The sequence below is a fragment of the Cupressus sempervirens genome, chromosome 5 (assembly GCF_028749045.1).
Source record: "Cupressus sempervirens isolate cs-2001-9-10 chromosome 5, ASM2874904v1, whole genome shotgun sequence".
Classification (NCBI taxonomy): domain Eukaryota; kingdom Viridiplantae; phylum Streptophyta; class Pinopsida; order Cupressales; family Cupressaceae; genus Cupressus; species Cupressus sempervirens.
In genome coordinates, this window is record NC_143122.1 from 552836070 (window position 1) to 552980248 (window position 144179).

Consider the following 144179-nt stretch of genomic DNA (forward strand, 5'->3'; position numbering starts at 1 on the left):
GTATCTCACCAGGCCTTGTTTTTGGGACCCAAGTTTACTTTCAGCATTACATTGTAGTTTCCTTGCTCTTTCTACATTGTTTTTAGTTCCATTGTTGCTCATCTTAAGGGGGGTGTTAGAGTAAAGTGTTAATTTAATTTAATTTATTAAATTACCTTTACTCCCTTCTTAAGATTTTATTTAATAGGATTTGAACAATACAAATCCATAAAGCCTGAAGAATACATGCATGCAAAAACTTGTCATAGAGAAGAAAAATACAAGAAGAGGCAAGGGTTTTGCTCTAAAAATATGCAAATTGTATTCTCAGAAATGAAAAATATTTTTGCAAGAATGTATTCAAATGATGTCTAAATAGACCAAAAGAGACATAAGACTAATATAAAAAATTTTGCGAGTCATGAAAAATCATCTGAACAAATGAAATCAATCCTAGGACTTGAAACAACCAAGATATCCATCATAATGAAAAAATGTAAAAGACTAAATAGAATGTACCTAGAGAAGAATCTTGAAAAATAGCTAGCATCACTAGAAAGAGATTTTCAATGATATAAAGAATTCCTAAATCGAAGATCAGATGCTTAAGATACATCTCCAAGAGTGTACAACTATACCCCTAAATTTGATAGTAGAAAAAGCCATAAAAAATGCATCAAAACTAAAAACTAACTATACCACTATGACAGGCTCTAAATCAGCTTTTCGATGATATCTTGTTTGCAAAAAATAGAGCTCGTATGTATGAGATATGAGCAAAAATATGAAAGTAGGTCCAAATAGATCTTGAAGAGGTGAGAAGATATGTTGATGCAGTATTGACATGAAATTGATGTCATCAAGTGATAAGCCCAAATTTGAAGGTCAAATAATCGTCGAGGCAAACAAATTCCATAAAATGACCCCTTCCAAAAAAAAAAATCAAGCCACAAGAAACAAGCTAGAAAACCAAGGGCCGGGTCGGAATAAAAAATAGGTGGCTGAAAAATAGCACCATGTAAGACAAAAGGTTTGGAGATCAAAGGCAAAATTACCCTAACTTGCATGCATTTTCTAAAAAAATTATACAGAAAGTCAACAAACCCCAAATCATTGCTAATAGACATAAGGGCCATAAACTTCCTATGGTATTAGGATTTATCTTTTGTAATTATCTCTTATCTTTTTCATTTATGAGAATACAATTTGCATATTTTTAGAGCAAAACCCTTGCCTCTTCTTGTCTTTTTCTTCTTTGTGAAAAGTTTTTACATGCATGTATTCTTCGGGCTTTGTGGATTCGTATTGCTCAAATCCTTCATATATGACTTTAAGTTGAGTTACTCTATGTTAATATTAGAAAATTAGAAAACCCTAGGAGAGAGATTTTCTTTACTAGATCTTTTTTTGGTCATTTAGTAGAGACAAGTTTTTTGAGAGCTAAAAAAATACATGTTTTGGTAAAATTAAAGTTAAAGAATATTTTTTTAAGGCTTAAGAGAATTTTGGATTTTATGATTTAGCTTAGTTGATCAAAATTTTAGCTAGTGGATTGAGGTAGGAATTGAGAAACCTCTATAGAATTTCTTCTTCTAAAATATTGTTTGCTCTATGTCTATTAGGTTGAGTGTATTTGACTATTGAAAATCAAGGATTGTTTTGTTTATGAATTCTTGAAAGAGAAATTTAGTTTTTCTTTTTTTATTGTATTTGAGGATTTGAAAAAATACAAATTTTTGAATGATTGATTAGAAAAAATTGTGAATTCATCGAAGCTAGTAAACCCTCGCTTGAATATTAGAGAAACTATACCTTGTTAAATGTACTTAAAATCCCAAGTTGTTGGTAAAATTCATACAATATAAAATATGAACAACTAGGGTCTGACTAGAAAATCTTGCCATTACACACTAGTACATTTGAGGTCAATTTATGATGGATGCTCATCAAAATTGTGACAAACCTTATTCAAAATCCTAACAAATAGTGACAATGTTGCTTGTCTCAATTTTTTGTCAGAAATTCTGACAAAGAGCTACACATTTTAATTCTAATGAAAGCCACACCATAATTGCTTGATGCTAAAAGTATTTCCAGTCCTCAACAAAGTGACAAAAAATTCAAATGTTCATTGGAATTCCAACAAAGGTATTCATTAAACCATCTAATAATGATTGTAAACCTATGACAAAAGAGACTATTGTAGCTTTAACATCCTTGTTAGATACTTGGATGAGTGTTTTTCAGAACTACGATGAACAATATGTTGCAATTCCAATGATGTGTGTGTGTGTGTGTGTGTGTGTGTGTGTGTGTCTAACCAATTAGGTCACAAACTGCTCATTCCCATCCCTAAGAAATAGTGAAGGTTTCACTATTTCACAACTCACCTATTTGTCTCCTTGTGAAATAGTGCAACTTTTGCTATTTTGTAGGAAGGTAAATAGGTGAGTTTTGAAATAGAAAAACCTTTTCTATTTCATAGGAATGAGAACTGGTAGTTTTCAAAATGATGAAATTTGAAAATACCTTGATTGTTTGCATTATTATTTTCATCTTTGATAGGGGAAGGTTTCTTTGATGATACCTTTGTATTTAAACAATCATTAGAATATATTTTGAAACCATAAACATCTAGTTTTAGTTCTTGTATTTTGACTGTCCGTATGTAATGTTGCTCCCTATGTGAGGCCTAATATTGTAGTATATTGACCTTTAGATTCCCTTGAACTAGGAGATTTAAACTTGTTTATTTTGGTGATCATTGGACCTATCTAGTAGATGATAAATCATCTATACTTAAGCTCTAGTCATGATTTACTCACCTTATAAAGTAATGTTCAATCACAATTATTGGGTTCTTCAGTTCAATCTTAGAAGACTTATTCTCATAAAGTTACTAAACTTTTAAATAGTTTAAATCATATATAAACACCATAAGATTAAGATTCTATTACTTGATCTTTAAACACATTAAATGTTGTGAGTAAATTTAATTAAAGTAATTTTGATTTCACTTAGAAGTCACCATTCATGATAATGGAAGGTTATTGCCATTTAGTTGTCACTAATTATAGATATATTCCTAATTTTCGTAATCACTATCGAGATTACTACTAGTAATGTTTAATCATAGATAAATCTACATAATCAATCATTATTGATATTATAAATAATAATTTAATTGTATTTAATTCCATGGTTATTAAATTAATATAATTAAAGATTAATCAAATAATTATATTAAGATAATAACATTGGTGTGTTAATATTAACTAATAGCTATTACTAATACCATGAACTTTTTTGAAGGGCTTAGTTCAATGATCCAATAATCACATCAATATTATTATGACATCATTCTACCTATTACAAATAATAACTATTCAATTAATAAATAATTAACTTGTTATAAAAGAAAAACATAATATTATGAATATGATCTCAAGTGTAAACATTATATTTTCATTTAAATCTCATAATAATGATAATATTATTGTTAATATAATTTAGCAATGCTTTCAATTAGGGTCAATTTGTTTTGCCGGAATTCAATTGAAATAGGAATTTGGAATTTGAATTTGTTTTTAATTCTTAGTTTGGTGTGCCAAAATGGAATTGGGAATTGGAATTCATATACCCATTTTGACGCTAAAATGAGAATTTTTTAATTCCACCAAAATAATTATCATTGAAATTGCAACTCCAACTCCCATTTTCACTTCTTATAATGTTTCTAAGTCCACTAGAACTCCTGTGGCTTATGGTTTTGAGGACATTCTTCCATTCCTCCCAATTTGTACTAAGTAAAGAAATGACATATTACATCAATAGATCATCTAAAGAAGAAACTCTTCTTTTTAGTTTACAATGACATTGACCCTAATCAGAAATTTTCTTCTCCCTGGCTGATATGTTTGCACAAATTGAGGCACAAAATTCCTATTTTTTGTTCTCTATGAATTCAACAATGTTAATTACGAATTGGATCAGAGAGATTTTGAATATGTTTAGTTTGTTCTTTTAGCTCTTATGAATGATAGGAACTCATGAATGATTTAGGGGTACACATTTTCTACACCCACAAAATAAGAGGCGAGGCCAATAACACAATTTAGCTGCATATTTATTTGGCGCTGGCTAATCACTAGACAAAATGCACTAAAGACAAAAAAAAGTCAAACATTTTTTTTTGCTTTAGATTCAAGAAAACATAGTGAATTTTTCTCAATTTTGTTGTTGTTTTTTATCACAAAATATGAAGATCAAATGCTGAATTTTTTAAAAAAAGTCGTCATATTTTTTTATTTTTTGAAATTTGGTGGTGCATTTTGTAGGGAGGATAGTTGTATCCTATTTATTATGACCATAATTGAAATGAAATCTATCTTTTTCTTTTACCAAGTTATCCCCTGTAATTTCAATCATTGCAAATTTTGGAGTTATAATCTCCAGACTTTGTGAAGAAGATAATTCTAGGTGGAAGAAATGGTTGAGTCTTGTCCATTACTCTTGTGCATAAGCAACTGATTCAGACACTCTTGTAATAAAATAACACTATGCCCTAAATTTGTAGATTAATATATAATGTACAAAAGATTTAGTTTTCATGATTTTTCTCCAGACAATAAATAGTTTAATAATTACATGATATTTCTATTGTAGTACAAAAAATCACCTACAAACATTTGTGCAAAATTAAGCTAATTCAATCAAATTACTTTTTCTTTTGATGAAAACCTCCAAATTCAAATTGATTATATTACTACACATCATCTCTTCTTTTGCAAACACTTTGGCCACAAAGCACTTCACCCTTTTGAAAATAATCTATAAAAACAAATTCTAATTTGAATTCAAATTCTAATGTGTTGGGTTGTAAGCCTTCTCATTGAACTCAAGTGACAATGAGAGGATGGAATTTGGTGATAGTCCTTTAGATTAGCCTAGTAATAATCTAAAAAGAAATTTCCTGATATCAAATTCGTAGAAATTAAAGTCTTCCAAAATTCTTTAGAGTATCTGATGCAAACGAAGGTAGGAGAATCCCCGAAGGAGATGTCCTAGCCCCAAACAAATAACCACACGATGGAAACACAACAACAATGCAAGATTTTATACCAAATCACAACTTATTCATAAAATAACTAATTGCATGCAATGTGTTGGGCTATAAACCTTCCTAGTTATGACCAAATACAAAGCAAGTAATAGTTATACAAGATCCCTCAATATCTAATCCAAACCCTAACTAGTCCAAATCCACACTCTGGTAGAAACCTCCAAGGAAGATCTAAACTTGTGCTCGCAAGCCCACTAAGCAGTCTCCTTGTTTCCCAAGACTCAACTACCATCTTTTCTCAAAGTTCACTCCTCTACAACATCCTCTTCTCCAAGATGGATGAATAATGACTAAAGACTCCACAAGATCCCCTACTTATACCCAACTAAGTGACAAGTCATCTTAGTAAGCTACAAATTAAATAAACCCTTACATTAAATACATGTCAAGCCACACATTAGCCTCCAACATAAATTAAATACCAAATGCCTTAAAAGGCTTGCAACACTTATTAAATACATCAATAGCAATTAACCAAGACCAAAATAGGTTCACATGAATTGCAACATTTGATCCACATCACAATCTCAATTCTCATGCAATAAATGCACAAAATCAAGTCTTGTATGCTAATTCCATTTTGCAAATTTTGAAACAAATGCATAAATTTTCAAATTTGGGTTTTGAAAAAGCCAATTCCTATCATTTTGCAAGAACCAAACAGACCCATAATGTTTCTAAGTCCACTAGAACTCATGTGGCTTATGGTTTTGAGGACATTCTTCCATTCCTCCTAATTTGTACTAAGGAAAGAAATGACATATTGCACCAATAGATCATCTAAAGAAGAAACTCTTCTTTTCAATTTACAATGACATCGACCCTAATGAAAATTTTTCTTCTCCAAGTCTCCAGCTGATATGTTTGTGCAAATTGAGGCGCAAAATTCCTATTTTTGTTCTCTTTGAATTCAACAATGTTAATTATGGATTGGATCAGAGAGATCTTGGATCTATTTACTTTGTTCTTTTAGCTCTTATGAATAATAGGAACTCATGAATGATTGTTGGATTTAGGGGTACACATTTTCTACTCCCACAAAATAAGAGGTGAGGCCAGTAACACAATTTGGCTGTATATTTATTTTGCACTGGCTAATCACTAGACAAAATGCACTGAATACAAAAATAGTCAAACATATTTTTTGTTTTAGATTCAAGAAAACATAGTGATTTTTTCTCAATTTTGTTGTTGTTTTCAATCACAAAATATGAAGATCAAATGTGATTTAAAAAAAAAAAAGTTTCCATATTTTTTCATTTTTTGAAATTTGATGGTGCATTTTGTAGGGAAGATAGCCGTGTCCTATTTATTATGGCCATAATTGAAATGAGCAACCTATCTTTTTCTTTTACCAAGTCATCCCCTGTAATTTTAGTCATTGCAAATTTTGGAGTTATAATCTTTAGATTTTGCGAAGAAAATAAATTCTAGGTAAACGAAATGGTTGAGTCTTGTCCATCACTCTTGTGCATAAGCAACTGATTCAAACACTCTTGTAATAAAATAATACTATGCCCTATATTTGTAGATCAATATATAATATACAAAAGATTTAGTTTTCATGATTTTTCTCCAAATAGTAAATAGTTTAATAATCACATGATATTTCTATTTTGATACAACAATCATCTGCAAACATTTGTGCAAAATTAAGCTAATTCAATCAAATTATTTTTTCTTTTGATGAAAACCTGCAAATTCAAATTGATTATGTTACTAAAAATCATCTCTTCTTTTGCAAACACTTTGGTCACAAAGCATTTCACCCTTTTGAAAATAATCTATAAAAAAAAATTATAATTTGAACTCAAATTTCAATACTAATTTTTTATAATCAAACACAATCTAGAATTACAAATTCTAGAATAGCAAAAATGAAATATCAAATTTCAGAATAGAAAATCTGAAATATCAAATTCCAACAACCAAAGGAACCTTAGATATGTGTAATGGTGAAATTGGAAGCAACATAGTTTAAATGCCAAACAACGTACTCAACTAGGAAGGAATGCTTGGGATAATAGGCTACAAAGAGGTCATATTGACAAGAAGAGGAAATGAATGGGAGAGGGAACAACTTAAGATGCCACCCCTCTCTTGCATTAAAATTCCAACGCCCAATAGTCAAAGAGTAGGGCACATGCTGAAAACACATGAGAGAAGAAAATCAAAAGAGCAAGGCAATTGGTGCAAGGTGTGTGTGTAGGTTAAGTGGAAAAAATAATGTTAGAGAGATGGTGGGAAAATACATATCAATTGATGAAAACTATAAGAGGAAAGTGCTCCAAGATGGAAATATCAAGAGAATCACATTCTTAGATGTTCAATAAAATGCCTAGTTATTGTGATCTAGTTTTTCTTGGTAAATACATATTTGTCGATATTTTTTTTCTATATTATTTGGGCTTCTCTAGTATTTCCTTGTATCTAGCTAGTTACTTCACACTTTTCTTTGGTACTAAAATAAATATTAAGATGTGTATTTAGTCACCAAGGAAGGTTAGGTTTTCAAGCCATATATCCTTATCTTTAGTCTTTCTTCTTTTTGAAAAGCAAGAGGCCAAGGCCATATATTGAATCACAAAGTGAATACCATTAAATTCAAGTGAGAGGATGGAATTGGGTGATAGTCCTTTAGTTTAGCCTAGTAATAATCTTAAAAAGAGATTTCCTAATATCAAATCTGTAGAAATTAAATTCTTCCAAAATTCTTTAAGAGTATCTGACGTAGACCAAGGTAGGAGAATCTCCAAAGGAGATGTCCTAGCCCCCAAAAAATAACCATACAATGGAAACACAAAAAAAATGCAAGATTTTATACCAAATCACAACTCATTCATAAAATAATTGATTGCATGCAATGTGTTGGGCTGTAAGAACTTCCCAGTTATGACCAAATACAAAGCAAGTAATAGTTATGCAAGATCCTTCAAGATCTAATCCAAACCCTAGCTAGTCCAGATCCACATTCTAGTAGAAACCTCCAAGAAAGATCTAAACTTGTTCTTGTAAGCCCACTAAGTAATCTCCTTGTTTCCCAAGCCTCGACTACTAGCTCTTCTCAAAGTCTGCTCCTCTACCACATCCTCTTCTCCAAGATGGATGAATAATGACTAAAGACTCCACAAGACCCCCTACTTATACCAAACTAAGCCACAAGTCATCCTAGTAAGCTAAAAATTAAATAAACCCTTATATTAAATACATGTTGAGCCACAAGTTAGCCTCCAACATCAATTAAATACCAAATGCCTTAAAAGGATTACAACACTTATTAAATACATCAAGAACAATTAACCAAGACCAAAATAGGTCCAAATGAACTCCAAAAATTAATCCACATCATGATCTCAATCCTCATGTAATAAATGCACCAAATCATCCAAACAAATCCTTGAGAAATCCATCCTACAAGAAAAAATCCCTCCAACATGCAGGATTGCCAAATACCCTAGGATGCTCCTGTATGAAACACCCCAGGTGCAAAAATATGTTCTCAATAGATGGAAGAACATCTTTTGGGATTCAACACATAAATCCAAAACTGGTTCTACACATACATGTCCTCAAAGTCCTCAACTTGTACACTCTTTCCCTTGTTCTACTTATGCTTCTAGACATCCATCCTTGGTGTTCCACATGTTTTTTTGTCCATACTAATCTCTAACCCTTTCAAAATCCTTTAGCTCAACTTGACTACCAATACTCAGGTTCCTCCTACCAAGTTCTTTATTATGTGAAGGAATTCAAGAATGTTTTCCTACCACCTTTCACAATTGTAAACACATTCTTGACACAATCATGCACAACCCTGCAATCATACTTCCAAGCTCTACCAAGTAATAAATGACAACTGTTCATGTACACAATATCACACAACACTTGATCCTTATACTACCCAATTTGGAAATCAATAAGGCACTACTCCCTCACTTCCAAAGCATGCTCACCTTGTAGTCAGTAAATCCTATAAAGATAAGGATGTCTCCCTCTCTTCAAACCAAGTTATTGAACCATCTCCTTAGCAAGAAGGTTGTCAGTACTACCACCATCCACAATCACTTTGCAAAATTTACCACAAAAATTACAACAAGTCCTAAACAAATTACTTGTTTGACAAGAGTCCAATGTCTTCTGACCAACTAGTACTTGTCAAGCTAGAAAACTCTCATTGCTCAGGTTTACTAATATGGTCTTTAGCCTCATTCATAACAACACATTTCTTATCACTAGCTTTATGTGACACTCATAATCTCTATGTCCTTCTTCATGAAATTTGAAACAAATACCCTTAAACTCAACTCTACATGTCCTTCTCTTTTGATCAATAGGTTATGGTTCATCTTTTGCACCCAGTTTAACCTTTTCCAAGTTGTCTTGCTTCTCCTTCCCTCAAGAACTACCTTGATTTTTCCTCTTCAACTTCCTTTCTTCTCTCAAAGCATACTAATAAGCATCCTCAATGGAAGAAATATTCAACATACCAAAATCAACTTGAATATTGAATCTCAAACTATTAATGTACCAAGTTAGCTTCTCCTTAGACAATTCTCTATGTCCAAACTAGATAGTCAGCTTGTAGAACTCCTCAATATAATCTTTCATAGTCATATCTTTCTGCTTCAAATTCTACAACCTCTTAAAAAACTCAAGTTCATAATCAGTAGGTATGTACTTAGCCTTCATTTTTTTCGCCATCAATTTACATCTATTGATCTTCATTTTACCTTCCTCTTCTCTATCCTGCTATAATTCATTCTACCAAAGAGAAACATATCCCTTTAGTGCCAATCTCACTCTGAGTAAATCTCCAATATCCTCTAACTCAAAGTAGTCTTCCAATTCACCAATCTGATCAATCAGGTCTTCAAGATTCAAAGCACCTAAGAAACTAGAAACCTCTATCTTATGCTTCATCTTCAATTGAGATCAAGGTCTATCAAACTGACCAACCCTTTTTCCTATAGGTCTATCCACATGATTAGTTCTTTCCTCACCACTTGATCTTAACAACCTCAAAAGTCTTCAACAAATTCCTCATAACTATCTTTAATATCCATATGCCAAGGTAAACCACCTATAACACTTATGATCTCACTGATCATATCACTCCTCATTAGTGCCATCTAAGATATTAATTCTACTTTAATTTTCTTTGAGATCCTTGCTTCTACAACATCATAGAGATCTTCAATCACCCTAGGATCCAATTATCCTAGAGGAATCTTCCAAGATTGATTTTGCAAACCCACCACAACAAATCAACCTTTAATCAGATAATCCTCACCCCAGGTCCTGGTGCAAACTGCCTTAGCTTCAACAATTTGTCTACATGCTCAAGAAAAACTAGGCTCTGGTACCATCTAATGTAGAGAAAGTAGGAGAATCCCCAAAGGAGATGTCCTAGCCCCAAATAAATAACCACAGAATGGAAACACAACAACAATGCAAGGTCTAATACCAAATAACAACTCTTTATTCATAAAATAACTGATTACATGTAACATGCCAGGCTGTAAGACCTTCCCAATTATGAAAAAATACAAAGAAAGTAATAGCTCTACAAGATCCCTCAAGATTCAATCCAAACCATAGCTAGTCTAGATCCACACTCTAGTAGAAATTTGGAAGGAAGATCTAAACTTGTGCTTGCAAGCCCACCAAACAACCTCCTTGTTTCCCAAGCCTCAATTACTAGCTCTTCTCAAAGTCCACTCCTCTACCACATACTCTTTTCCAAGATGGATGAATCATGAATACAGACTCCACAAGACCCCCTACTTATACCCAACTAAGCCACAAGTCAGCCTTGTAAGCTACAAATTAAATAAACCCTTACATTAAATACACGTTGAGCCACAAGCTGACCTCCAACAAAAATTAAATACCAAATGTCTTAAAAGGCTCACAACACTTATTAAATACATCAAGAACAATTAACCAAGACCAAAATAGGTCTACAAAAAATCCAACAATCGATCCACATCATGATCTCAATCCTCATGCAATAAATGCACCAAATCATCTGAACAAATCCTTGAGAACTACATTCCACAAGCCAAAATCCCTCCAACATGTAGGATTGCCAAATACCCTAGGATGATCTTGCATTAGTATCCATATCTCAAAATGATTTGAAACACCATATAAACCACTATCCAAACAAACATTTCTATATTTCTTGTTAGGGGTTAGAAAATCTATAAAATTGAAACTGTACATAAGAAAGAGTTTCTCTTAATATAAAATAAAACAACCATCAATCAAAAATTGAAATGTTTTATCCATTAATCTTTGGTCTTCCTCATTATTTAAAAATTAAACTTCTAATTATTATTTATTTTCTATCCAATCTCCTATAAACAATAACACAAATGAGAAATATGATTAAAAGAAAATGGGTCCTCCAAGGTCAGGTTGACATTGCTTTAATGTCTAAAGGTTTTTTCTCCTTTTTATTTACTCATAAGGAGTATATAAATATGGTTTTATGTGGTGGACCATGGTTATTTTGCAATAGTTCCTTAATGATCAAAAAATGGGAATGAAATATGGACCTCTTAGATGTGTTCTTTATCACTACTCCTATGTGGGTAAGACTCCCGGGTCGTCCAATTGGGTTTTGGCATGAAGATATTTTTAATGGGATAGCTGGATCCTTTGGAGAGCTCATTTCCATTGATAATATGACTACTTCTAGATCTAAACTCTTGTTTTCTATGATCTATGTCAAAGCAGTGCACCTGAAGGACCTTCCACAAAAGGTGAAAATCAACTTAAAATTGGGAAAATGGATTCAAGGGGTTATCTTTGAAGATCTCCCTAATGCATGTTTTGTCTACAACAAAAATGGGTCATTGGGCTAAAAATGGTCCTTTGAAACTTAAGAATAAGAAAAAGGTGGTGATTGTGGAAAAGAAGGTTCAAAAAAGGTTTTGGAAACATAAAGTTTTAAATGGAGAATCTATTCCAATAGGTCAACGGATTGACTTTATCCCTAGGTCTCAGCCTAATGATAAGAAGGGGATGCTGGAGGATGAAGTTAAGAAAATTTTGAATGATGAGGACATACCTTTATCATCTACACAAGATATTGAGGAGTCAGGAAGAATACAAAACTAGATGGTCATCTATCAGAATTATGTTGAGGATTAGGATGATGTGGATTGGATAGGGGAGTTTGAGGAAGGATAAATCTTAGTGGAAGGGATTGGACAGTTGGAAGATTTATTGAATAACTTTGTGGATGATTATCTAGATGGAGGAAATCTTCCTCTGTCAAAACCTCTTTTTGAAGAGATGTCCTTGAATGTGCTTGAACTTGCTTCTAACCAAATAGAACAAATAATAGGTAAGAAAGAATTTAAACATAAGCTAGGTCAAAGAAAAAAGGCTGAAAAGAAAATGACACCTCTTATTATGCCAATAGGAGTAGCTACTTAAATAAATAAATTGGAAATAAGATCTCTAAAATTGAAACTAGATGTTGAAACCCTAATGAAATCTGGTAGAAAGACATCCAAAAATAAGAGAGAAACTAAAAACTTGTAGAATATTGTTGATGGGAAGCAAGCGACTATTCTAGATTTTATCCCTAAAAAGTAATGAAAATAATTACCTAGAATGTAAGGGGGATGAATAGCATCCATAAATTAGATGTAGTTATAAATTTTGTTAGGGATCATAAACCTAACATTATGGTGATCCATGAAACAAAGATGGAGAAAGGTAAAGCTAAAAGTTTGAAATGTTTTAATAACTGTGGTCTTATGATGAGTAGTTTTGAAGGAGCATCATGAGGAACATTGATCATGTGGAAGAATTCAATATTTTTTCGGACCCTAATGGATGCCAATAAGCAATTTATTGTGGTTAAGATACACAATTTATCTTAGGGTAACTCCTAGTATGCAGTTAATGTATATGCTCCTAATAACAAAAATGCTAGAAAAAAGTTTTTGGATTCTTTATCTAAGCTTAAGAGTTTAGATTATAATGGTAAATGTCTAATGTTGGGGGATTTTAATTTTCCTCTCTATGAACATGAAAAAAAAAGGAGGAAATACTAGTCAATTGGAAGGTAGTTTGGATCTAATGGATTTCATTAATAAAGAAGGATTAATGGATATGGAATTCCAAGTTATTGAAATTACATGGAGCAATAAAAGAGTTGGAAATGACTATATTCAATCCCACATGGATAGAGCCCTTATCTCTTTGGATTGGATTAATGATTGTGTTTTTTCTCTAATTGCTATTCACACGATTGCCTCTGACCACTTTCTGCTCCAATTTAAGGTAGAGCCATTTCAAGATAGGAAGAATATCCCATTTAGCTTTGAGAGAATGTGGATGTAACACCAAAACTTTAATTCTTTATTGGAAAAGTGGTGGAAGATTAATATTTAAGGTACTACTTTTTTTCGTGTTGCTTCCAAACTTAAGAATGTTAAAAAAAGGGTGAGAGAATGAAATACGAAGTCTTTTGGAAATACCTTTGAAAGTAAATCAAATTTGAATGATGAGCTGCAAATTATCCAAGACAGAATTCAAGTGGAAGGTTATTTGAAGGACCTGGTTAAAGAAGAAAATGAAAAGATGGTAAAATACCATCAAATTATTTCTAAAGAGGAAACCTTTTCGAGGCAAAGGTCTAGGTCTATCTGGCTTGAAGAAGGTGACAAAAATACTATTTTTTTTCATCTAACTATGATGAAACATAGAGCTAAGAATCATATTTCTAACCTCTCTAGGGGAAGGGATAAAATAACTAATGAAAATGAAAATTCTAGAGAAATGGTTTCCTATTTCTCTTCTCTTCTATCTTCAGACCCTAATGTTGATGGAACTAGATAGATAGAGCTTCTTGAAGCCATTCCTCAAGTGGTTACTAATGAACAAAACAAAATGATGATAGCTATTCCTTCTAGGGATGAAATTTATAAATCTATATGCTCCTTTGAAGGAGATAAATCTCGTGGCCTAGATGGTTTTCCAATGTTTTCTTTCAAGAAACTTTGGGAAGTGGTTGGTAAATATGTTTATGATGTAGTGAAATAATTTTTTGGAGCAAAAAAAATGGTTAACGAGATTAATTCTACTTTCCTCTATCTTATTCCAAAGAAGCATGGAGCTAACTCCGCTGAAAATTTTAGACCCATCAACCTTTGTAATTCTATTTACAAAATTATCTCTAAAGTTCTTACTCTGTGGTTATTGGTTACTTCCTAACCTTCCTAACCTTATTTCTAATCAACATAATGGATTCATCCCTTGAAGGCAAATTCTGAATTCTATTATTTCTGTACATGAAAATATTCATGGAATTCTTTATCTCTTTCTAATTCTAGGGTTTTGTTATGAAGGTGGATTTAGCTAAAGCTTATGACAAAGTAGATTGGAGTTTTCTCCAAAAGGTTTTACTTTCTTTTGGTTTTAGTGATCAAATTCTGAAGCTTATATACAATTTGCTTCTATGTAATGCCCCGCCAAGGGATCCAAAAGAATTAACCTAAAGTTTTACTAAGTTTGACAAACAATTTTTTTTTAATCATGAAAGATAACTCATTCAAATCCAACACATAGTAGCGAAAGTAATAACATACAATCAACTATAAGCATACATAAGCATTCATAATGGGTTACATTCCTTAAGGATCCTGAGATGTTGAGTCACATTTAATTTAATGAAAACTAAGTCTAACAACTACCACATCCACATGAAAGAATAGTCAAAAGTCCAAGGTCGATATTATGCATTTGTTCTGAATGCCTATTTAGAATGCTCAATCATCCACTATACATGTGATAGGGTATGAAAAGCTTAAAAGATTAAAAATATGTAAGAATAAAGAAACATCATCCTCATTGAATCCATGATACAAGTGCAATAAAGTAAATGAAACTAGTAACATACATGATACATCCATCCATCAATAATGATATAACAACCATTGTAAAAGACAACCATCCATCATAAAACATAACTAACTAAGTGTGCGGTTCCTCCCAACCATCAATAGCATCATTAGACCATCATGGGCCCTATCCATCCATTTCTTCATAACATACCAAGCCATCGAAGAGATCATCAGTATTATCATAGTAGGGATGTCACTCCTAAAACATACTACATCATATGCAGAAAGCAATCTAACATGCTACAACATATACATAATAAATCTAATCATGCAAAACAAAGCATAAGATGATTCTATAAGTAAATAACATCATTTATCATATGCTAATCATCAATATAAAGAAACACGTCAGTAAATAACATCCATCATAAGATATAACATCCAAGAACAGAATGAAGGTAAATGCTAGCAAAGAAAGCATTGGAGGAGATAGACTCAAGTCTCAAAAATGATATCTAATCACATAATACAAATACTCTTTAAGTCCAAGAATCCTAAAAGTACACTAACTCAAAGGTTCCAACATAGGATGACATCTAATTTCTAGAAGCACACAATGACATGTAGGAAATCTATTATGTAAGTAGGAAAGTGTCATCGCACGAATCATGCTAGAGTTACCCTAGTAGTCTCTCAATAGACCCCGACCCCCTAGTGATCCCTATGTGAACACTAGTATCCTCTCATACTGACAAGGCATACTACAGAATGCAAGGTCACAACCAAGCATTCTCTCTACTCCCATCCTAGTCTGTACTAGCACTCGAGGCATGGGCGAGAACATACAATTATCTTATTAGGTTCATTTTAATCCCCATTTAGTGTAAATGTTTTCACTTATTAAATAACTTACATTGAGTTACCCTGGTAGCCACTTAGGGGCCTAGCCCCCATTGCAAGTCACTTCCCAACACTACAAGTAGATAACCTACCCTAGGCTCAAGAAATCACAAATCACAAAATCACCTCAGTCCTGAAGAAGCGACTGGAAAAATACCAAAAGATAATCCATAATAAGAACATCAAATCTCTATGAGCAACTGAAAAGTATCCATTGATAATCATGATCAAAACAATTCTCTATTGGCAACTGAAGGTATCAATGATAATCACAATATCCATCGGTCCTCATCGAGCAACCGTATAGTATTCCAAAATAAATCTCAATATCCATATCAATGATAAATCACAACATCCATTGGTTCTCAACAAGCAACCAAAAAGGCATCTCAAAGAAAATAATACTGATCGAAGACTTCAAAATGGTCAAGTCAAACATGCCACAACATGACATCATCACGGTAAAAAAAAACACTTCAATCTCATCAAGGCGATTGGAAAGTAACCCAAGTATAACTGATCGATGACTCAAAAATTGTTAAGTCAAGTATCTCAAATACATACACCTTAGCCTCACATAGGAAGACTGGAAAGCAATAACAATTAGTAAATACAAACATCTCATAGAGCATACCATCACATTGTCGTGGTTGGGTTTAGAAAGATCGAGATCAAATAACATCAACATGCCATCACATCTCATAACCCTCGAGCCTCTGGTAGACATCCTATAACTGGTCAACACTCAAGGACCACCCAAAATCAAAAAACAAATATCTCATTAAAGACAGAATAATAGTTTAGGTCTATTTTGAATCACATGGTTTGGTCAAATAAGAGGTTTCTGTTTTAGTTTCAAGTGTGTTCCAAGTGTATAAATCTCTTTTGTTGAATCTAAGGTCAACCCATTATCTCCTCAAATAAAATGTAGCAATGTTCTAGGAGACAATTATTTACTTATCTACATCATTGAACTAGTTCCAATTTAATGAAAATATTCACATGATTTCACTAGAATCAATTAAATAAAGCTTCCTTAATTCTAAGAAGTGTCTTCCATTATTCATGTCATTAGAACAACACTTAACAATTTTGATGTAAATAACTTACAATTTCCTTATAATTGATATACTGATATCAACTTAAACTCCATTGTATCACTTAATTATTAGTTAAATTTAATTAATTTTTCAATTAATTAAATAAATCAATAATTACATCACTATATTATTAATTGAATGATTATTAGTCAATCAATAATTAACAATAATTTTATAAATTAAAAATCAACTACTTTAATCATCTGATTTGAATAGAAACCCAAATACCCATCTTAATTTAAATCAATTCTCAAAAATAATCAAGAGGAAAGTATTATCTATTCGACTCATTAGATAATTCCAATCCCAAACAATATTAGAACAATTATACAATTTTCATTTAACTATATGCATCATTGATTTAATTGAACTAATTTTAATTAAATTAATTAATGTTTATCAAAATCCAAATACTTATCTTACTACCTCAAAAATGATTAGTCACAAATAATTAATAAAATTACCTTTTAATTTTATCAATTAAAAATTGACTATATTAGATGTATTACTACCTACACCAATAACAAAACTTCATTAACAATTATTATTGAAATAATAATAAAGAATTATAGAAGTCTTATTAAGGCAACTTATTAAATAATTATGAATTCAAAAGTTCATTTACAATAATAGGTAAACTAATTCTAAAATCTATTCTAACAATTGCCAACAATTTAATTTGTGAAAATATCTTCTTTGCATAATTAAAATGTAACCCTTTGATTACAACCAACTTTTAGAAATTTAAATTCTACATATAAACTTCAAGTAAACTTAAAACTTGAATAATCTATCACTTGGAACATCACTATTTCTATTGGATATAGAAGTACAAATCTTTGACTAAGAATCAATGATTGAAAAGCATATGTCCCAATTTTAACCAGCCTAAAAGTTATTATATAAAGATGAGCATTACCCTTATCAAGTATCAAACTACAATGTTTATAGTAGTCTACTATTTGAATACAAGTAATAAAAGAATATAAGGCTCTCATTAACTTGTTTGACCATAAATCTAAATAATCTTTACGTTCTTCATCTACCTTCATATCAATAGGGCGAGCTATCAAAAGAATCAAGAATGGAGGAAAATCTATACATGGCAGTTACATCAACATAATAGTAATGCTAGGAAGGTGAGTTTGACAATCTTATCTAGAACATATGCAATGGAAAAATGTCACCACTTCTAGTTAAAATAGATTCATAAGGTTAATTATAAGTATTATGATTTGACACATAAATTGTGCTGCTCTCCATTAATTATTCCCATATATCAATAGAACATGCTTTCAAATAATAAGTTTGAATAAGATAGAAAGTAGGATAATTAACTTGTATTGTTATTTTGTAGCCACTGTGAATAATTGTTCTTGATTAGGACTAACTAAAGCTAATTAGTGTGGTTGCAGGTGTTCTGCAAAAAGGAATGCGGAAGTAAGTTTGAAGAATAATGTTCATAGACATATAATGCCCAACAATCAATTTTGGCTTCCATCATACTACTCTGAACTCTCAAGATCAATTACAGTCTATATATCTATAATCAACTAAAACCTAAAACTTTATAACAATATTAAAACTTACCAAATGACCATACTAAAATATTTTAAAAGAATTACAACTGAGCAATTTAAAAATCATGCACAAGCTGTATTAAGTCATGCTCATGAGTAAAGGGGTCATGCGACAGTCACTGTGCATCACAGGTACGACACAGTAGCAGCCTGCAGACGTTAAGAGGAGGGTGGGGAATAGGGGGTGGTAAACCCATGACACTACTAGCCATGACAGGTGCTCTGGATCCAAATGACCTGGCACTTGCATATGGTAGAGGTTCAACTCTCGGGGAAGCCTATAGTTTATTGCCTCTTAATCTAGTTGCAACCCTAGGGTCAAGTGATGCCTTTAATGCTATTTTGGCTAGTCAAAACCAGAGCTTTGCCAACATGAGCATGGATGCATTGCATTTGATCTTTATGAATCCTTCTCCAACATCTTCCTTAAACTCTTTGTTGCCTCACAAGCCTTTTCGCCTTTGGAGCTTGTGGATGTTGTGTGCAATTCACATTAAATTTATTAATTGGGGTATCTTTTAAACTCCCATAATCGCTGTCACTTTGTCTTGCAGCTTTGATGTACATCAAATTTGTTTAGATGAATAATTTTTGGCATATGATTCTTGTATTTTATTCATACTCGAGTTGGGCCTAGTTGGGTCCTATGGAATGCATTCGAGTTTGGGGCCCTATGGCTCTCAGTACGGAGGAATTGAGAGTGTTATCCCACAGATGCTTGGAGTTTATGATTTGCAAGGGGTAGCTCTATAAGGACTAAGTCCATATCAGAGTTAGCAGTTGAGCCAGTCTGGATTGTCAAGAACATCGCAGTAGACAGGAGGTAGTTCTTTGGGAGGGATGTCTTTATAACTTCCCTAATAGGTTAGTGCTATCTTGTTTTCACACAATTGAGGTACATTGAAAAATGGCATGCGGTAGTTAAATCGAGGCCATGCATTTCAAAATGCAGGCCACCAGAACTGTTAACTTAATAATCTACATAAAACTTAAATTGCAAAGAAATCAATAGTTAAATTTTATAACATTAAAGTTCTATTTTATTTAAACCAAAATCTAAGCGATTATAAATCATTGAAGTCTTCACAATAAGTTCAAAGCCGTGCGGCAGGGCTGCCCACAGCTAACACGGAGTACTGTACCCCTCACACTACAAATGAATAGGAAGTGGTAAGTGGGTTAGGGTGAGTTGTATAGTTTCATTTATTTATTTATTTGATTTGCATACGGTATAAACTTGTCTATATCAAATTTAATATAACAAATTTCTTCCTTCTTTATAAACATAAATTACACCACTGCGACAAACTATAATTTTGATCATTGTTTTGTTTAATTAATAAAACAAACCCACTTCATATATTTTTTAGCTATCATTTGTAACTATGAACTGGTAGAAAATTACAACCAACCATTCAAATCTACAACTTAAAATTTTCATAATAAAAAAATCATTCCATTCCAAATTCGAACCCTCATCCAATTAGGTTCTCAATTCTATTTCAATTCGAACCCAACCCGATTCAAAACCTAAATTTCTTGCATTAATGAAATTGGGGTCTTCTAATTGGGTTTTCTCTTTGATTTCTTCTCACAAAGAAAGAATCAACATGTATACCCAAATTTCCACAATATAAACATTTGCCGCAAGAGTTATCCAATAGTCATTTAGCAGACACAATGAAGACATGAAGATAGAGAGAGTGTAATAGAGTATGCAAAATAATCACGAGTGCCTACCTGGACACTGATGCTAATTTGTTGTGCCTCAAAAAATCATAGGGAAGCTCCTCCTCGCAGATCCTACTCTTATCAAAAAATTCCTTCCTTCTCTAACATTTGCAATTCCTCCAAGAATCGAACCCCCTCGAGTGACTAGGAGTGCTTGTAGAAGCATATGAGGATCCCATACACACTAGGAGAGCCTGTATATAAAGGCCTCTAAGATGTATCTAGAATGTGTCTAGAAAGAACTAGGAGATACACATGACAACTAAGCACATAACTTCCATGATAAGAAGATAAACATGATGAGGTGTCTAGGATGTTGTAGACACCATGTGCTCAAATAATATGCTAACTCCTAAGTGTAGACAACACGTGCATAATTAAATTGCAAACTCCTATGTGTCAACATGACAACTCCTGAGAGTTCGCATACTCCTATGTGAATAAATATTAAAATAATGCACCTTAATTTATTTAATAATCACTTTTCTCTTTTCAATTTAATTTATTAATTTTAAATCTCACACACTTATCATGAAATTATTAATAAATTAATTTCTTTTCCAATTTTAAATTTATTTTCAAAATTTTATTGATAAAATATTTATTAACTTAAATAATATTATTATTTAGCATTTATTTAAAAATGTACTCTAAATATATTAGTATTAAATTAAATAAATATTATCACATTCCAAATCTAAACATATAACTTTAATCTCAAAATTAATTCTTTTTATTTAATTAATTAAATAAAATTAAATATTAAAATATCATAATGATTTTCCATATAATTAAATCATTAATTAAATCTTTTAATTAGACTTAATTCATAGAAAATTCCCTAAGAAAAAGTGCGGCAACAATTGCAAAATGCAAACTAGGGCAGACACTACATCCACCCCCCCTAGAATTAGGCTTACTCTTAGAAGCCTACAAGAATGACAAAACTAAGGTACTCACTGTGCGGGTCGCATTGGACCCTTTCCCCCTATAGGAGGATATGATTCCACTGAGGACACTACAACTCACTTGGAGCAATATGATTTTGGTTTAATAGTAAACCAAAAACCACACTGATCCAACATTCATTCTTTTAACAAATATTGAAATAGATTCCCTAAACACTCCAAATAAAGGTTCAACATAATGCTCGCAAAGAAGATCAAAGGCATACTACCTTAAAGCATAGATGAAAGATACATGTTTTGAAAATAGAATAAGTTTCAATTTTCATTCTTGCCCATGTTTATGTTTTAGTATAATTTTAGGTTTGAAACCTAAGTGTTGAAGTATGAAAAATATGCAAGTAATAGTTTAAGTTCTATTTCAGTTCAACTAGTTTCAAGTTTCAGTTTGAAAGAGATACACATGATAGTTCAAAGTTTTCATTTTGTTCAACTAGTTAACAACTAGTGGTGTTCCAATATACCCAGAGCTCCCAATGTTCAAACTCGAGCTCTGATATTCTACCTCTTCTCTAAGAATCTTAGTAAATGAATGTTCCCTTGATTTTTTTATAACTTCTAGGGGTCTAAGACAAGGTGATCCTATATCTCCTATTCATTTCACAATTGTGGCTGATAGTCTTGGTAGGTATATTGGTAGGTTGGTTGTGATAGGGGAAATTCAAGGTGTGAGACCTTCTTCACATCCTCTTATCAATTCTCATGAACAATTTGTGGATGATACCATTTTTTTGGGGAAAATTGATGTTAGGGAGGCAAGAAGTCTTAAAGAGGCCTTGAATCTTTATTCCACTACCATTAGGAAATTTATTATTTGGGATAAGATCTCTATATTGTTTTATTAAATACTCTTATTCTTAGCCAAAGGAAAATTGCTAACATTCTAGGGTGTTCTATAGGTTCCTTTCTGAGTACTTATCTTGGTCTCCCTTTGGGGCTTAGTCCTTCTAAATCCTTTTAGGAGGATCCAATAAAGAAATTCAACAATAAATTAGCTAGTTGGAAAGGTAATATGTCAAGTCAAGCTAGTAAAGTCACTTTACTTAAGGATAGTCTCCAAAGTCTCCCTACTTATGCACTTAACCTATTCAAAATTCCAAAAAAATTTGTAGATGCAATTGATAAAATTCAAAGGCATTTTTTGTGGTTTGGAACTAAAGAAAAAAAGAGAATGAATCTGATAACATGGGAAAAGGTTTTCAAACATAAGATGGAAGGAAGTTTGGGTATCATATCTATTAGAAGTATGAATTCAACTCTGCTAGCTAAACAAGGATGGAGAGTGTACCATGATGATAAAGAATGGAGCTATATCTAGAGACATAAGTATCTTTATAATTCTCCTTCTATTTCTAACTTTTTGCCTACCCTATTATCTCTAGTTCCTTTTCTATTTGGGGAGTTTTTTAAGGGTCTAAACATATTCTAAATAAAGGTTGTAAGTGGAAAGTTGGGGATGGTAGAAAGGTTAGATTTTGGGAAGATGAGTGGCTTTTGGATCATCCTTTGTTGGATGATTTTTATGACATCACTCCTATAGAAAGATGCAACCAAGTTTTTGGAGAGTTTGTGGGGAACTACTGGACTATCAATGGATGGGTTAACATTGCTGAGATTTGCCAAAGTTTTACTAGTATTCAAATTTCCCTTAATTCATGTAGCCTCTATCCTAACAAGGAGGACAATATGGTGTGGGGGATTGAACCTTGTGGTTCTTTCAAGGTTTCATCTATGTTTAGATTTGAGGAGAAGGTCAGCCCCCCTCTATTGGCTAGAGCTTGGATAAAGGGTCTAATCCCAAAAATTAACATCTTCTTCTATAATATGCTTCAAAACAAAAATTTAATGTTGGATAATCTTCAAAAAAGAGGTATTTATTTAGTGAATAGATGTTCCCTATGTAAGATGGAAATTGAAGACATGAATCACCTTTTCATGAATTGTAGATACAACTAGAAGGTTTGGGGTTCCGTCCTTCAATATTGGAATATTTGGTGGGTTCAACCTACTAATATTGCTGAGTTTTTTTAGAATTGGAAATGTCTTGTTTGAAGATCTAAAATTGGTTTTCTTTGGAATATATCTCTCCCCCATCTTTGTGGGGGTCTTTGGAAAGAAAGGAACAACATAATATTTAGAAATAAAGAAACTCTTGAATGGGTGTTGGATCAAAATATTATCAGGGCCATCAAAGAGAATTCTATATCTCAGAATAAAAATAGTGATGATGTGCATATAAGTGTAATCACCTAAAAATGGTCATCTAGACTATTAGCCCCCTTTTCAACATTTTGGCTAAATTAATTTAATCATTTACCTAGACCAAATTGCTAATAATCAATTTATTTGATTATAACCTATAGTTTGACTATGCTATCCTAAATTCATTATTTGATTAAAAGAACATGTCCCCTTTTAATTAAATAAAAGACCCCATTCTTCTAACCCACTTAAAGTGCACACATAAAGTCCTTTTTCTATTTTGCAATTAAAAGAAAAGGCTTTGTGACTTTTGTCTTATATGACAAGTCAACTTATATTCTATTGGTTGACTTGTGTGTGCACATGGATCACTCCTATTTTCGATTCAACTGTTGATCATCCACCATCTTCATCTTGATCTCCACCATCCATACATCTTTAAAAGGGAGAGACCTTTCCCCCTCAATCCATCCATCTTTTGAATATTGTCATGCTATAGGTTTTCTAACAGGTTTCTTTGGAGCTTTGTGGAGAACTTCTCATTTCTTGTCTCATTATCTCATTCCATCATATTAGTCTTAAGATCATATTGCATGTTAGTGTAGTTTTTTCTTTGCAAATAATTAGATCACATAGCTTAATAGTTGGATTTGTAACATTCTCATCTCATTTTAGTATAGCTTGCATTGTGCATCTCATCCTAATATAGTTTCATTTTTGCATTGCATGATCCAAGAGTTCTTTGACACTAGCACTCTTGTTCTTGTCTAAAGAGTCTCCCATTTTGTGGTTTACTAGCAAGGGCTGCATTTCTAAAGCTCAGCTGAGAGCTCTTATGTGTTCATTTGTATGCCCCTTGCACTCCATGACTAGGGAGCTCTAAGTCGGCATTCGAGCTTTCCAATCTATGGAGAACCTCAGATAGAATGATTTAGAGAAGTGCACCTTTTCAAGTGTACAATAATAAATCCAATGAAAATGATAGGAACTAGTACAGATCATAATGAATGTAGACAAGGTGTGATATGGAGATTCCCTCCTCTGGGTTGGTTGAAAGCTAATTTTGATGGTTTTGATAAAGGGAACCCTAGAAGAGTGGGTGTGGTGGAGTCCTAAGAGACCATAATAGAAGAGTAGTGGATGTTATGGCTATCCCTATTGGTCACTCGAGTAGTCATAAAGATGAGGTAATTTTCTCTTTATACTTTCAAAATGGCAGTGGAATCTAGTTATAGGAACTTATGGCTACAAGGGAATTATTTTAACATAGTTAATATGCTGAATAATAATAATACAATTACGTGGAATATTGATGGAAGTTTTATGGAAATTAATTTTTTTATAAAAAGTTTGATAAAGTCATCATAACTCATAATTTCTGAGAAGGCAATAAAGTGGTTGACTGGATAGCTAATAAATCTATCTACAAGGATGAAAAGCTGACATGGAGTGATAACCTCAACAAGGAAAGCAATCTAATGGTGATCATTAATTCTGACATGACTAATGCAGTTGAAGGAAAGATTATGTGAGATCTTGTAGTTTATTATGACAAGTGGTGGTTTTATTATGGTCTATTATTGTATTTTATGGAGGTACTTTTGTGTAATCATCAAAAGGACTGGCACATTTTCTAGGCGAAAAGATTATTTGAGGTTAAACATACTGCATCTCTTGTGAAAGTTACAATTTTTCATAGAATTTATAGATCTAGTTGCACTATGGGTGAGGAGCTGAGGAAACATGATCCATCTAGCTGCAAAGAATGGAAAGCAAAAAGTGTATTGTGGGAGATTCTCCATAAGGGAAAAGTGACATTGTACATTAAGAAGTTGCATGGCTACAAACCCCATATTACTGATTACTTCTTCAAGAAATGATCTGAGAAAAGGGTTACTCTTCATGGGGTAACAATAGATTTGATGGAGGAGTTTATAACAAAGATAACTGGTCTTCTTATGGAGGGCTTAAAATTCAAAAAGGAAACCAGTATATCAAATGCTGCTTTCAAGAAATTTCCCAAAAATGAAGAGGAAGGAAAAGGACTTGTGAAGAATGGGGACTTCTATGACCTAGACCAAATTAAGGTAATCAAGCAAGATATTTGATCTTGTGTCTATGAGTATTTTATTTTGGACAGTATATCAAAAAGGGTATATAAATTCCATTTTGTGTTTTTGAACCATTTCTAGTATAAGGATAGGTTTTCCTCCCCTTTCTACTTGAGCTTTTCTCTGCCAAATAGTCTCCAGGCCCATAGAAAGAAGGAAACTAGGCCCATGCTTCATGAAGGTCTTATGTTGTTAATTAAAAATTATTGTAGAAAAAATATAGTTAAGCTTTCACCTATTGTGGAGAAGAAGAGAAAATCAGTTCATAAAGAGACTCATCAAAAGATGAGAGTTAAGAAAATGAAAAATGAGGTGGGTTATAGTGATAGTAAGGGAAAAAATAAGGAGATTAAGGTAGAGAAAAATAAGAAAGCTAATGAGGAAGCTATGGCGTCTGAGATAAGCATAGATGAATAGGATGATATGGATATTAGGGATCTTAGTTCTAACCTGGATAGGTATCTGGTAGTCAAGGTATCTCTGTGGTTAAAAATGATGGGAAACATAGCAAAGAAGGGAATTTTCAATCAAAATCAATTTCAGAACCTTCGGGGTAGGATGAGAATATTTTTAACCAAAGTGAAAGGTCTAGACCCACTAAAAAGGAAATAAATGATCTCAAGATCCTGATGGACTCTAACAAAGAGAAGAATGAAGAGGTAAAATCCCTTGTCATTGAAGATTAGAGTTTGAATAAGGAGAACTAAAAGAAGGTGATGGAACGAGAGGGTTTAAATAATGAAAATTAATTACATCTTAAGGAAACCCAGGATGAAGAAAAAATAAAGAAAGTGCAGCTGGAGAATCAAGTTGGGAACATTCTTGAGAAGCTGAAGGCCTATGAAATGGAACTTCAACAACTGGTTAAAGAAAATGGGAAAAGAATGAGACAAAGCACAAAGAAAGCTATTGTTGAGGCTCCTAGATCTACTATTGAAGATATATTGCAAGGTACTATGGAGGCTAGAAATGATTTAGCTAAGTTTATTAAAGAACTAATTTAGTTGTTGGTTCTAGTCTCTGGCAAGGAAATTGGTCCTAGTTTTGTTGTTTTTTGTTTCATTTCCAACTTTGTTTTTCTATTTACTTTTGGTTCAAGGTCCTTGTAAAACTTGGTTTTTCACTTTGTTTAGTTTATTTTACTAGTTCCAGGTCCCTGTAAAACTTGGTTTATAGTTGTTTTTGTGAACTTAGGTTTCAGGTCCTTATAAAACCTTGGGTTCTTTATTGTATATCTTTCTGCTTGCTGTAAGGGGTTTCTTGGTCCCCTCAAAACCTATTTTTGCCTTAATCTAAAAAAATCACAAATAAGAATTACTATGCATTCTCATAATATCTATTTAGATAGAGTGTTAAGTTAGGGGGTTTATGATGTAAAATTATAGTTAATCATAGAAAACTCCTATCCAAACCTTGGAAACCCAATTGAGAGTCATATTTTTTCTGAAAAGAGGAGAGAAATGAAGTAGTAGTTGCACAACTAGAGCAACACTAAACTCATGGTTACCCTAGCTATCAAATTTACTCATGGTCACCTTGGCTATCAAATTTTACCTTGTATATATGTAAATTTTTATTTTTGGGAGGCAAATTTTAATACTTTGTGTTTAGAATGGCATAAGAAAATCTTTGAAGAAGTAGTTGGCTTTGATGAAGTAATGGGTATTTTCTAAACCAAAGCCTTGGATGCCATCATTGAGGAGGGTTTGACACTATTAATTGCTATTTGGAAAGTTGTTTCCAACCACTTATTTTCCATTCTTGGAGCTACATTATTATACTTCGAGGATCATTTACTACACATTTCAAATCAAATTGCAGCCCTTCAACAACTGCACAATTACATTTTAAGGTTTGTCTGGTCGTACCAAAAAAATTGTGATCATTTTTGAGACACAGAATGATCTCACAAATTCAAACCTGCAAATTCTTATATTGTGGGTAAATATTTATTTCTATAATTTTGAGATTTGTAACTCCAATTCATCATATCAACACTCTAACTTATTTCTAAAGCTCAAACTGAAAATTGGTTGCATAAATTTGTATCCTATTGTGGGTTCATTTTGGCAAGCTACAATTTACTAACAAATTTTGTTTATAATGTAATCTGATAGGCACAATTTAAATCTGAAAATAATAAATAAGGTTTACATATATAACAACCACTAAGAGTTCAATGAGATATTTTTGGCTACTTGATTCTATTTTTGTCTTATTTTTTTGGTTTTCAAAAATTAGAAAACAAAAATCATATATTTCCTAAAAATCTAATTTGAAGACATTACACAGGTAATTACATTGTTAATTCCTAGTTCTTTCAATTCAATGTGTTATTTTGAGTTCAATTCATTTTTGTTGGTGACTGTATTTTTTGAATTCATTTATTTATTTACAAGGGTAAAATAGTGTTTACTTTAAGGCTTAGTCACCTAAACTATGAAGTGATAGGATGATCCGAATTGATATTGATTCGTAACTTGTTGATTTTTTGCAAGAAAAAATAAAACTCAAGTAAGTACTGTAAAAATTCCTATTGTTGTCACTAATTATTAATCTCCTATCTTAAACTATTATTTAATTGTCAGAAATTAATTCACAACTAATATCAAAAAATAACACAATTGTAACTTCACCAATAAAATATGGAAATAAATAAGCAACACAATGAACACAATATTTTTGGAAAAATAGTCCTTGGAAAAACCCCCAAGGGGAAACCATTTCTGTAGATGAGGAATTTTATTTACTGCAACAAATCAAGAGATACAAAATTCCTTTTCTCCTACTGGCAGAACTTCAAAAACCTCCCAATTTCTCCCGCTAATATTCCCCACTGCTATCCCCAATGCTATCACTACACCCTTTCCAATATTTCAAGACTATTTTCTATTACTCAAAATTCATTTCCTAACAATACAAATGCTTCTTCAACTTATATTATCCAAATCCCCCCTGACCCCCTTTTATACTACTCCTATTGGAAAACCAATAGTCGAGATTGATTCTCAATCGATAGTCGAGACTAAAATAACTTAACAACCCTAACCAAGTTGGTTCCTAGTTGGTTCTAAATTGAGTCAATTATTTAATAAATAATTGTCCCTACTTTGACTAATTAGTTAGGAAAACTATTATTTACTAAATAATAGCATGTGGAAAAACACTCCCTCTCTACGAGGAAGTTGTTTTGCGTGATACCCAACTTATTATTGAAGAAGATAAATTTTTCTTTCCCCAATGCCTTAGCCAAAATGTCTACTACCTACTCATCTATAGTTATGTATTGTAATTTAACAAACCCCCATTGTAACAATCTCTGATGAAGTGATATATGATGTCTATATATTTAGACCTATCATGAAACACTAGATTCTAAGACAACTTAATACAACTATGATTGTCACAATCTATCACATTAGTCTCAACTTTTTGACCAAATAAGGCTACTAACAACTTCCAAATCCATATAGCTTCACATGTTTCCATGCTATTTTCTATGAATTTTTCTTTTGTTGAACTCAGAACCACAAAATTCTACTTCCTGTTGAATCAAGATATAATTCCTAGTCCCAAACTGAAACAACACCCTAAAGTGCTCCTTTTTTCCATTGTACTACCTACCCAATCTATGCTAGTATAGCCTATCAATCTGATACCATCACCTCAAACATGTATGATCCCACACTTAATTGTACCACACAAGTGATGCACCACATGCTTAGCTATTGTCCAATGCATTCTCTTTGGTTCAACCATGAACTGACTAAGAGAGTTAACTACAAATTCTATATCTTTCCTGGTGTTGACTAAATACATAAGTGAACCAATCAATTGCCTGTATAAGGTGGGATCTACATCCTTTTCACTGCATGTATCTATCTTCCTCCAATCCATGATCATGGGTGTAGACATGGCTTTGCAATCCTCCATCTTGAATCTCTTCAAGATTTCAATGCAACATTTCTTTTGACCAAGGAAAATCTCTCCATCTATTTTCCACACCTCCATGCCTAGAAAGTAGTTCATAAGTCACAAATCCTTCATATTTGACTCTTCTACAAGGTCCCTCTTAGAATCCTCTATGAGCCCTAGTGAAATTGTAAGAAAAAAGTCATCCACATAAAGAACAAGAATGAGAAACTCACCCCCAACTACCAAGTATTATAGGTTAGCATTTGCTTCACTCTTTGAAAAGCCCATTTCCTACAAGTATGTATCAATGCACTCATACCATACTTTGGGAGTCTTCTTGAGTCCATACAAGTCTCTTTTCAATCTGCATACGTGGATCTCTCTGTTGTGTACTATAAATCATTTTGGTTTCTCTATGTATACCTCCTCCTTGAACTCACCATTAAGGAATGTCGTCTTGACATCCATTGGATGGATTTTCTATCCCATCTATGCTACAAATATAATACAAATGAGATCATAGATTGTATATAAGTATACATGAACACTAGAGAAAATGTCTCCTCATAGTTTATTCCCTCCTTTTGAGAACCCCTTTGCCACAAACCTTGCCTTTTATTTCTCAATGCTACCATCTACACCATGCTTCATTTTATAGATCTAGTGTGAACCAACTACTACTCTATCTATTGGTCTAAGCACTACCTCCCACACATCATTCTACATTATTGAGGAATATTCCTCAACCATAGCATCTTGCCATACTTGATGCTCTACAGCCTCATGATAGTTAGAAGGCTCACTATCTACCAATTGACTAGCTAGTGCCACATAGTCGTTAAACTTAGCTAGTTGTCTCTGTTGTCTAGTATTCTTCCTAGGAGCTCCCACAACCTCCTAATCACCTCTTTGTGTCTCTTGAACCTCACAATTTCCACTATAAACTATATAGGATGAAATTTCAACCTCTATGTCTTCTCGATGCATTTTTTTGAACCAATTGCTCCATATTCTTTGAATCTTCACCACCCAAGCCTACACTCATATTGGAAACTGTACTTGAGATTTGTTGCCCTTGACTAGGTCTTGGAGTTTCTATTAGCTACTCACTCTAATTATTTGCTATAAAATCTCTAGACCTTCATAATACCTTGTCATCCATGAACTTGACATCATGTCTGAGAATAATCCTTTTGTCCGTGGGATAAAAATCCTATATGCCTTCAAGGTTTCACTCTACCTAACAAAGTACCCCCTCTCTATAGTCTGACCTAACTTTGTACATGTCTCATTTGGAATATGACAATATGCCAAACTCCCAAATATCCTAAAGTGACCATCATCTAGCTTCTTCCATGTGAAAGCTTCCTCTAGTGTCATCTGACTTAGCACCTTGTGTGGAACCTTGTTTTGAATGTAAACTATTGTACTACATGCCTCTGCCCATAAGTAACAAGGCATATCCTGGTCATGTAGCATATTCCTTTTTTCCTCTGATATAAAATGGTTTTTCCTCTCAGCTACTCCATTCTGCTATGGATTGTGAGAAACAATCCACTCTCTCTTGATCCCTTCTTCGGTATGAAACTCCTGAAAGTCATTTCCTTTGCAATCGCCTTCATTTTCTAACCAAAGAACCTTTATCTTCCATAATGTTGAGTTCTCCACAAGAGCCTTGAAATCTTAAAAGTGATTGAAAACCTCATCCTTGGTCTTCAAGAAGTATATCTAGGTCTTCCTAGAGAAATCATCAATAAAAGTAACATAGTACTCATATCCTTTGAGAGATTTTGTCAGCATTGGTCCACATACATTGAAATGTAATAGATCAAGAACACCTTCAAATCTTGCATCACTCCTTGGAAAAGATGCTTTCGTAGACTTCCCCAACACATCCTTTGTATACATCATCATGCTCTGTGCTCACCTTTGGAACACCTATCACTATCTCACGAAGTAATTTATGTGCTCCATGATGAATATGGCCCATCGTCCTATGTCATAGCTCTCCAAGATATCTAGGATTACTATTACTCACAAGTGTCATAGGAGTATCAAACTATAGCCTATAAAGGAAACCACTCCTAACTCCAATAGTTATGGGTCATTTCCAATCCTTATGCTTGATCAATATATGTGTCCCTCTAAAGAGTACATTATACCCCTTATCCTAAAGAAGAGATACTCGGTAAGGTGTCTTATTTACTGAAAACTTGAACAAAGGCACTCCACTGCTTAGTAAACCCATTTAGGGCTATTCTCATTGGCTCATAACCACTAGGGCTATCTTTAAAAACTGCTAACTTTCCTTGACACATCTAAGCCTTGTGAGGTAACTTGTGATGTCTTCTCCCTAGTTCATCTAAGTTTTCTTCAACTTCTCTTTGAGAATCATCTTCTTGTTGAAGGTAGCATTCTAGTATAGATTCGAAATGGCATCCCACATGTTCTTCACTATATCTAGCTCTGAGATATGTGGAACAATATGATCCTTGACACCATTAAGGATTATCTAAATTATTTACTAAATTATTTATCAAGCAGTTTGTCTATTTAGACCTTTCATTTCTATAATTTGTAACATTAACACCAATCTACTCTTGGTCATTTACTACTAGGACTATATGTTGGACAAGGAATGGATGAGAGTTGAACCCCTATCTTTTCTAGTAATTTGAGTTAGTGAACAAGTCACCCTACATTCACAGATTTATATTTGAACAATGTAATAGATGAATTTAGATTTAAGTAATTGTATCATATTTATATTTATTATTTTTATCTTCCAAATATTATTTGGCTAATTTACTCGTAAGCAAGTCGATTTCTAGCTACCATTTTTGAGGTAATGAGCACACCTCTAGTTTGAGAATTTTTCATTTCAAAAAAATCTATTTTACTACAATTCAACAATAATTACTTAGAAAATATATAGAATTTATAAATGCATTAGTGAATATATTTAATATCATCATCATGAATTATTGGACAATGGGATTTAAAAAATTGTTACATTTGTATATTCCTCTTAGTCTTCTTAACACAAGCATAATTAAATTCTATTATAGAAAATTCAGTCTCGTATATAGAAATTGTGTTCAACAAGATACTTTTTCAATATATACTCCAAATATAATAGTGGTAATTGATTGTATTCCCAATTAGCAATGACAACAATGCTATCTTATTCTCATGTTTTTGGTTTTCTTGAATTGATTTCTATTATAGGTTCAATTCTATGTATTAATTATATAATTTCTAGTTAAAAAAACACTTTCTCCGACTTTCTTACCTAAGGCAGGGACTCAAGCTACCTATAGCTCTTGTTGTCTTAAGTATTTAGTTGTTTATAAGACTTCAAGTTTTTTTGGCCGATCTTTAATAAGAGGATTATGTGGTGCCTATTCCAATCTTCTAACCGTGTAAATTGGTTTTCATCAAATCCCAAAGCTATAGACTTAGTCTTTAAGGAATTTGAGTTATTGTCAAGGGAATCTACTCCTCACTTGTTTAAGATTTTAGACTCGACACCATCTTTAAGGAATATGAGTTATTGTTTAATATTGTAGATTGTTTAGCTTAATAGTATGTTTTATTTATAACTATGAGAAAATTAGTGATGATAGTTATTTTATGATAAAGTTCCTTATAAGAGTAATATTTTATGGATTACATTTATAAAGTGTTTTATACATGAAACAACAACCTTAATAATAAAAGGTAGACTAAAATGAAGCCAACTTAGTGATGTGGCTATTCTCTCGATAAATTTCACCTTTGACTATTTCTAAAAATTATGAAAGCACAACATTTTTTCACAAAAAAATGAGTATGTATTCCTATTGATTTCAATGGTTAGAAGCATAAAATAGCACCAAATCTTAAAAAAAATCAGTGCATTTTCACAAATTTGAAGAAATTTCTTTTTGAAATATTTTGACTTTCAAGTGCACTTTGTTGGGAGAATAGCCCGCATTGTGAATTTATGGATGTTGTTTTAGTGTGCCATAAATGGTATAATTATTAAGTTAATGTTTAAAGTAATAATTAATTGATTGAGATCCCAATTAAATGGTTAGGACTCTCTAGGTATTCATACTGGGGGTATTCTTTGTCACAACTCAAAACTACTCAACTTTTATATAGTCTTTGTACTGTCAAACAAATAATGCTCTTATATAATCTATCCCTTTAATTTATTGAGTTAGATTTTAGTCCAACTATAGATCAGAAGTTGTTGAGTGTTCATGCAACATGATGCCATCACTATGCAATGTAATTTAAATATATAGCCAAATAGTTTAGGAGATATTTTTGAGTTGTAATTCAAGTTATAGATTGTTAGCACTCATTAGATGAAGTTGTAGTTCATATGGGTTGTTTATGAGTTGATAATATGTGCTTCAGTGTAATAAGTTAATTTTAAAGAAGATCTTAACTCATTATCAATTTTAGCAATACATTTTATCCCTCTGTAGCTAGAGTTTTGGTACTTCAAACATTATTTTCTTGGCAATATGTGCTTAGATGAATGTTTTGTTGGTGTTGACATTTCTCTTTAAGCACTTCTTATTTTGAACCTTATGTAAATGGAATAATTCCTAGATTGAGGAGCTTTTAATTTCCATTTGGTGGTCTTCATTTATGAAGATAGTATGATTATTTTGGAAATATTTTATTGGAGGCGAAAGTGGTAAGCCACTAATATTTTATTAATAAATATATAAACTGGTTAAAAGGCTCATGGAGGAAAGAGCCAAAAATAAAACCTCTAATTGTTACCATATACAAAATGTACAACAATTTAGTAGATAAGTTTGAAAGATACACTATACAATGAGCTACAAATGTGTAGGACTTCATCAAACAAAACCCAATATAATTCATTGAGATCCATACATATCCCTTATAAAATGAACTACATATAAATGTGACTCAAGATCTCATTTTACACCAAGTATAGATACCCTAATCTATAGGGTGCACTATATAACCATCATATTGATATTCTCTCATTATGGGACATCATATCTATACAAATTTGAAACCCCCATATTATAAACCGCATAATAGAACCTTAATTATAAATATATTTATATATTATAACATGTTTGAACTTAATAAAAAACCAAGTCGAGCCGCATATGGTTCAAAACCACTACACCAAACCACACTTATTGAAGCCAACCTGTAATGTGGAGTGGTATGCCAACAAACCACTATCTGAACTGTCTAGCAAGCACAACCCATACCATTAACTGATTAGGTGGGAAACATTTTTTTGAAGATCCCACAACATATATTATCATGTGAGCATGGTGCTAGTTAATCTTCATACAAAATGCACTAAAGACAAAAAAGAAGAAGTCAAACATGATTTTTTTTTCAGATCACAAAAACATACTGAATTTTTTTATTTGAATCACAAAATATATAGATCATGAAGATCAAATGTTGAAAATTTCAAAAATATTCATTGTGTTTTCGCCATTTTGAATTTTAGTGAATGGTGCAATTTGTAGAAAAGATAGCTACATCCCATGAACACACGCAAAGAGTAGAAACAACCATTATCAAGACCACCAAATAGATGCTGCAAAAATTTGAAGCCGAATGCAGGGATTTCAAAATTGTCACCAATTGGTGTATAAAGAGGGGATGAGCCAAAATAATTTTGTAGAGTGTATCCAATCACCACAATATACTTTTAGACTGTGTGTTATCATCCTTGGAAAGAGAATACAGATGGCACAAGAAGTATATATGAACAATAAGAAGAGACAAAGACAAAGGGCACAAATTATGATAATATAGTGTGTCAAACCATTTCTTTGTACTTGATTAGAGCCCTCCTATTTATCACACCTAAAATCATCATTAAAATACATTGTTAAATAACATCTCAAGCAATGAGATATATTTAGATGGAATATTTGCAAATTTATATTGCTGTCCGTTCACCTCAATTATATGTCAAATCAACCAAAAAGAATGCAGTATATCTCCTCTACAAAAATGATCTTATATGGTTGTAATAATAATAATCACATTGATAGAAAGAAGCATATAGGATATCAAATATTGAGAGTGAACTCATTCTTCCACTATAAATGAAAGAATTTGATATACTCCTGAATTAATATCCTCTAAATGCCAACTCATATGTTAAGCTTCCTTTTGTTGAGGTCTATAGCTCATAGTAGGTGTGTGGGAACCTTTTCAAGTTAGCACTCACCATTGAGGATTCTAATATGATTTTATTATAGCCAAGGTTATCAAGAATATCTATAATGACATTCCCTTCCCGAGGAGTATGAGTGAGTATTCTAAAAATGTAAGCATTTTTTCAATGGATGTGGCTATCCTTCCTACAAAATCTACAGTTGACCAATCTTCATGATCTTCATAGTTTTTAGCCAAAAACAACAAAAAGATTTGGAAAAAAATCACTACATTTTCATGAATCTAAAAAAAAAAAAAGTTTGACTTTATTTTGTCTTTAGTGCATTTTTTCTGGAGATCAACTTGTCGCTACAAAATGTAAGCATTTTTTCAATAGATGTGGCTATCCTTCCTACAAAATGTACAGTTGACCAATCTTCATGATTTTCATAGTTTTTAGTCAAAAAAAACAAAAAGATTTGGAAAAAAATCACTACATTTTCATGAATCTGGGAAAAAAAGATTTAACTTTATTTTGTCTTTAGTGCATTTTGTCTGGAGATCAGCCTGTCTATTTTTTCAACTTCCCAAAGCCTTTTCAATACATGAATTAATGACCAACATTGAATCACCTTCAATATGCAATTTATCTATCTTCATCTTTGTTGCTAATGTTAACCCCTGCAATAAAGTTTGAGCTTCCATGATATTATTTGTGCTAGGAGGAATCAATCATGTCATGTATGCAATCATGTTATCTAACTGATCCTGAAAGAAAGCCCTAATTCCTGAGGCACTTGGATTTTCACGAGAGTAGCGATCACATTTTAGCTTAACAAAATTTGAAATAGGGGGAATCCACTTAACATTTGTTCTGTTGTTTACTATTTTTCTTAGATTATTGGCCACAAAATTTATTGGAGAAGGAAGGGAAAATCAACTCTTAGCAATTGAAATGTCCCACAAAGTGATTACAATGTGCTCTATTCTATTTTGAACATGTGTTAAGACAACCTCAACAATGGATGATTCAATAGATGCCAATAGTAAGCTCGGAGGAGAAGAGACATTCCTAAAAATATGCTTATTCATTTCCCATCACTACTACATTTGATCTTATTTTTTGACCAAAAATTGCGACCATCAATTAAAAATATTTATGTTGGTCAGATTGGAGAAGGGAAAAACCACTTTTAAAAAATCTAAGCTCGTGTTGGTCAAAATTTTGACCAACACGGGCTTAACTTCAACATGGAAAAACATTTTTCATTTCATTGATGCAGTTTGAGAGCACACGAAGGAGCATTTCATTGTATGTTTTTGAGAGCACGCAAAGGAGCTGTAAGGGTTTTCTTTTGCATTGTGGCAGGAAAAGATGGAGCACGCAAAGGACCTATAAGGGTTTCCCCTACCTCTCATTCCTCCTTTCCTACTCGACAAACCATTTCAATCCCTGGCTGGTGCTTGCTATTGATGAGAAGATCGATCAGGGAAGGAGGGAGACAATGATATGATTGGAAGGTAATGAGATTTCTTGTCCCTGGCTTGATGTTGAAGTTGATTGAAATTTTCTTTCCCTCCATTATAATACATTTTTCTACCTGAATTTTAGGATTGGGAATTCTAGATTCATTAACTAAAATCATCTTCTAGTATTGTAAGTGGTTCTTATCTACACCATTGCTCACAAGTTTTGATAAGTGAGGAATTTGCACACCTTTGAACTATCTCTGAGGTCTTAGGATTCATAAATAGCCCATATGTGTAAGCATTTGACTATACCAAATCTACTTTACTATTTTGAGGCTGAGTATCATCTTTTGGCATTAACCTATCTATACCTACAACAAAACTAGCTTTATACAGATTCATATCAGGCCCACCTTTAATCCTTTTTTCAAGGTTAAATTTTTACAACCCCTCACACATTTTCCAAGAACTAGTTGCATTATCACTTGTAGATAGAAGCATTTGTAGTAAAGTAGAGGAGCCTTTGGGCCCAACTCCTTCCTTTTTTCTTTTGTTTTTCCTAGGTGTTTAAACTAGAGGATGCCTAGACACTTCCAATATACTTTAGGAACTCTAGAGAATTCTAAGAGATGTCAAGAATCCTTCTATTTTGGGGATGGTTGCACATTCCTAGCTCTGTTTACATATGGCTTGAATCACCCTAACAAAAACCAAGCCCTCTTTAAAAATGATTAGATGCCATAATAAATTCACCATCACTATTTGGGGATAGATAGAAGTTCCTAAAATATAATGAGGGATGCTATACCATGAGATATCTAAAGAAATATTTAATAAACTAGGGTCAACTCGGGTGCCTAAGAATCTTAGAATGGGAATGAAAAATGGGGGTGTGCCACAACAATACCAAGATGATATAGAGCTTGGATTTTTTTCTTAGATTTCAGAGACAAAAGTGGGGCATTTTATATCCATTTCATTTGGAAAGTTAAATGATGCATGTACATCATAATATCTTGTGCTATCATTCATTTACTCCATTACACAATGTCAATTGCCCCACCATTCATGAGGCTTGATATTATCTCGGTGCTCTCTATATGACCCTTTTATGATCTCCTTTATTACTTTCTTGGTTGTATTTACTAAAAGATGACTAATTGAAGAATTATGTCCTTCAAAATATTATTTGCACTTTTCGCTTTCAATATTCTCATTATATAATGAAATATATGTATACTTCTTCCAACCTTTCTTTTCACTAGCATGTTAACAACAAGTTATGAAATTATGTATATTTAACTATGCATTAAAATTTTGGACATAGGTTTAGAAAACTTGGTTACCCTTTAAGATATATTATTTCCTATTGTTTCTTCTCTTGAACACACAATTTAAACTTTATAAATGCCTACACTAATACCATCAATGATATAGGAAAAGATCAAAGTACCTAGTTATAGGTTTCTTAAACCAATTCACTTCACTACACCAACTAGCCCGATGCATAATGGCAATACAAACAAAGCATACAAATTAATACATTATACCAAAACATAACTATGTTTGAGATGATATCCATTATTGCCTAAAAATAATTATAATACATTGAGTCCTTGAGCCCTAAGATTCAATACACAATGAATCTTTGAAGATTTATAAAAACCATTGATTATATAAACCTAGTATGGACTCCATGATATGGTGTTCTTTGATATTATATCTCCTTGGCCTCTTATTGTTCAAATGAACATTTTAACTTATGATGGCATTGCATGAATTCAGAATATGCTTCAACTTATGTACTTTATGCGGCAACAAAAGTCCATCCTATGAAGTCATGCTACCATAGTATCATAATTATAAATTTAAAATGAAATATAATGCTATAGCAATATTATTAAACTTGGAGAACATTAAATACTATAAATTTCATAGAAAATATAGAAAACTAGTCAAGTAATTAGATGAATTAAATTTTGTAATCAACTCCAAAAGTCAAGAAGGAATTATTATGATAGACATATACTATTTTTTCATGGTATGAGAAAATGGTTTGTTTAGATGAGCGTGTCATGATCTTTGTGATTACAAAATAAAACCCTTGTGAAAATTATACTTAGAGTTGAGATGTGAGCATCTATTGATGACTCCTACCTATTCACTAATGTGTTTGTGACTTATAAAAACTACCTAACAATGTTTGAAGAGGTTTCTAGATAGGGGATATATTTATGTTCAAAGTTTAAAGTGATTTAATTCAATGGTAGTGATCAAAGATCAAAACAACATGCATCCATTTAGTGTTCCTATGACGATGTAATGCTAATGTTCTAGTTATGCTCTCTACATGCATGCATGACCAATACTAAAAACCTTTGTATGACTATCCAATTCTCCTCTATGCTCATGTTAAAACGATCTATGTTATTACAAAATAAAACCAATATGCAAAATTGCACATAGAGTTGAGGATGTGAACTTCTCTTCTTGATGCTTCTATGATCTATTCACCAATGTGTTTTTGGAATGTAACAATTGGCCAATAATGTTTAAAAATATTATTGAAGAGTTTTCTAGTTAGGGAGTATGTTTTTTTCCAAACCTTAAAGTGGGCTGATTCAATGGAAATGAAAAAATATCAAATACTATCAAAATCCATGTAGTGTGCCTATGATGATGCAATGCTAAAACTCTAGCTATGCCCTCTATACTATATCAATATTACTCTTGAATTTAGACTTAGCTAATAATAATGAATTTGGGCATATCATTTAAAGCATCATCTTAGGATACAATTTAAAATAATTTGTATTTTAGCAACCCATAGTAGTTAGTAGGAAAGATGGAATATGGGTCAAACTTAAATTTTGAGATGTGAATGCAAGAGATTCAAATGAGTAATGAAAATAACATGGGTCAATTTTTCATCTATGAACCAAAACTTTGGTGATGTTTGATAGAGATTTCAAGATTAGAGCTAGACCTTTTGGATGTATACATGTAAATGAAGTTGGGTTGATATTATTTACCAACTTCCATGTAAAAATCACCTACTTTAAATCTCATCAATTTACAAAACAACCTAATTAAAATGATGTCAAAAAGGTTAAATTTTGGGACTCTAATTTGTGTATCAAAGTTGGATGAGTTACCTTTGCATCTATGAATCAAAACTAAGGTGATGAATAATAGAAATTCCAAAACTAGATCTAGACCTATAGGATTCACACATATAAATGAAACTAAAATAAGATTATTCACCAAATTTCATACAAAAATATATCAACATATATGGTCATATAAAAAAAAAAAAAAAACTTGATCAAAATGTTACCAAACCAAGAAATGGAAAAGCCATGGGTATGCAGTTAAGGGCAGTTTAGATCAGTGTATCATTTTTCCCTTTCTGTTGATTAGAACAAATCCATTGGAGAAGTAAGTAAATTGATAAGAAAAGCATGTAGGTATAGGTGTTTAAGTTGATCAACTCATTCACACGTGAAAGTTGAGATGTCAGCATCCCCATGAAAGAGAGATGGTCATCTTTAAGATAATAATGGAGGTGAATCCTCTAGGTGAATGACTGAATGACTCTGAAACTTCCAGGGAATGAACTTCTATTATTTTCATTGGGACACCTTGTATCCATTCATGCATCCACACCCAAATGGACAAGAACTATTCCTCATTATTAGGATAGCTTGTCTTAATACCTAAATCTAGACCCAAGTCGACCAAAATTGACTGTATTAATTATACTATCTCCTCCATCATTTATGATATAATTTGAAAATCACAAGGCATTTAGCCTATCCCATATCATCTTCACATGCTTATCATATTTTCTTTCAAATAGACAGACCACTTCACAGCACATGGAAGTGATGGAAGTCTAAAAAAAAACTCTTACAAACCTCTTTATTCAGTCCAGATTAAGCCCACATGCATTAAATGTAAAAGTATGGAAGCCCATCAGCATTGATGGAATAGAAAACAAAACTTGCGTATCATGTTTGAGAGACAAATGTTGTTAACTTATTATAGTGAGGAATAGAGAGACATAGAATGTTCCATGCTTAAGGAAAAAAAGGTTATATTTGGAAATCTCAACACATAGAAGATGAATAAATAAAAAATACTGATTGTATTTCTTTTGAATAGAAGTATCACAAATTGACATTGGGACAATAGCTCACAATGGCATTGTAACTATGCTTGAAATCTGACCCTTGTTTGAAGTAACTTACAAGACCATAAAATATGGGTCCTTATCTATAGATAACACATATGACTCTCTTATACACATTGTCTCAATTTTTTTTACACTAGGGCAATTATATAAGGTGAAAAGATGGTGCAAGCTGTGATTAAGAGTATTATTATTTGCATTGATTTGATTACTTTTAAGGTAATGCCTCATTGTGAATAGGGGGTTTTCTCTGAGCAGGAGTGTAGTCCATTCTTGTAATCTCTCCATTATCATCATAATCAATTGATTTTGCTGAATGTGAGTTGAAGAATGTTTGAGACTTTTCTTGAGAAAGTGGACTTGCTGGGCTAAGTCTCTCACTATTTGAATATGGAATGACATTTTTAGAAGCAAGAGTTCTACCAAACATCTTCTTGGAGGAGACCTTTAGCACTGTTGGCCTCTTGTTCACATCCAATCTCCATTCGAATTATCTTGATAGTAAGGACCATTTCCAAATCTGTATCAATAACACATATATGAATAGTTGGAACACCTAGTTTATTATTGAATTTTAAGGCAATAATGTAATCCCCATGGCTCCATTTCTCATGATAGGCAACTCCTGTGAGTATTCACTTAATTAGAGAGGCAAGGGAGGATGTGAAAGGGGCTATCTACTAAAGTAGGAACAACATTGGTTGAGTTGTCTTGGAATTTGAAGTAGGACACAAGTGTTTCTTGAATACATTTCTTGGTTGGTTCAACTAAAATCCTTATTTGAATACATAGAAAGAGAAATATTTTATTTTTTGCAATCAATCAATTGAAAATTGGAGGATCCTATGTGCAACTTAACATAGGAAATAACCATCATTGATACTATATTTCTTCAAGATTAGCTAACCCCCCCAATGGAACCACTAGTTAACACTGCACACCAAAAGACACTGAAGCATTTCCAACTTGGAGGATCCTGTGTGCAACTTAATACAGGAATCACCATCATTGATCCTATATTTCTTCTAGATTAGCTAACCCCCCCAATGGAGCCAATAGTTAACACTGCACACCAAAAGACACTGAAGCATTTCCAACTTGGCCAAAAATAACTTTGTTACTATCCCATTACACTTATTACATCAACTATTCTATAATTAAATAAGATTTTCTCTTGAAGTTGTGGAAGAAGTTGTTGATGAAATCAATGTAGAGCATGTGGGAATTTGGCTTTCTCCTTTCTCAGCTTATGACTCAAATCATGATCTTGATACTTACAAAACCAGTGATCTTTCTCTCATATCGTGCAGATCTTTCTGGCTTGTGAGGAATTTGGTTATGGACCACACACTTTAGGAGCAGATGGAAAATATTCAATGCCTAAGAGCATGCATGTTCTTCCCAAGTCAATTGATCATGGAAACCCCCATTTCAGGTATGTGCATTTTCGTTCACCACCTTTCAATACTAGCTACGTTGCGCACAAAGAACATTACAATGAAATAGTTGGATTATTATCAGTCTATGTTTATAGCATTGTGCAAAGAATATTGCAATGAAACACTAAATTCAAATAGAAATGGTCAATCAAAGGCCTCTCTAATTATTCTCAACTATATTCCCTCTTCTTTTTAGTACACATAAATTGCAGCTACAGGAGCTCACAATTTAAGAAAATATGAAATTCAATTTTAGCCCAAATTAAAAATCCTATTTCTAAATACAATAGTAGAACCAAAGATCTTTTAAAAACATTTCCAGAAATTATCTCAGTAGCATTTCAGTTTTGATAAATTTTGACCAATAATCTCATTAGCCCAAAACCTTATCAAAAGTCTCATCACTTTTCATAGATCACTTTTCCTCTGTACTTGGTATATCTCTTTTATTCACTTGTTTTTGATGTCGATCAATTTGGACTTTTTAAATTTTTGTTCAAATCTTGTAGGTAAAGGGCTATTTTTGAGTTTAGATTTATTTGTCATTAATATATTTTAGAATTTGTTTCTATAAAATTTTGTCATAAATGTTCTGCATAAAATAATGATTTATAATCAGTATATGGAAACAAGAAAAAGAAGTCTGAATTTAAAATTAAAAAAGTCTTGGCTAGGAATCAATATATGAAATATTGCACATAATATATGTGTTAAAGAAAGACTTGGAAATATATATAGTTTGATTTCAATCTGATAATGGTCTGTAGCCAATAAATCTTTAAATGCATTGGTTGTCTGAATGCATTTCAATCACTTTGCATCAATTACTTTAACGAATGGTTGGAATGTTCAATTTTTGCTTTACTCTATTTTATTTTTATTTTCTTGTAATATTTGTATTTTTTTTTCATTTTATAACTTGTTCAAAAATAACTTTGTATTTTTAAGTCCATTTTACACTTTGTTGATGTAGAATAAAAATATTGTAGAGTAATGGCACTTCAACAGATGTGTGACCATGCACAAAATATTTAGCTGCTATTGCCAAGAACATAATTTGATGCTGTAGGTTCTCACTGATTCAAAACTGTGATATGGATGATTGTGGGTTTTGTGCCAACTCCCATGGCTTTAGAACTTAAACTGGTAGATGTTTCTATTATCCACATGATCATTACATCCTGATCTGCTCTATTCATTGGCATTTTCTTTTCCAATCTTCTTCATCACATTAAATCTTTAGTTATATTTATTTTCAAGAGAAATTCTATACTCATTTATTATTCTCTTTCTATTCCTAACCTTATCCCATTTTTATTCACTTTCAATTCTAAATAGGTTCAATAAGCCTCCTAAAGTAGTTATGGGTTGTTAAAACTTCTAAATAGACCATCCTTTGTTTTGGCATTGTTTTATCTCTTTTTTGATGCCTATTCATTTAGTTTCAGTTAAAATGGTTTGAGCCAATGGTGATAATGATTTGAGCCAAGAGTAGATTCTCTGTGTTTTTCTTTTGTAAAAATAAAGACAGTGCAACAGAATCTAAAGTCATTATGCCCTAAATATTACAGAGTGCTGAAGCATTTGCATGAGCACTGTGATCCATCTATCATTCACTGTGATTTGAAATCATCAAATGTTCTCCTTGATGCAAACTACAATGCCAAAGTAAGTAAATTTTATTGTAAGGGAATGCTCATTAGTGTAGAGTCCAAACTAAAAAACCTTGTACTTGATTGTTGAATATGTTAAAGAAGAAACAAATGCTAGTTAATTTACAGACTGGAACTAACTTGAATTGCTTGATGTATTTTTTAAATGTTGAGATGCATATACTAATGAATTTTTTATTACTACAGGCCAAGCCATAGCTGACAGATAAGTCAAAGCTTCCAACTATTGTGGATCCTGTGATTAAAGAGTTGCTAAACTTGAAATATCTTCAGCAAGTAAGTTGCATGCAAAATATTTCTTTTGAATGGAATTGACATTATTTTTAAAAATACATTTAGTTTATACAATTTTACTCATGTTTTGGTGGATAAAAACTTAATGTTCTTCCACATTTCTTGCCCATTTTATTGCATATCTGAAATAAGACATAATATTGCCATTTTCCAATAGCTAAATGTCTTTAGCTATGATTGGAATTTGGCATAAAATGTACTTTTAAGGTTAGATTGTCAGCTAGTTCTGGTTGATCACCATTTGAAAATTAGAGGTGCTAATCCTTTCATTGAAGAGAAAATTTATAGTGCACTACATATCATCAATCTTACCCAAAAAAGTTGAGCCAAACATTTGATTATCTAGATTGAAAGTCATTGTCCACTTCATAATCTTAGCAAGAAGAACACCATAAGCACTTGTGAACCAAGTATTTATGATGAAGTAAGAAGGAAAGAAAAATGAAAAAATGTTTTGAGTCGAGAGATAGACATTAGAAAGAAAGCCATTGATTATAAAAAGTATTAAGATCAAGTTTATAAATAATGTTTTAATTGACAAGCACAAAGCAAGATTAGTAGCTAAAGAGAAACAAATTTTCTTTGTACATCCTTGCACTATCTCCATGATTCCATGTTTGGTCCTTAGCCTCTTTGCAGTAACCACATGATCGATGATTGCCAAATTGTGCCAACATACTATGTGGAAAGGCCCTTTCTAGATCATATTTCAATGCAACAATTTATCAAATGATGGCACTTTGAGGGGAAAATGATCATCTTCAACCATGTGACTTTGGCTCATTGCTTCAAATTTCTTAGAGGATATAGAAACTTACTAATTGTAAACAGTAGGCATGTTCTTAGAAAAAAAACCCATACTCATTGTAAAAAGCAAGTATGGACTTAATGCATATTTCATGAGTTGTGGTTCATAAAAACCCATACTCATCAGCTTGAATTGTTTGTTTAATACCTAATGCATTGAGGTGATGCCTACAATTTGAATTCATAACAACCATTTCTCATCAACTTAAATTGTTTTTTGAGTACCCATTGCATTGACATGACACTTACAAGGTTGAAGTATTGCAACTTCCTAGAAGGTCTGCCTACTCAATTCCATGATGATCCAACTTTCCTTGATCCTTGGGAGAATGATGCAGGAGGATCAAGGTCAAGGTTGAAGGCATGAGAAGACATTAAGGTCTCAAGATAAACAACATGACCATGTCAGAATAGTTGATGTAATAAGACCCTGTGAAGGTCCTTTTTAATATGTTTGTAATCATTTTAGTTACATTTGAAAACATTAATTAACAAAAACCATATGTGCAGATATAAAAATTAATCACAACATGTCAATTTTATTTGTAGGTATATTTTCCTATGAAGAAAGACCATGCCTAACAATATGAACCGAGAAAAAAATAATGAGACAATGGCTACATTGTGGACTCAGTTTTGAAGAAAACCTGATAAATGTTATTGTCCTTGCAAAAAGTGTAAGGGTTTAAAGAATCAAAGAATTCTAATCACAACAGCCTAGATTCATTGTAAGCAATATGATCATGTTGAAGGGGGCCACAATTTTTGTCCATTGCTGAATGTGGATTTCCTACTAGAGGAATATGGAGGTGTGAACATCCAAGCTAAGGATAACACTCCCATGGAAGAAGATGATAATGTGCTAGAGGACATGATTGAAGAAGATGGTATTGGGGAAAGTGATAAAGATGCTCACAATGATGGTACTAGTGAATTTGGTAATAATGATGAAGATGGTCTTGATATACCTTTACTTGAGAAGGCACACGAGCCCTTATACGAAGGCTTCCAAATAACTCTACTATCAGCTATAGTGTTGTTGGTGAACTTAAAGGTTATGAATAGTATATCCAATGTAGCAATGTCACATATGCTAAGGTATGTAATTTTTGTCATCTTCAATGTTAGCATACAATTACTATTCATTATATTAACAATGAATATTTGTTTTTGTAGGTTGATTAGTGAGTTTTTGTTACCACCATCAAATATTTTACCTCGTTTGTACTAAGAATTATCTAACATTATGGATAAGATTGGAATGAAGTATCAGACAATACATGCATGTCCCAATGATAACATTCTATATCATAAACAACATGAATTTGCAATAGAATGTCTTGATTGTCATGTTAGTAGATATTGGTCAGATCAAATAACAAAAAAAGTGCCTCACAAGGTTCTTCGGTACATTCTCATAATTCCACATCTTGAATAGTTATTCAAGTGCACTAGCTTGGCACAATTTATGGATTATCATGCACGCAATAGAAGTTAGGATGACATTATGCGAATGCCTGCCAATGGTTCTGCATTTAAAGAGATAGAAGAAACATGGTCACACTTTAAAGAAGAACCTCATAATCTAAAACTTTCATTGGTGTTAGATGGTGTCAATCCATATAGAGATATGAGATTTGTTTACTCAGTATGGCCTATTTTTTTTATTAACAATAACATTCCTCCTTGGATATCCATAAAGAGGGAGCACATAATGTTGTCAATGATTGTGCTAGGTATTTTTTTATTTTATAGTTATCTAAATTAATTTATAAATAGTGCATGAAAATGGTTATAATAATTATGTAATGTTTATGTTCATTCAATTGTTAGGTAAATACCAAGTTAAAAATATGAACATGTATATTGAGCCCCTAATTGATGAGTTGTTGAAGTTATGGAATCGCATCACTATGTATGACATCTCTAGACTGCTACGAGATTGACAATTTCAATTCCATGCAATGTTTGTATGGACAATAGATGATGCCTAACTCATTTTTGCGGTATGTTATATTGTTAAGATCACATATTTTTGGTCTATTATAGTGCTTACACATTACTATCGAATGCTTAAGTTGCGCATGATAATTGTACATGATCCAATTATACATAATCTTTTAGGTCTTCAGACAAAGGGAAAATTTGCATGTCCAGTTTGTCATTCGAAGATAAAATGTCATCATTCGAGAAGTTTAGGAAAGCAAGTGTTTGATGAGTTTAGACACTTTCTCCACAATAATCATAGGTATCAAATTGCCAAAAAAACATCTTTTCAATGGGAAAGAAGAGACATCATCAAGGCCATGAAGAATGCCACCTCATTTATGGAAGTTGGAATACAATCAACTAAATCGTTGAGGTAATGTCCAATTTGTCGTCCGAAGTTTACAATTTGTATTTCGATATTGTCTTATATTTACTAATGCTATAATTGATGCTCATGAAGGTCATCAAGGCATCAATGGCCAACTTCCTAGAGGAATGAAAAGTTATTCTACTCAATTTAGTAGGTTACCATAGTACAAGGATCTTCCAATCGCAGATTTGTTTGATGCTATGCATATTGGAAAGAATGTAACAGAGACACTATGAAAAATGTTGGATGGAAGGTGTGATAGAGAACAAATTGCTAAAATTTGTACTGACATTCATGAATCTAATCATGCACTAAAAGTTTCCATTGAATCAAATAGGAATGGAGATTGCATAAATACAAGTGCCCTTCCTTGGTTATTAATAGAGCAACAAAGTGATGCATTAAAATAAGTCATAAAAAAAAACAAAATTTCCAACAGAATTTGTTGCATATATAAGCACGCTTCTATCAAAGAAATGTGATTTTGGGCCAGAGTTGAAGACACATGATTGGCATACCTTCCTCAAGGTAAGTCATGTTTTCTATTTATAATATATTTGTAAGATTGAATGTAGTACCAGTTGCATTATTTAATAATATATTGAAATGATCATTTTTTAATGATTGCAGTTTGTCCTACCTCTATCCCTTTCACAAAAGTTTGACAATAGTATTAAACAAGTTATATATGATTTTGGAAAATACATGAGGTTAGAAGAGTGTTTTTTCTTAGATTTGTAGCTTATTATCTGAAATCTATTGTATAATTTTATTTGAAATTTCCTATATGGTTTTTTCTGTGTTGAATCTCTTTTAGGTGGTTATCATCTAAAGAAATTGATAAAAAAGATATAAAATATTGAAAGAGAAAAATTCCACAGCTTATGTGTGAAATGCAAAAGTGTTTACCTCCAACATTTTTCAATACTCCAGAACACTACCTCATACATCAGGTTGAGGAGATTGAATTGTGTGGACCTGTACAAGCTAGATCAATGTGGATGGTTGAGAGGCACTTAAATTTATGAAGGGCTTGGTTCAACAAAGAGCATGTCCTGAGGGTTCTATGATAGAGGGATATATGATATACCAGACCATGGTGTATATCAGTGAATATCTTCCAAAGTTTGAAACAGTTATTCATGTAGATCGCATTTGGGATCCCATCTGTAATGACAAATTCAAAGGGGAGTACCTAATGAGGAAAGGTAGATTGAGGAGGGTGAGAGGTAATTATAAGTGTCTTTTTTTAATTTAACAATTCTTATCTATCATCAATATATATAAGTTGTTTCTAACTGGTGTAATTGTCTTCTTTATAGTTGGTCGTGAGTGGGATACACTACACTTGTATATTGCAAACAATCTTGATTGGATGACAGTGTGGATTGAACAGTCTCAAGAAAATGGTCGCTCATTAACATGGGATGGTGTTGCATTGTTTGTTAAAGAAGCTCATCGTAATGGAGATCCCAATGTTACGCCAATGGTACTTGATCTAATATATGGCTTAAGAGATACAAATGTATGCATAAGATTACTAATCATGAGACATAAGTTTAATATCAACTCATAGATCAATGAGAAGATTCTTAACATGTTTGAATAATTGTAGGTCAAACACCACAAAGCTATGTACTACCATGGCTATAAATTCTGCACAAAAAAGTTAGATGAAACGAAGAAAACATGTGATTCATGTAGACACCTAGAATCCCTTAGAAAATAAAGTATTTTTATTTTCTGAAAAGTCCTTGATGAAATCATCATTAATTAATTAATTAATTAATTAATTTTTATGCCATTAAATCTCTTTATCTTAATTAAAAATATTTAATTAAGGAATCCCTCCCAAAAATGTTTAAATCTTATTTAAACATTATTTCTTTATTTATTAATTATTTAATTAATAAATTGACCAAAAATCTCAAAATAAATAAATAATTTTTTTTTGCCCAAAACTTGGCCAATTTCCTTAAGACCAATAACCTCTTCCAAAATCTTCTAATCCTTCTTTAATTTTGATTAAAGGCTAATCCCATCATTTCCTACCCCTAATCCCAACTCAAAATATTTAATTAAGATTAAATATTAATCCTCATATTTATTAAAAATGTTTTAATAAATATCTCCTCAACCCAAACCTTTGAGATAAATAGAGTTTATTTATCCTCATCCTAGGAAGTTCTAGACTCTTCTAGAAAGTCTTCATCCTCATCCTAAGCCTATCCTTAATCCTCCATTTAGCCTAATCCACCCCATCCACCCATACTAACCAAGCTTAGCTACTAACTCAACCACCCTCATAAATGCCATCCACTTGCCCATCTCTAACATCCCTAATCTAATCCTAAACCCAACCCTAATCCTACCCTTAATCATTTGCACAATCCTAAACAAGCTTAAGACTTACCTCAGCCAAGCCAAAGTCTTCCCTCAAAATATCCCAACCACCAAACCATGAATGCTCTTACAAAGCCATAAAAGACTCTTACAAATCCATTCATTGCTCTTACAAGCCATTATGAGGGTCTTTAAGGCCTTGAGCCTCCTTTGTTGACTCATCCTTGCCCTTTCCTCCACCCACTCACCCTGTGACATGTGTCACTCCCTGATTGGCTATAAAGAAGTACAATCCATGTGCTCTCCTCTCATGCAATCTAAGCCCTTCATGAGCTTTTTCTCATCCTTGCATCTTAGCCCTCAAACCCTCAAGCCCTTAGCCTATAAATTGAATCCCCTCCCAAGCCATTTCAACACAATCCATTTAGTAAAGTTATCATGCTAGTTTGAGCATTATCCAATTTGCCATTATCCATCTCCATTGAAGCAATTGAGCAAGCAAGTGAGCATACATCCTAAATCTATCAAATAGACTCATCCCTAAAACAAGAAAGGCTTCATTGAGAGAACCTCTTAATGGTTCATATTCTTAATTGAGGGTTTTTCTTTGTCTAGCATATATGTTATGCTTTTTAAGTGTGTAAATTCTTTTGATTCCTTAATTTAGTATTTCTTGCATGCTTATTTCTCATATACATGGTTATATGAGGAAGCTGAGTTAGAAAGAATGATAGCTGCTAAGGTTATCCAACCTATTGACTACTCAGAGTTCATCTCCAACATGGTCCCCATCACTAAGCCTTCCGGTGACATCAAAATCTGTATTGATTTCGGAGATCTTAACAAAGTTTGTCCAAAAGATGATTTTCCCTTGCCCAACATAGATATGATTGTAGATCTTATAGCTGGACATGAAATTCTATCCCTCATGGATGGATTTTTTGAGTATAATCAAATCAAGATTGCAATAGAAGATCAACATAAGACAACATTCACTACCCCTTAGGGAAACTTTTGCTACAACATGATGCCTTTTGGCCTAAAGAATGCAGGGGCTACCTATCAAAGAGCTATGACAACCATTTTCCATGATCTTATCCATAGCATTTTGGAGGATTATGTGGATGATATCTTGGTGAAATCTCATACCTTCATGGATCATCTTGCTGACCTAGAGAAAGTCTTTGATAGGTTAACCACATATCATCTCATGCTAAATCCCAAGAAGTGTGTCTTTGGGGTCATGTCTGGCAAGCTTCTAGGCTTTATAGTTTCTAAACAAGGTATAGAGATCAATCCCAAGAAGGTCAAGGCTATCTTAGACATGCCTCCTCCCTAGACACTGCAACAACTTCACACTCTTCAAGGAAAGCTTCAATCTATTTGACTCTTCATCTCCCAGCTGGCAGATTAGTGTATGCCATTCGCACATTTACTGAAGAAGGATGAAAAATTCAAGTGGGATCCTTTATGTCAACACAGCTTCGATCATCTCAAGTAATATCTCACCAATCCCCCTATCTTTGTTCCACCAGTTCTTGGTCATCCCTTGATCTTGTACATATTAGCAATGTCTACTACTCTAGGGGCACTTCTAGCATAGCATGATGACTACGGAAGAGAAAGAGCCATCTACTATCTTAGTAGAACCCTCATTGGTTATGAACTCAATTACACTCCTATGTAAAAAGCTTGTTTGGTAGTTGTTTTCTCAATTCAAAAGCTTGACCCCTATATGCTAAGTCATACCATCCAACTAGTATCCAAAATTGATCCTCTCAAGTATATGCTCTCTAAAATAGCACTTACAGGTTGTTTGGCCAATTGGTTATGCTCCTTAGTGAATTTGACATCCAATATGTGGATAGAAAGGCAATCAAAGGGTAGGCTAGAACAGATCACCTAGCTGATGCACCTCTAGTAGATACATATCCTTTGATCACAGAATTTCCAAATGAGCATATCTGTCTAATTGAAGAACAACCCCCATGGAAACTTTATTTTGATGGTTCATACACATCTCATGGATTAGGGGTAGGAATATTGTTGGTCACACCTCAGGGAGATTACATTCCAAAAGCCTTCAAGCTACAATTCCCTAGCACCAACAATATAATTGAATATGAGGCTCTCATAGCAAGATTAGAGATAGCTGCAGAATGGAGCATCACTGAGTTACAAATCTTTGGCGATTCTCATCTCATCATCAAGAAAGCCTTAAGTGAATATCAAACCAAAGATGAAAAGCTATTACCCTACAAAGAGCTAGTTGATCAACTAACCCAGCATTTTACCAAGCTTTAGTTTACACAAGTGCCTCAAATGCAAAACAAAGTAGCAGACGCTATAGCTACTATTAGCTTGCTCTTGGAAATTCGCGAAGCAGCTACGCAATATGAGTTTTTATTCGAGCAGCTCCTCACACCTGCCTATGCGAATGATGACTCAAACTGTGTTTGTATCTTGGTTGGTCCCCAATCCCCTTGGTACCATGAGATTCATGCTTACATTAAAGATGGTATCATCTCCCCTCACCTCACATGTACCCCATGCCAAAACCTCATCTGAAAATCATCCTGCTATGTTATCATAGCCAATACCCTATATCGTCAGGGTTATCATGATACTTTCTCTCGATGTTTAGATGAAAATGAGGCTATGATGGCATTAAAAGAAGTACCCTTTAGACTTTGTGGTGCTCACATGAGTGGTATTATCCTAGTGCACAAATCCTTAGAGCAAGCTACTATTGGCCTACCATTGAAGATGACTCCTATGACTTTATTAAGAAGTGTCTCCCATATCAGCATCACACAAATCTTGTGCACGCTCTAGCACAAGATCTATAGCCTATTGCACCACCTTGGCCCCTTGCATGTTGGGACCTTGATCTAGTTGGAACTATCACACCTCTCTCATCTGATGGACATAAATAGATAATAAAAACTACAGACTATTTCACTAAATGGGTGGAAGCAGTCCCCCTAGTCTCAGCTATAGGAGTTTAGGTCTCCAAGTTCATCTTGTACCACATTGTTTGCCACTTTGGCATCCCATCCACCATCTTTACCGACCATGGCGGTAACTTTGAAAATATCAACATGGAAGAACTATGCACTTCCCTCCACATCCATCACTACTTTTCTAGCCCATATTTCCCACAAGGTAATGACCAGGCAAAGGCAACTAACAAAACCCTCCTCAAAATTCTAAAGAAAGTTGTCTATGATTTTGACCACGATTGGCACCTACAAATAAATCTAGCCCTATGCACCTATCGAACCTCCTTTCGTACATTCACAAGAACAAATTCATACTCCCTAGTTTATGGTGCCAAAGCAGTACTAGCTATAGAGGTTGAACTTCCCTCCTTGCGCATATCTTTGCGAGGGAAAGTATCAGATGAAGAATACAGAGTAGCTCGGCTCACCCAGCTAGGTCTCCTAGACAAGAAGTGACAACACACCTATGATCACCTCATAGTCTACCAAACTCATCTCAAAAGGAACTTCAATAAGAAGGTGCTTCCTTGACAGTTTCAGTTGGGTGACATGGTCCTCAAAGAAAATATGAAAGTCCAAGCCGATCGAGAAAAGAAAGGCAAGTTTGAACCTACATGGCTTGGTCCTTATGTTGTCATTGCCTCCTTTGGCTCTGGAGCCTATTAGCTATCTACACCAGAAGGAGAAATCTTAAATGATCCTACTAACATCATTCATCTCAAGAGGTTCTATGCTTGAAGACCCTTGGTATACCCAACTTTTGAAAAATACAAAAAAATAGTAAAGAGAAATAAGTGTCCAATGGTGTAAACTTGGCAATTCAAAGTGCCTTGGATAGGTGCCTTGGTGAAAACCTGGTAATTCAGGTGCCTTGTGTACTAAGACTAATCCATTATCTATCACTATCCTATCCCTCATCCATTCACCCACCATCCCATAAAACACCTGCTTGTTCCCTTGGTGTTCCAACCAAATATCCAAAATCTAATGAAGCTTGTAAATACCTCCTGTATAGCCTGTAAATATTGCACCTCAGCCTGTAAATCTTGTACCCCAGCATGTAAATCTTGTATCATCCCTTGTATCATAGCTTGTATATCCAAATCTTATCCAAAGCTTGTACCATATTCTAGCTTGTATTATATACCAAAGCTTGTATCCTAGTTTGTATCCTATCACATGCACACAAAGAACCCCATTTTCTTTAAGCTTTTCGTAAACCATCTACCTATCTGCCTATCAACTCCAACTATCCATCCAACACACTCTAAAACATTTCCATCTCACAAAAACTAAAACATGAACAACCTTGTACATTTGTAACATATATGGGTCTGTCAGCTTGTACATCCTCTTTAGCTTAGTATCATTGTATCTATCCAGCTTTCGTGTCCTTGATTAGCATCTTGCACACATCACACAACCCTTGGTTAGCTATCCCAATGCATCCTTTAGATAGACCTCCTATCACTGAAGTGTTATCCTTCTTAGTTTAGCTTGTCAGATGCATCACTCATCCAAATCCACCAACTTAGGTGCTCTTCGATAGATCCTTGTAGGATATAGCTTTCCTCATGTCTGATCTTGGTTCGTTAGTACCTCGTCCCACCCATCTTGTTGGAAAATGGTTCTCTTTTGGATTTTCACTTTATTTTGATTTGGAATCTTTCCTTTTGGGTCTTGAAGTATCTTGAAGTGTCGATTTCACTCTGATTCTTCTGAGATTCATGTGTGCTGCAAGGGAAATCCTTGAGTGTTTGTTTTGAGTCAGTTTGTCAGTCCTTTGGATGGTTGGTGACACGGCCTTGATGTTCTTGGTAACCTTGGCAATTAACCAACAGTCCTATAGAAAATCTAGTGCTCAACTACATGGTGGTACTTCTCTTTGAAGTATCCCCTTGCTCAAAAAGCTTCAATGGAATCCTTTCATCTCCATTACCCCCCCATCCATATCTAGCATCTGTCTCTCCTACCCCAGCTTATGCACTAGTATCTCTTTGAATCAATCTTCACTTTTTAGCTTTAGGGATCCACAATCCTAATCTTAGGGATTCACCAATCCAATCAATCCACCAAGCCTCATCTTTCAAGATCCACAATCCTAGTCCTAAGGATCTCTGAAACCCATATTCTGCCAATTTGACTCTTTTAAATCTTGTTGCATCAACTTTTATAATCCCCTCATCCTTATCCCTATCCTGGATTCCTTTTTATAGTGCTTTGCTCCTTCATCCTCCACCTTCCCTAGAGTCTTAAGCTTGCTTCCTCTTGTGCCTTTGATTCTCCCTTTATCATTCTCCTGTAGTGAGAGTTTGAGCTAATTCAACCCCTTCTCTTTGCCAATCTGAGTCTCCTTGCTCATCCTAGATTCTTGTATTTTTCAAGAAGCTATTGAGCCTCATTTTCTCTCCCCGCCGCCTTCTTGAGGGGGCATCATCTAAGTTTAGTCTCTCCTCTTCTTATCCGAGACTAGGGAAACTTTGTTACTAAAAACATCTTCCTCGTGTCGTTTATATCTAAACTTTTTTGAAATAGTGTTGTTTCAACACTATGTCAAAGAGGGGCAAAATGTAGACACCTAGAATCCCTTAGAAAATAAAGTATTTTATTTTCTAAAAAGTCCCTGATGACATCATCATTAATTAATTAATTTATTTTTATGTCATTAAATCTCTTTATCTTAATTTAAAATATTTAATTAAGGAATCCCTCTCAAAAATGTTTAAATCTTATTTAAACATTATTTCCTTATTTATTAATTATTTAATTAATAAATTGATCAAAAATCCCAAAATAAATAAATAAATTTTTTTTGCTCAAAACTTGGCCAATTTCCTTAAGACCACTAACCTCTTCCAAAATCTTCTAATCCTTCTTTAATTTTGATTAAAGGCTAATCCCATCATTTCCTACCCCTAATCCCAACTCAAAATATTTAATTAAGATTAATTATTAATCCTCATATTTATTAAAAATGTTTTAAGAAATATCTCCTCAACCCAAACCTTTGAGATAAATAAACTTTATTTATCCTCATCCTAGGAAGTTCTAGACTCTTCTAGAAAGTCTTCATCCTCATCCTAAGCCTATCCCTACTCCTCCATTTAGCCTAATCCACCCCATCCACCCATACTAACCAAGCTTAGCTACTAACTCACCCACCCTCATAAATACCATCCACTTATCCATCTCTAACATCCCTAATCTAATCCTAAATCCATCCCTAATCCAACCCTTAATCATTTGCACAATCCTAAACAAGCTTAAGACTTTCCTAAGCCAAGCCAAAGTCTTCTCTCAAAATATCCCAACCACCAAACCATGAATGCTCTTACAAAATCATAAAAGACTCTTACAAACCCATTCATTTCTCATACAAGCCATTATGAGGGTCTTTAAGGCCTTGAACCTCCTTTGTTGACTCATCCTTGCCCTTTCCTCCACCCACTCACCCTGTGACATGTGTCACTCCCTAATTGGCTGTAAGGAAGCACAATCGATGTGCTCTCCTCTCATGCAATCTGAGCCCTCCATGAGATTTTTCCCATCCTTGCATCTTAGCCCTCAAACCCTCAAGCCCTTAGCCTATAAATTGAATCCCCTCCCAAGCCATTTCAACACAATCTATTTAGTAAAGTTATCATGCTAGTTTGAGAAACAAAGCCATCAACCATACCCTCAAAATGCCAAATTGAGAGCTCACAAGGCTACCAATTTGCCATTATCCATATCCATTGAAGCAATTGAGCAAGCAAGTGAGCATACATCCTAAATCTATCAAATAGACTCATCCCTAAAACAAGAAATGCCTCATTGAGAGAACCTCTAAATGGTTCATATTCTCAATCGAGGGTTTGTCTTTGTCTAGCATATATGTTATGCTTTTTAATTGTGTAAATGCTTTTGATTCCTTAATTTAGTATTTCTTGCATGCTTATTTCTCATATACAATTCTGAGATAAGTGTTGTCTTCGCGGTCACCAATATTTTGTCTAGAATTGACATACATCCTCAACAATCTGAAAATCGATACTATGGAATTTTGGATGATATACTTGAGTGTGACTTTAATTCATTCAAAATAGTTCTATTTTTCGTCAAATGGTTTAGGTTACAACTGAATCGAAATGATCCCGATAGGACTATTATTGAATATGACAGTGGATTTACTATGATTAATACAAGGTCATTTGAGCCAGTCAGAGATGAGCCCTATGTTCTTCCAAGTCAATGTGAGCAAGTGTTTTACTTTGGTGTTCTAGAAAAACCAGGTTGGTCATTTTTTGTTAGAAATGACCCAAGAGGAAGGCCAATAAAGTATAATATGATCGAAGAAGATATTAAAGAACCACAAGAGGAAGTAAATGATTATCAGGAATGACAGTTACCCAGTGATGAAGAAAAAGAAGATGGTGATGATTTTGGTCATGCTAATGATAATGGTGATAATGATGATGATGATGCTAATGATGATCATGATCATGGTGATGCAGATGGTGATGATCATGGTGATGATGGTCATGATGATGATAGTGATCAAGAGGATGATGATGGTGATGAAGATGGTGGTGGTGACGACGATGATCAAAGTGACAAGTATGATGATGGTGATGATGATGACATGGATGAAGATCATGATGATCAATGAAATCTTTAGGTACGATCAATGTCAACTATGATGGGGTCTTGTATGGCCAAATACTTCTTTCCAAACCATATGTGCACATATAAACATTAAGTAGAACATGTCAAGTATTTTTTTAGATATAAACATTAGTTACACTAAATTTTTAACTTAAGACAAACGATTTACATATACAATCTACTTTATTATTAATATTTTTTTTGGTAAGTCTATTACTTTAATTTCGTTGCTGATTTCTAAGACTTACTAATTTTTTTCACAGGGCGATATGGATGCACCATCTCAAACACCTTCAGTAGAGGTAAACATTAATTATTGTAAATTTTAATGTTAATATAGAAACAAATGTCCTATTATTATGTTCTTTTCTTTATGTCTTTTGAGTTATTTTGATGAAAGTATACGAATATTTGATGTCACAAATGATAGGAAAAAGCTACAATGATCGCTGATCAAATGCAATCTAAAATACGAGCGTCATATCTACATGACATTGGCCTTAGTATTGACCCTGTATTCATCACCCAACAAATTATGAAAAGATACACTGATGAGCTTGTTCAAATTATCATCAAGGGTGACAAAAGTGAGGAGAAAGAGGCACTGAGAATAGAATTGGATTGTAGAATCCAATCTTTGAAAGTAAGCAGTAATTCGACTAAAGTAGTAATACAAGTTCAATAGATATTAATATTTTATAGTATCTTATGGATCATGATCTCTAATTTTATGTGTTCTTGTATAGAAATATGTGCCAATTGCGAGGTCACATGGTGAACATGGTCAGGGTTGTTGTGCAGTACCTTCATGTAAGTAACACTTTGTTTTTTTTTATCAACATTATAACACTTACCTTTTTTTGTGTGGATGATTCTCGCTAGTATCCCATTTGATCTTTTATCCATTGAAAATGTCTTTGCTAACAATATTCTATTCTTTAGCTCATGATGAAGTGCAGACTCCTCCTTCGGTTGGCGGTCCACTATTGTCTGTTGCATTGTCAGCAACAAGGACCATGCAAACATCATCGTCTATGCCTAGTAGAATTGGTAAAACCTTATTTTGTTATATTTTGTAATGTGTTATATTTTGTAATGTCTTTCTACAAGTTGATGAACAATGAAGTAACATATTAGTGCTTAAATGATGTCTACAGAAGCTTGCATACACACACCACACATACATACATACATACATACATACATACATACATACATACATACATACATACATACATACATACATACATACATACATACATACATACATACATATATATATATATATATATATATAGCCACACATAGAGAGACATGGACATAGGTAGGGAGGTAGACCAACAAAGAGCAGTACTAAAATTTTCATTTAATTGTTATGATATTTCAGTTGATAGAGAAACAGAGAGCAGTACTACTAAAGCTGATCCATTTCTTGGAGCAGTTCGTGTAATTAAATCTGGTTCGTATGAAGGGACATTGTTGCTAAATAAGAAAACTATGTTTCCATTAAGAGAATGAAAGCTTCTAGGTGCTTTAAAATTGATATTATTTAAAGTGTAAATTTAGTTTACTTTTACATTACTCATTTTGGACTGATAAATCCTTTATGTTTTTGTAGGTAATAATGCATTGAGACTATTTGGACCCACCATACGTAAAAGGTACATAGTTTCATATCATTGCTACATAATTTTTCTTTTCTTATATTTATTGTAATATATTAAAGTTATTGATCTAACAATCTATTTGTTTTTAAAAAGTGGAATTTACAAGCTATGGAATTAAAAAATCAGCTAGTTGCATCCATTGATGAGAAATTTGGAAAAAACATTTTTGACACTAGCCTACTTCTGAAAAGAGTAGCAAAGCATATAAAGACTGTGAGGGATCAATATAGAAGGACTCTTAAGGATAACCCAAAGTATGACCATCCTCCTATGATTCCATCAATGGAGTGGAATGAAATAATAGAAGATGCAAAGGAGAAAAGGTTATGTGAAGATAGAGATAATGAAGCATTACAGGGCAGAAAGAGGTGTGTCATTATAGTATTAAGTAAATTGTAATCATGCACTAATTATTGATATTTGTAAATATATAATCTAAGATGTTTGAAATTGTTCATAGATTACAGGACACATCCATGGCTACAAAAGCGAGAATAGAAAAGGTTGGCCAACACAAACTTGGCTCTGGTTGCTATATGAATTTGCAGTCTCGACTTGTAAGTAGAGCAATGAATTTTGTTTTTTTTTTTCAAAATATAATGTTGCAAACAGTTTTTTTTAATGAAACCATACATGGAAAACTAGTGTTATCAAGCAAAAAACATAGGGCATAGATTTCAATGTGGAGGTCACAGATGAAGATAGAAAAATTTCCTTGAAGGAAGACTATAAAGTTGTGGTTGCATGCCTATGTGAAGACTCTGTAAGGCTTGCCCAAGAATCTAGTGCACCAAATGATATCTCACAAGTACATTGGTCAGATGAAAAGTAAATGAAAGTAAATAGTTGAGAAGATTCTTTTGTGTTATTAGTTTTAAACGTAAATTGACTACATAACAATGTGCATAATATTTTACTACAACCTTCATATCCTACCACATAACCTACTCCTGACGAAGGCCATGATGTGCATTATAGTAGTGGAGGTATTAATTTTCTATTGGAAATTAATTATGCAATTATGAATACAATTTAACATCTTCAATTGGAATTTGACATGTATCCTTTTTTTGAATATTTCAGAGCATGTTGAACATCATGCTGAAGGAGTGGACCATGTTCCAACTGTTCAACATGTTGACGCGGTGGTAGATCAAAATGTTAATGTACATGATGTGGCATTTTCAGGTAAGAAAAATGCATTTTATGTTGTACTCTTACTTAATTACAAACTTGTAACAGTTAGAAAAAGAAAAAGAGCATGCCAATTTATCACATTCACTTGTTCTTGCAACAGAGCCCCCTTTAGTGCAGCAACCTCCTACTCCTCCAAAGAGAAGGAGCCATCGTAATTTGACATTACACATGCTAGAAGAGGAGGAGAATGAAGTAGATATGGATGCTCCTATGAGCACTTTTCTTAAGAGAGCTCAAAAAAACAAAAAAAAGAAATGATGTTTTAAAAATTTTCTTTGATAAACCTTGTTGGATAATGAAAGAACTTTGTTTTAAGTAATTATGTATGAATGCTGCGTATTAATAAAATTTTTTATTTTATGTTAATGAATATTTTTATGTGTTAATAAATTTTTGATTAGTATTGTGTATTAATGAATTTTATATCATATTAATGAATGTTATGTGATTGTATTGATTGAATGTTATAGTTCATAAATGGATGAATGAATGAATGAAGTATGTAATTAGATGATAATGGGTACTTTCGATTGATGTTAGGGGGAGGGGGGTGAGGCCAGATGATCTTCCACCTTCACGTGGTTGGCCTTGTTAAGTAGAGAATATTATAGTATTCTTGAAACCAAGTGAAGCTTAAATTTGTTAAGTCTTCAAACACACATCCTAAGTCTTCAAACACACATCCCAATTCTCTTTAACGAGGCTGAATTTTTTTTTCTTGTAATAGTCTCATTGTAGTCATCTTTTGGTTCCTTGAACATATAGTTCTTGCTTAGTTTAAATCTCAATCATTAGATATTTTTCCACATTGGAGTTAGTTTGGCATAGAAACTTGCATATTTTATTATATATATTGAGTCAACTGAAAGCAATGTAGAAAGCATTGACATAGTTGATGTCTAACAAAAGAAGACAATATGCATATACTCTTTAGCATGGAAATCCTTGTAGGTGAATTGTGTGTGTATGTACACACACACACACACACATATGTATGTATGTATGTATATAACTTCAAACTGTTAGTATAGTTTTTTATTTTTTCTATTTTGCTAAGTTTTTCCTACACTTTTAATAATCTTGCTTAGGTTAATAAAGCATGTCTTATTAGGTGAATGGTTGTGAGGTGTCACCTTCCTACATGTGAGCATCCATTAGCTATCTTGGGAAGATACTTTGCTATCTTTAGTTCGATAGATGGTTGCTCCTCATTGGTTGGTGTTGCCACCTCCTCCCTCTTCCTAGCCTATATAAGCATGCTACCTGGCTTGTATTTGTATCTCTTGTTTTTGCATCCTCTTAATGCTATTTTGCTTCCAGCATTTGCATTACTCTCTTGGAGATTAACTCTATGATGCTATTTTGATTTTGTATCATTTGCATTCATAGTTTAGATATTTACTCTTTGCACTAGTTTTCTGAGTTATTAATCTTTTTAGATTCTAACATGGTATTAGAGCTTTTCTATGTGCAAGAGTAGATTTTAGTTTCCTTATTTGAGAGATTCGGGGGGGGGGGGGGGGCAAATAAACTTTATTGTAATTTTTTGAAAAAAGAAGTATGCTCTTCTCTTGCATCTTTGGATGATCCTGAGAATCAGAAAATTTTTGACAAAAACGGTTTTTCTCTAGGGTTTCAATCTCAAATCTGACAACCAACTTGCATATTTGGAGTTTTCAATCAGTTTTGCAGGTTCCAACATACCATTGATGGACTTAAGAAGCTAATATAGCATTTGAATGTCATATTTTGGTTGCTGGGGTCATTTTTTAATTTTTGGAGCCATTTTTTTACTGTTAAAGGTGTCCAATTTACACTACAGCAGCATCTTCTGTACATCAAAAAGAAAAATGCTTTCTGATTTTTGTTCGTAGCCTCGAAAAACCTTTGGGTATCTTTTAGATTTTGCATGCAAGCTGTATATTTTGCAAAATCGAGCATGCAAAGCTACAGCCATACCCCTCTCCATTGGCAGTCACAGATTTGAACGCAGTTTTCAAATGTCTCATTCTTGCTCATTCGAACTCCAATTTTGATGATTCTTGTTATGAACTTGGCTATTTTTTTGTGCTCTATCCACTAGTGGAGTTTTTTTTTTGATTTTCATGCATGAATTCTTCAAAAATTGTAGATTCTCAGCTGTGACTGTGCACAGTTCTCATTTTGAAAACTTCGGAGGATCATAACTTTCTCATATGACCTCGTATCGAGGCGATTATTTTTTTGAAAGTGCATGATTTTTTGAGTAGATCATAGTGGTGATATTTTTTCCTTGATTATTGTGCCCAAGTTTCACTTTTAGCATATGCTCTTCATGAGGAGGCCCTGTCGATTTTTCTTCCGTAACTTGAGCATATAGACGTATTTTTTCGATCCAAAAAATGCGTCGAAAAGCTGGTTCTAAGACAGAGATGATGGTATAGGTATTTTTGATTTTTTTAATAGTCTGGTTGCCTATTTTGGCAATCAAAGCTAGATGTTCTATTTTGCCTTCTGGGAGCCATATCTCGCTCATTCAGACTCTTTTCTGGGCTCGCCAGATATCGTTGAAAAGCTGGTTCTATGAGTTATTCAGTTGCAGAGGTATTTTATCCAAATTCTTCTCCAGGTTCTTTCTCCTTTGAGTTTTTAACTTTTGCACTCTGGCGGATTACTTGGATTTTACAGGTCTTGGAATCTCTTCTTTTGTTCTTTTGGCTCACTCTTCTTTCTGACTTTTGAGCATTGTATGCTTCTATTCTGTTGCATTCCTTTTTCTGTAAATGCATTGAGATAAAGTGCTTGCTTTTGCATATCTGGGATCTTGTACACCTTGTGTTTGTTTGTACTCGCACTCAGTTATAAAGTGCCATGGGGGGTCATGATGTTTTTCCATTTTGTGCTCATCCACCTTTGTCAAGTGAATTTTTCTTCCATGACATTAGCCCATGTAGTGTGTCGGTGACACTGCCCTTTATCCTGTGTTTGTACTTCTATTGCACTATTGGTGTTCTTGATTCTTCTTCTTGCAGATGATTTTGGTATTACATTTCAGTGTTCTTGTCACCCCTCTCCCTATTCAACATTATGGGGGGGGGGTTCACCTGTTAGCTCTATTGCTTCTTTGGTTCGGTTGAGTGATCTACATATTCAATTTTTGTTCCTATGTACTAGGCAGATGCAGTGGCTAGGCACCTATGCATTTCGATGAGATGGTTCATCTACTATATAGACACTCATTCATTCCTACCTTTGGAGGTCACCTCTTCGATTGATTAGCTCTTCAAACTTTGTCTTCTCTACCTGGTCATGCACTATTTCAATGGGGGTTCCAGCAGTTTCTTCTTACAGTGTTTGCATCTTCATGCTCCGGAGATGCTTCATGCTCTTTTTTGTTCCTCTCTTTGGGACATTTCCTAGATTGGAGGCTTAGTTTCCTTCATCTAGTTCTTTTTCTTGTATTGGGTACCTGATCAGGCCTTGTTGCCGGGACCCATTTTCTTGCTTTCATAGCTTTGCTAGGTTAGCATCCACCTAAGCTTCACTTATGGGGGGGTGTTAGTGTAGTTTTTTATTTTTTCTATTTTGCTAAGTTTTTCCTACACTTTTAATAATCTCACTTAGGTTAATAAAGCATGTCTTATTAGGTGAATGGTTGTGAGGTGTCACCTTCCTACATGTGAGCATCCATTAGCTATCTTAGGAAGATACTTTGCTATCTTTAGTCCAATAGATGGTTGCTCCTCATTGGTTGGTGTTTCCACCGCCTCCCTCTTCCTAGCCTATATAAGCATGCTACCTGGCTTGTATTTGTATCTCTTGTTTTTGCATCCTCTTAATGCTATTTTTCTTCCAGCATTTGCATTACTCTCTTGGAGACTAACTCTATGATGCTATTTTGATTTATTATCATTTGCATTCATAGTTTAGATATTTACTCTTTGCACTAGTTTTCTGGGTTATTAATCTTTTTAGATTCTAACACAAACAAATTTGTAGGCTCAATTAGCAAGAGACATCAACCTCAAATCCTACAATGCAAAAAGAATTGACCTTTGAAATGCAAAGTGTTTATAATGTAGGTAGATTTGCCTTAGATATCCTTCAAGGTCTTCAACAAATCTGCCTTGTACTTATGAAAAAATCCACTAAGATTTGAAATAGTTTTTTTCAATAAATGCTCTAAACTTGGAATATACCTTCATAAAAATTCTGCCTTAGATCTGCTCATCATATTCAAAATAAGCCTTCACATGTCTATTCACTTAGCTCTGATTTAGGTCTTCCACAAATTTGGCTTATAATTATGCTCTTGAATCTCTTAAAATATTCTTTGTATTCAAATGATATTTAATGAATTGATTGATACAAATTTGCTCATACTTGAATCCAAATATCATTATCATTGTCAAACATAACACAAACATAAAATCATTTGGGTTATTCGCTTGTTATACAAGTTAGTCTTATCTTTTTGGTTTTCACAAGTCATGCACTTATGCATCTTTGGGATATCCACAAGCTATTAGAGATGTTTGGATGGTTCATGTCCTTTTTTTGTGTGTGTTGTTTGTAGGGTTTTTGCCATGAAGTCTAAGGACAAACATGTTGGATGTTTGTGATAGACATGTCCACCTATAAGAAAAGTATCAGATGTAGAAAAAATGCAAATAAAAAGAAAATTTCATGACTACCGATACACATATCTTGACCATTAATTCCCATATGCTTAGATGGACTGGCTAACATTCCTAGTCTTATAAGTGCTTGTTAAATGAAAAGGGAATATTCCATCTTGATATGTCAATATCTTGACTTGGACATACCCATTTTTAAAAATAACATGGCTCAATGATGAAAAATAATTGCTCAAAAGGAATTGTTGAATTGTGGTTAATAATATCTTATTTGCAAGTTCTTTCAATGTGACTAGTTTGATTGAGGAGCACTTGATTAGTTTTCTTTTACATCTAGACCTTTCTCGTCCAACCAAACTTTTTTATTTATTTTCCATTTATCATGTTGTAGTTCCCATTCATCCTATTGCCACTTAGCTTGTTTTCAATCTTGTTTGCATCCACAGTTTGCTGAAGTGCAAAATGTGGAAAACTGGTCTTAACACAACTTGTAGGGAATGTGTATAGCAGATTTGCATGATATAGGTAAAATGGATTTGTTGAAAGGGCATTCCACAACTTTCAAGAAAATTTAATCTGCATGCAAAGCAATTTGATTTCTTTCATCACAACATTTATGGATTTTTGAGTTTGGTGCAGAGATCAAGTTCATTCAAACCCACCAAAGTATTGCGAACTGTGATTCTATGATCTATCTCTATCATAGAGGAAGCTCAAAATTTGCTTTGTTTGGCAAGAATTTATATTTTTGTATAGATCTGCTAATGGAAGTGGGGATACTATCTTTTATATGTTTAGAACTCCATCTCAGAAGCTCCAAAATTATACAGGCTTTGTTCAATCCTCTGATAATTTAGAGATATAAATGCTTCTTTTTCTGTTTTTAAGTCCAATCCCTCTTAATACAGTCTTTGTTTTTAATCCCTCTCTATACAATGTCTGTTAAACCCTCACAGGTAGCTTCAGGACCTCCTTATTACTATCTTTAAAAACTGTTATTATGTGCAGGACAAAATTTATGGGAAACATGGAATTAGTGCACAATTATGTATTATATTAAATCCTCTTTTCACAAACAACATCCAAATTTAAAAGTAATTAAATAGTTATGGTCCATATAAATTTTGATACAAGAGATAATATTGATATGTGGAAACTCAGAAATGAAGTGGATTTTGTAGGTTTGTGCTTTTTGGAAAATTACATGCAGCAATCTAGTAGCTCTCTTTGCACTATCCTATTTGCCCTTATGGGTCTGTCAAAAGTACAATAAAAAACCAACAGTAGCTTTGGCTAAAACTATAGATTATCAAATTTCATACAATCAAAGAGAAACCTTTTTGAGGGATAATGTACACAGATTGAAAATCTTGAGATTTTATGGCACGAAAGGAAAGATTGGTGTTATATGGTGAAATATTGTAGGCATTATTACATCATCAATTGGAAAAATGTGTAGAAACACATGGTGATATTCATGAAATATTATCTTTGTTCAAAGTCTTCTTACAATGTCATGTTCATTGGCAGTAGGTAAGAACATATCACACACAAAGAGTTATCAGTTAAGAAGAGTTGTTTTATCTGAAGCCTTTGAAGTTAACATCACCATTCTCAAGAGCAACACCAGATCTTGGGTATGTTCTCTTCTTTCTCTATAAGCACTTTTTTATTAGGTAAGCACTAGTTTTTGTCTCTTTGTCTTTCTCATTATGCATGATAATGAATTCGTTACCTCTATGAGCTTCTTGAAGACCTCTTGGGAAATGTCACTCCCATGAGAATTTTCACTTTGTAATCATATTAGTTATGGGAGTTTTTTGTTGAGAGTAAAATCCTAACAAACCTCCTACATTAACTATAAAGGCCAAAGCATCCCCTTAGGCATGTCAATTCAATTAGTAAGAGGCCAATCCAAAATGGTTTGGATTTTTTATTGATCCACCTAAAAACTTTGAGCACTAATAATAAGGCACAATTAGAGAAAATTTATAACCCCAACCTAGCACTAGCCCACTTCTTTAAAAATATCCTATTGCTCTACTATTCCAAGAGCTATATTTAAATGCTTTATATGGTATTGCTATGTTATGTGTAAATCAATATATCATCAAAAAAAAAATCTTACTTGATTATTGATTGGCAATGGGTACATGACAAGAAAGTCATTAGAGCATTTATCAGCCATAAACCATGACCAAAACTCGTAGTACCCAAAACAAAATCTGAATGTTGTCTTGTGCACATCCTCATTGCACACATGGATTTAATGATATCCTAACTTGAGATCAATCTTTAAAAAATAGATTACTCCATGCAACTCATTGATAATTTCTCCATGCAACTCATTGATAAGCCATTCATTGTGAGAGATAGATACCTATTCTTGATGGTAGACAAATACCTATTCTTGATGATTTTCCTACTCAAAGTTCTGTGGTCTATGGACATCTCACATACCATCTTTTCTCTTTAGAAGCACCACATATGATTCAAAAGAGCTAGAACTTGGCCTGATGTGATCCATCTCCAGCAATTGCTTTGTAATGTTTTCTTTTTCTTCTCTATACATCTTTGGATGGTAGTAAAGGACGTTCATAACAGGCTTAGAAGCTATTTCCAACTCTATGATGCATTAAAATACCCTATCCAATAGTAATCCTAGAGACAAATTACTAAATAGCACATTATGGCTATCCAATAGTATATGAATGTTATTATGACAAATGAAGCTTACCTAATAGGCATGCCTTTTAATAGAGAGCAGTTGGTTACATATGCAATTTGTCCCTTGTGGAGAGTCCTCTCCATCCCCTAGGAGTGACCACTCATACTGATTAATAAAAAATGCCTTTAGGCACCATGTCTTTCCCTTTATATTTAAATTTTAATTCCATAGACTAATAATATTGTGTAAATTCTCTGACGAATGCAACCATTGGCGAGTTCTACAAAAAAAAAGTTTATAAAGAACTCACCACACTGAAATTGTTGGATTCTTATTGACAAAACATGCTAGGCTACATTAATTAACAATAGCATGCAACCGCTTGCAAATAACCTACAACAATATGCAGTAGCTGATGAGAAGTTCTCTAAAACTGACCCAATGTTTACTCTCTACTACTATTTAAGTCTCAAAAAACAACTAGCCAAAAAGACTAAACAAATTCAACACAAATCAACAGCTAAGCAATAAGCCTAACAAACATATCAAAAAAAGGGTAGTCTTCTAATGGCCATATGCCTCAATTTATAGCACAAAGGAGGTCTCAAATCCTAGTGATGCACATAAGCTAACATCATTACCAAAATAGAAAGTGTTATTAAAGGTTCCAGTCCAAAGTAGCACTCCACTTTTTCAACATAAAATCGTCTTAGAAGTCACCCTGTAACTTCCTCATAGTGTGTTGTTGGAAACTAACATAATTAAATGGATTTTTATTTTCTCCAAGCCGGATATGGTTAATTACAATAATATGTTCTTTTGCAAGCTGCAACACATTTATAATTATGGAGCTAGTTTCTTATCATTGTGTAGCTATTTATCTTAAACATCTTACAATCAAAAGGAACCTTTGACAATTACTTGGACATTTTGATCTTGTAGGCAGAGGGAAGGATTTGAGTTTATGGTAGGCCAACCTAAATTTATAAACAAAAAAGTTAACGATAAATTGTTTGAACCCTATGAGGTACAATAATATCCTCATCATCCTGGATTTCTATTGATGATTGTGGAATCCTATAAAGAGTAAAATGATGAAAAGATGATGACATACTTCTTATAGATCTAATACCTAGGCCACCATCCATCTTAGGTTTACATATCTTTTCCCAAGAAATCAAAGCCATTATCTTCTTTTCCTCAGTTCTAGACCATAAAATATTCCTTTGAATTTTATTAGTAGCATCTACAAATTTAGCTAGAATCTTAAAGAAGCTCAAAGCATAGGTTGGGATACTTTGAAGGCAAGCTTTGAGAAGAGTGACTTTACCTTCTTGACTCAGTATATTACCTTTCCAACCAACTAATTTCTTGTTGAATTTCTTAACTAGATCCTCCCAAAAGGTATCTGAAGGGCTAAGCCCTAGAGTGAGACAAAGATTGGAACACATAAAATATCCTATAGAACATCCAAGAATATTAGCAATCTTTCTTTGTCTAATTATAGGAGTGTTAATAAAAAATAGAGAGCTCTTATTCCAATTAATCAGCTACCCATAAATAGAGGAATAAAGATTGAGAGCCTTTTTAAAGCATCTAGCCTCCCTAACATCAACTTTACCTATCAAAATAGTATCATCCACAAATTTTTTATGAGATAAAATAAGAGGATGAGAAGAAGGTCTCAAACCTTGAATTTCCCCTCTCAAAACCAGCTTCCCAATATATTTTCCCAAGCTATCTTCCATAAAAATTAAAGAGAATAGGTGTGATAGAATCACTCTGCCTCAACCCCCTAGAGGATTTTTAAAAATTTGTGGAACTCCCATTGACTAACACTGCAAGAGAAGTAGTGGAGACCAATTGCATAATTAACTTAATAACATTATCACTAAAGCCAAAAGAAAGTAAAACCTTGTTAAGAAAATTCCATTCAACTCTATCATAAGCTTTATCAATATCAACTATCTTAATAGATCCTTATTTATTAGAAAGAGATAAAGAATGGATATTTTCATGAACATATATAATAGAGTTAAGAATTTGTCTTCCAGGAATAAAGCCATTATGCTACTTGGAAATTAGATTACGAAGGATGCTCAATAATCTCAAAGTGAGGACTTTAGAAATGATTTTATAACTTGAGTTACAAAGGCTAATAGTTCTAAACTATTTAGTTGAGTCAGCTCCAATATTCTTTTGAATAAGACAAAGAAAGGTAGAGTTAATTTCCTTAAGCATTCTTTTAGCTCCAAAGAATTCTTTGAGAGCATCACACACATCTTTGCCAACCAGTTTCTATTGGAAGATTGGGGATATTGTTAGAAGATTGGTTAGAAGCATGCATTTTGATGATATGATGATATGTTACATTCATGACTAAGTTTTTCATTGATATCAACATAGCATGTTTAATGTCTTTTGTGGTATCTGTCAAAAGAACATTGGAAAGATCAAGTTGGTACAAATACCTAATTGAGCATGATAACCACCCAAGGTTATGGAAGATACTTCTAAGTATCTGATATATGTAGTTAATGTTAGAAGTATAAATGATAAGTCTAAAAGAAGTTATGTAAGTTTTGGTGATGTCTATTTTGAGATAGAATTTACAAAGGCACGTTCTAGTAAACTTGTTATATCTCTTAGCAGATTTTATATCTTGATGATCGAGGTTGAGGACATGGAGAAGACATGCTGAGGATGACATGGCTAAGCTCACTCATCATATTATTGCATGTACAAAAAGTTATTCAAGTTTCAAGGAAAAAGATTAAGGTTATCACTAAGTATAGCATGTTGTTAATGTGGTCCTATAATAATTAATTGAGTAGGTCTAATAGTCAAGTTAGGGAATTGTTGTTATGGACTTGGTATAAAGGAAGGATGTTTTCCTTTATCATGGAATGTGAAGATATGATTGAATGATCGATGATAAGTAGTAGAGAGTGTGGAATAAAAAGTTGAAAAAAGTAGTGTGGAAGTGAAGGAAACTTCATTATCAAGGTTTTACTAAATGATCTAAGGTTTGGTATTTGGATCCAAGGTTTGAGACCTAGTCTACAAGGTTTGATAGTGATTGGTCTAATTGACAAGATAGAGCAAAGAGCAGAGGAAAGAATAAAATAATAGTAAATTGCATGATTGAGTAGTGAGCTCTTCTTGTAGTTGAAATTTCATGTTTGGGAAATGGGCTCTTCTTGCATACATTATATCACAACTCCTAACAGGGTTTCCACAACTCCTAATAGGGTTGGAATCTCCTAACAGGGATTCAAAGTCTCCTAACAAGGACTCATTTTACTAAATGTTGTAATAGACTCCTAACAGGGTCCATCCTCTAACAAGGAATATTTATATTATTACATCATCTTGTGGGCATCACTCCCACTAGGGTTTTCTCTCTGATCAAGGGTTTCCCTAGTCAACATATTTGGTGTAATTGTCTATGGCATCTTTGTATGCTTTTTATTTACTTTGGTTGAATGGTTAAGTTTTTTAAAAGAAGAAAAATGTTTTAATTGTTGGATAATTGATTCAGCCCCCCCTCCCCTCAGTTATCTTGGTGGACTATTGTTTATAATAGTTTTCACCCTTTCTTAAAGAAAAACATAGGGAAGCCATCTAGCCTTGGGGATTTATCTCCTTCAAAAGAGCATACCACTTTGAAAATTTCCTCTCACTTGGAAAAAGCACTTAGCATTTTATTCTTCTCATTGGACACCAGAAGGGAAATAGCTTCAAGTAGCTCAAACTATTTAGTTTCATCAACATTAGGGTTAGAAGATAATAGAGAAGAAAAAAAGGAGACCATTTCATTAGGAATATCCTTTTCATTAGTAGTTTTTTGTCTTCATTTAATAAGGTTAGATATACGATTCTTGGATCTATGTTTCATAGTTGACAGATGAAAAAATTTAGTATTTTGTCCCCTTCTTCTAGCCAAAAGGATCTAGACCTATGCCTCCAATATATCTCTTCTTTAGAAATGATGTCATGGTCATCCATAACTTTTCATTTTCTTCCTTAACCAACTCCATTGAGTATCCCTCATTTTGGATTTTATCTTGGATAGATTTAAGATCATTTTTTAGATTTGATTTTCTTTCAAAAAAATTCCCAAAGGATCTTTTATTCCATTCTCTAATTCTCTTTTTGACATTTTTAAGTTAAGAGTCAACATGGAACAGAGTCATTCCTTCAATATTAATATTTCACCATTTTTCCAATTAATCATCAAAATGTGGGTGCTGCATCGACATTTTCTCATATTTGAATGGGAAATTCTTCCTGGCTTGAATAGCCTCTACCTTAAGAAAAAGAGGAAAATGGTTAGAGGAAATCTTCTGAATAGCATTGAGATTACACAAAATATCTATAGACTAATCTAGAGATATAAGGACTCTATCTAAATGAGATTGGATAAAATCATTTCCAACTCTTTTATTACTCCAAGTGAAATCAATCCCTTGAAGATCTAAATCCATTAAGCCTTCATTATTAATAAAGTCCATAAAATCTAGTCTTCCTTCTAGTTGACTAGGATTACCTCCTTTTTTTTCATGTTCATAAAGAGGAACATTAAAATCCCATAGAAATAACCATCTACCATAATAGTCAACACTCTTAAGCTTAGAAAGAGAATCACATAACTTTTTTCTAGCATTCTTATTATTAGGAACATACACATTAACAACATACCAATAGTTATCTAGGGATAAACTTTGAATCTTAATAGAAATAAAATGTTTATTGGCATCCATCAGGGTACTAGAGAAAGAAGAATGCTTTCACATAATCATCATTCCCCTAGAAGCAACTTTAGAACTACTAGCCATGATATAGTAGTTATTGAAATATTTCTAATCTAAAGCTTTATTTTTGTCCATTTTAGTTTCTTGGAGCACCAATTTATTAGGATTGTGCCCTCTAACAAAATTTTGAACAACATCAAGTTTATGGATACTATTCATCCCCCCAATATTCTAGGTGATAACTTTCATAATAATTTTTTAGGGATAAAATCTAGAATAGTTGTTTGCTTCCCATCAACAATATTTTGCAAACTTTCACTTTCTCCTATCTTCCTAGTTGTTTTTCTACCAACTTTCTCTAGAGTCCCAACATTCGATTCAATTTAAGATAGCCAATTTCCAATTTACTTCTTCGGTTCACAACTCCTATGAGAAAAGGGTTAGCCTTTTTATCTATTTCCTTCCTTTGACCCTACTTCTATTTACATTTTTTCTTCTCAAATATTAGATCCAAACACTTAGAATCTAATACACTTTCAATAGGAGGAAAATCTTGACATAGAGGATTCAATAGAGAGAGGGTTTCTTCATCCTATGATTCTTCTAAAATTTCAATCTCATCTAGTTGACTAATCCTTTCCTCAAGAATTTCTCCTTCCTCAGCTTACTCTAAATCTTCTATTTCTTCTAGCTCATCATCCTTAATTTGATATATGACCATCTAGTTCATTGGAATATTGACATCCTCATTATCCTTGATACTAATATGTTCAATGTTTTGGATTTTTTCCTCTTCCTGCTTCAGCTTCTCCTTATTTTGGTTCACTTGGTCATCTTTCAGTGCATGCAAGACTATCTTATTAGAGTGAGCTTTAGGTTTCCAAACCCCTTTTTGAACCTTTTTGCCATATTCATCATCTTTAGTTTATTTTTATTTTTCAATGGACAATTTTTTGCCTAGTGACCTTATTTTTTGAAGACAAAACAAGCATTAGGAAGATCTTCAAAACAAATCTCTTGCATCCACTTTCCTAATTTTGAATTAATTTCCACCTTTTGGGGAAGGTTCTAGGTCTAGATGTCGTCATATTTTCAATAGCTATAAGTTCTCAAAAAGAAACAACTATCCCTTTTTAAATATCTTCATGCCAAAACTCAAGAGGGAGCCCTAGGAGTCTAATCCATACTGGAGTAGTAAGGAAGAAAGCATCAAAGAGATCTATATTTGGTTCCCACTTTTTAATCATCAAGGTGCTATTACCAAAAGACCAAGGACCTCCACATAAAACCACATTTAAATCTTCCTTACATGTGAAAATGAAGGAGAAGAACTCTTTCACCATTATAGTGATATCTACTTGACCTCAGATAGCCCATTTCCTTTTATTCATTTTTCTAAGGGCATTAATATCTGGTCAGGGCCCCAGAAATTTCCCAACTAGGGTAAAATTTATATTCAAAATAGAATAATAAACTATCAAATCTAGGATAAAAATCTAAAACTCACCTTTTTCCCAGTAGGATTTTGAAGTAACAGGTGGAAAAGATGACTTTCCTCTTGGCCTTTTTCAAAAAAAAGAATACCACTTTCATTGACCCACTTCAAAATCCTCTTTCTTCTACTCCTTAGCATGTGATCCTTTAGCATTCTTTCCCACATCCACTGAGATATTCCCCTCCTTTAGTGGGTCCCTTATTTGGACTAAGCTCTTGGTCAGAGGATCAAAATGATTATATTCAGAGACCCCACATCTTCTAGAACATAAACCCAACAAAAATTTGTATTCTTCCTACTCCAAAGGCCTACTAAAATATGTATCTACCTTCCCTACACCCACTTCTAAAATCCTCGCTTCCAAAATCCCTATACCACCAGGGTGAATCCCTTCAGCTATATTCCTACCAACGAGGTTCTCACCTACTAGAGCTCTACTAGATCCCATAATTGTTACACAAGCATTTATTCTCTCTCCTAGTGTTTAGTATTATCACTACCAGGTTGCACATTCAGGAATTGCTATCTCATTTTGCATTTCATGCTTTAAAATCAAATCTCTCTACCTATTGCTACCTACTTCACTTATGTATCTTTGATGCCATGTGTTCCCAGATTGATCACACATTAGTCAAAGAGGGGAAAATGTAATCACCCAAAAATGGTCATCTAGACTATTAGCCCCCTTCTCATTATTTTGGCTAAATTATTTAATCATTTGCCTAGGCCAAAATTCTAAAAATAAACTTATTTTATTTTAATCTATAGTTTTCCTATAGTATCCTAATTCTATATTTGATTAAAATAACATGTCCCTCTTTTAATTAAATAAAAGACCCCATTCTTTTAACCCACTCAATGTGCCCATATAAAGTCCTTCTTCTATTTACAATTTAAAAGAAAAGGCTTTTGTTTCACATTAAAATTCAAATCCTTTTCATTGGGTTACTTGCTCTTACACATGGATCATACCAAAAGCCAACTCCCACCCTTGATTATCCATTCCTTGATCTTGATCTCAATTGTTTGTCTACCTTTAAAAGAGAGAGCTCTCTCCTTCTCAAATGATCTCATTTTTCAATATTGTTATGCTATAGTTTTCTTAGGAGGTTTTCTTGAGAGTTTTAATGGAGAATTTCCTACTTCTTATCTTATTCTCTCATCATCAACTTCATATTATCTTAGATACATTTGTAAATAGTTTAGCTTACTTTAACAATAGCTCAAATCACCTAGTTAATTAGTATGGCTTGGTAACATGGTCATATTGTTAGTATAGTTACACTGTGCATTACATTATAGCTTAGATCATTTCTTGCATTGTGTTCTTCAGAACTCCTTTTGAAACTTGCATTATTGTTCTTGTCTTAGGAACCTCCCATTGCATGGTTTACTAGAAAGGGTTGCATCTCTAAGGCTCATTTGAGAGCTCATTTCATACTTTGGATAGGGAGCTCTAAGCTGGCATTCAAGTGTTCCAATTCATGGGATATCTTAGATAGAAGGGTTTAGAGAAGTGCACTTTCTTGCATGAGATTCATTGTATCATTCTTCATCAAATAGTTCTTCAACAATCTCTTCTTTGTATTGGGCATCATTTTGTTGTATTTGCATATCATTCCTTCTCTTCAAGGATTGTCTTAATATTTTCTTTATAGCCTTGACTTGTCCATAAGCAACTTGAACATCAATCTTTCCCAGTTTGTAGGCTTCCATCTTCAAGATCTTTAACTCCCAAGTGGTTAGACTTTTTCTAAGAGTACACTTCTAAGATACCAATTGTTGGAAATCTAATAGGTAAAGTGTGATATTGAGAGGGGGGAGGGATATCATCACTACTCAGTCTCTACACTCTTATTCACCTCCAAAACTTTGCATGTAATTAGAATCTTCACACGCATGTGCCCATACAATTATGCATCAAACTAGCTAGGTCATAGATCCTCCTTAAATATATGATTAGGTGAACCTTCTAGATCTAAATCAATAATCAAGGATCAATCATTTTTTCTCTTAATCCTTGCATTATTATGAGTGGTGAATTCCCTTACCTAGGGATTAATGATCTTTCTTTAAATGCATAATCACCTCATTGATTACCTTCTCAATCTTCAAAAATACACTTTCAAATTGATAAAAATTGTTAACTTAATATTTTGTGCCATTCCAAATAAATATGATAAACTATGTTTCTTGACACTTACATCACACTAACGCTTAGTATAAATTGTCTCTTCATGTTGTCAATCAGCCTTAACTATACTTGACATGAATTGAATAACTCAACCTATATATCACTTGACATCAACTGATATCCCTAACAAACTTGGCATTCACTAGAGTACTCAATGACCATTAGCTTATTGGTTGTGACTACTACTCGACACATTACTTGGAATATTTACAATTCTTCACTCCTTAGCTTGACCTATATAGGATGGCTTAGTCATAGTAATGATGTTACTTCTTTAGTATTGACATTTTACTTTCCATTATTTACCTCAACATTTGATGTTGGTGCTCGGTTCATATAGTCCTTTCTCAGATGAATGACCTTATGATAATTGAAAGATATTCATCCAAAAAAAAATCCTCCAATTACTAGATCTTCCTCTGAGATGTATCCTAGCATAATTCGCTAAAATGTGTTTATACTTTTCATAATATAGACAATTTACTTAAGTAATGTAATCCCAATTTATGCTATCACCTTGATTAGGTTCTTTTTTTAACCTTTAGGTGTCCAATTGTCTTGCCCTTGCAATAACTATTGAATTGAAGTTTATGGTTTGACTTACTAATATTTCTCCTATAAATATTTGTTGTATGGCCTAGTTTTCCACAGTGATAGCATATAGGATTATTATTCTTTGGCCTTGTATTCACATTCCTTTTTTCTCTTTGATTTGATTATTCTCCTCTCTCAACACCTGATTGGAACTTGGCATAGCCTAGTCAAGAGGTATCATGAGGCCTCCTTGGTGCATTCATCTAATCATTAAGAAATCTCATAGCCTCTTTAGGTGTATTCAACCTCTCAAAAAATTCCTTTTCAGCTTTCAACTCAGTTGTCAATTTGTCATTCTCAAATATCAAACTTGTAATATCCAACTCTCTTCTTTCAATCTCATGATTTTCACTTAGTAACTAATAGTGCATATCAAATTGATTGTGTGTTAACTTCTACACTTTATTGATCATTTCATCAGGTCTTGTAACTATAGATGCTCAAAAATGGTTTGTGTTTATGGTTTCATCACTTCTTCATACTAACTCATCCCATTTTCTCACTGCACTAATTCTGATCTTTTGGCCAACTTGATTATATCTCAACAATATTAGTCATCATTTGTATCCCCTTTCACATCATTTTTACATCATTGGAATCATATCAAATCAACTTAGAATCACCCCAAATTTACCTAGAATTACCTGAAATCAACCATAATCAACTCAAAGCATGTTATACATCTTTAATCAATTACCATCTATCTTATCCTAGGCATTATTGTGGCTTTTAGTGCCTCAAAAACCTATCAATCTATCAAACCTATCAATCTAACCTTAGTACTATCATGGCTCTAATGCTAGGTCAAGCCATCATTCTTTTCATTTGATCATTGACATTGTCAAGTCCCTTGATGTTAGATCATGATATCATAAAACCATTTTTAAAACATTGACAGTGTCCATCGATGTTATTATGATAAACCATATCAATAAATCTCAACACTAGTACATTTGACCCCATTTTTAGACCAAATTTTTTTACCATCTACTAAAATGTTTTAGATTTCTCAGAATATGCAAGGAAAAATATCTTCTTTTTTTAAATCCATGCTTGTGTTTGTCAAAATTTTGACCAACACGGGCTTCATATGTTAAAATTAAAAAAGAAGTGGTAAAAACTCATTTCATTGTTGCTGAGGGTGAAAATGGAGGAAGGGTTTCATAGGCTAGAGGAGGCAAAAGCAAAGGTTTTTGAGAAAGGGGCATCTTTGTATGGGGGTGCGTGGAGATGGGTGTAGTGGTGGCAGTGCAATTCTTGCCAAGTCGCTTGCCATTTCTCACCTATTTCATTTTAGGAATCAGCAAGAGCACAATTTGAGCTCTCAATTGCACTAATTCATTCAAAAAATCTCCCTCAAATACGTTGGTGCCCTCACTTTTACTTAAAACCCTCACAAATGTCAACTTTATTGTTGGATTGTACTTTTTCTCAGTCAAAACTTAAAATGCTAGCGATTTTTCCATCTGGGTGATTTTTTTAGGGTTTTAAGGGTTTTCCAATGGGGAACCATCTAGTTATGAATATCTATGAGCCTACATCCCAGGGCCAAGGTGACACATAAACCTATCTAGAGTTTAATATGCAGGGAGATGATTTTGATTACCCAAAACTTACAGAACTTAGCTAGCCCATCAGGCCACCCATTTGAGCGGACAAATCACAACCCACCAATGGAAATGATCTTATGGGAATTATCAATTCTAGACTTAATCTTGGCACTGATGTTTTGAATGATGGTAAGCCAAGGAATAGCCTTAACTAGGTGGGTATAGGGGTGGATGCCCTTGTAGGTAATATGAGAGGCCTTAATTTCGAGGATGTAGGAGCAAGGATGATGGAAATGATTATTCTAAGAGGGATACTCCTAGGAATGCCTATAAATATTATGGGATTCACAATCTGGCATGTATTATTCATTGTAATGTACCATCTTGCAGGAAGTGGTTATGCAACTCCAAGGGGAATACTTTGGGTTTTGACATTGTCAGTCACCTAGTAAGTGACTTCTTTATCCTTTGCTAAACCAATCTGTATGTTGTTTATTTTCTCCCTGTTGAGCAGTTATATGTTTTCCTATAATTTTCATGCTAATCTATTATGGTTTTTCTTGTAAGATCTTTCCAAGTAAATATGCATTTTCTTGTTTTCCTCTACGAAGCAATTCCATATATGTTTATTTTCTGTGAGTTAACAATTTTGTTTTAACTTCAATTCTGTACATGTTTATTTTACCACTAATAAGCAATTATAATTTTTTAAATCATTTCTCATCCTACCTTTTTATTGTGAAATTACCAATTGTTGTGTAAAGATGGAGTTTACAAAATGAGTACTTTTTTGGCATATCCTCGTATTGGATACTGGAGATTGTGAACATAGATTTTGGCTAAGCCCACCCATGAATCAGTTGCCCTTAAGTTGTCTGCTAATTGACACCTCCTTACCAACCAATTCTTTATGGGCAAATCCTCATGGTTCAAAAACTCAAGACTCATTGTTTGGAAACTAAAAATTTGAGCTTTACCACCTAATGTGGCTTAAGTTGCATCCCATTATTGCCCTATTTCTATTTTTTCTAATTACCTTCCTTACTAACTGCTAAGCAATTTTGGTTTTTCTTATTTTCTCCATGCCAAGCAATTTCTCTAAAAAAAACTAGGCTCTTCCTATACCAAGTAATCCTGATTAATCTATTGACCCCCCTTACGAAGCAAATTTATTTCTACATACTTCCCTTACGAAGGTATTATGTTTTTGTGTATTTAATCCTTGTATAATAAATATAACCATTATGGCTTTACTCACATTTTGACTGCAAAGTAATAATTTTTAAGTCAATTTCTCCCTTACTGAGAGCTTCCATTATTAGTTGTTTCCACTCGCTAACCTTTTTTTGGTTTTTTAGGAAAATGGGGAAAGGTAACTAAATAATGGTGCTTGTGACAAGCTCTTCAATTCTATCCTTTGGTACTTATTTCTTTCTAACTTAGAAATACCTTCATTTTTTATATGTTTTCCATATAGCAAATAGTGCCTTTTGTTTAAAAGAAAAATGTATATGTAGTTTTATGGGTTGTAGATCAATGAGATAGAAATTTGTTGTGTGAGACTACTCTTGTTCTTGTTGAGTATACTATCTCTTGACATTAGATAATAAGCCCTTCCAGTTTTACCTAATTTTTCTATACTAAGAAGTAGTCATTTTTCTTAAGATAAAAGGTAAAGGTAGTTTTATGGGTGGCAGATGAGTAAGGTACAAGTTTTCTATGCAAGAGTGTTCTTTTCTTATATGCTCTTCCTTTAAATCATGTCATATTTTTTGATACCTAATTTGAAGTCCTTCCACAGTATGATTATGCCTTTTGGGAATTCTTTCTTTGCACTTCCATATGGTAATATACTGAAATTTCCTTGTGCATTTTTGCCCTTGAAGTGTCTACCATTTCATGAATTTTACCAATTATAGGGCTTCGTGAGTTCATATGAGGAAATGAGCCTCCAGGAAATTTTTCAAGTACCAAAGTCCAGGCCAAGATATAGACAAGGCCAATAATTGTACCTAATCTAGCAACTTTGGTAACCTTACCTAACACTCTTTTTGTCCTTGCTCTACCCTGTTGCCTTGATCTGCCTAAGTTACATATGTAGGGCACTGCAACTCTTCGCTGCATCATATCATAACTATGAGACATCCATTAGTCATCTTGAATTGGGCAATTTTAATCAAAATCTTTTAGTCTTACATTGACTTTCTTTTTTATTGAGATCATTGCAATCTTTGACCAAGGTTGGACAGAAGTGTAAAGTGGAATAACTCAAATTTCCTCGCTATTTTGTTACTATATTTTTTCCATTAGAGTCCCCAATTTACAACTCAAAGATTTCAAAAATTCTCCAAGGTGAGCACATCAAGAACAATTAAAGGTTCAATAAGAGAAGTATCCTGGAAATGAAAAACTAGATTGTTTTCAACAAATACAATCTGCATAATTACAAAATCTAACCAAGTACCATGGGCATGTCAATAGCATCTGCACCATCCAAAGCTCTTGTTTTGGCATAGGTAGTAATAATGCTGGAAAAGGTTGTGTGATTTAGCTTTATACCTGCCAATTGCATTTTCTTGAATATAAACACACATGTTATATATGTTTTTAAACATATATACATATATGTACATATCTAATAAAAACTAACACCCTTATTTCAGGCACTAAGAAGGTATAACATCCTAATTTGTTTTCCCTACAAAATCCATGATAACAGTTCATATTTTTATAAATTTTCTCTTGTTAATATTATTTTTTGTTAATTGATGATTTAAAAAAAGTTGCTAATCATTTTGTTTCACAGAATGCTTCAATACTAGTTAAAGCCATTCCAAAAAAGAAGGATAATAGCAGTTCTAAAGAATCTAATACTGAAGAATTTAAAGAGGACACTATGAAAAAGGTATAGAGGCATAATCTATTTGAAGTTGAGGCAATTCTAGATAGCATTATATTTCATTGTGTTTAATGTATTCTTTTTCTATATGCATTTAAAAAGCAATTTACTTTTTCTTTGAAGCACATAGTCTTGTGATCCTTTATGTATGCCTTTATGTGACACATGTTACATATTTGATATTTTTGCCATAAAATATGACTACAATCAAAGGTTGTCTATGCAAACATGAAGGATTTTCTCTACATCTAAATGGGCTCATTATTCATAAAGTTTCTTGATTTCTTATTACTTATTTGGTCCTTCTACCAATTGCAGTTCTCTAACAAAGATATCATAGTTTTCATTTAAGATTATTTAATATCCTCTTGAATTGTTAGTAGAGCTTTTAAATGCACTTCAATTATCTCTTTGAGGGAAAGTCTATTTAAATATTTTTGACTAGGGAACATAGCTTTTAATACCTAGTTTCTTGACCTCAAATATTCAATTATCCTATTAATTTGTTATGTATTCATAATAAAATAAAAGATGTGGTCGAGTAGTTAAGCTCTTGTTTAGGGTTTATGGTGTGCCTAAAATTTCTTTTTAAACTAAAATGCCACTTTTTTCTTGATGTTGTTTCTAATGAAGTCCATTCTTTGTGTGAGAATATTAACTGGTTTCTCTTGTATGAAATTCAAGTTGCTTGTTAATATATTTTGTATAACAATTTTATTGTATTTTGCATTTATAGAATGCTTTTTTCCCAGTGAAAGCCCTCCCAAAGAAAGACACAATCTCTAAAGAATTAGATAGTGAAGAGTCTAAAGAGGATACTATACGAAAGGTAGATTGCTTAATCTCTTTGCAATAAGGATAATGCTAATTAACATGTGAGTTTTCTTCAAGTTGTTTCTATCTTTGCATTTTCAAAAATCCTAGGTAGAATGCCATGTCTATTCAGTAGGCATTTGATGCTTTTGAAGATCACTCTCATAGTTGCATGCATTGAACTATTTTCATAGGTAGATTATTTGAGTTTGTTCATCAAGAGTGAACCATTTTGTTGTTCAAATACTTTTTTCTTTGTAATTCCTGACAGATATCAAAGCATTTATTTATGTGTGCTACTACTAGTTCAATTGTCAAAAAGTATTCTTAACAAATCTTATTTATTTACACAACTCCTTTTTTATTTTTGTCATGGATGAATACATGTTTTATTAAATAAATATCATTAAAAAATTAAGTATACTTTGCTAATTGTTTACAGTTAAGTTAGTTCCTCATTTGAAATGACTTTATGGGTGTAGTTGAAATTGTTTTTTTAAAAAATTGATTGGTATTTTCATTTTTGATGATATAAAACATGCAGTTTAAGATATGTTAAATGTTTAGCTCTCATTATTGGTCATGTTATATAACTTGCTTGATGGTTTAGTTTTAAGAATGTTTTTCTTAAAAGATAGGTCACTTATTTATTAAAATATGTTTGTTTCTTATATGGGACATATACTTCTATGAGATGCTTCTTATGTGAAAACAATGTTAGTTTCCAAATGTGACAATTAGTTGGTTCAACTTATTTTCTATATTTCTGAATTATAGATGAAAATACTTGTGTTCAGGGAGTGTTTTAATTTTTTTCCAAATTTCAGAAACATGTTTCCAAACCCATTGCTAAATCTGTATCCAAACAAGAAAGCTCCAATGAAGAAGAAACTTATGAGGATAGTGATGATGAACCTACACCCCAAAAATTAGAAGCAAAGGTATATTACAAACATGTGATAATACTAAATAGTATTGTAGTGCCAAAAAGATAGTTACAAGGTCATGAATATGGTAAATATTAGTGAATTAGAATGTGTAGTAACTTGAATTATGTTTATGTTAAACAAAGTATAGTTCATTGTCTTTGCACCAGAAAGGAAATTATGTGGAAGCATTTTAATATTTTTTTCAAATGTCAGAAACTTGTTTCCAAATGCATTGCTAAATCAGTATCAAAACAAGAAAGCTCTAGTGACGAAGAAACTTCTGAGGATAGTGATGAAGAACCTGTACCCCGAAAATTGGAAGCTAAGGTATATTACTAAATAGTATTGTAGTGCTAGAAAGAGAGTTCGAGGTGATAAAATTGGTAAACATCAATGAAATATGATGTGTAATGTTCAGTTATGCTTGTGATGATAAACTATAGCTATTATCTCTACACCAATTAAATTGATGATCTTGTTATACTATTCTAGCAATATTTTTTTCCCCTTTTGTGCATATACTGTAAATTGGTATTCTTGTACGGGTTTCTATTGTTTCTCTTATTATAACAAAAAAAAGGATTTGTAGAATTGTTAATTTTTTTCAAATGTCAGAAACTTGGTTCGAAACCCATCGCTGAATTGATATCCAAACAAGAAAGCTCTAGTGAAGAAGAAACTTCCAAGGATAGTGATGAAGAATTTGCTCCCAAAAATTTGAAAGCTAAGGTATATTACATATAATGTTTAAAATATATTGAAGGACTACAAAGAGGCTTTGAGGTTTAGAAAATGGTAAATGTTAGAGAGTTAGGGTGTGAGTGGTGACTTGAGTTCTGATAATCTGTGAATAGAGATTATAGACTATAGTACATTATGTCTGCATCAATTAGATTAATAAATCCTATTAGACTATTGTAGAAATAGCTATTTTCCTCTTCTGCATTCTATTTTAATTTGTATTCACATACAAGTGAACCTATAGCTAATGTTTATAAACAAACAAAAAAATGGTAAGCAATATTTTTAATACATTTTATTGATTCTTTGTTTCTGATGGAAAATTTAAAATCTTGATGCATAGAACACACAAGGGAAAGCCCCTGAAAAGAATGAAGAGACTGTTGGAGTTGAGGAAAGCCAACTCTGAAGACGCCAAGATCACCTGCATGCGAACCTGTCAAAGAGAAGCCATAGAAGGGGAGGAGCATGGAGCATGGGCAAAAACCCTAAACGGACATGAGAGCCAAAAATGCAAACACAATAAGAAATGTATTTACAATAAGAAATGGCTTTACAATGTTATTCGATTTACAATGAGAGAGAGCCCGAATATAAAGAGCTCATGGAAGCTTGTAGAACAAGCTGGAAGGAGGTAGAAGATAAGATTGACAACTCAGCACACATCCACAAAAAGTGGAATATGCTAAAAAAGGAACAAACTCCCGAGTTGTCAACAACTACCCACTACATGCATTAAATATAAAATATTAAATAAATGCATGACCTAAGTAAGCTTAAGCAATAGAGTAAATAATAAATAATTAATTATTTACTCTAACACCCCCCCTTAAGTGCAACTTAGGGAAATGCCTTAAGCTCACAAAGCTAAGATGAATGCATAATGGGTCCCGGCAACGAGGCCATTTTAGGTACCCAAGTACAATGCAAGAAGATGAAACCTCTATAAACGGAGAAAGAGAGAAAACCACATGGGAAAAACCCTCCCCCAAAAAGAGGTAAGAACCCAGTGAAGAGCGGAAGAAGTCTCCAACTAGGGAAAATGTCCCCTAAATCAAGAACAATGAGTGATCATGAAGAAGCAGCATCACTGAAGCATGAAGAAGTTGCAAATTTGTCAAACTGCTGATCTGAAGAAAACCTCCATGGAAGAAGAAGGCACAAGCCGAGCATGTCTATATGGTAGATGATCCATCTCACCGAAATGCATAGGTAGCCAGCCACTGCAATCGCCTTGTATATAGGATCAACCACTAAATACATAGTTCACACTATCGAACCATCGAACCATGGATGCATTAGAACACAGCATAATCCCCCCTTAATGCAGACGGGGTGTGATGACAGGCAACTGAGAAGGTGAGCCAAAATCTTCTACAAACGAACCAAGAACGAGGAGAGAGGAAAAGAAGTACAGACACCGATAAAGACACGGTCTAACTGACTCGGCATGGGCTAATGTTGTGGAAGGGACACTCACTTGACAAAGGGAGAATGCCTAAAACAGAAAACAAATAATCCCCCCCCATGGTGCTTTATGAAATAGTGCAAGTACACCTGACTCAAAACAACGTTCATGACTCCCAGAATGCAAAAGTGACAATTTATCTCAGTGCGAAATGAAAAAGTGCTTCAAAAGGATACCTACAATGATCAAAACTGAAAAAGAGCTGAACCAAAAGAAAGTACAGCCGAAAAGAAAGCAAACCATGCCAGGAAAATGATCCTCGGGCCTAAAACACTCAAAATATCCACCATAGAGAAAAAAAGCCAAAACTATGATAGAAAGAGAAGAGGCCAAAAGTGAGGAAAAAAGATGACAGTTCTGAAAAGTACACAGAACCAGCTTTCCAGAAATATAAAGTTTTCCAAAAACAGACATGGGACGCAAAAGATATGCATGCTGGAGTCAAAAACAGGACTTCAGACTTTAATAGAAAAAATGATAAATAAGAAAGCATCAAAACCTAAAAATACCTGCACCAAAATCTCCATCTCGGAACCAGCTTTTCGGCGCTTCTTTCGGATCGGAAAAATACCTCCGTATGCAAGAGTTATGGCCAAAAAACCACAAGTAGGTCCAAAAGTGAATCAGGAGAGGTGCATGCAAGGGCTGATGCAGTGCTGACGTAAGCAAGTCATGCGATTAAATTTGACGGTTTGATGGCTGTCGCAGCAAAAAAGAGTGCCACGTGGCATAGCCACGTGGCAGTTGACGTGGCTGGGGTGACTTGGCGGGTCCACGTGGCAAGGTGCCACATGGCGCCCATGCCACGTGTCACCCCCGCAGTGGCCTACTCGACTGACGTTGCTGCAGAGTTGGCGCTGACTGGAGGCGGAGCTGTCGTGCGGCGGAACCGGCGAAGGTGGCCGCAGGGGCGGCGAAGCCGGGAGGAGCCGCCGGCGGAGGGCAGCGGATGGGCGGCGGGCTGGAGAGGCGCCGCCGGTGGAGGGCGGCGGCCAGGAGGCGGCCGGGCAGCGGCGGAGCGCGGGCGGCGCGCAGGTGGCGCGGTGGCGGCCAAAATATATATTTTTTAAAAAATTTTTACGCCCTGCGTCCGTACGATCCGTACGGCAGCGACCCTGGAGGCCTAAAAAAATTGCCAAAATTGCCCTGTCTCCAAAAACGAAAAGCTCTATATGAATCCTGACTGCAAACGGCCTTTCGGATCCAATGGTGATGTCCATTTGGGCTGAAAGTGCTCCAAAAATTGCTGATCCCCTGATTTGAAGAAAAAATGCACAAACCAACTAAGGTTTGTGACTTCAAATCACGGCTTCAAAGTTTCTTCAACGAAGCTGCAGCATGAAGGCTCTGATACCATGTTCGAGTTGAGGAAAGCCAACTCCGAAGACGCCAAGATCACTTGCATGCGAACCTGTCAAAGAGAAGCCATAGAAGGGGAGGAGCATGGAGCACGGGCAAAAACCCTAAACGGACATGAGAGCCAAAAATGCAAACACAATAAGAAATGTATTTACAATAAGAAATGGCTTTACAATGTTATTCGATTTACAATGAGAGAGAGCTCGAATATAAAGAGCTCATGGAAGCTTGTAGAACAAGCTGGAAGGAGGTAGAAGATAAGATTGACAACTCAGCACACATCCACAAAAAGTGGAATATGCTAAAAAAGGAACAAACTCCCGAGTTGTCAACAACTACCCACTACATGCATTAAATATAAAATATTAAATAAATGCATGACCTAAGTAAGCTTAAGCAATAGAGTAAATAATAAATAATTAATTATTTACTCTAACAGAGACTAGTTCTAAAGAGTCTGATAGTGAAGAATTTAAGAAATATATTAATCAAAAGTAGCAGTGGAACTGGTTTCTTGAAGATGCTTCCTTCCAGTTTTTCTACCAGTTTCAGAGCAGGAGTTGCAATTTATAGGAAAATCTATGAAAACATTTAGGAATGAGGATAGATTCATATATAATTTTATTAATTATAAAATTGTTAGTCCATTATTTAGAAAAGCTCATGAAGTAATGTATTCACGTGCTATATTATTATCAGTATCACAAAGGTATGATTTTATGAAGGGTTAAGCGATATACTCTAGACACATCAAAAAATAAGTTAGAAAACAAGCCTTGATGTTGAATGATTATGTAGGTGGAGGTTAAACTATTAATGGAAGAGTTAAATGCTCTTGTGAACAATATCTTTGATGTACAGCTCTAGTGATTCAAATTAATCAATTTTTTCTAACATCTCTAATTGATGCCTAAATTAAATGGTAAAAGAATGACAATGCTCAATAGGGAATCTCTCAAGGATTTAATGGAAGTCTTGAAGTTGACCTACATCTCCAACACTTGTAGGGAATGACTCACAGATTTAGTGGTGTCACTACCTATAAGATAATTCCCCAATTCCTAAGAAGGGATGGGGTTGGACATATTGCCCCAGTTCCATGACTGATCCCATAAAAGACCTGACTTTGATTACTCTCTTTATATTGTTTCTACTTGTATTTATTTTTTGTTTTCCACATTCTAATGAATCATTGGATGTGATTTTTTACATGCAAAGAGTTGAAAATTATCCGTACTAATTCAATAATATCATGTTTTGAATATTTGTTTCCAATAATGTTTGACTACTAATATTTAGTGGAATTTAATGTAAATGTGATGTCTTTTTAGAAACGCAAAGTTCTACCAAATCAAGTGGCTGGTGACTCTCCCAAATGTAGAGATCTAGTTCTTTCTCATGGCGTTCTCATGCCACTTCTTGCTCAGTTGACTGAGCAAGTATTTCTGCCAAGGAAAACCACAAGCAACATTTGAGCAAGTATGTCAATTTACCCACATTTTTTCTAAAAAACTAAGTTTTATATTGTTTTTTGTGTCATGCACTTGTTGAATTATGTTTTCCCCCATACAAAGCCAGCTCTACCTGCACTATAGTGACTTATTCACTCAAATGATGAAGAAGTTCTAACAGATGCTTGTTGGACTCTTTCTTATATCTCTGATGGTACAAATGATAAAATTTAAGCTCTGATTGAGGTGGGTGTCTTTTGTAGGCTTGTTGAGCTCCTAATGTAAGTGTAGATCATTTGTTGGTAATGATAGATAGGTGTTATCATTCTTATTTCTTTTTGTAAGGTGCCATAAATAATGGATTAATCCTTTTTGGCTTGATTTGTATTGTTAATAGATGTTTTTAATGTGCACTATATTTTTTTTTGGATTTTTATAAAAAAATGCATGCATGCTTCAACCACCTCTCTCCATTCATCCTTATCCCAACTCTCCAAATAGTGGGTAATATTGTAACTGGTGATGATTTATAGACTTGGGTATACATGTTCATATCATTATTTTTTGTTAGATTTACGTACTAATAATTAGTTGTTATACAAGTGTATGTTGGTTTCATTGGACTAATTTCATTTACTTCTATTATGTTTGTTTTGTGTAAATTTAGTACATAATCAACAACCAAGCACTTCCTTGCCTTTTAGCATTGTTAACCCATAATCATAAGAAGAGTATCAAGAAGGAAGCTTGTTGGACCATTTCAAACATAACTGCTAGCAACAAAGAACATATTCAGGTCTTTCAATTTATTATCTAGAGTATAGAGGCATAAATGTAGAATGGTGTGAAACTAAGATTTTTGAAGGCCTGCTTTATACTAACTAATATATTCATTTTCAAGTTGTGATTGATGCAAAAATCATTCCTCCCCTAGCTCAACTCCTTCAAACTACTGAGTTTGATATTAAAAAGGAAGCAGCATGGGCCATATCAAATGCTACTTCTAGTGGTACACATGAACAGATTAAGTATATATTTTATTTTTTGATAGCTCACAATAAAATTGTGAATATAAATTGGTGTGGGAGATATTAGCATAATTTAATGGGTATAATAATGATAATGATGTACTAGAATCATTAATTATATGTTCAAATTTTCATTCTCTTGCATTTAACCTTCAATGCCTACTTTGATTATAATCAAGGATTCATAAAGCCTCTATGTGACCTTTTAGTCTATCCGGATCCAAGGATTATAACTATTTGTCTTGAAGGACTAGAGAACATATTGAAATTTGGAGAAGAAGAGAAGGACCTTGGTAATACAGGAGGTGTGAATTTATATGCTCAGTATATTGATGATGCTAAAGGACTTGAGAAGATTGAGAACTTGCAAAGTAATTATAACAATGAGATTTATGAGAAAGCTATAACAATATTAGAAACATATTGTCTAGAAGATGAAGAAGATGATTAAGCATTACCTATTGGAACTGAGGTTGCTCAGCCAACTTTCAATTTTGGTGTTAATCAACCAATAGTGCCATCTGGTGGATTTAACTTTGGTTGATCAAGTTTTTTTTTTTTTTTTTTAATTTATGATTTTATATTTGTTATTGTGAAAGCCTCTTTGTTTGCATATTTTTAAATATTAGTTGTTCCTTATTTTAGGGATTTGAGCTACTACAACACAGGGTGGGGGGCTATGCATTGGGTGTGAAGGATGGTTGTTTCTAATATTTCTTATGTATATGTTGGAGTCCATCATTATGAGAAAGATGCTTGGTTTTTCGATGGTTCTGGTGATAGGCTATTTCTATTGGTATGTCAATCTGACAATGATAACCAAATCATGTATACATGAGCTCCTTGGAAATAATGAGTCAGTGGGTCAGCATTTGTTGGTTTGGTAGTATAGTTCTCATGTTGTACTATGGTCTCTGTTCATAAGGCTATGTCAAAGCTGCAATAATTAGAAAAATGGACTATCTGAGCCACCATTTGTTCTTTATAGCTCTATAATAGAGCTTTATGTTGTCTATGTCATGTACTATGTGCTCTTGGTATTTGGACACAGGTCTCAAGGTCATACTAACCCATGTTATGCATGCATTGTATTCATTTAATAGCAAGAAAAAATGACATTGTTTTCTTGAGCATGACAGTGGGTTTACAAGTAAGGATTCTGAAAAGAGACACTTGTAAACTAAGAACTCTTGAAACTTGTATTATTACTAAACATAGTGTATGTCTATGTTTTGATTTTTGGTTTTTATGTGTGTGCAAACAGGTCTAATTATTGTATGTATATGTATATGGATGTATCCATAGACTTGGTGTTTTTGTAAGGATTTTTCGTTGTATCATTTGATGTTCTGGCAATTGGCTAGCTTGTTTGTTTAGGTATTTAAATTGTTAGACTTCATCAAATTTTTTTCCCTCTACTTATTTGATTAATTGATTGGTTATTGATATATGCATGTATGTGGGAACTATTCGGGTAGGCATCAATGCATGGTTGTTGCATCCAACTGGATTTTTGTAGGATTGCCCCTCATCCACGAATATTTGTAGTTGTCTAAAATGCAATTGGCCCTATACTTTGGGTATTGGAATTCTTTTTGTGTGGATGTTGGGTGATTATTGTAATTTGTGTGTATCCATCAATAACATCGATTTGGTTTATGTAAGGATTATATCTCATCCTCTAATATCATAGTTCTAGAAAGGTGAATTCTTAATATAAGTATTTGACATTCTAGTTTCAATGTATATATATTCATGTTGCATTTATTTTATTGGCAATTGTAACATAATGGTTGCTGATATATGTATCAATGGGATGATTATTATCTCAATAGGTTGCTAACAGGTTGATTGCAATGATTTGGATTCCATCAGGCATTCTATAAAATAGTTCACATGCCTTACCTATGATTTGACATTTTGCATGCATCATGCACTCTCTCCTCTAGCTGATGATGGATTATAGAGAGTGATCTAAAACAATGATACAAAATGTCAAAACATAGGCAAGGCATGTGAACTATTTTATGGAATGCCTAAAAAAATTTGACCAATGCTTGGCAATTTTCTACCAAGCATTGGTCAAAATTTCAACCAATGTTGGTAGTTTTCTACCAAGCATTGTTCGAAAATTTCAACCAATGCTGGCAATTTTCCACCAAGCATTGGTTGAAATTTCAACCAATGTTGTGTAGTTTTCTACCAGCATTGGTCAAAATTGGCAGAAATTGTGCTGGAAATTTTGAAAGTTTTCGACCATTATATTGGACAAATTTCAACCAATGTTGTGTAGTTTTCTACCAGCATTGGTCAAAATTTTGACCAACGCTTGGCAAAAATTGTGCTGGAAATTTTGAAAGTTTTCGACCATTATATTGGACAAAATTTTGACCAACTAGTAAGTTGGTCAAAATTTCAATGAGAAAAATTATGACCAATTGGTTGGTCTAAATTTTGACCAATAATGGTCAAAAAATGAGCCCAAATGTACTAGTGTACAATCATGTAGCATTTATGATATTGGTTAAATGTTGTGTGTCCTTAATTCATGTCATGTGTACTTTGCATGTTATCAATTTCACTCAATCAATCCATTTGACCATGGCTTTAGTCTATCCATCATCATCCCAGTTGATCTACATAATCATCACATTTTCATCAAAGGATAATGTCGCATTTATTAATCAAATTGGCCAATCATCTACTAATTTTCTCTATAGGATTAAATAACCCATAATTTAATCCTATATCTTCCCCATCATTTTCATCTCACATTTTCTAATTATTCTTCCTAATTAAAATTCTCAATTAATTTATATTCATTAATTTATTTATTTGTCTATGCAAACTATGGAAATTCACAATTTCCTAAGTCATATTTTCCACCATTAATTTCCATTCCTAATTTATATTTGTGTTGATATATGGATTTTTAATTTAGATATTTCACATAATATTGACATAATCTTGATTGACATCATCATGACACATGGGCATCTTACATCATGGATTTTATCCTTACACTTGGCTAAGATATGTCATAATCCACAGATTTTTATTCCCTTACGCACATCTATATTTTACTTCTATTGTCATAGATGCTTGGCTTTAAGTGGGTTTGAGGTGTCACATGACGCATCATAGATCCGCTTCTATTTTTAGCCATTATTAACTTCCAAGTGTCATACAATCTTAATTTGGCATCTTGTGTCATTTGTGTCATGGATTCTCAAAGGAATCTCTTACCAAGTCACATATCCAAGGTGACAATTCCAATGCTCTCATCTTGCATATTGATTATAAATTGAGCATTCTTCCTCTCATTTCCCATCCTAAGTCTTAAGGTCCTAACTTCTTAGTTTCTTGATGCTTCAAATCACTTCTTCTAGTACTCTCATATCATTATCATTATCATAGACTTTTGTTTCCTAATTATTTGCATTATAGGCAATTAGAGCTACATCATATGGAGAGGAAAGGACATGGGAGCTACAAATGAAAGAGGGGGTTTTAACTTTGTCTTGCTTTCTTGGTTTATTTGGATTTCATGTTAGACTAGAGGGTATCAATTTATGTTTTTTGAGTTTGTTATTTTCTCATAGTATGTTAGATATTATCCCATTTTTTGGTCCTACAGTAACCAACTATCTCTTGTCTTCATTAGATAGTACATTGTCATCTTCAACCTTTTCTTTATCTTCCTCAGTCTTTCTATTTTGTTTGATCACTTCACGTAGCTTCACTACTTGAATTTCATGTTCTCTTTTCATTGCTCTAAATTCTTCATTCAAGGTATTGTTCCTCTCTAGTAGATTTTCAATTTTTGCATTAGATTCATTGAATCTTTCTTCATCAAATGGTTATTCAAGAGTCTCTTCTTTGTATTGGGTATCATTTTTTGTATTTCCATATCTTTCCATCTTTTAAAGAATTTCCCTAATATTTCCTTTACAACCTTGACTTGTTCATAAGAAAGTTGAACATCAATCTTCTAGTTCTCAATGACCTTTCCCAATTTGTAGGATTCTATCTTTAAGATATTTAACTCCCAAGTAGTTAGAATTTTTCCATGAGTACATTGCTCTGATACCAATTGTTGGAAATCTAATAAGAAAAGTGTGAGACTGAGAGGGGGGTGAATGAACACTACTCAATCTTTACACTCTAATTCAACTCCAAAACTTTATAAGTAATCATAATCTTCACACAAATGCACCCATATACTCATGCAATGAAATAGGTCATAGACCCTAATTAAGTAGATGATTAGGTGAACCTTCTAGATCCAAATAAATGATTTAGAATCAATAAATTTTCCTCTTATTTCTTGCATTATTTTGATTGGTGGATTCCCTTACCTAGGGATTAATGATCTTCCTTTAAACACATAATCACCTCGTTGATTAACTCCTCAATCTTTAGAAACACACTTCCAGCTCCATAAAAATTGTTAACATAACATTTTGTGTCATTCCAAAAAAATATGTTAAATTGTGTTATGAGGCACTTATATCACACTGAAACTTAGCATAAATTGTTTCTTCGTGTTGTTAATTGGCCTTAGTTGTGCTCAACATGAATTGACTAACTCAACATCTGTATCACTCGATGTCAACTAATATCCCTAACAAACTCAAAATTTATTGGAGTACTTGATGACCATTAGCTCATTGGTAGTAACTACTACTTGGCACATGACTTGGAATATTCACAAGTATTCACTCTTTACCTCAACCTATAAGGATGGCTCAGTCACAGTGATGACCTCACTTCTCTAGTATTGATCTTTTCCTTTCCATTGTTTATCTCAATATTTGGCATTGGTGCTCAGTTCATATAGTCCTTACTTAGATGACCGAACTTTTGACAATTGAACATATTCATCCAAAATTCCTCTAGTTACTAGATCTTCCTCTAAGATGTATCCTAGCATAATTTTCTACAATGTGTCTATAATTTCCATAATATTGACAATTTACCCAAGTATTGCAATCCCAATTTATGGTATCACCTTACTTAGGTGTTTTGTCTTGACCTTTAGGTGTCTAATTATTCATTCCCTTAAATCTAAAATCTTGTGACCTATGACCATACTTCTGACATGTATAATAGTAACCTTTGAATCTAAAATTAGTTGGTTCCTAATTGACTTTTGATCTACACTCATGTGCTTGATGACTTTGTTTATTGTAAGTAAAGAAATAATCAATGAATTTAGGTTTAGGGTTTGACTTACTAATCCTTCTCCTGCAAACTTTTTTTGTATGACCTAGTTTTCCATAGTGATAACATGTAGGCTTCTTATTCTTTGGCTTTGTATTTGCATTCCTTTGTTCTCCTTTCTTTGATGATTGTCCTTGCTTGGCACCTGATAGAAACTCAACATAGCCTAGTCCATAGGTGCCATGAGGTGTCATTGGTGCATTAATCTACTCATTAAGAAATCTCATAGCCTCTTTAGGTTTATTCAACCTCTCAAAAACTCCTTTTCAACTTTCCACTTATTTATCAATCTATCATTCTTAGATTTCAAATTTGCAATATCCAACTCTTTTCATGGAATCTTATAATTTTCACTTAGTAACTGATTGAGAATATCAAACTGATTCTGTGTTAGCTTCTACACTTCATTGATCATTTCATCAAGTCTTGTAACCAACTATCTCTTGTCTTCATCAACTAGTGCCTTGTCATCTTCAACCTTTTCTTTATCTTCCTCAGCCTTTTTTTCTTTTGTTTGATCACTTCACATAGCCTCACAAAAGTCATTATTCCTCTCCAAAAGATCTGCAATTATTGCATCAGATTCACTAGATTTTTCTTCATCAAATAGCTCTTCAACAGTCTCTTCTTTGTATTGGGTGTCATTTTGTTGTATTTTCATATCCTTCCTTCTCTTCAAAGATTACCTTAATATTTCTTTTACAACCTTAACTTGTTCATAAGAAACTTAAACATCAATCTTTTGGTTCTCAGTGATCTTTCCTAGTTTGTAGGATTCCATCTTCAAGATCTTTAACTCCCAAGTGGTTAAAATTTCTCCAAGAGTACACTTCTCTTATACCAATTGTTCAAAATATAATAAGGAAAATGTGATACTGAGAGAGGGGGTGAATCAGTACTATACTTAGTCTTTACACTCTAATTCACCTCTAAAACTTTGTAAGAAATCAGAATCTTCACACAAATGAATCCATACACTCATGCATTGAACTAGGTCATAGACCCTCCTTAAATAGATGATTAGGTGAACCTTTTAGATCCAAATCAACAAGATAGAATTAATCATTTTTTTGCTTAGTACTTGCATTATTTGATTGGTGGATTCCTTTACTTATGGATCAATGATCTTCCTTTAAACACATAATCACCTCCTTGATTACCTCCTCAATCTTCAAAAACACACTTTGAGCTTGATAAAAACTATTAACATAAGATTTTTTGTCATTCCAAACAAAAATGTTAAATTATGTTTCTTGGCACTTACATCACACTAGCACTTGGCATAAATTGTTTCCTCATGTTCTTAATCAGCCTTAAGTATACTAAGCATGAACTAAATTACTCAACCTGTATATCACTCAATGTTAACTCATATCCCTAACAAACTCAAACTCAACATTCACTAGAGTACTTGGCAACCATTAGCTCATCGATAGTAACTACTGCTTGGCACAAGACTTGGAATATTTACAAGTCTTCACTCTTTAGCTTGACCTATATAAGATGGTTGGGTCACAATGATGACCTTACTTCTTTAGTATTGACCTTTTCCATTCTATTGTTTACCTCAACATTTGGTGTTGGTGCTTGGTTCATATAGTCTTTTCTTAGATGATTGACCTTCTAAAAATTGAAACATATTCATCCAAAACTCCTTCTATTACTAGATTTTCCTCTAAGACATATCCTAGCACAATCTGCTACAATATGTCTATACTTTCCATAATATTGACAATTTACCCACATATTATAATCCAAATTTATGGTATCACCTTGCTTAGTTTCTTTGTCTTAACCTTTAAGTGTCCAATTTTTCTTTTCCTTAGATTTGCAATCTTGTGACTTACGACCATACTTTTGACATGTATAATAATAACCTTTGAATCTAGAAGTAGTTGGTGCCTTATTGACTTTTGATCTACATGCATGTGCTTGATGACCTTGAATGTTGCAAGTAAAGAAATAAACATTGAATTTAGGTTTAGGGTTGGACTTACTAATCTTTCTCCTACAAAAATTTGTTGTATGGCCTAGTTTTCCATAGTGATAGCAAGTTGAACATCAATCTTTTGGTTCTTAATGATCTTTCCTAGTTTGTAACGTTCCATCTTCAAGATCTCTAACTACCAAGTGGTTAGACTATTTTATAAGAGTGCATTGTGTTGGGACTCAAAATTGAATCCCCAATTTTGAGTATAATTGAAAACTAATGCCATATAAGCACTTTTTAATGCATGTGCACCCAACTATCCTTGTGTATTTTAAGAGGTGTTTACTGCCACTACCACCACCACTATCAATGCCACTTGTGTTTGAAATGTTGGCAATCCCTCTTCTTTGACATTGCTTTCTCCTAATGCTGACAACCCTATCATAAGGGAAACTTTCTACCTCATACCTAGAATTATAGAGCCTCAGACAATTATCCAAATTTTTGTCTAATTTGTTTCTAACCTTTGACTTAAGGAAGCCCAAAGTATTGAAAATTCTCTCATCCTCCACTGAATCCAATATCATTGTCAAACATAAATTGGTAAGCTTGAAATATTCTGGTATTGTCTCTCTCAACTGATTGCTCTCACCAAGGTTTTTCCAAAGCTTTGTTATCGCCCCCTCTTCATTTGGGTTCTCTATAATAGCATATTGTTCTCTCATTATATTTTCAAAAGAGTATGATTGATCTCTCAGTTGAGTTCCATCAAAAATTTCATTTATGGTGACTCCATTGATTACTTTAGGTGTACAAAAATGTTGAATCAGAGTCACCATCCTTCTTCAAAAATTAGTTGGACTGTTTAGAGACCAATATTGTGGAAAAAAAATTGACATTGCTTCCAACAGTTCTTCTGGAGGGAATCTAGATCTGATTTCTGATGATAGATTGTACAAACTCGCTTGATAGAGTCAAGCACAGAGTCTTTGATCTTCTTGAAGGCTTCACTTGTAACATGTGAAAGTACCTTCTCTGGTTCTGATTCAACTTTGCTTCTTGCTTCATTGGGGTTGGAGTTGGGGTTGAGGCAGGCATAGTACTACATTGATATGTCAACTCCATGTACCCTGGCATATACCTCATCGTTTGCACCAATATGTAAAAAGTTCCTAAGATTTTTCAAATTTGAGATTTCTAACCACTTTGCAAACTTTGTTTCATCTAATGGTAATAATCGGTATAGAGTATCTAGGTTACTACATGTCATTTTATGCAGCTTAATATATTTTGCAATATACATAGCTCTTTGTTGAACCTTTTTTATAATATTTCACATGTCCTGTAGCATGGGGAGAATAGCTACTAAAGTTAAGAGTACCTTAACATTAGTTAGGCTTGAATATAGCCGAGGGATCTATCTCGCTTAGAGTGGATTAGTCCAAGCAATGATGAGTATTCAGACATTACTCGATGCACTAGTCCATCCAAAGAGATCCATCTGGTATCATTGTATTTAAGAAGCTTCCTCCCATTAGTAAATCCTGTAGCAAAGTGTTGAAATTTTTGGACTTCAATAGAAGTATTGGTAAATCTCTTTGATCAGAGATTCCACTTTACTTACACAACCAAAATCATTGACAATTCCAAAAGTTAGATTCATTTGATAGGCCATGCAATGAATGGGAATATCATAGGGTGCCAAATCATTCTTGATCTTTTTACAAAGACCGCATTTATGACCTTGCATAACTGAAGCACCATCCACTAGAACACACACCAACTTTTTGGCAATCTCCATGCTATCCAAACCTCCAGATTTAATTAGAGTAGTCTTTAATAATTCATATAAGGTTTCAGCTGTCACACTATGATTCAATTTAGCAACAGATAGTATAAATGATTGATGACAAAGATTATTTACAGTATAAACATGTATGCACACCCAAGAAGTATTATCAAATGTTGCAACTTCATCTAGAGACAATGCAATGAAATCTGAATTTTTTATAGATTCCTTCATATCTTTTATTTCAAACTGTGCAAGACATTTAGCCCATTCCCACCCACTATTTACTGACGAGTGACTGTTAGGATAGTTTTGAGTTTTTAAAAAATGTAATAATGTAGTCATTGAAGGGTAGTCCATCATAGGGTGTCCTCTACTCAATATATAAAAGACCACACCTAATTGAACTACTTTTCCCATATTTTGCACTTTCGTTTCTTTCCCAATGAAATCTTCAATGGAACCTTTTATTGCAAAATGCTTCTCCCATATTTGCGGATGTAACTCATATATTTCAGCATTCCTGATATGCAAATAGTTATCCTTTTTTTTCCAAGTTAGCACAAATTTTTTGACTCCATCTATAATTTTCTTCTTGTAAACTTTACTGACATGCTTTTCTATGGTATCAATTTTAAGCTACAGCCTCTTATCCTTCTTTGTTATCTCTGTGCAAATATTACATTTGCATCCTATAGGAGGCTCACCATCATTTGGATTGGGCATTGATTCAATGAACCAGTACTTTTCCACCCATTCTAATTGAAAATTCCTTTTGGACAAATCCCAGTGTGATCGATCTTTCTTCAATTCTAGTTTTCTTTTTCCCTTTTGTGCATGAACCTGATTTATGGAATCAATTTTGGTTTTCTCAACTGACTAGTCCGAGACTGACTCCAACTCTATAATCTTAGTTTGTGACTCCCTACTCGAGGGAAGTTCCTCCAGATCTTGTTCAAGTTTTTTCTCGACTGAGATATCAGGTTCACCAACTTGAACTTCAATACTGTCTAAGGGTCCAACTTGTGATGAATCTCCTTTTTCAGTAACCACTAGAGATCTAACTTGTGAATCTTGTAGCTTGCCAACATTTCCACCACCAAAATATGTCACTATGGTTCTGCATTTTGGTAATGGTGGCCTCTCTTGGATTTCAGGGATCAGACCCCTCTTGTTTGACATGGAAAACTGATAAAGGCTGCAAAAAAATCAACTTAGTTGTTGAAAAAAAGACTTAACTACTTATACTACATATAATAACAATAATATGATTCATTCTCAAAAAAAAGGTACTACTACTATAGTACTAGAGTCTACGGTACTACCCAATATAATTTGCAAACCTAATACCTATAGGCTATCTTAGCATGTGAGATGTCCAGTCACCAGCGGACACTAGACAATGAAACTAAAAAAAAAAACTAGTACCACTTACAAAATAATTTAAAAATCACTTTCCTTTACAAAAACTAGGGTCCACGAGTCAATGGCCAATGCACTTAGCACTCTAAAAGTTTGGCAGCAATAAGAAATGCCAGTCTCTAGACCAAAAAATAGTGAATTGTGTAGAATAATAATTTCTTATAGTCTAATCTAGGTTGGCGAATTAGGTGGGATTAACAAGAAGGAATGTCAAATGTAGCCAAAATGCACCTTCCTATGCAAGCTCATAGTAGGAAAGAATTGGCTAAATGGGGCTTGTCATCGACACACATTAGTAAAATGGTTGGCGACACCCAACCCAAGGGAAAATTTATATGGTTGTAGTATGGTGAAATAATGTCGACCAATAAGAAATAGCATGCAAAGGCTGGCGATATGTTTAAAATAAATGTATCCAAACTGTATATCACATTGGCGATTGCAATGATATTTTTGACCAATCATGTGATAACTAATGGGTGACCACCTCGGCATTGGACCCAGATATGATAAATATCTGGCAACATGGTTTGACCCAAATCTGATAAATATTCACCAAATGATGATTGACCCATCAAACGGGATTGCCAAAAGGAAAAGATTCACCGCTAAAGTAATCCCTCTTAGAAGATTAAGGGTTATATCTACTTTGTCAAGAATTAGGAATATGTTTAGCACTGGTACCATATAAATTGAATTTGAGGTCCACCCAACTAGGTTTTGTAGAGCCTGAAGTAGAAGAAGGTTCAAAGCCTTATAGTTGGCCTAGTGTTCAAAAGGGTATGTTAAAGATGGGAAATAGCTGCCCCTAGATATATCTTGTTCTCATCAGGGTAATTTGGAACCATGTTGTTTCAAAACACCAACACGTTGCTATTATACCAATTGTTGGAAATATAATAGAGAAAGTGTGATACTAAAGGGGGGAGGGTCAATCAACACTACTTAGTCTCTATACTCTAATTCACTTCCAAAACTTTGCATGCAATCAAAATCTTCACATATATGCACCATAAACTCATGCATCAAACTAGGTCATAGACCCTCCTTAAATAGATTATTAGGTGAACCTTCTAGATCCAAATAAATTATCTAGAATCAATCCCTTTTTTGCTTAGTATTTGCATTATTCTAATAAGTGGATTCCCTTACCTAGGGATGAATGATCTTCCTTTAAACATGTAATCACCTCCTTGATTACCTCCTCAATCTTCAAAAATAAACTTCTAGCTTGATAAAAACTATTAATATAAGATTTTGTGTCATTCCAAACAAATATTTTAAATTGTGTTGCTCAACACTTACATCACACAAACATTCAACATCAATTGTTTCTTCATGTTGCCAATTAGCCTTAATTGTTCTTGGCATGATTTGAATAACTCAACCTATGTATCACTTGATGTCAACTGATATCCCTAACAAACTCAACATTGATTGGAATACTCAATGACCATTAGCTCATCGACGGTAACTAATGCTTAGCACATGACTTGGAATATTTACAAATCTTTGAAATACCCCTAAATTGGCACATTGGTTTTTTGAACCAATTTTAGTGCATCAATCTCACAACATCTATTTGTTGATCAACTAAGTCCTATTGTACTAGCCATTTCTTATTTTTGTCATCTTTACTCAACGTAAGTATCAAATGCCGAAAATCACTAATCTATATTAATCACATACTTCATCTAATTCCTAAATATTGATTGAAATTAGCTAAATCAATCTCCTAATTTAATTAATTTAATTATAAGTCCTAAGTACTTTAATTAAACTAAATCCACCATCTTTAGCTAATACACATAAAAATAGAATTGAAATACATTGATTTAATTAAATATATATATCATAAGTGTTGAAACTAATTATTTAATTAATTAGAATATTCTATTATGATGTCATATTTGAATGGATCACTTTCCTAATTCATCTCATATGAAAAATGAATTAAATATATTGATTAAATCAAATATGTTCATCATAATTGTTGAAACTAATTATTTAATTAATTACAAAAATAATTATAAGCACAAATTTGAATGGGTCAAGGTTATCTCCTATTTCGTCTCATTCAACTCCATCAAAAATGGAGGACTCAATCTCACCTTCAATCTAAACCATACACTAGGTTTAATCTTGATCATTGATTGGGTCCAAGATTTTGTAAAAAGAGACCCCCCCAACCTCTCATTAGGGAGGATGCACATTAAGAGTATCGAATCGTTGTTGGATTGATCACTCAAGTGCTTATTTAGCTTAACTTACTCTTCATTGTTCTTATATTAATTCATAATATGTGTATTCAAAAACATCAAAAACATATATTATAATTCATTTTCATTCACAAATCCTTCATACTAGTTTGGTTTGGCTACTAAACTCTCAATTCTAAGAGTGAATAGTAAAATCCCATTTAGTTAGAAGGCAACAGATTGCCTTGTGCAAGCATATTGAATGAATAATCTCATATTCATTTCGGCATGTTACTGACAAATAATAATGATATTAAAGTGTGTGTGGTATTAGAGGCCCATATTTAACACTCACATTTCTGGTGCCCATTGTGGGGTAGAAAAATCAATTTTCTAGCCTCATTTTATTCATTTTTTGACATTTTTCATTTCCTGTCCGTACAAAATAGAAAATCCTCATGCAATGAGAAGTTTTCTCACATCAGAAAACTAAAAGTTCATGCCAATTACTATACTTCCTCGCATGGTAACTCATATGCTCACGCGGTGAAAGTACTTTCTTGCATGGTACAAAGAGAATCATCATGCAATAAGCTACAAAGTCTCACATGAGACTTGATATGGGAATAGAGAAAATTTACATTTAGAAGTCTGAATTCATTAGTTTCTTTTTATCTAACCTTTGTTTCTGAAGCATTTATTTTATGATTTTGATTTCTAAAGTAGCTTGATAGTGGTTTGTAGGACATCTATCAAAGATTCCTTGAAATAAACATATAAATAATACTAATGGTTTGATTGCAAGACATTTTGTTAAAGATTCATTTGTCAAAGAACAATTCAAATCCACTGAAACAATGTGTTTTTTTCATGCTTTTTCATACACATAGTTTAATAGGGCTTGTGAACTTTGTTGGGCTCTAAACAAAGGAATAAGGGAATATACTCTTTGCTACTTGAAAGTGATGTCCAAGAGTAAATTAGAAACCTAGATACCTTTGGAAGATGGTACCCAAGGGAGGAAAGAAAGGTAGTGGTTCTCCCAAGAAAAGAAGACGATGCTCTTTTCCTTTTAGGAAAATCAAAATCTTAGAAAAAGACAAGTTAGGATTGATAAGCTAGCTGGGTGATGAATATGTTCTACATGTTTGGGTAAGGTGAAGAGGTAGAGCAGTATGCTCTTTTCCCTTTGGAAAAATCAAAGCCTTGGACCCTTGAATCCAAGCTATAGTCTGAGTCAACTTTTAGAGGGCCTACCAAAGTGATCCAACTTTTGGGAATGACCCAAGTGAGCATGTACCTAATGCCACTGATTCTATCTCACTATAATAAAGAAGCTTTGTAGAGTCAAAAAATCCAAAGCTATGTTAATTTCTTCTTCTTGATCCTAATATCACGTATTAAGAAGAGGCTATGTTTATTGCACTAGGCGATGCTACCCCTAGTCTTACTAGTCAAGTGCGTGTACCTTTAGGTATAGGTGTGAGCTATTGGCCTTAACCTTGTTTGCGAGGCCACCAAGGATTAATGTGAATGGAAGCCTATTAAAAAACCTTGTAGTTAGTTGTTGCAAAGTTCACCTCTAAAAGGGGGCATAATGTTTGTGCATGGGGGAAGAATCTCTCTTGTAGATCCTCACCATAGGCATGTACCTAGATGCTAGAAGGTGGTATATGTCCTTAACTCCTACCACAAGGTGATCATTGAGTGTATATGTTATTGAGTCCTTGGAATACACCAAAAACACAGGCACCCTCTATTGGAGTGACACGATTTTTTAATGTGAACATATGCACATAAGTTGTGAGATAAAGGTATTGTTGCCTCTATCATTTCTAGTTATAGGGATAAAAGAGTGTCTTTTTCAAGTCTACAAATTGTCCAAACTATCCAAACAAAAAGGTCAAGAATCCCCCATCCCTTCAAGTTTCTTTTTCCTTGATCAAATTGTTTACAACTACTACTTGTATTCTCTTGTTTGAAAATAAACTGTCTACTTGCAATCCAAAATGGTGTCCAAATATGAAAACAATGTGCACATCTAACTGAAAACTACAAACAGTATTGGTACTCTATCCAAAAACTATCATAACTTATCATAATCTCTTCAATTTTAGTCAAAACCTATCAGTGTGTCCTTTACTCACCTACACTTATGTAAAACTTAGTGCAATCAAGACCTATAGGTCTATCAATCTGCATTTCCTCGCACAGTTCTTTGTACTTCTTTACACAGGAGGCTAAGTTTCCTCACATGATAATCTACCAAAATACTACCAATTGGTATCAGATTGGTAAAATCGTTGTTCAAAAAATCAACCTATCATTTCCTCATGTGGTTCAAAGCATAACTTTGTGCGAGAAAATACCCTATATATTGTTGTTTTATTTCCTCACACAGGTCTTTGTACTTCCTCACATGGTTCTTCTAGAATCTTTGCAGGAGATTTGGTCAATAAAATTTCAAAATTGGTCTGTCATAGGTCTTTCCTCACTTGGTTCACAAAATTTACTCACCTTTGTAATGCCCTGCCAAGGAACCCAAAGGAAGTTAACCTAAAGTTTCACTAGGTTTGTCAAACATTTTTTTTTAAGATAAAGATACAACAACAATTATAGAATAGTGGAAGCTAACATACACTTATACATCAACAACACATAAACATGTTACAATTCTTAAGGGTCCCAAGATGATGAATCAAATTAAATTTTAATTAACACTAAATCCAATATATAATAAATTCACACCAAATAATAAAATACTAGTATGAATCCATTTATATAATATACAATCATGTCAAATGACACTTAGCAATAATCATAATGCACCATCATCCACTATACAGGTCATAGGGTATGAAGGATTGAACGAATATACAACATAAAAATAGATTACAACATCTCATAAGATTCACGAAATCAAATACAATACAAAAGGTATAACCTACCATCATAGTACACAAGAATATAATGAAAGGAATACAAAATAGGGAACTCTAGTCATGACATCCAACTGTCAGATCTCAATGGTATAAGAAATAGCACTACCACCTCACCTTCTAGAACCCAAAAAAGTCCACTCCCACCACATTGAGGAGATAAAATCAAGTCCCAAATAGGATAACAAACTCAAAAGTCAAAATCAACATCTAGGTTAAAGGAATCACTTGAAAGCAAATTATCTCAAAGGGTACAAAGACACAAGTATCAACTAAACGTAGAGGCAACAAAGACATGTAGGAAATCTATTATGAATGTGGACAAGTGTCATCACACAAGCCAAATCTAAGGTTACCCAGCTAGTCTTTTAATCCTCCATCCCCCTAGTGACTCTATGTTGCACTAGTATCCTTTCGTACTAACAAGGCATACTAACAAGTTAGCTCTAAGGTTACTCGGCTAGTCTTTTAATCCTCTGGCCCCCTAGTGCCTTTCTATGGTGCCAATATCTTATTAATTCATTTTAAACCCATTTAATGAAATATTTTCACTTATTAAATAACCTAAAATGGGTTACTCATCAACCTCTTTAGGGCCTCAACCTGCATTTCAAGCCACTTCCCAACATGACATATAGATAACCTACCCCAAGCTTAGTAAAATCAAAAGGTCTCATACGACCATAAACCACATATCAATTCTTACACAAGCAACTGACAAGTACCAAAATCATTGGTCAAAATTGCAAATTCCACCACTACAACCATCCTAATAAGACTAATCAAAAATCAAGTACACATAAACCAATCCACGTCATAACATGACATCACCAAGAAAAAATCATACAAACACCTCAGTCCTATACAAGCAACAAAAAAAAATCCAAATACAACTAATTAAAGACTCAAAGGTTATATCAAATACGTCACACCATTCATGTCAATTTCACACAAGAACACTGGAAAACAATAACAATCAATAGATCAAGACACCTCATAGAGCATACAAGGCACATTACCATGGTTGAGTATGAAAGATCGTGATCAAAACATCATCATGACATCACAAAATAGACCTCCCAAGCCTTTGGTAAACATCTTGATTTGGTCAAAGCTAAGTCAACCTGACACCCAATAGTAAAATCAAACATCATAAAAAAAGTGCATATAAAAGTTACTTTCACAATATATTAGGTTTTGAAAACACACCAGTTCCATTTTCACTTATAGGTTTTCAAGTTTTTAGTTTCGTTATCAAGTATATCAATTCATAATATTTTTCGATCACAATCTGGATTTCAATTTTCATTTCTCTTATTTCCATATTCACTAAGGTTTTCTGAGTTCACTAGAATTCCAGACGATTCAAAAAATCATATAAAGTTGTTTAAACATAGTTTCATAGTTCAATTTCTTTCCAGAATACAATATTCACTAAGCATACACATTACAATTTTTGTATTTACAAACATGATAGATTGATAAAGTTTTCATTTTAAGTCTTAGACTTCAACAAAGTTGACAAGTTCCTCTTTAACATATAAATGATTATTTAATTAAATCACTAATAGATTTAAAAATAAATAATCCCAATATACTTGATCGATAATGAAACTAAAATCCATTAACCAAATACTTGCAATTCAATAACTAACATGATAGTCTCAAATTTATCTTAACAAAATTTTAACTATTATAATTATAAATATCAATTATTAATAAATAATTTTAATTTATAAATAATCTCATTACTAAAATTAATAGAATAATATTAACATATTTAATATTAACATACCTTTTAATTTAATTGATTAAAATTAAATTAATTTAATTTAAATTAATCATAAACTAATTTTTTAATATAATTATAAATTTAATCAATTTGATAAATTAAAATTTAAACAAAACACAAAATCATAATTTAAAAAAATAAAAAGAAAGACATTTAAGGCCCACACAGCCGGCAATAAAGTTGTCATTGTAGTAGCATTAAGATTGCCTCTGGAAAATAAGAAATGGGGAGGAGAAAGGAGGGTGGGGGTGGTGGTGGCCCCTGCCCACCCAAAAATATATATTTTTATTTTATTATTATTATTATTATATTTAAACCAAAACAATAGCCCCCCCCCCCCCCCCCCCCCCCGCCCAATGCATTTTTAATATATGCAATAATATTATTACATGGTAATTATAAATTACTATGTAATTATTTTATTTTATTTTATTAATAAAATTTCCAACTTAAACCTGGTAGAGAAATCTGGACTAAACAGTTAAAATCAATAAAACAAGCTTGGTTATCATTTCAAAACCCACAACCCGATTTATCAATCAAAAACAACCCTTCAAATCCATTGAGCAAGGGTTTTAAAACTAAATTCATTCACCGATATTTTCAAGAAATGAAGAATGATAATTTCAATATGAGGGTTTCAAATTCTCAAAGCATAAACAAATATTTCTCAATCAAAGAACAATAAGTTCCCATACAAGGATTTCAATCCAAATAACATTCTGAAAACAGAAATGCAACAGACACAAACAAGACAAGAATTTGAAGAACGAAAACTACTATACAATTAAAACATGAGATCCTACCTGGATCTGATGCTAATCTGACAACACAGAAAGCACACAAGTATTTCCCTTTCTTTTTGAAAACTTTCTTTTTTGAAATTGCTTCTCCAAAACCCAGTTCTTGTAAAATGAGCTCTAGATCTCTGATAAAGAGTTCTCCCCTAATTTGGGGCTCTGATTGTGCAATCATGTGAGGGAACTCACTAATCAATAGTCTCTTAATATTTAATTATCTTTTACATTTTCATGCACACTTTTTACAATTTAAAATATCTTTATTAAATTAATTTTCTTTCTCTTTAATTAATTTATTATGTTTTAATTTCATGCATAAGCTTTTTGCAATTTAATTAAAATAAACTTTATTAACTTATGTTTTCTCTCTCTTATTAAATCATGAGACGGCTTAATAATATATTTATTAGTTCAACTAATAATATTATTTAGATTTTATTATTAAAATAAAACTCTTAAATAAATATAAATACACCAAAAATAGAACTTTAATAAAATCTTTAAAATTAATATTTTATCTAATTAATTTCTCAATTAATTAAATATTATTAAATATCAAATTTCTTTATAAAATTTTCATTAAATTATCTTTTAATTTGATTTAATTATAACTAAAAATCACAATAGGCCCACAAAACCAAATACGACAGTTTAACTAAAGACAAAGAACATAATCAAATTCCAGGGTTAAAATCATGAATTCATGTCACTTGACAAATTTGGGCGAGTAAACTAACTCAAATACTTGTCCTATATTCTAGGACAATTGATTTAGGTAAGGATTTGGACTCAAGAGTTATGTCCCCACTTATACCATTGAGATAATGCAATAGGGTACGCTCATCTTGGCAATTTAGGGGACTATGACTCCCTTCCTCAACCACATCAGAAACATCACACATCAAGTAAAACAAATAGGTACACCATACACATACAAGTGTGTGGTAAGTAACCATATAAACTACATATAATAAATCCATCTATCTAACCATCATGAGATAACTAAAATCACTAACTAAACATACCTATATCATTATTGAAAGGGTAAACATAAACACATGAAATAACTGAATTAACTTAGTAACTCAACACACATATCAACTAAATATGAAATACATTTAATCTAATCCAGTAACCAAGTACTGATAATCATAAAATAGAATACAAAAATTGGCCTAAAAGAATCCAACAATACAATTCAAAAAAGTCAAGTAGGGGTAGTCATACAACCTCAGATTCATTTCCTTGTGCAATTCTATCAAGAATTGTCCAAAAATAGTGAGCTATTTTGAGATCCCTCATCAAATCTTGATCCAAATTTGGTCTTTTTCTAAAAATATGAAGTCATTCCTCTATCTGTAGTATTCTAAAACTTAGACATCTTTCTTAGTTGATCACTTGTGATCTACACACAAACTAGTCTTATTACTTTGTTGTCTTATTTTCTCTCTTGTGTTTGTCATATCTTGTGTCATGCTAGTCAAAACTCTTGGTTGTTCCAACCATTTCTCTGACTACAAGTACCTAGGTATACAATACACTTACTAAATCTTACTGACTTTGAGACAACATTCTAGTGTGATCCTTGTTCAAACTTTTTCATAAGTCATTGTCTATGATTGTTGCAACTAGGAGTGGAAACATGTTTCCTCCCCATAGGCCAAGATAAGGTAGAGACAGAGGTAAAAATTTTGGTAGCATTGCTAGGTTTACATAGAGTTTGAGTATAGTGAAGGGTCCTCACAATCTCTTTCACCTATTGGTCCACCTTGTGCTCAAAGAGTATTTTCGATAAACTTGCAACAAATTAGGAATCAGTTATTCCAAGCACATATAAACATTGAAAAGACACCTACATCTCTAAAAAAACTAGCTAAAATTCTATTCAAAACACCTATACAACCTAAACAAATTAAAAACTTCTACACCCTTAGAATGGCAGATCAAGATCAAGATCAAGAAATAGAGGAAAATAGTAGGAGACAATACAAAGAAGACTTCCAAAGAAATGAAAGGATAAAGGTGTTGACCTTATGGCCAAACTATTTGTCAATCAGTGCCAGAACACTTAGTCATTTGGTTAGTTACATTGTCAACGAGCACCACCGAGTAAACCTTGTAGATAGTTTCAATCAAGTTGTTGTAGTGTAAATCGAGCTCTTCAATGTTCATTGAGTCATCGGTGTTAACCAAGTTCATGCCTACTTATGAGTGATCAATGTGGACCAAGCACTAGTGTCAACTGAGTGCTAGAGATTTTTGAGTTCACTATGTTGCAAATTATTAGTATATCACCCAAGTGGACTTCTAAACAAAAATATCATCACTGAGTTGACTAGGTGAAGATTGTTTAATATAATATTATAGCCAACTTCAGAAGGTAATTATTTTGATTTGTATAAATAAGACATATCTTGTCATATCAAAAGTGGTATGGAATTAACCATGAGTATAAATAACATGCAAGTTTGAAGGCTACAAGCACTATAAGGAAAAGAAGAGTTCCATCTATCACATTAAGGTGGTCATTCTACATCAAAGGAATCTCATGTAGCAAACCAAGTTATAGAACAAAGATCATCTATTGGTTTATCCTACTAGGTGCATCAGTCAAGTCCTCTAATAAGGTGGACTTAGCAATCTTATGTAGAATCTCCTAACCAAGTACATACTTCATTATATTGTATAAATCCTTTTACAAGGTGGACCTAATTGTCCTTATTGCTCCTAATAGGGAAAATCACCAGAAGTGATCATTTGTAAGCCTTAACAGGAAAACTTTATACTACAAAACTAAAGCTTGTGGGTATCATCCCCACCCCAGTTTTACTTTCTATTTAGAAGGTTTTTGGGTTACCAAATATTGTGTCAAGTGTTATGAATGTTTTATTGCTTTTAGTCTTTCATGCATGTAATTGGATCAGATTAGTTCATGAAGGATTAAATGACAAATTGAAGTTGAAGTTTTATTGGTTCCTGATTCACCCTCCCTAGTCACCTAGCCTTCTCTACATTTCCAACAATTGGTATCAGAGAATTTGGTTCTCATATCAAAATTTTAGTAGCTTGAGAAAAGATCAAAGGCAATGAAAGTGTATAGACTAGAGAAAGCTATTAAAAATGAAAATTTGGATCTACAGATGGCCATGGATCAATTCAAGAAACTGAAGGAGCAACTCTCTAAATCCTTGCAAAGAAGGAAAGAACTAACAACACAGATGAATGAAAATCTCTACATAGAAGAAATAATTGAATACATTTGTCAAGATAGAGATTCAGATGAAGCTAATGTAGCAATTAAAGATCTACTTGAAAATAATCGTACTCTACATGAAGAAGTTAGAAAGCTTAAAAGAGAACAAGAAATTCAATCATTTAGAATGTGTGAAGACATGGAACAAAAAGATAGAAAAAGAAGAGAAAATATTGCTAACTAAAAAGAAAGAAGAAAAGGATAATGAAATTTAACACCTATCTCTTCAGCAAGAAAATTTGAGAAATCAACTCAATTGTGCAAATCAAGAGCTTATCAACTTAAGGAAAATAATGAAAAATTGCAGAATGATCTCATCATAAAAAGGAAAACCAATGAAAGGATTATGAAATCTCAAGAAAGCATGAATTAATTGGTCAAGAAAACTCAATTCTTACACAAAGGAAAAGATGGATTAGGCAATACAGATGAAGTTGAATCATCACAGCAAGGAGCTCAGAAGAACAAAAGGCCTACATGTAATCATTGTGGAAAGACAGAGCATAGATCAAACAAGTTTTGGAGAAATGGTAGATTAAAATTTAGTGGAAAATGTTATAGTTGTAGCAAGAAAGGTCACAAAGTAAGTGAATGCACAAAGAAAACCAAGTTTGAGCATGGACATATTGGAGAAAATTGTATAAGAACTCACATGAGGAAGAAGGACCCTACAAAGAGATGTTTTCTATGCAATAAACTTGGTCCTCTAGCCAAGAACTATATGAACCAAGCTATAGATGAAGATGAAAAGAAAGAAAAGGCTAACAATATCATAAATCAAATGAGGTAGCAATGGTAAACAAATCTTCAAAGACTGCAAGTCAAAGTCTTGAGAGCATTGACACCAAAGTCAATGAATTGGGTGATTCAACGATTTCAAGGATAGACCCATTGTGTATCAAATTAATGAATTCATATCTAAAATGGGAAACAACTCTGAGGGTAGCATGGATGCATATTTTGAAACTTTCAAGGAAAGAATGCAGATCAAATTTAGAATTGCTAAGCAACTAGTGGATGACTATGAACAAGACATATGTTTCCTTGTAGACTGTGATAATGTATATATTTAGGTAGTCGGGCCTAGAGTTGCATGGATAAGACCTCTTGGCTATGAGGTGAATATTGTTGATACTAAGGACATCATTAAGGCTCTTTTCAATGAGCTTGTGGACCCCAAAGCACCTTACTTTGGAACCTATGAAGAAGCTAAAACAAAAATTTCACTTGAAACCAAGATTCCTCAAATTTTGAAGAGAAGAAGGAAGAAGGTAGATAAAATTAAGAAGGAGAATGTGAAATCTGGTTCCTCTCTTCTACTCATAGAGGGTAAGGGTGATGACATTGAAGAGGAAGAAGAAACAAAGGAGCATGATGAAGAAGAAGAAAAGGAACATGAAGAAGAAGACGAACCACCTAAGAAAAAGGGCAAGTCTACATTAAGGAGAGTTACAAGGTCAACTCTTACTTTTACCATGAGAAAACCCACCAGATCAAGAAAGGAACTCAAAGTTGCAGATGAAGAAGAAGATGAAGAGGAAGAAAAATGTATATCATTAAAAAGGTCTACTCCAACCTCTAAAGAAAGATGAAATTATTCAAAGAAGGTGGAGGTATGGAATATTTTAAATTTCTTAAATATGAAACTAGAAATAAAGAAGAGTAGATACAAATAGAAGAAGCCTTAGTAGAAAAGATGGCAAAATGGAAATACTTTCTAAGTGAATTGAGAACACTAGTTCCTGATGTTCTACTTAAGGTAGTATCACATCATTAGGATAATGCAGTAATGGTTGTCAAGGATATTCATGATCAAACCTTGAGAAAGCTAATACCAAACCTATCAGAAAAAAGAAGTGAAGGATGTACTAAAAAAGCATGAACAAATGTTAACTCCTAAGTTCAATGCATTCTTAATTATATCAAATGATGTTAAATCTATAGTGCAATCTAATACAAATGCATGGAAGAACATTTATGGATTGAAAATTTTTAAGGCCATTGAGGAAGTTGTTCAAATAGATGATGTGAATGATGATGAAGAGGACAAGGGAGATCAAACAATTAGTGAAGATCTACTTGAAATTCATAACATTGAACATTGAGATCCAAAAAAGTTTGTAGTAGAGGTAATGGCCTCCCTCCTTAATTATTTTAGGAAAGCATCGATAACATCAAGTTCAAAGTTTATATGAGCAATGTTAGTATGCTAATAGAAACCAAATTTAAATAAATCTTCTACAAACTAAACAAAATTCATAAACTTCAAGATAGACTAAGATGAGCTCTCAATTGAGAATATGAGCCATTAATGGACTCTCTCAATAAGAAGCTCTCTTGTTGAGTAGCTTTGTCTAAATAGATAGGATGTATGCTCAAGCTTTATGCTTCAAAAAGGGCTTCAAATGGAGTTGGAATTTGTTAGTACAAAAACATGTAAAAATTATATATATATATATAAACATTTGTATGAAGCATGAGTTAAAATTAGAATGTAACATAGTAGCATAAGCACATTTAAACAATAGAAACTTTAAAAGACCATAAACAGTTAAACTTGTAATCATAGTGATCATAACATCATATACTAACATAGTTCAATCAACTTCGACATCAAAGATTCAAAAAATTTAAAATATCAAGTTCAAGTATCATTGTTTCATGTTCATTCTTTAACTAATTGAATGAAAATCTTTTAATATTCTAAGTTCTTCAATCTTCATCTTCTTCTTCTTCTTCATCTTATTTTTCTTCGATAGTACTTGCGCTAAGGCCAATGGGATCAATAGAAGAATAATTTCCTAAAAAAACATTTAATTTTTGCTTAAAAAACACTTTCCAGCTGTCTGTTGGGCCCAGTTCGTTGTGGGTTCGAACTAGGTTTGAACTTTTTTGTGTTAGTTCACCTGGGTTCAATCCCAATTCGAACCAAATTAAACCCACAAGGCAAAAACACTACCCTGGTCAAACCAAGTCCCAACCAAACTAGAATTGCAAACTAGTTTGAACTTTTCCTAATGTGGAGGGGGAGGGGAGGTACCCATGCAACTTAGCATTGGACAATAAGAGGAGGAGAGATGGTTTCTTTTGAGCATGCTTGATTTTGAGATTGAATTTTTGGTTCCTCTTTGGAGAACTTTGGGAAGTTGCTAGCTTTCTCTTGTTGAGGATCCTAAGGACAAAAACCTTTAGGCTCTTCTTGGGTGGATTGGACATAGCCACAATTCATCTTTGTGGTGGATTCATATCAAAATTCACACTTGCGATTACAGGTGCATTTTATTATTATTTCGAATCTAACTGTATATTATGTATTTAAGATTGGACGTGATATTTGGTTATTGTATTGTTATTGTATAATGCAATAACATTTTGAGTGAATTCTATGAGCATTTTTGGATTTATTGCTAGTTATTTCTGCTAGTTTATTTGCAAGGATATATGTTTATATTTTGAAAACTATCTATGAAAAGAATTGGAGAGAATATCTAACTGGGTAATTATACTTGTATCAGAGCTGGTTTTCCTATCACCCTGTAAAGCTTATTCAAGAAATCCTTAGGATATTTTATTTAGAACTACCTACCTATGAGGATCTATTCATAGAAAATTTACTAGAGGTTAATCAGAAATAAATATAGAGAAATCTTTATTAGAGGCAAAAAAGAGGCTGGGTATAATATCACCCCTCTACCATTTGTTTACCGTACTAGGGTAAATGAATCAATGCACACAGACAATAGATAAGAACACTAGAACTCCTTGTATTATTCACATATGCCAAGACATTACATTATGCTTACAATGAGGAATATAATGATGCTTACAAGCCATCTCGAATGGTGTATATATACTTATCGAAGGGCCTTCCAGAAGGTTCTTGAAGGGACCCATCGGCCAGAGGTTGGCTACAAAGCAATTAATTCATACTAACCTACCCATTGGCTGATTTACAATTGTTCACCGACTACATCATCCCCCCCAAAAAGAAAAGTCATCTCCAGATGACAACACAAAAAAATTCAAAATTGTACAACTAATGACATCAGAATAGAGATATTAGGCAGGGGGATGGGTCCTTGGCATGGTAGGTGTCTATGCTCTCAAATCACCCAGCTCAACCCGCAGCTTGTAGACCTACTCCTTCTGAATCTTCAATTCAGCTTTCGCTTCCATCTGAAGCTCCAGAGTTGACTACATCATCTCTGCAACCTCTCCCAACTCCTCATTTTCTACTGCCACCTAACTCTATCTGACTAACAGGGCTTCCCTCTCAGATTCTCGAGCTCACCTCTCTGAGGCTAACTTGGCAACTGACTCCTCCCAAGCCCTCTTAGCTGCTACCTGATCTGCCTAGTTCCTTTGAAGGGTGTAATATGCCTCCTTGTATAACTTGACGATCTCGTAAATCAAAGCCTCAACCTGGCTCTCCACACTAGAATCTCTCGTCATGGCCTAATCCTAATGTATCTCATCAGTCTCAACATTCGGCCATCCTCGCTCCTCAAAATAAACCATGAAGGTAGCTGGGCATCCCAATCGCATAAATGAGATGACTCCGTCTAGCTCCTTCACAACTGAGTCCACCACCTGAGTCTTCATCGAATCTAACACCTGGTGAGCCCGAGATGCTAGAATTGTGACATCAGCAAGAAATACCTCTTATTCCTATCTCTCGCGCTAGTGGATGTTCTTATTACACACCCATAGCCATCTCCATAACATCTTCCATACACTCAATAGTACTGTGCGATATTCTAATGTCCTGAACTAGCTCTGCTACCTATGCCTACTGAGTGTCTACCTCCGAAATATCATCCTGCATAGGAGTCTACAAATAGGCCATTCGAGGAGCCAAAGTACGATGGAACCGCGTAATCAAAAAGGTACTCACCCTTCGAGTCCTCTCCCTATCACGCTTAGGTGATGCTAAAAGTGTTGCATCCACTGTAACTACTACATCAGAACCTACTACATCCAAGTGCACACCAGGCATACTCTGGCTCTCTGCTATCTCCAGTACTGGAAGGTCTGGTACCTCCAGGGTAGTCTCCTCTCCCCCTTGCGGTATGCTCTCTACTATAGGTGCCCCAACTTCTACTACTGGTTGGGCTTTCACAAGTGCCACAGTTTTTGCTACTCGAAGTGCTTCAGCAGGTGTTGGCTTTCTCTCTCGACTGATGGGTGCTACCATTGTGCAAACCCTATGACAAACCCAACTCCTAGTCGAACTGGAGGTCTTACCCTGTGCCTCTGAATGAATTTAGTCACCGTATGATGACTCTTTCTCTCTTTTAATTTTTTTTTAAGAACTTGCAAATTACGCAAAATCAGTTCTCCTTTCGAGCTCGATCATCCTATGATGACAATAGAGATCAAGCATGGTACATTTTTAGCTTCAAAGTATTTACTACCTTGAGTATTTCTTGTCCGTCTAATGTCCACAACGTTATCGCTTCATTGTTGCCTACTTCCTGAATTTGATATGGCTTGACCCATTTGACTTTAAACTTGCCAAGTTTGATCTCGTACCGTCTGTCATACTTCAACACCCACTGTCCCAATTGGAACTTGTTCAGTTTTAGGTGTTTATCATGCCACACCTTATGCCTATTCTGTGTCATCTCTGTGGCCCACTATGCCAATAACTGCTTCTCCTCGAGGTTGTTCAGATTATGCAGCCTCTCCCTTAAGCTTTCCATGTCACCTAACTTATTTTCAAGTGTGATTCTTAGGCTTGCTATCATGAATTTTGCCAGTACCACTGCCTCCTGTCCGAACATCAACTGGAATGGTGTGTCCTATTGTCACCTTGTACATTGTGTAGTATGCCCAAAGGGTAGACGGTAATTTTTCCTACCAGTCTTCACCTTGAACCACACAAGACTTGTAGGTAATTAATACCAGGATCTTGTTTGTAGCCTCAGCCTATCCGTTTGCTCTCGGGCAGTACGGGCTTGATAATGAATGATAGATCTTGAATTTAGTGGTGAGTAGATGGATAACATGGTTAACAAAATGCCCACCCCTATCACTTGTTAACAGCAATGGAATCTTGTACCTGGTAATGATTTGCTCATAAATAAATTTGGCTATGCTTATGACCAAGTTATTCGGTAGTGTGCGTGCCTCCACCCACTTGGTCAAGTAGTCCATCGCTACGACAATGTACCGACACCTTCTAATTTTGCTCACCTTCAGAGGTCCAATGAAATCCAACCCCCATCTTTCAAAGAGTTCTTACACATGGGAGGGGTGAAGTGGCATGAAGTCTCTCTTTAGCGGCTTCTAGGCCCGTTGGCAAGTGTCACACCTGATGACCCATTCTCGCACATTTTTGTACACTATTGGCCACCACAATCTAGCAAGCAATATTTTTTGTGCTGTGGTATTAGGTCTCATCTGTCCTCCTATTGGACCCTCATGCACTTCCTTCAACACTCATGGTATTTCTTCCTCTAACACACACCGTTGTAGGATGTGATCAAGCCCCATCTTGTAGAGTAATCCATTGATCAATTGAAATGTATAGCTCTTGATTACCAATTTTTGCCTTTCATTTGGTGGCATCTCACTTGGGAATTGTCTTGTCAAAAGGTATTCTCCAATGCTTATGTACCATTTTGGCAGTACTGCACTCTGGAATAACTTTGCATCATGAAAATCATTGTTCACAACGTCCGTCGGTTCTCCTATTTTGAGGCATGACAGATGATATGCGCTGAAATGTTTCTTCCCAGGTCGTACAATGATCTTGAAGGTGAACTCCTGCAATAGAAGTAACCACCAACTAATTCTTCCTTGAATGACTAATTTATTAACCATATATAACAGAGCCTGATGGTTGACATAGAATATAAATGGTGTCACCAACAAGTAATGGCGAAACTTCTACATGGCATAGACCATTCCCAAGGCTTCCCGTTCTGTTGTACTAAAATTTTGTTCTACTTTTTATAGTACTCAATTGGAAAAGTATATCGGGTGATCTGGCCCATGGCTACCTGTCTGCACCAAGGTTGCTCCGATTGCATAGTTGGACACATCGACGTGAACATGAAATTCCTTGTTCCAATTTAGGTATGCCAACATGGGTGCTATAGCCAATTGTACCTTCAGCCCTTCAAATGCCTCATCCTATTCTTTCTCCCATCTAAATGATTCTCCTTTGCATGTTAACCTATCCGGCATGTATGTTACTTTGGAAAAAAAATTGATGAACCTTTTGTAATAGCCTATGTCCCAGGAAAGACCTTAACTTTGTTACATGGTAGATGGCTGCATTTCCTATATGACTCTAACTTTGTCTGAATCTGTCTTGAATCCCTCCTTACATACTATATGTCTGAGCAATCTTCCCTGTGGAACCATGAATATGCATTTCTTTGGATTCAAGGCTAGTTGCACCCTTCAACATCTTTCCATACATTCGCCCAATGTTGTTAGATGTTTGTCCTCAGTGCTGAACACAAACCAGTCATCCAGGAACACCTTGAAGTTTTTGATGGACATTTTGTCAAATATGTGCAGTATGATATGTTGGAATGTAGCCGGCGCATTGCACAGGCCTAATGGCATCCGGTTGTATGTGTACACCCCATCTTCTAAAACAAATGTCATTTTTAGTTTGTCCTCTACTATGGAAATTTGATTGTATCTGAAAAACCTGTCCATAAAGGAATAAATTCCATGTCCTGCTACCTCCTCCAATATACTATCTATAAATGGAATTGGGAAGGGATCCTTGATTGTGACTGCATTAAGGCATCTGAAGTCTATGCAAATCTAGATCTAGGTGGTATCCTTCTTCAATGAGATTGCTATGGGTGACACCCATTCACTTGTCTGAACCTCAAAAATAATACTAGCTTCCAGCACCTAGTTGATCTCTTCTCTAACCCATGCCACATAGTTCTTATTCATCCTATAGGGTCACTTTCGTACAGGTACTGCTCCTTCGACCAGCGGGATGCAGTGCATACACAACTCCAACGATACTCCTTTCAGATCATTATATGCCCATGCGAATACATCTTTGTATTCCAAAAATATCTTGAATGTCGATGCTTTCAGTATTGGATCCCAATTATCTCCCACGAGTGTTTCTTGGTTCGGCCTCATCTCCCAAATTCATGGTTTGAAGTGTGGCTTCATTGTATTTAATCAACTGCCCCTCATTGAATGCATGGACAAGTGTTTCATCCAACGACCCATCCCCCTCTTTTATTTGTATGAATTCTTTTGGAAATTAATCTTCGTTGTGCCCTTCCTCTATCATCAGTACGTTGTAGCTCTGGAACACCTCATAGTCCTCCATCTGCCAATGGAAAAGACTGTTTACGAAATCCAAATTGTCGTCTGTTGATCCTCCTTCCAACCCCAGAACTCCCTCCTGATCTAGTTCCATACACTACCTCCTTTCATCCTCTTCTTCGTAATTTGATGAAAAAGCTTCTTTCCCCAGCATTTAGGTGTGTAAATCAATGATGAATTTTTGCCCTTTGCTCTCGAGTGACAGAGTATTCTTCTTCCAATCATGTTTAACTTTGGCTTGTAAGCCATCCTTAGCCTAGAATGGCATCGTACCCTTTCCTCTTGAGCGGGATGATGATGAAGTCCAATAGGAACTGTTGTGTTCCAATAGTCACAGGCTGTGCCATCAGGACTCCCAATGGTTTGATTCCATATTGGTCAGCTATTAGCAACTGGAATGTAGGTGGCCATAATGTCAGCTGTCCCAACCTCTTCCAACTATCCTCTGGTAACACATTCACGCCAGACCCTCCATCCACAATTGTGTTTGTCAAGACAATTCTCAAAATTCCCATCTCGATAACTATCGGATGCCATCCAGATGAGAAGGCTAGCAACATTGGATCCTCTGCACTTGTGACACTTTCTTTCTCCCTTGTTTTGCTGGTAACTTAGTCGTCGGGGTGATGTTTATGAGTGGCGATTGGAGTTGAGGCATTGTGAGCAACAAATCATTTATTTTGACGAGTACCTTGATTTGTAATATTTGTCGTACGATGTTTTATTCCACATAGTTCCTTGTTCAGGTGCCAGTAGTGTCCTTTAGGCGTGCTTTCTCTGCCTGCATTTCTTTTTGGATTTCTGCCCATGCTTCCTCCAATCTTTTATTTTCTTCCATCAGGTCAGGGTATAGTTTTGCTTGCTTCCATGTGATTGCGAGAACCGCCTCTTCCTTCGTCCCAATAGTGATCAAATTCACTCTCGATTTTGAGCACTTGGCATCTTCATGATCTCTTGGAGCACACCGTCTGCATAATAACTTTGGTGCATTGGCCATTGTACAATCTTGGGCAAAGTGGCCTCGCAAATTGCATGCACGACATTGAACAATTGGCCGTCCATTCACATCATAGTAAATTTGACTGCAACTCCCATTATTATTATTATTATTAGCATTGTTGTTGTTGGTTTTCCCTCGACGATTGTTTTTGTACCCCACCAACATGGCACCAACATTATTGGTGTTACCACTTCCTCTTGACGCAGAAGCCTCCTACATGAGCACTTGCTGAGGTCCTCTTGTTTTCATATTAAAGAGGCATTCTTTAGTGGAATGTCCCATGATCTGGCAGATCTCACAGAATTGATTCTTTAGATAGGACCCTTTTGTGTGACCCTCTGTCTTACATTCTATGCACCATAGCTCACTTCCCTTTGTTTCTTTCTGCATGTTCTTAAATTCCTTCATCATTCGAATCATGTCCTTTTGGAGAGCTCAAACCTTCTTGCTTGTTAGTGAACAGATTGTCCCACCTTTACAATTAATTGATTTTACTCTATGCCCATTTCTTGGGGGAAAACAACTATTCACAACAATTGAAGAAGTTCCTACCCTACTCTTTAACTTCTTCTCTGAATTTTCTCAAGGTACAGCTCCCTTTTCGGATTTACAATGAATTGAAATTATTTTTGCATTTTTACCAGAAAATGCTTAAGGGTCTCTCAGTTTCTCTTTGGCAATGAGGTGATTAACAACATCAATCACAAAACAATAATGAAATTTAAAACTAACATGTAAATAGAGTTCATTTCAAAGCATGATTTCGCTTCATTACATGCAAACTTTCAAGCAAAAATGATACTGAAACTAAACTAATTCTCAATCAACTTACATAAAAAAGGACAACAGCTAAGAATTTGAGATTCAAAGTTTTCACTCACAAAGTAATGATAACATAATGCCTCGAACACAAAGTCTCAAAGCGTAAACCCCAAATCTTTAATATATGAATACCATAACTTTCATGCTCAAAGTCTTCTAAAAGCTCAAAGATGCATATATTATCTCAGCTTACTGCTTTGTTTTTTAAAAACATTGTCTGCTACTAAAAGAAACTTAACTATCTATTGCTAAAGATACTATTACTTGAAACTTAAAAAGGTTTAATGCCCCAGCATTTATAGTTTGAAATCCCAAAAAGAGCCTCCATTAAAGCCCAACTCTTTCAGTTAAAAACAAGAAATAGTTATAAAAACTAAAAAGAAAGATGCCTAGGTATTCCTTTAAACTCTCGCATCTTCACTTGTTTCCTCCTCTTCTTCTTCTACCGTCTGCCGCACTAATTTCCATCTACGAAACGTGGCCACCAATTCTTGAGTTGCGGCAGGGTGGGGGTTTCTCAGGCTTAAAAGCTAGGCCCGTCATGCATCTTTCTGCCAGTTGTATTCTTTCATCTTAGAGCTCTGTCGTGGCATCAAGTTCTGGTTAAAGTGCAGCATGGCCTCAACACTCGCCAGCATGGAGAAATCTTCGGCCTTGGGGTGTTTGCTATCCTTGATCTGCTCTTCCACTTCGGTGAAGCTCTTTGTTAGCACCTCTGCGTCCATGTTTCTCTCATCAAACTGTAGGATGCCCGTTGGGTTTACTATCTTCATGTCCTTAATAAGTTCCTCGTGCACGTTAGTAATCCTGCTTTCAATGCTCTAGATTTCTTTAATTGCTTCCCTATAGATCATTTCCTTCCAATTCATGTTATTCTTCAGGATGAATAGCATGCACTGGTCTATGGTTTTCATAGGGTTTTCACCCAGGAACTTAAGGACGCCGAAGCTTTCTATCTCTATCACCTAGGAAACCAGGGCTTGGCATTGTGATAACTCTGTTTCCCACACGGGTACTAACGTTTGAATTTCCCCTGACAGTGCTTCTCCTTCTGCGTAGACATTTGTAAATTCTGAAATAAATTTGTTACCTTCCTGAATTATGTTGTTTACCCAGACTCCCATGGCCTCCATCAAGAGCTTCCCCCTTTGCACCTGTCTTGTCAGCAGCTAGATTTTTGCAGAGTTGGGGTCGAAGGGTTGTGGCAACTGGATGATTGGTGTGACTCCAAGATTTACCAAGGAATCGATGTACTAGGCCATGGAAGTCACCATAGCTTTCAACTCATTCTTTTCTCTGTTGTCCTTTTCTGATTGTGTGAGCATATGATCAGCAAAAAACTTGAAAAAGTTGTTTCTAGTGCTCCTGTTTATAGTCCCTAGGTCAATGGAAGTGACCTTTAGTCCTTCCTCATCGATTTCTGTGGAATCTTGCTTCTGTGTATAAGTGGCCACCTCCGTAGTTATCTTCCCAATTTGGGTGTCCTTTACCAACTGGGTGTCTGTTTTCATTTTCTTGGCCTTTGAACCTTTCACCGCATATCTTGTGATAATGTCCTTAATTGGCATAATCACAGGTTATAGGCTTCTTTTCTTGTTGATAGAATTTGAGAGCTAGGAGGGGATGGCAGGGCTTGCTGGCCTTAATTGCGTATCCCTGACCGAAGTCAGGAATCTGAGCTGGTCTGTCTTGGGGGCTTCTTTAAATTGGACATCTCCATCTCCACTATCAGATGGCTCCAATCCTTCACCCGAGTTTGGGCTTTGAGATGCCATTTCGGTCTTTCGGTCCTCGACCCATTCTAGAGTTTCGGATTTGGAGAGAGATCTTGTGCTGGGGGCTGTTGTTTGTGGCTGGAGATGAGATTTTTCCTTCTTTTTTTGAATGAATGTGTCACCTGCAACAGGGGGAAAGGAAATGTCAGACTGAAAAAATTCAAGAGAAGAAGTTACTTCAACAGGAGGCTCTCTGATACTCCTGTGAGCTCTCTACTGCAACCAATCATCTGTATAGGTAAGGATGAATCCGATTCTTCTATTAATGTCATCTTCCTCTTCTTTGAACCAGTCTACTACCAAGAACCTTGCTTTGTCTAACTTTTTCCAGCCAGGTTCAATCAGATTAAGGCCATCATCCATTATCCCTTCTATATTGAACTTCAATTTGAAAGCTTTAATTTGTTGAAGGGTCAGCCTAGTATGATCTTTCTACAACACTTCTTCTTCATTTATGCAATCTTCCCAAATATCTTCTAAATATGAAATAGTCGGAGGACGCATTTCTAGGCCAAAAGTCTCAGTTGCGTAGCCTTTACTATCAAAATCCCTCCTTCTGTGATAGAAGCCAAAATTGAACCCTAGTAGATTGCTCCCAATGATGGAAGCATTATCCATGTTGCTGCAGACAAATGAACTCAATTCAATGGGAAAAAGTAACCTCCAGTTCTGTTTTGGCAGATTGTCTTTCACAACAGAAAAGAGTTGTCTGCACAATTCGGCCAAAATGAAACAATCCAGGGCGTACCTAGGTAACTTCACAGGTTCTTCTTCAAAACCTCCAACTCTTAAGTATGTGAACCTGGGAAACTGTATATAGAAGCTCCCATATTGCAGTACTAACTTTTGAGCTTCTGTGAAGAGCCTTGGCATTTTTTTCTTTTTCAAAGACATATGGACATTATCCAGAAGCACATCATGAACCTTGCAGAAATCTTCTAAGACATTATCTCTTTGCAATAGAGGGCAATACTGAAACACACACATTTCTTCATTCCAAGTACCATGAGGCAAAGGGGTGAGGTCGCAAGTACATGCAATACAATAGGTCAGATAGGAGGCCATGTAGAAATCTTCATGGAACTCTTTGGCATGCCTCAATTGCGTCCTCAGAGAGGTAGCAATGATTTCTACCCAATCCATCCATTGCTCACCCTTAAAAACAATTTCTATATACCTAAACATCCATTCCTCAAAGAGAGAAACATCTGCTGAACCCTTCACATGATGCAACATTACGACCAAGTCACGAATGTGAGGTTACATGTGATCTTTTTTAATGACTTTTGGCAGCCTAGACCCACCCCCATAATTGACTTCAGTCCATTTCTTGGCTAAGGTATTTTGAAATGTATTAGGATTCGCCCAGTATTCAGCCAAGGCTTGGGTAGGTGAAAACACTGCAAAAGTATTAGTCATTAGACGCAGAACTGAGGCAACAGTTTCTCTCGAAATGGAAAGAATAGGGGTGCCATCTTCGCTCAGAATACTTTTTCTCCTCACATCATAGTGATTTATACACAACTACAAAAGTTCAGGGATTACAAATGATGGGGGGAACGCTGCGGCCTCTATCAACCCACTGGTTAACACTTCCATGCACCCATTATTTTCATTAGAGTATTCTAAAAACTTGGTCTGCAAGCTTTCTATCTTTACCCCTTGTAGATCAGTGTCACATATAACTGGTCTCTTGCATTCCAAACCATAAGTGTTACCCAGGAAATGCAAGACCGTCCTCATGATAATCTAAAAAAAATGGAGAGACTAAACACACAAATTTGGAAACGAATATAGTTGCAGAGCAAACAGGATTGTCAAATTCTCACCTGTTCTTCACTGAAAACCCAAAAAAATCTCTCCTATTTCCTTAACAGCTCCCCATCTATACCAGCTTCTGGTGTGATAATAGACTTTGGAGGTAATTACATGAGTTTTAAAGGAAAGCAGTAACTTCATGCGAGGGTATAGGATAATAATTACCCACTACTTCGACATCACCTCTGCCAGCTTTCGCATGCTTGAAAACCCTTTGCATGAGCTCCGCATTAAATTCTTTCCTTTTTCGGATGCTTCAACATTAATCAAATTGAGTCCTTTTGATGGCTTGAAGATCTTTAGCATGATTTACAATGATTATCTTTGTTGGAAATAGGATTGTCCTTTAGACCACACTCATCTGACAGGATCACGAGTGAAAGGCAGCGCACTGTCTTTCCACGCTTGAAAGTGATCATTACGTAAGTCTTGAACTACTTTGAATCGAGGTTTAAAGTGCTTCAAAGTGCTTCAAAAGAACAAACCACTAAGTGAGATACATTACCTGGGCAAAGAAAGAATTAGTAATAAAAATTGCATCGAACTACTTTGAACTACTTTGAACTATTTTGAACTATTGTTCAAAGTGGTTCAAAGTGGTTCAGAATGGGGGAAAAAGGGCTGACCGTGCTGGTTTAAGGCCTTGGCTGGGCACTTCAAGGGCATTGATCTTCTCATGTGACAAGGAAAGTGGACGCGCTTGAGAGAAAAATTAAAACTGAAAGTGAATTGGCGACTATAAATGTGGCTAACAGGGGCTCTGACTGGGGATTGTGTATGTGGAATACACATAGAACTCAAAAACGGGAAAACAACGAAACCAAAGCAAAAGAAAGAGAGGCGAAGCACAACAAAAAGAATTATGTACACGGGAAGGGGAAGGAACTACAAGAGCTAAAGGCTGACTAACTTTAGGTCTTGCCCATTATAGGTAAAAGGCAGAACCGTCCCATCTGGATATTTCAGTCGAAAGGTATTCGGACCAACTACTCCTGAAATGAGGAAAGGACCCTTCCAAAGAGATTCAAATTTTCCATGGGCTCCTTTAGGTTCTCTTCTTTTATCCCATAGAAGAACCTCATCACCTTTCAGAAATTGTTGTGGCCTGGCCTGCTTGTCAAAGATATGTTTCACCTTCAGCTGGTGTTCTATTATGTGGTCAACCAATTTACTTCTTTCATTCTTGAGCTTATGAAGATACATTACCCTTCTCTCCAAAGAGTGTTTAAAAACTTGATCTTCAATTACTGATTGCAGCTTCACAACAGATAGTTCCAGTGGTAAAGATACTTGAGCTCCAATTCCATATACTAGTTCAAAGGGAGCCATGCCAATCGCTCTCTTTGGTGTGATTCGGTCTGCCCATAATGCCTCATAGAGCTTTTTATGCCAGTCTCTTGAGTTGTCAGATACCAATTTTTTCATTATTGCCACCAGATTCTTATTGCTGGATTCTGCCTGCCCATTCCCTTGTGGGAAATAGTTTAATGAATGAGCTAATGACACACCATATTCATAACAAAAAATAGATATTTCTTCAGAGGAAAAATAAGAGGCATTGTCTAAAACTATTTCCTGAGGTACCCCGAACCTGGTGAAAAGATGCTCCAATAGGAAATCACAAACTACCCGTGAATTGGCTTTCTTTGTAGGAGTTGCTTCCACCCATTTGGTAAAATAGTCTATCGCTGTCAGTATGTAACAATGCCCGGCACTGGATGGTGGATTCAGAGGTCCTATAAAGTCAATACCCCATTGCTGGAAAGGTTCATCGATGACCACAGGTCTGAGGGGTAGTGTTGCTAACTGAGGACGCCCGGTGAAAAGTTGGCATTTTTCACAACCCTTCACATACTTGTATGCATCCTTGAATACACCTGGCCAATAAAAACAATTCCTAAGTATCTTGAAAGTAGTAACCGTGGATGAGAAGTGACCTCCGCAGGCTTCAGAATGATAGGTCTTCAACAATGCCTTCTGTTGTTCTTCATCTACACACCTTAGAAAAGTTTCATCGATCCCCCTTTTATACATAACACCATCTAAAATCACATACTTCTCGGCTTTCAATCTGAGATTTTGCCTCTCTTTACGATTCATATGGGAAGGGCATTCACCATACGTTAAGAAATATGCAATATCTGAAAGCCATGGATTCGTCAAGCTGACTAGCAAAACAAAAGGGGTTTCTTCAGTTTTTGCAGAAGAGATAGCTTTACTTTCGGCCATCAATTTACACAAGCCTTTTCCCCTTACCAGAGAAGTAGGTTTGATTGTTAGGTCAAACTCTTGAACTTTAGCTACCCATATAGCCCTCTTATTCATTCCTACTTCCTGTTGGGTTAAGATACTCTTGACTGCAGTCTCTGGTATGTACACAATGGAATGGGAATGCAAAATATAATATCTGAACTGCTTCAACGCCTTAACCACTGTGAATGCATGTTTTTTAGTTTGAGTATAATTCAATTCATGCTTCTTTAATAGGATACTCATAAAAGCAATTAGGGCTTCATTCCCTTTTTCATCTGACTGGGTCAGAATACTCGATACTGAATGTTCAGAAGCATAGCAATAAATGATAAAATCTTTTTCAAAACTTGGGCTTACTAGCATGGGAGCATTTGTGATAGCTATTTTGATGTCTTCAAAAGCTTGCTTGCCTTCTTGTTGCCATCTAAAAGGGTGCTTCTCACTCATCATATTTAGCATGTGCCTTACCTTCTCAGAGAATTCTGGAACAAAATTTCTTAAAAAATTTATCTGACCAAAGAATGATTTTAGGTCACTTTTATTGGTGGGCAGAGTTAGTTTCTGTATAGCTTCCACTCTCTCCAGATCAATCCTTATACCATCTCGTGATACAATGTGCCCCAAAAGTTTACCTTCCTCTACAAAGAATATGGACTTCTTGGGATTCAAAGATATCTTATGTTGCCTGCATCTATCGAGCAGTTTTTCTAGATCCTCAAGGTGAGATTTCCTCTTCTTAGAGTAAATTGTTAGGTCATCCAAATATATCACAATGATCCTATCTCTCAAATCCTTGAAAGAAGAGTTCATAGCTCTTTGGAAAGTGGCTCCTGCATTGATCAAACCAAAAGGCATCTGGTTGTAAGAAAAGGTGCCCCAAGGGGTAGTAAAGGTTGTTTTATGTTGGTCCTCTGGCGCAACATAGATTTGATTATATCTCAAGTATCCATCAAGCATGGACATTACTTCAGATCTAGCCACCGTCTGCAGAACATGATCCATAGTGGGCAGTGCGTAGTTGTCTTTGAGACTTGCTTGGTTTAAATTTCTAAAGTCTACATAGATCTTTATTTCTCTGCTTTTCTTTCTTACAAGGATGATATTGGCCACCCAGGTTGAATGATGTATAGGATATATTATATGGGCATTTAGCATTTTCTCCACTTCTTTGAAAATAGCTTCTAATACCTTGGGATTATAGTTTCGAAGTTTCTGCCTAAAAGTACTAGCCCCAGGTTTTAAAGGTATGTGGTGAACAAACTCACCATTTCTAAAGTTTTTTAGATCTTCATATCCCCAGGCAAAGACATCTTGGTATGAAATCAAAAGTTCAACCAATTTGCTTTTTTCTTCTACAGAACGGGTTTTCCCAATAGAAACTAACCTGGGGTTCTTTTTAGTCCCAATGTTGACTTTGTCATGACCATCCTTATTCTCTTTAGAATCAACCTCCTTCTTTAAGGAACTATCATCCTTTCTGGCAAAAATATTTTCTAAAGACACCAGACCTTTAGGGATTTTATTTCCTTTTAGCTGAACAATTTCTCCGATTTCAGTGAGCTATTCTCTAACCCGTTTACCACCGTGTTCAGAGCCTTCAAAGAAAACTTCAGCAAAATCTCCAACACACTCAAGGAATTCTTTCAGCTGAGCGTCATCATTGAAAAATTTCCAGTGGTTAATGTTGTCTGGGACCCTGGGTCTGTATATCATTTCGATTCTGTAAGTATCACTTTTAAACTCTGGATGTGGTAGTAATAACGATGCCGATACAGCCAAAGAGTCAACTTTCATATTTTGAATTCGAGGAATGTATTCAATAGAGAAGGCTTCAAAAGATTCAATTTCATCCCATACTAAATTTTTGTAATGCTTCAACTTATCACTCCTAACAGAAAATTGGTTCTTCACCTATTTCACAATAAGTTCAGCATCTCCTCTTACCCTTAGCTATTTCACTCCTTTAGATTTTGCTTCTTGTAGCCCCAAAAGCAATGCCTCATACTCGGCAGTGTTGTTAGTGTTATGAAAATCCAATTTGAAAGAGAAAGGGAAGACCTGTCCAGCGGGTGAAATAAGGACGACACCAGCTCCTGATTCGGAATGGGAACAACTTCCATCAAATTCAAGGGTCCAAAGGATATCTTCGTAGTCTGTTACTTTGCTCACTTCACATTTTTCCTCCAGCAAGATTACATAGTTCCCAAATTGACATTCTTGGAACAATATCTGTGCCTTAGGGTCATTTGAGGGTGTCACTATATATTTGTTCTTTGGTTGAGGCTCCAACTTTACCCGCTTCTTGCCTATGGGGATATATGCCTCCGACCAATCTAGTTTGATTTCTCCCCCCATAATGAGGTTGATGATAACACCCCTCATGGGGGATTGGGGGTGTGAGAGAGAGAGGCACAAAGATAAGTCTAGATCTTGAGGAAGATAGGTGAGTGAGATAGATAGAGGTGGAGAGATGGAATAGAGAAAAATGATAGCAAGAGAGATAGGCCTAGAGTTTGTCGAAGAGAGAGAGAGAGAGAGAGAGAGAGTGTTTTTGTGTGTGAGAGAGAGAGAGAGAAAGAGAGAGAGACTACTAATTATCAAAATAGAGAGGTAGAGAGATGTGACAAAGAAGTGATAGCAAGAGAGATAGGTCTAGAGTTTGTGGAAGATAAAGAGAGTGAGATAGAGAGAGAGCAAGAGAATGCTGATATGAGCCTACTGATTACTAAAAAATTTACTAAATTTTGACCAAATCTGAGAATTTAAAGATGTAAAATCTACTATCCACATTATAGCTCCTAAAGGTTTGTATCCACTCTCAAATGTCCAACTAATATATATGTGAAATATGACTATCAATATAAGTCAAATTTTGTTACAACCCAATTTTTTGACAATTTAAATATTCATATAGCCATTATATATTTCATGTGAAATGGAAATATGGTTGTTTTGATTCATGTAAAGATGACATGTTAGTTGTTTGTTACAATTTTAAAAGAAAATGAATATTTATTATTTTAAAAGAAGTTAGAAAAGTTAGTTTCTTATTGGAAATAGTGGTAGCCATTATGATGATTGTGAACATAACTTTTGATTATAGTTATCTTGAATATGTTATTATCGTGGAAATTCTTCTTGGTTGTAAAGAATGAAGAAGGGGTGAAGTATGGCTAAACAAAAGCTAGGGATTGCGGCACCAAAAGTCCACTAACAAGCCATCAAGTATGGATTCTAACCATCTTGGTAAAGAATTTAGGGTCCATTTGGTTGCTGGAATACAATCGAAATAGGAATAGGAAATTAGAATATGATTTGTATTCTTTGTTTGGTGCATGGAATAGGAATAGGGAATAGGAATACGTATTCTCATTTTAGTCCCAAAATGAGCTTTTGTCCATTCCAAAAAATACCTATAATTGGAATTGCTATTCTTGTATTCATTTTAACTTTTTCAAATTTGATTAAATTTTCAAATCCGCTTTGACCTGGGGTAAGTGTTGGAACTTTTTTTTTAATATTTTCAAATATTTTAGTGATTTTCCAATGGCGTCGATTGCATCTTCAAAAATATTTTTGAATGGCGCCGATTGCAAGTTAACCCTATTCCAATTTAAGCTTGCATAACCAAACAAGGGATAAACAAGATTGGATTGCATTTTTCCATTCCTATTCTTCATTCTCCAATCTCATTCAAATTTTCTATTCTAATTCTCAATTCCTACACTTGCAACCAAACAGGCCCTTAATGATTGGGCAAGCAAGAGTATACCTTGGACAATCATGAGCTACTCAGTCGGTTCATAACACTTATAAAAAAAAATAAAGCATTTAAGTAATATAAATTGTTATCTTTTCTATCTGAGATCATTATGTAGTCCCCTAGTTATATCTCCATATATTGACACCATGTTATTTTGGCATTAATACTTGGAACTTATACATAAATAAATAAATAAATATATATATATATATAGACACACACACACACATGTATATATATACACATGTATATATTTATATGTATATATACACATACATACACACATATTTATACATATACATACATATACATATATATACATATATATATATGTGTGTGTGTGTGTAAATCAATATAATAATGTGAAAGAAATATATGAATAAAATTTATGCACATATATGTATATATGTACGCACAAATAGAGGTGGCACAGATACCATGTTGCCAATATATTTTAAAATCATGAGAAAGGATAACCTTATAATTATCTCTTAATATTTGCTCATTTTTTGAGCAATTGCCCATCTTCTATCGGGCTTATATTTTTAAATATTCAAATCGATGGAGTTACTCTTTTAATTGATTGGAGAATTAATTTCTTTTTGAACCGATAGCTGGCCTTGCACCTGCTACCTCGTCCTCTTCTTGTAGTAAGTGATAACAATCAAATTCATTGGGAGAAGCTTTGCAGTTACTCAAAAGCCTAGCAGATAGTCTCAGTTCTATCAACTTCCTTGCCAACATTTACAAGTTAGCATTCCACCTGCATCATGAGACAGTGACCTCAAGTCTGCTCTAAGCAGCACAACTTTCATTGTAGGTTATGCAATCATTGTTCCTTATTGTGTTGCCATACATATGAATTGTTTTCTGATTATATTGTTATTCAATCATTGTTCTTTATTATGTTGCCACACATATGGATTGTTTGTTGATAATCCTGTTATGAAAATCATAAGTTGTCCTTATGATCACTGCAAATGATTCGTATTTACATTCCATTGGAAAATTTTTGTGTATGATCTTAAGTCCACTCTAGGCAGTGCAACTTTCATTGTAGGTCATCAATCAGTGTTCCTTATCATGTTGCCATACATATGGATTGTTTGTTGATAATATTCTTATGCAATCATTGTTCTTTATTATGTTACCACACATATGGATTGTTTGCTGATAATCCTGTTATACAAATCATAAGTTGTCCTCATGATCATTAAAAATGATTCGTATTTACATTGGTAGATTTTTGTGTATGATCTCAAGTCCATTCTAGGCAGCACAACTTTCATTGCAGATTATGCAATCACTGTTCCTTATTATATTGTTATAAATATGGATTGTTTGCTGATAATATTGTTATGCAATCATTGTTCTTTATTATGTTGCCACACATATGGATCGTTTGCTGATAATCCTGTTATGCAAATCATAAGTTGTCCTCGTGATGACTACAAATGATTCATATTTACATTCCATTGGAAAATTTTTGTGTATGATATACTTTATAAGCAAGCACCAAAATACTTAAAGTGCAAATTATTCATCCTGACTTATATAGAGGTGTTGGCAATATGCCTCTAAGATAAAATCAACATGTGGTGTCATGAAATAACATTGAATATAGAATACTCAAATTGATACCAGAATTGAATATTATCTCAAGATCTCCTAGAAAGCACCCCTAAGACTGGAATGGTCAAGTCAAATGGGCGGGAGGAGAGAACATCCTTGTAAGAACAAAAGAGTGTCAAAAATGAAAGTTATCTAATTATAAAACTACATAAATAAAACTGAGACAACTCATGGTTGTCCAATATATAACTCTTGTTGTGAAGTTGAGCAATAGGTAATTGGGCATAATTAGTAGCCCACTAAAATCTTTGCCCAAGGTAGGTTAGTGGCATGCTTGTAACAAAAATCACTAGAGGTCAGAGTACTAGCTAATAGAGGGGAGGTTGATGGAGGATATCCAAAGCCTTGTCTACTACTTAGTTGACACTCTAACGCTGGAATGCTCAAGTGGCAGGACCATGGTGCCCCAAGGCTAACCCTAGGGGAGGGAGGGTCTTTCTGAAAAGAGATTGTGTGGGGATAAATAAAAGTCTGTGATTGAGAGGTTAAGCCCATGGTAATGCTTCTTGTAATCACCCAAAAAAGGTCATCTAGACTATTAGCCCCCTTTTCAACATTTTGGCTAAATTAATTTAATCATTTACCTAGACCAAATTGCTAATAATCAATTTATTTGATTATAACCTATAGTTTGACTATGCTATCCTAAGTTCATTATTTGATTAAAAGAACATGTCCCCTTTTAATTAAATAAAAGACCCCATTCTTCTAACCCACTTAAAGTGCACACATAAAGTCTTTTTTCTATTTTGCAATTAAAAGAAAAGGTTTTGTGACTTTTGTCTTATATGACAAGTCAACTTAGATTCTATTGGTTGACTTGTGTGTGCACATGGATCACTCCTCTTTTCAAATTCCACCGTTGATCATCCACCATCTTCATCTTGATCTCCACCGTCCGTATGACTTTAAAAGGGAGAGACCTTTCCCCCTCAAAGAATCCATCCTCAATTTGAATATTGTTATGCTGCAAGTTTTCTAACAAGTTTCTTTGGATCTTTGTGGAGAACTTCTCTTTCTTGTCTACATTCTCTCATCCATGGCATTCTAGTTTAGCTTAGCTTTCATTTTTACATGTAGCTTAAATCATATAGTCTAATAGTTAGATCATAACACTCTCATACATGTTTTAGAATAACTGTATTTTGCATTATCATCTTAGCTTAGTTTCCATACTTGCATTGCATTCTTGAGGAACTCCTTGAGACATTTGCATTCTTGCATCTTGTCTTTGTAACCTCTCATTGCATGGTTTACTAGCAAGAAGAGTATTCCTAAGGCTTAGTTGAGAGCCCTTGAACTTGAAATACACTCTCTTGCACTCCATGGATAGGGAGCTCTAAGCCGGCATCCAAGCATTCCAAACTCATGGAATCGTTTGGATAGAAGGGTTTAGAGTGGGACACATTTCTAGTGTACATTTTTGGCACCCACTGTGTGGCATGAATCAAGTTTTTAGCTCCATTTGTTTTCATTTTTTATCTCTAATTTTTTTATAGCAGCATATTGGATCGAATCAAGTGCTTTTGTAGAATTATCACTTTGGTTTTAAGGCCAACCTATAAGTAGATTGGTTTGAAGGCCAAAAATCTAGTTGGTTTAAAGATTTGATCATATCTTTTAAACCACTTGGATTTTGGTTTTGAATATTTTTTTTTACATGTTGGGTATGTGTCCAACATGTCTCAGTCAGATTTGTAGAGCATTTGGACATGATTTGCAGAAGTTATGATTTTTTCTTTATTTTTCATAAAAAGTCATTTTTGATAGCAAATCAGCATTTTTTTTTGAAAAAATTACATTTGCAAAATGGTTTTTGAATTCTAAGAGGGGTACTCTCTTTGTGTTTTGACTTTTGAGGTTGTATTAGGGATCAAAAACCCAATTTGATAAATTTGGTTTGTTTTGAAAAAATGGGTCCCTAGGGCACAGATGATGAGATTTTTTTGAATTTCTTGCATTTTTTGAAAGCTCTCTGATTTTTATTAGGGGTCTCTTCTTTTTATTTCTATTTTTGGATCTGAAATCATAGCAAACAAATCGAATCTTATTGACTAGGTCAGAATCAAAGAGTAAAAATGAGAACATTTTTTATTAGTTTGCACTTTCTTTGCATACACTTGATTGGAAGATAACTTGGATATTTGAGACAACTAACCACTTTTTATTGTATTTTTTAATGTTATTTCACACTAACTTGTGGTGCTAACAAGTTGTGATTGTAGGTTTCCATCCTTGTGAAAAAATGGAAACATTGCATAAAAAGAACGCATGTCAAAGTTTCAAATGCGCAAGGGCTACTAACATTGTTTGCAGGGCTGCCCAAAGCATAAAAACTCAAACTTCCTTGCTTTTTTGTTTTCATGTGCAGCATTGACTAATTGTTCATTTTTCATAGGCACATAAAACTTGTGATTGGAGTCTTTTGGTAATAGAAGAGTATGCTCTTCACCCTTGTGGTGAATCATAAATTTTGACTTGCCATTTGGTTTAAAAAACAAGAGGTAACTGAATCTTCTTGGTGTGTTTGGGAGAAAATGATTGGAATAGAAGAGTATGCTCTTTACCCTTGTGGTGAATCAAAAATCTTGACTTTTGAAAGTTGATCCACTCTTTGTGTGTAATAAGCCCAACAGGATATAACTTTTTCAAACACGAAAAATCTTTATACTTTAGTTGTTTGACATGTCGTCAAACACTTTGCAAGAAAGCTCTGATACTCCTACTCAATTCCAACCTTAAAATGCTGATTGAAGGCTCAAAGAATTTTGTCAAAAACTTTGCATACAAGGGGTCATATGACTGATATAAATTTTTAGATTACTGCAATGACTCTTTTTTTGATTTGCATCAAAGAGAATGCTTACAAAAGGACTCCAGATTATCTAAACAATGATCTAACATGAGTGTGCTACTAATTTTGACAATATTCAGTGCATATATATGATCTAAGCATGAGAAATGAACACCTACAGCCAACTGGCATTTTTACAAACTGTTGGTATGCAAGCTAACTAGCTGATAAATAATGATATTAAATTGCTTAAATGACACCAGCAACTATTATCTTCTTAATTGCAATGAAAAATACAATGCTCATGAAATATGGCCAAGACTTTGGCATTTACATGGATTCCAAATGATAATGCTGGTATAATGCACACTTACAGCTTAAAGCTTACAACACCATAAAAGGAAATACTAACAGAAGAACCTGGTTGTAGATGGCTGTAATAATTTCCTTCAATGTTGCCCCTTCTGCTTTACTTTTTGGAACTGCTTTTTCGGCCTGCTTTTTCGGTCTTGCTTTTTCGTACTTACTTTTTTAGGCTACTTTTTTGGTTCCACTTTTTCGGACTAATTTTTCGTATCTACTTTTTCGGATTGCTATTGTATTGAATCTTAAGACCATATCTTTCAATGACGTCAAGATTTCCAGCTTGAAGGGATTTCGTCCTTCAAACTATTGAGACATAATCTCTAAAAAAATTTCCAATTTCTTTGATATTTCCAAGCATACTAAAAAGAAGCTTTTCCCTTTCTTTTATAATGTTCTCACAAGAGCTCATTCCTTCATTTTCTCAATGTGTGATAAAACATCACTTCCTTTATGTAACTTATGTCTCCAATGTGTTATAAAATAAAGGGGACTCTTTTAATTTAAATATTTCTCACAAACTATAGTCTATGCATTAATAAAGTTAAATATTTAAATTTAACTTTATAAAATAGCTTTATCAATGCATAACAAATCTTATCAATGATAAACAAGTCTTCTTGTCAATTTTAAACAATTATCATCGACATACCGCTGCCACTAGATGTCCGACCATATCGAAGATGACTTACTATAAATAGTAAGTATGCCCAAAGTTGCCTCAAAACCCCTCAGAAAGATTTGTAACTGAAACTATCTATGCCAAATGGCCTCTAAGTCCCTTTAATGTCCTAGTTAGCCTACGGGACCATGGGGAAATAGGCTAATGACAAAATCATGCTATAAATGCTAAAAAAGGGAACATTACATTGTGTAGTTAGAATCCTTTAGAGGGCCTGCTCTTGGACAACCTAAGAGGAATGACCCAAGTGGGGACAAGCAGATTACTTGGCTCCTCCAACCCACTATAAACTCAACGCTATCAAGGACACAAAACCTTGGTAGATGTAGTGTTTTTCTTAGCTTAGCATGATTGCTTATGGGATTTCGACCATAGGAAGATCACTAGGCAAGAATGCTTAAGGTACTCTTATGGTCATGAGATTGATTACTCATTGCAAGGTGAGGTGTCCCATAATTGGGAGCAAGAGGAACACTATGAATGAAAGCCCTATGTAAACACCCTAAGTAACTACATTTTTTAGCCACTCAACTTCTTGGTGCAAGGATCGATCCTAGTGGACTACTCGGATCACCCCAATATTTTACACTCACCATCTGTATTCCCTTGGTTATGCTTATGGCATTTCTATGAAAAAGTCAATATCTCTTGTGGGAAACCACTTGGTGTGAGGTGAAGGAGCATCAATCCTGGGCCAAGTTGTTGAGTAATGAACCATGTCCTTTAGGTAGATATTGCTTGATGTGTTCTCGAATGTGCTCGACCTGTGGAAATCTTTGGAACATACACATGATGATAGTTATAGGGATTTATTTTGAGACCTCACATATGCTTGTATCATGCAAGGTTGCTTTGTCCCTTGCTTGATTGTTTGAAGACTACTCCATGTGTCACTATCTTTCTTGGAAAGAAATTGCTTTTGAACATCAAACTTGCTATGCTATCAACTATTGTCAAACTTTGTCAACCAAGTTAAAAAGTCAAGTGCAAACATTTTCTTGTGTTACTTACTAAGGGGGGTTTCATCATTTGGCTGTGATTTGTTATGTCTCTAGTTCTTGAACATGCTTAAAGTGGCTCTTTGGTCTTAGTGCTCTTGGTCTTTTTGTCTTCATGGTCTATGCATGCTTGCTAGTTATCCTTTTGCTAAAATGGTTGCCTTGATTTCTAGACTACACTCTTGGGTTGGAGAGTTGTTCACTTGTCACCCTGTTTGCTCTATCTATTTGGCTATTTGGGAATCTTGCCTAGCTATTGACTTGAGTCATTCATGTCATAAGTTTCTTGGACATATTGTTTTACAAGTTGCTTTAATCTCTCTCCACTATCTTGGCAAGTGAACACTCTACCTCCTATAGTTTCAACATCAAGTTATCTTCTAGGCTCTTTTATTCTTGGCTTTGCATCTAAAACTATGGGATCTAAACCTTGTGCTACCAAACTTCAACCGAATCTAGATGATCATGATATCCTCCATGTCACTAAAGAGTTTCAAGATCTATATGCACAATACAAAGAACTAGAAGAGACAAATGATCTTTCTTACCTTCATCTCTCTAAGCGCATGATAGAAATGAAGTCTAAACTTGAGAAAAGGTTAGAGGAGAAGATTGCATCATTAAATGAATCTTCCTTAAAATCTTTACATGCATGTGATTCACCTTCTTTGAGGTCATCCTCTTCTTCTAGGTCCACATTCTCTACTTCAAGACATCAAATGTCTTCATCTTCTAGATCTAAAGACCTCTTTAGAGAACAAGCAAGTGATACCTCATTTGAGCCTATGTCAAAATTTCATGATGGACCTATCTTTGACCAAGCTAATGATGAAGACATGGATGCATACCATTCACTTGAGAAACAACAAAAGGACTCTAGACATATTCTAATAGAACTTTTTCTCCCTTGGAAGATTCTTATGATGACACTTTGCAAACACTTCTTAGCACCAAGCTCATCATGTTACCTAAGTCTAGCTCATATGGAAACCCATTCTTGGATAACTATTGTGCTTATCATCGACATAATGAGCATAGTAATTCAGATTGCATTGAACTGAAACATAAAATCCAAGATCTTATTGATAATGGAATTATTGATATCTCTAGTGACTCATGTGATGAGGATACTTTTCTTGAGAAAGATCATATTAATGAGCCTATGTCTAGTGATGGTTTCCTTGATACCTCCACTTTTTCCAACACTCATGCATCTCCCAACACTTCAAAGCTTTCCAACATTCCTTTATCAAATAAAGAACCTAATGCTTTTCACATACACTATGCCTATTCTCAAGGGCTACCTCTAAAAGAAACTCAAGCTAACCTTCACTTCACCACAAACCTTTTCCATGCTACTAAGCCTAAAGATCCAAGCACTACTCCATTCACTCTTCATTCTCCCTTGTCCTTAGAAGTGGCTTTATGTCAAGAGGACTCTCAAAAAGAAAAAGCTATAAATGTCAAGAAAGATCAAGATCAAGCACCCTTTCATCTCTTTCAATATTTTCCCCTTCCATATCCTATATCTTGTCTACCTCCTAGGTATGATGAAGATACCACTTCCATTATCTCCCTTGAGCTTACTGAAAATTATGAGAAAAGTTCTCTTCCTATTCTATCCAAAGCTACTTGTCAAGATCAAAGTGTCCCCTCATGTTTCTCCACATCCACTTTAAAATTGTGCTCAAGCCTCAAGTGCTTCTATTAAAAATGTTGTTCCTATTAAAGGTACTTATGAGTCTATTGATGGCTTTGACCATGTTGCTCATTCTAAAGATGTTGATATCCCTTCCCACTATCCCTTTGCATCTTCTAAATCTATCCTTGGTCCTTATCCATCTAAGTTAAAGCATTCAAACCTTCCATCCATTTTGGGGCCTTATGTTCCTCCATCTCCTACATTCACTCCTAGCTCATTCCCTAGCTCTCCTATAATACCTCAAGATCAACAAAGACACTCATCCTTGATGACTTTTCACCCATCTATACATCTAAACCAATCATATCATCCTTATTCATCCACAAATCCAAAGTCCTTTGGAAGTGAGAATAAACATAAGAATCCATTGAAAAAGAAAGATCACTATGTCTCATCTAATCGACATTTGAATTCTAAGAAGGAGAATGCACAAAATAGACTACAAAGGTCCACTATTAAAAAAGATAAATCAAAGAAAATATGGGTTCCTAAACCCATTATTGAAGAAATGTGTTTTGAAGTATCCAAAGGAATATCTAAAGCTATATGGATTCCCAAGTCTCTTTTAAAAGACTTGAATATTGAAAATACTTCAAAGTTGACATTCAAGCTTCCAAAGGCTTCCATTCCATCTTCCAAAAATCTTTCTAAAAATATTCCAAAGCCTTCCACTCCACTTTTTTCCAAATCTCTTCTACCACCTCATACATCTAAACTTCAAGCTACTTCATCCATGATTCCTCCATCATTCCAATACCCTTCAAGGTGTGTGTCAATATTGATCTTGTCCAATATTTCAGCTACCCTCATGAAATCCTCTAAAGCTTACAGTTACTTTTATACATGAACTCTTATCCTCCATATACTCTTCCTACTACCATTTCTCTTTCATCACCCTATCAAAATATTTGAGCATACCTTTCTATGGTCTTGGCTTATCATGAATTACCTTTTCTATAGGAGCACTATCTACATTCAAACAGCTTGAGCTCTTTCTAAAAATTCAAAAAAAAAAAATTACAAAAAATAGAAAAAATGAAAAAAATGAAAATGCGCCTTGGTGAAAGCCACTTCTTATGGCACCTTGGTAGCAAAAGTAAAGAGAAATAAATTTATCCTATGGTGAAAAATATTTCTTGTGGGACCATGGATAAGTACCATGATGAAAACCTGGCAAATAGGTGTCATGTGTAATTCTTCCATCATCCATCTATCCCCTCTTCTCTCTTTGATCTTAACAATGTTGAGCTATCTTTGCATATTGGCAATCTTATCCACAAGATTTTCTATTGTGCTCTCCCATTCACTCATAGCCTCCATCTTGAGTTTTATTCTTATTGCTCTATCCCATCGCTATCGTATCTAGTTGACCACATGAGTCTTGATCACAATATATAAAACATGGTTCTCATAGGCCTCTTGACATGTCTACTCTCTTGGATTACACACTTTAATGCTATCTTACTCATTGGCTTCCATCGCTTATCTTATATGCTATTGCACTTGTTGGCTTCACCACTGATCCTACATGCTATCTTTCTTATTACTTCCATTGCTTATCCAAAACATGCTTCATATGACTATTTCACCTCTTTCCCTAGCTTGGGTACTCTTAAGGAGTCAGTCCTTGAGGATCACTTTTACTTGCTTCATACTACTTTCTTATCCATCTATGCTGATCCACTGGCTTGTTTCTCCATCGTGTCCTATACCTTGCTAGACATTAGGAGAAAATGATGTGATCTCACTCGAGAACTAGTAATCTCTTAAAACCTTCTAAAAATTTGAAAAAATCATATATTATTTTGAAAAAATACTAAAAAATAAAAAAATGTCTTGAAAAAAGATTATCTTAGTGAAAACCTAGCAATAGGCACTTTGATGTATCACCAAAAAAATACAAAAATACAAATTTTTTTTTTGAAAAAAGTCCTGAAAAAAAATCTGTCAAGTGGTGAAAACCTAGAAATAGGCGCTACTTGAAACCCTTGCAGCTATGTCTATCAGTCTCAATCACCTACTTTGCTACACATTTCCTAGCTTGGAATTTTTTCTTGTCCTTGTCTCGGGGGCATAGCTACTTAGCCTATTAAGGTATTCTTGTGCATTAGGGTTTCTTTGAACACTCACAAAACAATGTTTCTTTGACAACTCACAAAACAATGTTTCTCAACACTTCCCCCACCTTGACATCAAGTGTTTTTCAACACTTTTCAGATAGTTTACCTACGGTCTCCAATGCTGCAATATTTCTCTCACTATCAGGATCAAGTCTTGAAGAAATGGCCAAGTGACTTACACACACACACCTGAACATTTAAATGACTGAGCTATGCTGATCTTTATCTACTTTGTGTGCTATCTATGATGATTTCTTTGCCATGTGTTCCCTACCTAATAGTCTTTCGAGGATGTCATTAACTAGAAGACTGGGGGCATGGGACATATTTTCTTGATTTTTGCTTGTGGGTATACTTTGTTTGTCTATAGTGCTGTAAGCATTTATGCTTGTCCTATTCAACATTATGACATACAGATGTATCATCCTTGACTATTTTGCAAGACCACACTTGGGGTTTATCCTGGCACTTATGCCTTGATATAGGTGTAATCTTGCTAAATTAAACTTAGGGAATCTAATCGTGTAGTTATCTTGACTTACATGTCTCTGATGCTTAGATTGAATTTCCACATACCTATTTGATATCGATCATATTCATATCCTCATAGTCATACTAGTGATGGTTGTATGATATCATGATGTCCCTAATAAATGCTCAATGATGAAATTAAGAGTCTAAATGTTATGCGCTTCTTGCTGGTAAACCACTTTGCATATTAGCTTGCATTTTAGGTTCATTTTTTAGCTTAATCTTATATTCTTGCATATGGGGAGAGCTCTCTCTTCATCTTTTTGTGGACATATCAACCAACTCCTTTCATATATTTCTTTACTTTCTTCTTGTTCATGTCTTTTCACCTTCTTAATCTTTCGCTTCATCTCTTTTCTATCTTATCATCACATTATGTAAATTTTTGACGTCTTAAATAATTTTGATGTCCTGGATTCATTTTCCAGATCGAAATAAAAATTCGAGTTCATCTTGATGGTCAAAATTGTCTTTTAAAATTCTACTTTCTTCTGAGCAGTTAGCTGACCTTTTGAGGTATAATCTCTAAATCATCACTGAAGCATCTTCATTTCTTCATGTCTTCATCATTTCTATTCCTCAATTCTACTTCTATTCAATTTTTCATGTCTAAATCACCTTTCTACTCATTTTGACCTAATTTCTATGCTATATCCTTCATGGTCAACTTTGGTCAAACTGGGGCATTCTACCAATTTCTTATAGTCACTCTTTGGTTATAATCATTCATCTATCATCCCAAACATTGCTATCTCTTGATTTATTCATATCTAGCCCATTTCTACATTCCCCTTACTTCATTTCAATTTCGATCCCGAGGGGCAAAAATAGTCTATCAATTCTTGCTACAGCTATCTACTTCTTAAGAGCATTTGTTTGATCTTTTCACTTGCTCTTGATCTATCTGCTTTGCTAGGTGTTAGTATTCTTCTTGAATTTTGACATCATCTCTATCCTAGTGTTCAGCACTACCACTATCAGACTGTACATTTAGGACTTGCTATCTTTTTCTACATTTCATTCTTCAAAATCAAATATCTATATCTATCACTGCCTACTTGGCTTTCTATTTTCTTTGACATAATGTGTTCCTAGATCAATCACACATTAGTCAAAGAGGGGCAAATGTAATCACCCAAAAATGGTCATCTAGACTATTAGCCCCCTTTTCAACATTTTGGCTAAATTAATTTAATCATTTACCTAAACCAAATTGCTAATAATCAATTTATTTGATTATAACCTATAGTTTGACTATGCTATCCTAAGTTCATTATTTGATTAAAAGAACATGTCCCCTTTTAATTAAATAAAAGACCCCATTCTTCTAACCCACTTAAAGTGCACACATAAAGTCCTTTTTCTATTTTGCGATTAAAAGAAAAGGCTTTGTGACCTTTTTCTTATATGACAAGTCAACTTACATTCTATTGGTTGACTTGTGTGTGCACATGGATCACTCCTTTTTTCAAATTCCACCATTGATCATCCACCATCTTCATCTTGATCTCCACTGTCCGTACAACTTTAAAAGGGAGAGAGCTTTCCCCCTCAAAGCATCCATCCTCAATTTGAATATTGTTATTCTACAGGTTTTCTAACAGGTTTCTTTGGAGCTTTGTGGAAAACTTCTCTTTCTTGTCTACATTCTCTCATCCATAGCATTCTAGCTTAGCTTAGCTTTCATTTTTACATGTAGCTTAAATCATATAGTCTAATAGTTGGATTGTAACACTCTCATACATGTTTTAGTATAGCTGTGTAATCACCTAAAAATGGTCATCTAGACTATTAGCCCCCTTCTTAGCATTTTGGCTAATTTAATTTAATCATTTATCTAGACCAAATTGCTAATAATCAATTTATTTGATTATAACCTATAGTTTGACTATGCTATCCTAAGTTCATTATTTGATTAAAATAACATGTCCCCTTTTAATTAAATAAAAGACCCCATTCTTCTAACCCACTTAAAGTGCACACATAAAATCCTTTTTCTATTTTGCAATTAAAAGAAAAGGCTTTATGACTTTTGTCTTATATGACAAGTCAACTTATATTCTATTGGTTGATTTGTGTGTGCACATGGATCACTCCTCTTTTCAAATTCCACCGTTGATCATCCACCATCTTTATCTTGATCTCTACCCTCCATACATCTTTAAAAGGGAGAGAGCTTTCCCCCTCAATCCATACTTTTGAATATTGTTATGCTGTAGGTTTTCTAACAAGTTTCTTTAGAGCTTTGTGGAGAACTTCTATTTCTTGTCTACATTCTCTCATACCATAGCATTTTAGCTTAGATTCATGTTGCATGTTAGTTTAGCTTCTATTTTGCAATAATCTATCTCACATAGCTTAATATTTGGATTGTAACACTCTCATCCATGCTTAGAATAGCTGCACTTTTCATATTCATTCTAGTTTAATCTTTAGTTGCATTGCATTCTTGAGGAACTCCTTGGGACATTTGCATTCTTGCATCTTGTCTTTGGAACCTCCCATTGCATGGTTTACTAGCAAGAAGAGTATCTCTAAGGCTCATCTAAGAGCCTTCTTATTCTTGAAATATACTCTCTTGCACTCCGTGGATAGGGAGCTCTAAGTCGGCATCCAAGCATTCCAAACTCATGAAATCGTTTGGATAGAAGGGTTTAGAGTGTGACACAAATCGAGTGTACATTTTTGGCGCCCACCGTGGGGCATGAATCAAGTTTCTAGCTCCATTTGCTTTCATTTCTCATCTCTATTTTTTTTTTACAGCAGCATATTGGATCTAATCAAGTGCTTTTGTAGAATTATCACTTGGATTTTAAGGCCAACCCATAAGTAAATTGGTTTGAAGGCCAAAAACTTAGTTGGTTTAAAAATTTGATCATATCTTTTAAACCACTTGGAGTTTGGTTATAATTTTTTTTTTGCAAATTGGGTATATGCTCAAAATGTCTCAGTCCGATTTGTAGAGCATTTTGACATGATTTTCGAGAGTTA

General features: G+C 34.1%; 1 pseudogene; it reads left to right on the forward strand.

Annotated features, from left to right (window-relative positions):
- Positions 1 to 18092: 18092 nt before the first annotated feature.
- On the forward strand, positions 18093 to 89727 carry LOC149557127 (importin subunit alpha-1a-like; annotated as a pseudogene).
- The last annotated feature ends 54452 nt before the right edge of the window (positions 89728 to 144179 follow it).